The following is a 140,833-nucleotide window of genomic DNA, read 5'->3' as shown; positions in this document are numbered from 1 at the left end:
AAGAGAATATAAACCAAGCTTTTCCCATTTGTTTACATTCTACGTTTAAATGGAAAATATTGTAAATTCTTCCAATAATAATCGACTAAAATAGTAAACAAGGAATGGAATTAGTTTCAACAAGAGAAATAGTAAACAATTGCAGAGAGAATTCAGTCTATGCTGATCAGGATAACAGAAATATTCCGCCCACCAACTGATCTTGACAATTTGGAAATGCACCCAGAGCGACCTGGTGTCACTTTGCTAGACTAGTGACGTCAGAATGTTTCCCCTGATGGCGCTACTACGTGCTGAACATTGCGAATATTATCGTCAGTCGTTATGATTGTAAATTGTTTTGATTGTAAATTGTTTGACGCTAATTGAGGGCGTTCCAAGTATTTGCTTCGTCAGATTGCAGACGCACTAGTTTTGTTTTCGTTTGTTCCTGTTTTAAATTATTCCACAGCATTTGCAAGTTAATTAAAACTTGCATCATTTGAGCGAGCGATGCACTTTTCTTTTCTTTTACATTACTTCCTCTCTTGTCGTTGCAGGAAGTATCAGGATAGTGAAGATGGTACGTTTTTACCGGAAATACATACTGACCGGAAGTGCCACTCTAAAGAATCGGAGTTTTCCAGTTTTCTCGGGGGAATTTTCTCCAAAACTGGTTCATCGATTTTCCCTCATTAAACTGATTGCAGATACATGTGTAGTCTTTATTTTAACATTTACTCAAGAATAATTTTAGCTTTTTTTTAAAAAAAAAAAAAAAAGAAAAAAAAAGGAGATGCCTCTAATGTGCCATTTCAGTTCTAAAGTGCCACATTATACGAACAAAAGTCTAGAATTTGGAGAGAACCGGAAATGTTATTTACTCAATGATTTTTTTCTAGTTTTTACCGAGTTCTGTTTGTGATTCAAGCCTTGCGAATTCCCGGGGCATCCAGTTATCCCAGACCAAAATCCTCCGCCGAATCACCGAACTGGACATCCAGCTGACCCCCCCCTAGGAAATCTTACTCTAGCCTCTTCATCCATGCCAATACCCTGATATCCTGATCATCACCTACCAGACTTCCTGAAAACTCTAGGCGTTGCTAGAAGCGCCCGTGGCCTAGAGTCCCTCATTCAATAATGCGGATGACTAGTTAGGAAGACACTCCAATGGAAGTGTACTTCGTCAAGGGCAACATTGCGGGTGTTATCCTCATCTGTGCGACCTCGTCTACTTCCTGCACACTGTCCAGCTGTAAATAAAGAAAAAGAAAACCCCAACGGATTTTCCGGAAACTTCGATTTTCCCAACTAAATTCATGAAGGTCCATTAATTGCTTCCACTCCGCAGATAAGGTCAGCTATTATTAACTAATCCTTGCTTTAGATCAGATTAAATACACCGGATGTAGATTATCATCCAACACTGGGGGAAAGGGAATTCCCCAAGTACGTAAATTAATTTCGTAAACAAGACTATTATTAGAGCTGTTGAATCGCGGAGAATGTATTCAAGGCGAGGTTATAACCAAGTTTGTGGAAAATTCTCGCAGCTTTTCCGGTAATATCAGCTGGAGTGGCCACTCACACGACTTTTCCTTAATGCTTAAGCTCGAATTGTTGTCCTACAGGAACAACTCAAAAACGACTTTGCCAACAAAAAACTTTTGATTGATATACTCTGAGGTTTTCGGCAAAAATGTCAGTTGGTATTTCTGGAAGTGGAATTCTCATTGAACACACAAATTTAGCAACACATTAAACCCTTCTTTTTTCCAATAAGTTGCGAGACAAATAAATGGTCCTTAAAAGGTTAGTCTGCTGCGCCCTCCCCCTGAACCGCCCTTAAGAGAATTTCCTAGAGCAATGTTGCATCAAAACACCGGAACCGGTAGGGGAAAATTTCTAAAAACTAAAAACAAAAATCCATTCGTAATCTGATACTTCCGTTGGAGAGATTCAGAACGTTATGCATCAGTCAGGCCCCCCTGTTAGAGCTCAGTCATTATAAAGTTCCAGCTTGCTGCATTTTGAGATACTTTGTTTAAATAAACCTAGACCGTTATCTAATGATCACTTTTGCGAACTAAAAATTGATACTTCCGTGTAAACTCGAAATTGTGCAGTTGGCAAGACTGTAATACTTTCCTTGTGAGAAAAAAAAAAGTAACAAAAATGACCTTGTAAAGTATTTATGGTAGCCTCAAAAATTTATAAAATTCTAGTAAATGCTAAAAAAAAAAAATCTACACAGCATCGGTGATACGAGTATAACTTACAGTTATGTTGGCAAGAGAAATCAGCTGTACCTAGATACATCACGGCGCAATTTAACAAATTGAATTCCACAAATGGCCACAAATTAAATAAAGGGTTAAAATTAGATTCCATTAAGGTACAGACAAGATGCGACAGAAAGAAAGAGAAGTTGACCGCGCGGCCCGTTCTAATTAATAGAATTGAAGCAATTTCTTCGCCATGCCTATGTCTTCCATTCTGGTACAGTTTATAGAGATCTTTTAGGGCTGACGGAACTCAAAAAAACATTCGCTAGAGTTCTGAACACTGGTATAACTTTAGAGAATAATTCACCCCAATGGCTGTATTAAATTATCCAAAACTACCAAGGGATTAAAATAAATAAATAAATAAAAATTGAAGAACAAAAAGAAGTTTGTGGCGCAAAGATCAGTTTGGTAAACCAAACAAATTAGTTTTAGGGAAATTTAAGTAAACTAAATGGCCAGCCTGTCAACTAGAATGCAGTCTTTTTGAACTACGCAGTCAACTGAACTTGAATACAACGGTTCGCGTGTAAATAGTACCTTAGTGGATCGAAATCACTTTTTCTGAACTTTGAACCTAAAATTACTGCACAGAGCAAAGAATCCTGCTTCGGCATCCCACATATTATGGTCATTCCAGCTGTTATTCCCTAAATTTTCCTTCGTTCCAGAAATCCAATTCCAAAGTGAGGGCAACCTAAATATATACATTCTATTTTGTTTCCTATTTTTATTTGACTAAGTTTACCATTAGAATCCGTTTTTAGGGCAGTTCTTGGGGCGATATGGGGTTAGATATCACGATAGTGTGACCCCGTTGGTGTAAGCCAAAATGCGTAATATTAACCATATATTTTGTAATGCCCACTTTGTGAAGGAAGTTTCTATGAGCACTTCAAGAGTGACATTAAACAGGAAGTCATGCGAGTGTTTTGACACCAGTCTGTTTTTCAATACATATTAATAACCAGTAACTATGTTTATTTATTTAATTACATGTACACTTGCTTTAATTACATCCTTCAGAATAGAGCTGATTATTTTTTGAAGAATAATAACAGAATATCCAACTAAATATCTGGACAGCCATGCTTCCTTTTCAATATCAACCTGTTTGTTTGTAAAATAGGAAAACTAAACATGAAGAAATCTGGCTGCAAGTAGGTGTTACGTAATATTAACACGATTACTGCATCATTTTGCCACTTACTGCGTATCGTCTGTCAGTTGTTTACTACATGCTGCACAAACGCAACACCCTTCTTGAGCTTTATTCGTCACCTGTATTTTTATCATAATTTACACTGTTATTATGAATTGGAAACTACATTAAGTAATTTAATTGCAATGCTGATTTAATTGATTGTGATTGTGTACAATGGCCGGATTTTGGATTATATTTTAATTATGTTCTGTTCATCAAGGATTCTCAGAACATGAAGCTAACAAAAGCATGATGGGATCGAACCGTGTTATTGGATCCAGATCAAACACCAGAATTATGTGCAACGGAGTTTATTCAACTATAGCTATCCATCCATTCAACTATAGCTATATTCAACATAACTAACAACTCGTTTCTATAAACAATAAATATTTTTGTACTTATAAGGAATAATAAATGCTAACAAATTAACAATAAATATGGCATTTACCACATTTTGTCTGCTTCTCCGGATCCAAAACCAGATACCAAATTAACCACAAAACTGAATACTAATAAAGTTCTTAACACACCAATCACATGGTAGTTATTCTAAAATAGAAACACATATGTTGTGCGCTAACAAACCGAACTGTGGGTTACAAGAAGTCTCCAAATGCAAGCATTAAGCAAGGCAAACGGCTAAACTGACGTAGTGCTTAAATTTTCTGAATTGAGACAATCTCGAGATCAAAATTTCAACAAAAATCCAGAAACGTATTATCTGAAGTCCTATTCCTGTTTGTGGAAAGGGCGCTAGCCCTAAGTTGTGCGAAGCCCTACTGGAGCCTGCAAAACCCAGAACAGCAATCAAACCAAGGCCATATACCGACCCAGACTTGAGCTGCCCTGATCCTCAGCTTCAAGATTACAATCGTCTGCCGCTAAAAATGGTTTCTGAATGCAGACAGAGAGAATCAGGCACCATAAGACCCATTCAGAACTAATCGCCTCCACCACCTATTGTTTTGCGAGTGATTGTTCGACGTAATAGCTGCAAGTCGTGACACAATCAGATATAAAAACTAAATAAAACTTTCCTCAGATCCGAGGATTGTCTCGTTTCCGCAATTAGTTAGAGAATATTGCCCAATTACATGAACACTAATTACCCCATTCTAAACACAATGGTCTAGTCACTAATTATCATTTTCCCAACATTAAATTTACAAAAACAGGACCCCTCGCAATAAGAAGTGGATAATTTCAATTTCTGTATCACTTTTAGTGCAGTTTACAGATTTCCTAGAAATATCTGCGTGTTGAGGGGGCCCTCTGTGTTCGAAATAATTTTCCATTTTTTGTTAAGATTTTCTCCAAAATGTCAACGATTTTCTTTAAAGTTCACAGGCTGATTACAATCAGCTTGATGTAACATATTTTCCGAGGTAATACAGCTTCTGGGAAGAAGTGGGGTTCAGTGTTCCCTCCAAAATGTGTCTCAGTGTTGCCACCATGTTATAGTCCTTCAATATCGTCTGTATACAATAGTCTGTTTACTCGTTTGTAGAGGGAACCCTAACCAATCTTCCGGAAGTGAACCTTCATAGAAGTTTTCTGGAAAATGTTTTAAGTAAAAGTTCTACGCCTTACAGTTTAAAGAAGATCGTAACAGCCGTCTTTTGAGACGAGCACAACAAATTGGAAAAATCGATATTCCTGGCGTTAAGTCCGAATAGAAAAGCTGCACCATTACAATAAATCCTTTTTCTGCTAACAGTAAGAAAAAGTTTAGGAAAAACTAGCGGAAAACTGCGGACATATGTTAGGTTAATTAAACTTACTTCAATCGATCGTGTAAACTCACTTTAAATTATTTCCATCGACATTCAAATCATTGTTTAATCGATTGTTTAGTTTTAGGCGGCAAGAAGGTCGGAACCCTTACAGTTGTTGACTCCTAACTGCCCGATTAATTAGACCCTTAGTACGGCTGCATACCGTTGAATCAAGGCTAATACTGTCGTTTGGAAATCAGTTTAGGACGCAGTTTCTATTTACGTACTTTTGGGTTTACAAGTAATTACAACAAATTATAATATTATTTTATTTTAAATTAAAATTAATAAAATTTCAAAAAATGTTGTTGTTAGTAAATGGTGGGGAGTCAAAGAGGATTTGGGATTGGTGCCGAGCTAATAACTGGACCGGGGCGGGGCGCTCTGTCGCCTTCAGAACACAACTTGTAGCTAAATCTAGGAAACAGGAAAACTAAAACGATCTCAGAAAACCCTTTTACCAAGGGAAAAGAAAAGTTAACAAGTTGTTCTAATCGTTTATATAACCATGAAAATAACCTTCCTTATCATTTATTGTCCTTAGGTGTCTATAAATAAACAAATTAGGACATCAAAGGCAGCCAATTATTTGTAGTCATTTTTACAAAAAAATAATAATAATTTGTTGTTCATTGTTTTCTTCGACAAGTGAGTGACCTTGAAAGGTTAAAAAAATATTTAAACAAAATGACATTTGAATGGTGAACGTACATCTCTGACTTGACGAGAAAAATGCTGGTTTTGAAGACAGCTGTCGTAATGGTAATGAACCAGCGACTAATTGTGACCTCTTTGCCAATGCCTTATTGATTATTTAATTATCTATAAAGTTAGAAGTGGCCGCTTTAATTGGCACAATAACTATTTAATTTGATTCGTTTCCATGCCGACTAGTTTTAATACGTACGTAGACAAGATGCGGTCTTCACTAACTACTACCTCAACTAGCAGCACCTCAATTGTACTGACATACATTTTTACTTCCTCATCTTCCATTAAACATGTGAGCGGAAGTGTAGCAATTGGGGCAGATTTTTTGAGGTCTTTTCTCTCAAATGCAAAAACAGTGATTTGGCAAGGTCCAAGAAATCTGGTGCGCCGACTTGTCTACTCATTTCTTCGGATCATCTGGTCGGTTCTCAGGAAACCGCTAACTTCAGCCAGCCCATCTAAAGTACTCCATTCCAGGAAAACCACCAACATAAAGTCAAACAACAAAAGGCATAGCTTGAATTGTGAGTTTAAGGGAAAAATCGGTTAATGTAATTCTGCAGAACAGATTCGAGAAATTAAGGTGATTTACTGGAATTGAATTTATCGATTTTTTTTTTGTAAAACTTGGAATGCACAACATTCACAAACCTGTAATGGTAATGAACCAGCGACTAATTGTGACCTCTTTGCCAATGCCTCATTGATTATTTAATTATCTATAATTATTAGATGAGCTAACGACTAAAGCGAGGCTGTAGAACAATTAGATTATGAATTTAAATAAATAAAATAAAACAATTGGCGGAAGATTGGATGGAAGATGCAATTTAGTTGACATTGCTAGCGCAGAGCATTTGGGGTATGAGTGCAAGGTTATGATGATAGGGAGAGAACACTGCTGTTAATAAACCTTATCTTACTTTCACATCGGTCTCAATTACTCCTCGCCAAGTTGCATAAAACCAAAAGGTTCAGAGAGGAGCAAGACCACAAATCTTCCTGAGCTGCTATAGCTTTCCATTAAAATCAAAATTCCTTGGGAAAAAGTTTCGAACAAAAGTGATAAGCCTTACTACGTCAAGGATAAGACCTGATTCAAATGAAATCAGTTCAATTAAGCTGGAAAATTTCTGAGAAGGAAAAAGTCGAAAGCACTTTCGGCTAAATACCTATTTATTTAAGATTTAATCCTCATAAGTATTGTCCAATTGTTAGAACCTACAATAGTGTGGTGATGCCTACTTTTTCAGGCATGCTTTACTTCTAACTACCAAATTAGGTGTCGTGGACGGAGGCGAGTAGCAAACATACTTTACTATAAATTTTTCATATTAACCATTAAATAAAATACAAGACCTAGACCAGGAATCGAACTCAGTACAATACATCTTAGTTTTGCGTCCCTCGCCACTAATCGCACAGCTAACTGAGCGGCGCCAATATCGTACAAAAGCACTTTAGAGTCACCCTAAAGGCCCCTGTTTAAGGAACGTTCCCTGCAACGTTTGCTTGATCTAAGACCAAAGAAAATAAACAAATTCTGTTCAGTAAAGGAGCCATCCCTTCTTCATTCTTCAAATATGGAAATTTAGTTACTTATTCAATATGATTGGTTAAATTCAGGAAACGAGACCGCACACAAGGCAATTTAGTGACTTTGCTTAGAAAAATCAATCGGCTAGAAATAGCGAATGAGTATTTTGAAGGCAAAATGTGGGAGCCGATTTGGAGGGGAAACCTCAAGAAACTGAATGAAACTGTCCAATAATATGGAACTTCCGCTTGGTGGATTGGTCCAAAAGCTTTATTCTGCGATTTACCGTTTTTACCTGTCGACTATAACAACTACAGAGCAATTTTCTCCGAGTTTAGGTAAAATCTCAAAAGTGTACAATCTATGGGGGGATGCTGAATGGGAGATCTGCAAGATGGGCAATATGAAGACTAAGGAATGATAAGAGATAGTGCCCGAATACTGGGTGTGCATCTGCCGCAGGGCTAGAACTCTAAGGCGGACATCCAACCTACTATAACTTGCACATGCGCAGCTCCATACTGGTCCAATCTGATTGCCACATAATGTCATTTCATAAAGATTAAATTATTGATTGTTGATAGAAACGAACCTGAACTGGAGTATGTGGAGATTACATATCGCCAGCATCCCCCGCACCATTAGTGACCCTGTTAGTGACTATATCTAGAGCTAAACTAAGTTAGAGCTGACCTCACAGTGTGAACATAATTCAAAAGCACATTTCCACCTTCTACGAGAAGATAATTCCATTAAAATAGATCAACATAACAAAAACATCCAGTATATCAAAACAAAATTGTTAAAACATTAAATTTTTGTTCATCCTGATGCATCAGAATTTTACTTCGTTTTTAAAGTGCATTACCTAAATGAGAGCGAATAATTATAGGTTATTTTAGGTTTGCTGCAGATGGTGCAAGACAAAATGCACTAATTTAATGGTTCACATTTCATCTTTAGTTTATATATACAGGGTGACCATGACCAGAGTTATATGCTCCACCCACTTTTTTTTTAAACGGCGAGAAATTTAAAAAAAAAAATAAAAAACACGTATTTAATCATTTTAAGTCTAGTTTATTTTCAGTGATTGATCCATTTTTTAAAACCCCTGTATCTCGAGATACAGCATCCAACTTTTGTTTTTCAAATGGAACGTTATATTTTTTGTCCATTTTAAGTATAGTGTTTGAGCCTCTAAAAAAAACAAAAAAAAAATTGAAATCGGTTAGGTTTTTCAAATGTTATGGTGATTTCTCAAATATCAAAAACTAATTTCAGTTTATTGACAAAAGTTACAGATCTCCTATGCGAGGTGAGTTTAAAGAAATCGTACGAGCCGTGTCCCACAAAAAAAACCTCAATTTAACTTCAAATATCTGGAAAACTACCCGATAGATTTTGTTTATATTTTATCTGTATATGGAGACATCTATTGTCTATAATTGTATAAAATTTAGTAAAAATCAGTCGAGCAGGAAACGAGATATTTAGAGTTAAAGTTTGGTTTCGTTTGAAACACTGAAATCTTTAACTTCAAATATCTCGAAAACTACTCGATAGATTTTGCTTATATTTTATCTGTATATGGAGACATCTATTGTCTATAATTGTATAAAATTTAGTAAAAATCAGTCGAGCAGGAAACGAGATATTTAGAGTTAAAGTTTGGTTTCGTTTGAAACACTGAAATTTTTAACTTCAAATATCTCGAAAACTACTCGATAGATTTTGCTTATATTTTATCTGTATATGGAGACATCTATTGTCTATAATTGTATAAAATTTAGTAAAAATCAGTCGAGCAGGAAACGAGATATTTAGAGTTAAAGTTTGGTTTCGTTTGAAACACTGAAATCTTTAACTTCAAATATCTCGAAAACTACTCGATAGATTTTGCTTATATTTTATCTGTATATGGAGACATCTATTGTCTATAATTGTATAAAATTTAGTAAAAATCAGTCGAGCAGGAAACGAGATATTTAGAGTTAAAGTTTGGTTTCGTTTGAAACACTGAAATTTTTAACTTCAAATATCTCGAAAACTACTCGATAGATTTTGCTTATATTTTATCTGTATATGGAGACATCTATTGTCTATAATTGTATAAAATTTAGTAAAAATCAGTCGAGCAGGAAACGAGATATTTAGAGTTAAAGTTTGGTTTCTTTGGAAACAGTGAAATCTTTAACTTCAAATATCTCGAAAACTACTCGATAGATTTTGCTTATATTTTATCTGTGCATGTAGACATCTTTTGTCTATAATTGTATAAAATTTAGTAAAAATCTATCGAGAAGGAAACGAGATATTTAGAGTTAAAGTTTGGTTTCGTTGGAAACAGTGAAATCTTTAACTTCAAATATCTCGAAAACTACTCGATAGATTTTGCTTATATTTTATCTGTGCATGTAGACATCTTTTGTCTATAATTGTATAAAATTTAGTAAAAATCAGTCGAGCAGGAAACGAGATATTTAGAGTTAAAGTTTGGTTTCGTTTGAAACAGTGAAATCTTTAACTTCAAATATCTCGAAAACTACACAATAGATTTTGTTTATGTTGTATCTATATATGGAGACATCTTTTGTCTATAATTGTATAAAATGTCGTAAAAATCTGTCGAGTAGGAAACGAGATATTTAGAGTTAAAGTTTGGTTTCGTTTGAAACAGTGAAATCTTTAACTTCAAATATCTCTAAAACTACACAATAGATTTTGTTTATGTTGTATCTATATATGGAGACATCTTTTGTCTATAATTGTATAAAATGTCGTAAAAATCTGTCGAGCAGGAAACGAGATATTTAGAGTTAAAGTTTGGTTTCGTTGGAAACAGTGAAATCTTTAACTTCAAATATCTCGAAAACTACTCGATAGACTTTGCTTATATTTTATCTGTATATGGAGACATCTATTTTCTATAATTGTATAAAATTTAGTAAAAATCAGTCGAGCAGGAAACGAGATATTTAGAGTTAAAGTTTGGTTTCGTTTGAAACAGTGAAATCTTTAACTTCAAATATCTCTAAAACTACACAATAGATTTGGTTTATGTTGTATCTATATATGGAGACATCTTTTGTCTATAATTGTATAAAATGTCGTAAAAATCTGTCGAGCAGGAAACGAGATATTTAGAGCTAAAGTTTGGTTTCGTTTGAAACACTGAAATCTTTAACTTCAAATATCTCGAAAACTACTCGATAGATTTTGCTTATATTTTATCTGTATATGGAGACATCTATTGTCTATAATTGTATAAAATTTAGTAAAAATCAGTCGAGCAGGAAACGAGATATTTAGAGTTAAAGTTTGGTTTCGTTTGAAACACTGAAATTTTTAACTTCAAATATCTCGAAAACTACTCGATAGATTTTGCTTATATTTTATCTGTATATGGAGACATCTATTGTCTATAATTGTATAAAATTTAGTAAAAATCAGTCGAGCAGCAAACGAGATATTTAGAGTTAAAGTTTGGTTTCGTTTGAAACACTGAAATCTTTAACTTCAAATATCTCGAAAACTACTCGATAGATTTTGCTTATATTTTATCTGTATATGGAGACATCTATTGTCTATAATTGTATAAAATTTAGTAAAAATCAGTCGAGCAGGAAACGAGATATTTAGAGTTAAAGTTTGGTTTCGTTTGAAACACTGAAATCTTTAACTTCAAATATCTCGAAAACTACTCGATAGATTTTGCTTATATTTTATCTGTATATGGAGACATCTATTGTCTATAATTGTATAAAATTTAGTAAAAATCAGTCGAGCAGGAAACGAGATATTTAGAGATAAAGTTTGGTTTCGTTTGAAACAGTGAAATCTTTAACTTCAAATATCTCTAAAACTACACAATAGATTTTGTTTATGTTGTATCTATATATGGAGACATCTTTTGTCTATAATTGTATAAAATGTCGTAAAAATCTGTCGAGCAGGAAACGAGATATTTAGAGTTAAAGTTTGGTTTCGTTTGAAACAGTGAAATCTTTAACTTCAAATATCTGGAAAACTACTCGATAGATTTTGCTTATATTTTATCTGTATATGGAGACATCTATTGTCTATAATTGTATAAAATTTAGTAAAAATCAGTCGAGCAGGAAACGAGATATTTAGAGTTAAAGTTTGGTTTCGTTTGAAACAGTGAAATCTTTAACTTCAAATATCTGGAAAACTACTCGATAGATTTTGCTTATATTTTATCTGTATATGGAGACATCTATTGTCTATAATTGTATAAAATTTAGTAAAAATCAGTCGAGCAGGAAACGAGATATTTAGAGTTAAAGTTTGGTTTCGTTTGAAACAGTGAAATTTTTAACTTCAAATATCTCTAAAACTACACAATAGATTTTGTTTATGTTGTATCTATATATGGAGACATCTTTTGTCTATAATTGTATAAAATGTCGGAAAAATCTGTCGAGCAGGAAACTAGATATTTAGAGTTAAAGTTTGGTTTCGTTTGAAACAGTGAAATCTTTAACTTCAAATATCTGGAAAACTACTCGATAGATTTTGCTTATATTTTATCTGTATATGGAGACATCTATTGTCTATAATTGTATAAAATTTAGTAAAAATCAGTCGAGCAGGAAACGAGATATTTAGAGTTAAAGTTTGGTTTCGTTTGAAACAGTGAAATCTTTAACTTCAAATATCTGGAAAACTACTCGATAGATTTTGCTTATATTTTATCTGTATATGGAGACATCTATTGTATATAATTGTATAAAATTTAGTAAAAATCAGTCGAGCAGGAAACGAGATATTTAGAGTTAAAGTTTGGTTTCGTTTGAAACAGTGAAATCTTCAACTTCAAATATCTCGAAAACTACACAATAGATTTTGTTTATGTTGTATCTGTATATGGAGACATCTTTTGTCTATAATTGTATAAAATGTCGTAAAAATCTGTCGAGTAGGAAACGAGATATTTAGAGTTAAAGTTTGGTTTCGTTTGAAACAGTGAAATCTTTAACTTCAAATATCTCTAAAACTACACAATAGATTTTGTTTATGTTGTATCTATATATGGAGACATCTTTTGTCTATAATTGTATAAAATGTCGGAAAAATCTGTCGAGCAGGAAACGAGATATTTAGAGTTAAAGTTTGGTTTCGTTTGAAACAGTGAAATCTTTAACTTCAAATATCTCGAAAACTACTCGATAGATTTTGCTTATATTTTATCTGTATATGGAGACATCTATTTTCTATAATTGTATAAAATTTAGTAAAAATCAGTCGAGCAGGAAACGAGATATTTAGAGTTAAAGTTTGGTTTCGTTTGAAACAGTGAAATCTTTAACTTCAAATATCTCTAAAACTACACAATAGATTTGGTTTATGTTGTATCTATATATGGAGACATTTTTTGTCTATAATTGTATAAAATGTCGTAAAAATCTGTCGAGTAGGAAACGAGATATTTAGAGTTAAAGTTTGGTTTCGTTGGAAACAGTGAAATCTTTAACTTCAAATATCTCGAAAACTACTCGATAGATTTTGCTTATATTTTATCTGTATATGGAGACATCTATTTTCTATAATTGTATAAAATTTAGTAAAAATCAGTCGAGCAGGAAACGAGATATTTAGAGTTAAAGTTTGGTTTCGTTGGAAACAGTGAAATCTTTAACTTCAAATATCTCTAAAACTACACAATAGATTTTGTTTATGTTGTATCTATATATGGAGACATCTTTTGTCTATAATTGTATAAAATGTCGTAAAAATCTGTCGAGCAGGAAACGAGATATTTAGAGTTAAAGTTTGGTTTCGTTTGAAACAGTGAAATCTTGAACTTCAAATATCCCTAAAACTACACAATAGATTTTGTTTATGTTGTATCTATATATGGAGACATCTTTTGTCTATAATTGTATAAAATGTCGTAAAAATCTGTCGAGTAGGAAACGAGATATTTAGAGTTAAAGTTTGGTTTCGTTGGAAACAGTGAAATCTTTAACTTCAAATATCTCTAAAACTACACAATAGATTTTGTTTATGTTGTATCTATATATGGAGACATCTTTTGTCTATAATTGTATAAAATGTCGTAAAAATCTGTCGAGCAGGAAACGAGATATTTAGAGTTAAAGTTTGGTTTCGTTTGAAACAGTGAAATCTTTAACTTCAAATATCTGGAAAACTACTCGATAGATTTTGCTTATATTTTATCTGTATATGGAGACATCTATTGTCTATAATTGTATAAAATTTAGTAAAAATCAGTCGAGCAGGAAACGAGATATTTAGAGTTAAAGTTTGGTTTCGTTTGAAACAGTGAAATCTTTAACTTCAAATATCTGGAAAACTACTCGATAGATTTTGCTTATATTTTATCTGTATATGGAGACATCTATTGTCTATAATTGTATAAAATTTAGTAAAAATCAGTCGAGCAGGAAACGAGATATTTAGAGTTAAAGTTTGGTTTCGTTTGAAACAGTGAAATTTTTAACTTCAAATATCTCTAAAACTACACAATAGATTTTGTTTATGTTGTATCTATATATGGAGACATCTTTTGTCTATAATTGTATAAAATGTCGGAAAAATCTGTCGAGCAGGAAACTAGATATTTAGAGTTAAAGTTTGGTTTCGTTTGAAACAGTGAAATCTTTAACTTCAAATATCTGGAAAACTACTCGATAGATTTTGCTTATATTTTATCTGTATATGGAGACATCTATTGTCTATAATTGTATAAAATTTAGTAAAAATCAGTCGAGCAGGAAACGAGATATTTAGAGTTAAAGTTTGGTTTCGTTTGAAACAGTGAAATCTTTAACTTCAAATATCTGGAAAACTACTCGATAGATTTTGCTTATATTTTATCTGTATATGGAGACATCTATTGTATATAATTGTATAAAATTTAGTAAAAATCAGTCGAGCAGGAAACGAGATATTTAGAGTTAAAGTTTGGTTTCGTTTGAAACAGTGAAATCTTCAACTTCAAATATCTCGAAAACTACACAATAGATTTTGTTTATGTTGTATCTGTATATGGAGACATCTTTTGTCTATAATTGTATAAAATGTCGTAAAAATCTGTCGAGTAGGAAACGAGATATTTAGAGTTAAAGTTTGGTTTCGTTTGAAACAGTGAAATCTTTAACTTCAAATATCTCTAAAACTACACAATAGATTTTGTTTATGTTGTATCTATATATGGAGACATCTTTTGTCTATAATTGTATAAAATGTCGGAAAAATCTGTCGAGCAGGAAACGAGATATTTAGAGTTAAAGTTTGGTTTCGTTTGAAACAGTGAAATCTTTAACTTCAAATATCTCGAAAACTACTCGATAGATTTTGCTTATATTTTATCTGTATATGGAGACATCTATTTTCTATAATTGTATAAAATTTAGTAAAAATCAGTCGAGCAGGAAACGAGATATTTAGAGTTAAAGTTTGGTTTCGTTTGAAACAGTGAAATCTTTAACTTCAAATATCTCTAAAACTACACAATAGATTTGGTTTATGTTGTATCTATATATGGAGACATTTTTTGTCTATAATTGTATAAAATGTCGTAAAAATCTGTCGAGCAGGAAACGAGATATTTAGAGTTAAAGTTTGGTTTCGTTTGAAACAGTGAAATCTTTAACTTCAAATATCTGGAAAACTACTCCATAGATTTTGCTTATATCTTATCTGTATATGGAGACATCTATTGTCTATAATTGTATAAAATTTAGTAAAAATCAGTCGAGCAGGAAACGAGATATTTAGAGTTAAAGTTTGGTTTCGTTGGAAACAGTGAAATCTTTAACTTCAAATATCTCTAAAACTACACAATAGATTTTGTTTATGTTGTATCTATATATGGAGACATCTTTTGTCTATAATTGTATAAAATGTCGTAAAAATCTGTCGAGCAGGAAACGAGATATTTAGAGTTAAAGTTTGGTTTCGTTTGAAACAGTGAAATATTTAACTTCAAATATCCCTAAAACTACACAATAGATTTTGTTTATGTTGTATCTATATATGGAGACATCTATTGTCTATAATTGTATAAAATTTAGTAAAAATCAGTCGAGCAGGAAACAAGATATTTAGAGTTAAAGTTTGGTTTCGTTTGAAACAGTGAAATCTTTAACTTCAAATATCTCGAAAACTACACAATAGATTTTGTTTATGTTGTATCTGTATATGGAGACATCTTTTGTCTATAATTGTATAAAATGTCGTAAAAATCTGTCGAGTAGGAAACGAGATATTTAGAGTTAAAGTTTGGTTTCGTTTGAAACAGTGAAATCTTTAACTTCAAATATCCCTAAAACTACACAATAGATTTTGTTTATGTTGTATCTATATATGGAGACATCTTTTGTCTATAATTGTATAAAATGTCGTAAAAATCTGTCGAGTAGGAAACGAGATATTTAGAGTTAAAGTTTGGTTTCGTTGGAAACAGTGAAATCTTTAACTTCAAATATCTCGAAAACTACTCGTTAGATTTTGCTTATATTTTATCTGTATATGGAGACATCTATTTCCTATAATTGTATAAAATTTAGTAAAAATCAGTCGAGCAGGAAACGAGATATTTTGAGTTAAAGTTTGGTTTCGTTGGAAACAGTGAAATCTTTAACTTCAAATATCTCTAAAACTACACAATAGATTTTGTTTATGTTGTATCTATATATGGAGACATCTTTTGTCTATAATTGTATAAAATGTCGTAAAAATCTGTCGAGCAGGAAACGAGATATTTAGAGTTAAAGTTTGGTTTCGTTTGAAACAGTGAAATCTTTAACTTCAAATATCCCTAAAACTACACAATAGATTTTGTTTATGTTGTATCTATATATGGAGACATCTTTTGTCTATAATTGTATAAAATGTCGTAAAAATCTGTCGAGTAGGAAACGAGATATTTAGAGTTAAAGTTTGGTTTCGTTGGAAACAGTGAAATCTTTAACTTCAAATATCTGGAAAACTACTCGATAGATTTTGCTTATATATTATCTGTATATGGAGACATCTATTTTCTATAATTGTATAAAATTTAGTAAAAATCAGTCGAGCAGGAAACGAGATATTTAGAGTTAAAGTTTGGTTTCGTTGGAAACAGTGAAATCTTTAACTTCAAATATCTCTAAAACTACACAATAGATTTTTTTTATGTTGTATCTATATATGGAGACATCTTTTGTCTATAATTGTATAAAATGTCGTAAAAATCTGTCGAGCAGGAAACGAGATATTTAGAGTTAAAGTTTGGTTTCGTTTGAAACAGTGAAATCTTTAACTTCAAATATCCCTAAAACTACACAATAGATTTTGTTTATGTTGTATCTATATATGGAGACATCTTTTGTCTATAATTGTATAAAATGTCGTAAAAATCTGTCGAGTAGGAAACGAGATATTTAGAGTTAAAGTTTGGTTTCGTTGGAAACAGTGAAATCTTTAACTTCAAATATCTGGAAAACTACTCGATAGATTTTGCTTATATATTATCTGTATATGGAGACATCTATTTTCTATAATTGTATAAAATTTAGTAAAAATCAGTCGAGCAGGAAACGAGATATTTAGAGTTAAAGTTTGGTTTCATTGGAAACAGTGAAATCTTTAACTTCAAATATCTCTAAAACTACACAATAGATTTTGTTTATGTTGTATCTATATATGGAGACATCTTTTGTCTATAATTGTATAAAATGTCGTAAAAATCAGTCGAGCAGGAAACGAGATATTTAGAGTTAAAGTTTGGTTTCATTGGAAACAGTGAAATCTTTAACTTCAAATATCTCTAAAACTACACAATAGATTTTGTTTATGTTGTATCTATATATGGAAACATCTTTTGTCTATAATTGTATAAAATGTCGTAAAAATCTGTCGAGCAGGAAACGAGATATTTAGAGTTAAAGTTTGGTTTCGTTTGAAACAGTGAAATCTTTAACTTCAAATATCTCTAAAACTACACAATAGATTTTGTTTATGTTGTATCTATATATGGAGACATCTTTTGTCTATAATTGTATAAAATGTCGGAAAAATCTGTCGAGCAGGAAACGAGATATTTAGAGTTAAAGTTTGGTTTCGTTTGAAACAGTGAAATCTTTAACTTCAAATATCTCGAAAACTACTCGATAGATTTTGCTTATATTTTATCTGTATATGGAGACATCTATTTTCTATAATTGTATAAAATTTAGTAAAAATCAGTCGAGCAGGAAACGAGATATTTAGAGTTAAAGTTTGGTTTCGTTTGAAACAATGAAATCTTTAACTTCAAATATCTCTAAAACTACACAATAGATTTGGTTTATGTTGTATCTATATATGGAGACATTTTTTGTCTATAATTGTATAAAATGTCGTAAAAATCTGTCGAGCAGGAAACGAGATATTTAGAGTTAAAGTTTGGTTTCGTTTGAAACAGTGAAATCTTTAACTTCAAATATCTGGAAAACTACTCCATAGATTTTGCTTATATTTTATCTGTATATGGAGACATCTATTGTCTATAATTGTATAAAATTTAGTAAAAATCAGTCGAGCAGGAAACGAGATATTTAGAGTTAAAGTTTGGTTTCGTTGGAAACAGTGAAATCTTTAACTTCAAATATCTCTAAAACTACACAATAGATTTTGTTTATGTTGTATCTATATATGGAGACATCTTTTGTCTATAATTGTATAAAATGTCGTAAAAATCTGTCGAGCAGGAAACGAGATATTTAGAGTTAAAGTTTGGTTTCGTTTGAAACAGTGAAATATTTAACTTCAAATATCCCTAAAACTACACAATAGATTTTGTTTATGTTGTATCTATATATGGAGACATCTATTGTCTATAATTGTATAAAATTTAGTAAAAATCAGTCGAGCGGGAAACAAGATATTTAGAGTTAAAGTTTGGTTTCGTTTGAAACAGTGAAATCTTCAACTTCAAATATCTCGAAAACTACACAATAGATTTTGTTTATGTTGTATCTGTATATGGAGACATCTTTTGTCTATAATTGTATAAAATGTCGTAAAAATCTGTCGAGTAGGAAACGAGATATTTAGAGTTAAAGTTTGGTTTCGTTTGAAACAGTGAAATCTTTAACTTCAAATATCCCTAAAACTACACAATAGATTTTGTTTATGTTGTATCTATATATGGAGACATCTTTTGTCTATAATTGTATAAAATGTCGTAAAAATCTGTCGAGTAGGAAACGAGATATTTAGAGTTAAAGTTTGGTTTCGTTGGAAACAGTGAAATCTTTAACTTCAAATATCTCGAAAACTACTCGATAGATTTTGCTTATATTTTATCTGTATATGGAGACATCTATTTTCTATAATTGTATAAAATTTAGTAAAAATCAGTCGAGCAGGAAACGAGATATTTAGAGTTAAAGTTTGGTTTCGTTGGAAACAGTGAAATCTTTAACTTCAAATATCTCTAAAACTACACAATAGATTTTGTTTATGTTGTATCTATATATGGAGACATCTTTTGTCTATAATTGTATAAAATGTCGTAAAAATCTGTCGAGCAGGAAACGAGATATTTAGAGTTAAAGTTTGGTTTCGTTTGAAACAGTGAAATCTTGAACTTCAAATATCCCTAAAACTACACAATTGATTTTGTTTATGTTGTATCTATATATGGAGACATCTTTTGTCTATAATTGTATAAAATGTCGTAAAAATCTGTCGAGTAGGAAACGAGATATTTAGAGTTAAAGTTTGGTTTCGTTGGAAACAGTGAAATCTTTAACTTCAAATATCTCTAAAACTACACAATAGATTTTGTTTATGTTGTATCTATATATGGAGACATCTTTTGTCTATAATTGTATAAAATGTCGTAAAAATCTATCGAGCAGGAAACGAGATATTTAGAGTTAAAGTTTGGTTTCGTTTGAAACAGTGAAATATTTAACTTCAAATATCCCTAAAACTACACAATAGATTTTGTTTATGTTGTATCTATATATGGAGACATCTATTGTCTATAATTGTATAAAATTTAGTAAAAATCAGTCGAGCAGGAAACAAGATATTTAGAGTTAAAGTTTGGTTTCGTTTGAAACAGTGAAATCTTTAACTTCAAATATCTCGAAAACTACACAATAGATTTTGTTTATGTTGTATCTGTATATGGAGACATCTTTTGTCTATAATTGTATAAAATGTCGTAAAAATCTGTCGAGTAGGAAACGAGATATTTAGAGTTAAAGTTTGGTTTCGTTTGAAACAGTGAAATCTTTAACTTCAAATATCCCTAAAACTACACAATAGATTTTGTTTATGTTGTATCTATATATGGAGACATCTTTTGTCTATAATTGTATAAAATGTCGGAAAAATCTGTCGAGCAGGAAACGAGATATTTAGAGTTAAAGTTTGGTTTCGTTTGAAACAGTGAAATCTTTAACTTCAAATATCTGGAAAACTACTCGATAGATTTTGCTTATATTTTATCTGTATATGGAGACATCTATTGTCTATAATTGTATAAAATTTAGTAAAAATCAGTCGAGCAGGAAACGAGATATTTAGAGTTAAAGTTTGGTTTCGTTTGAAACAGTGAAATCTTTAACTTCAAATATCTGGAAAACTACTCGATAGATTTTGCTTATATTTTATCTGTATATGGAGACATCTATTGTATATAATTGTATAAAATTTAGTAAAAATCAGTCGAGCAGGAAACGAGATATTTAGAGTTAAAGTTTGGTTTCGTTTGAAACAGTGAAATCTTCAACTTCAAATATCTCGAAAACTACACAATAGATTTTGTTTATGTTGTATCTGTATATGGAGACATCTTTTGTCTATAATTGTATAAAATGTCGTAAAAATCTGTCGAGTAGGAAACGAGATATTTAGAGTTAAAGTTTGGTTTCGTTTGAAACAGTGAAATCTTTAACTTCAAATATCTCTAAAACTACACAATAGATTTTGTTTATGTTGTATCTATATATGGAGACATCTTTTGTCTATAATTGTATAAAATGTCGGAAAAATCTGTCGAGCAGGAAACGAGATATTTAGAGTTAAAGTTTGGTTTCGTTTGAAACAGTGAAATCTTTAACTTCAAATATCTCGAAAACTACTCGATAGATTTTGCTTATATTTTATCTGTATATGGAGACATCTATTTTCTATAATTGTATAAAATTTAGTAAAAATCAGTCGAGCAGGAAACGAGATATTTAGAGTTAAAGTTTGGTTTCGTTTGAAACAGTGAAATCTTTAACTTCAAATATCTCTAAAACTACACAATAGATTTGGTTTATGTTGTATCTATATATGGAGACATTTTTTGTCTATAATTGTATAAAATGTCGTAAAAATCTGTCGAGCAGGAAACGAGATATTTAGAGTTAAAGTTTGGTTTCGTTTGAAACAGTGAAATCTTTAACTTCAAATATCTGGAAAACTACTCCATAGATTTTGCTTATATCTTATCTGTATATGGAGACATCTATTGTCTATAATTGTATAAAATTTAGTAAAAATCAGTCGAGCAGGAAACGAGATATTTAGAGTTAAAGTTTGGTTTCGTTGGAAACAGTGAAATCTTTAACTTCAAATATCTCTAAAACTACACAATAGATTTTGTTTATGTTGTATCTATATATGGAGACATCTTTTGTCTATAATTGTATAAAATGTCGTAAAAATCTGTCGAGCAGGAAACGAGATATTTAGAGTTAAAGTTTGGTTTCGTTTGAAACAGTGAAATATTTAACTTCAAATATCCCTAAAACTACACAATAGATTTTGTTTATGTTGTATCTATATATGGAGACATCTATTGTCTATAATTGTATAAAATTTAGTAAAAATCAGTCGAGCAGGAAACAAGATATTTAGAGTTAAAGTTTGGTTTCGTTTGAAACAGTGAAATCTTTAACTTCAAATATCTCGAAAACTACACAATAGATTTTGTTTATGTTGTATCTGTATATGGAGACATCTTTTGTCTATAATTGTATAAAATGTCGTAAAAATCTGTCGAGTAGGAAACGAGATATTTAGAGTTAAAGTTTGGTTTCGTTTGAAACAGTGAAATCTTTAACTTCAAATATCCCTAAAACTACACAATAGATTTTGTTTATGTTGTATCTATATATGGAGACATCTTTTGTCTATAATTGTATAAAATGTCGTAAAAATCTGTCGAGTAGGAAACGAGATATTTAGAGTTAAAGTTTGGTTTCGTTGGAAACAGTGAAATCTTTAACTTCAAATATCTCGAAAACTACTCGTTAGATTTTGCTTATATTTTATCTGTATATGGAGACATCTATTTCCTATAATTGTATAAAATTTAGTAAAAATCAGTCGAGCAGGAAACGAGATATTTTGAGTTAAAGTTTGGTTTCGTTGGAAACAGTGAAATCTTTAACTTCAAATATCTCTAAAACTACACAATAGATTTTGTTTATGTTGTATCTATATATGGAGACATCTTTTGTCTATAATTGTATAAAATGTCGTAAAAATCTGTCGAGCAGGAAACGAGATATTTAGAGTTAAAGTTTGGTTTCGTTTGAAACAGTGAAATCTTTAACTTCAAATATCCCTAAAACTACACAATAGATTTTGTTTATGTTGTATCTATATATGGAGACATCTTTTGTCTATAATTGTATAAAATGTCGTAAAAATCTGTCGAGTAGGAAACGAGATATTTAGAGTTAAAGTTTGGTTTCGTTGGAAACAGTGAAATCTTTAACTTCAAATATCTCGAAAACTACTCGATAGATTTTGCTTATATTTTATCTGTATATGGAGACATCTATTTTCTATAATTGTATAAAATTTAGTAAAAATCAGTCGAGCAGGAAACGAGATATTTAGAGTTAAAGTTTGGTTTCGTTGGAAACAGTGAAATCTTTAACTTCAAATATCTCTAAAACTACACAATAGATTTTGTTTATGTTGTATCTATATATGGAGACATCTTTTGTCTATAATTGTATAAAATGTCGTAAAAATCTGTCGAGCAGGAAACGAGATATTTAGAGTTAAAGTTTGGTTTCGTTTGAAACAGTGAAATCTTGAACTTCAAATATCCCTAAAACTACACAATTGATTTTGTTTATGTTGTATCTATATATGGAGAGATCTTTTGTCTATAATTGTATAAAATGTCGTAAAAATCTGTCGAGTAGGAAACGAGATATTTAGAGTTAAAGTTTGGTTTCGTTGGAAACAGTGAAATCTTTAACTTCAAATATCTCTAAAACTACACAATAGATTTTGTTTATGTTGTATCTATATATGGAGACATCTTTTGTCTATAATTGTATAAAATGTCGTAAAAATTTATCGAGCAGGAAACGAGATATTTAGAGTTAAAGTTTGGTTTCGTTTGAAACAGTGAAATCTTTAACTACAAATATCTGGAAAACTACTCGATAGATTTTGCTTATATTTTATCTGTATATGGAGACATCTATTGTCTATAATTGTATAAAATTTAGTAAAAATCAGTCGAGCAGGAAACGAGATATTTAGAGTTAAAGTTTGGTTTCGTTTGAAACAGTGAAATCTTTAACTTCAAATATCTGGAAAACTACTCGATAGATTTTGCTTATATTTTATCTGTATATGGAGACATCTATTGTCTATAATTGTATAAAATTTAGTAAAAATCAGTCGAGCAGGAAACGAGATATTTAGAGTTAAAGTTTGGTTTCGTTTGAAACAGTGAAATCTTTAACTTCAAATATCTCTAAAACTACACAATAGATTTTGTTTATGTTGTATCTATATATGGAGACATCTTTTGTCTATAATTGTATAAAATGTCGGAAAAATCTGTCGAGCAGGAAACGAGATATTTAGAGTTAAAGTTTGGTTTCGTTTGAAACAGTGAAATCTTTAACTTCAAATATCTGGAAAACTACTCGATAGATTTTGCTTATATTTTATCTGTATATGGAGACATCTATTGTCTATAATTGTATAAAATTTAGTAAAAATCAGTCGAGCAGGAAACGAGATATTTAGAGTTAAAGTTTGGTTTCGTTTGAAACAGTGAAATCTTTAACTTCAAATATCTGGAAAACTACTCGATAGATTTTGCTTATATTTTATCTGTATATGGAGACATCTATTGTATATAATTGTATAAAATTTAGTAAAAATCAGTCGAGCAGGAAACGAGATATTTAGAGTTAAAGTTTGGTTTCGTTTGAAACAGTGAAATCTTCAACTTCAAATATCTCGAAAACTACACAATAGATTTTGTTTATGTTGTATCTGTATATGGAGACATCTTTTGTCTATAATTGTATAAAATGTCGTAAAAATCTGTCGAGTAGGAAACGAGATATTTAGAGTTAAAGTTTGGTTTCGTTTGAAACAGTGAAATCTTTAACTTCAAATATCTCTAAAACTACACAATAGATTTTGTTTATGTTGTATCTATATATGGAGACATCTTTTGTCTATAATTGTATAAAATGTCGGAAAAATCAGTCGAGCAGGAAACGAGATATTTAGAGTTAAAGTTTGGTTTCGTTTGAAACAGTGAAATCTTTAACTTCAAATATCTCTAAAACTACACAATAGATTTGGTTTATGTTGTATCTATATATGGAGACATTTTTTGTCTATAATTGTATAAAATGTCGTAAAAATCTGTCGAGCAGGAAACGAGATATTTAGAGTTAAAGTTTGGTTTCGTTTGAAACAGTGAAATCTTTAACTTCAAATATCTGGAAAACTACTCCATAGATTTTGCTTATATCTTATCTGTATATGGAGACATCTATTGTCTATAATTGTATAAAATTTAGTAAAAATCAGTCGAGCAGGAAACGAGATATTTAGAGTTAAAGTTTGGTTTCGTTGGAAACAGTGAAATCTTTAACTTCAAATATCTCTAAAACTACACAATAGATTTTGTTTATGTTGTATCTATATATGGAGACATCTTTTGTCTATAATTGTATAAAATGTCGTAAAAATCTGTCGAGCAGGAAACGAGATATTTAGAGTTAAAGTTTGGTTTCGTTTGAAACAGTGAAATATTTAACTTCAAATATCCCTAAAACTACACAATAGATTTTGTTTATGTTGTATCTATATATGGAGACATCTATTGTCTATAATTGTATAAAATTTAGTAAAAATCAGTCGAGCAGGAAACAAGATATTTAGAGTTAAAGTTTGGTTTCGTTTGAAACAGTGAAATCTTTAACTTCAAATATCTCGAAAACTACACAATAGATTTTGTTTATGTTGTATCTGTATATGGAGACATCTTTTGTCTATAATTGTATAAAATGTCGTAAAAATCTGTCGAGTAGGAAACGAGATATTTAGAGTTAAAGTTTGGTTTCGTTTGAAACAGTGAAATCTTTAACTTCAAATATCCCTAAAACTACACAATAGATTTTGTTTATGTTGTATCTATATATGGAGACATCTTTTGTCTATAATTGTATAAAATGTCGTAAAAATCTGTCGAGTAGGAAACGAGATATTTAGAGTTAAAGTTTGGTTTCGTTGGAAACAGTGAAATCTTTAACTTCAAATATCTCTAAAACTACACAATAGATTTTGTTTATGTTGTATCTATATATGGAGACATCTTTTGTCTATAATTGTATAAAATGTCGTAAAAATCTGTCGAGCAGGAAACGAGATATTTAGAGTTAAAGTTTGGTTTCGTTTGAAACAGTGAAATCTTTAACTTCAAATATCCCTAAAACTACACAATAGATTTTGTTTATGTTGTATCTATATATGGAGACATCTTTTGTCTATAATTGTATAAAATGTCGTAAAAATCTGTCGAGTAGGAAACGAGATATTTAGAGTTAAAGTTTGGTTTCGTTGGAAACAGTGAAATCTTTAACTTCAAATATCTGGAAAACTACTCGATAGATTTTGCTTATATATTATCTGTATATGGAGACATCTATTTTCTATAATTGTATAAAATTTAGTAAAAATCAGTCGAGCAGGAAACGAGATATTTAGAGTTAAAGTTTGGTTTCGTTGGAAACAGTGAAATCTTTAACTTCAAATATCTCTAAAACTACACAATAGATTTTTTTTATGTTGTATCTATATATGGAGACATCTTTTGTCTATAATTGTATAAAATGTCGTAAAAATCTGTCGAGCAGGAAACGAGATATTTAGAGTTAAAGTTTGGTTTCGTTTGAAACAGTGAAATCTTTAACTTCAATTATCCCTAAAACTACACAATAGATTTTGTTTATGTTGTATCTATATATGGAGACATCTTTTGTCTATAATTGTATAAAATGTCGTAAAAATCTGTCGAGTAGGAAACGAGATATTTAGAGTTAAAGTTTGGTTTCGTTGGAAACAGTGAAATCTTTAACTTCAAATATCTGGAAAACTATTTGATAGATTTTGCTTATATATTATCTGTATATGGAGACATCTATTTTCTATAATTGTATAAAATTTAGTAAAAATCAGTCGAGCAGGAAACGAGATATTTAGAGTTAAAGTTTGGTTTCATTGGAAACAGTGAAATCTTTAACTTCAAATATCTCTAAAACTACACAATAGATTTTGTTTATGTTGTATCTATATATGGAGACATCTTTTGTCTATAATTGTATAAAATGTCGTAAAAATCTGTCGAGCAGGAAACGAGATATTTAGAGTTAAAGTTTGGTTTCGTTTGAAACAGTGAAATCTTTAACTTCAAATATCTGGAAAACTACTCGATAGATTTTGCTTATATTTTATCTGTATATGGAGACATCTATTGTCTATAATTGTATAAAATTTAGTAAAAATCAGTCGAGCAGGAAACGAGATATTTAGAGTTAAAGTTTGGTTTCGTTTGAAACAGTGAAATCTTTAACTTCAAATATCTCGAAAACTACACAATAGATTTTGTTTATGTTGTATCTATATATGGAGACATCTTTTGTCTATAATTGTATAAAATGTCGTAAAAATCTGTCGTGCAGGAAACGAGATATTTAGAGTTAAAGTTTGGTTTCGTTTGAAACAGTGAAATCTTTAACTTCAAATATCTGGAAAACTACTCGATAGATTTTGCTTATATTTTATCTGTATATGGAGACATCTATTGTCTATAATTGTATAAAATTTAGTAAACATCAGTCGAGCAGGAAACGAGATATTTAGAGTTAAAGTTTGGTATCGTTTGAAACAGTGAAATCTTTAACTTCAAATATCTCGAAAACTACACAATAGATTTTGTTTATGTTGTATCTATATATGGAGACATCTTTTGTCTATAATTGTATAAAATGTCGTAAAAATCTGTCGAGCAGGAAACGAGATATTTAGAGTTAAAGTTTGGTTTCGTTGGAAACAGTGAAATCTTTAACTTCAAATATCTCGAAAACTACTCGATAGATTTTGCTTATATTTTATCTGTATATGGAGACATCTATTTTCTATAATTGTATAAAATTTAGTAAAAATCAGTCGAGCAGGAAACGAGATATTTAGAGTTAAAGTTTGGTTTCATTGGAAACAGTGAAATCTTTAACTTCAAATATCTCTAAAACTACACAATAGATTTTGTTTATGTTGTATCTATATATGGAGACATCTTTTGTCTATAATTGTATAATATGTCGTAAAAATCTGTCGAGCAGGAAACGAGATATTTAGAGTTAAAGTTTGGTTTCGTTTGAAACAGTGAAATCTTTAACTTCAAATATCTGGAAAACTACTCGATAGATTTTGCTTATATTTTATCTGTATATGGAGACATCTATTGTCTATAATTGTATAAAATTTAGTAAAAATCAGTCGAGCAGGAAACGAGATATTTAGAGTTAAAGTTTGGTTTCGTTTGAAACAGTGAAATCTTTAACTTCAAATATCTGGAAAACTACTCGATAGATTTTGCTTATATTTTATCTGTATATGGAGACATCTATTTTCTATAATTGTATAAAATTTAGTAAAAATCAGTCGAGCAGGAAACGAGATATTTAGAGTTAAAGTTTGGTTTCGTTTGAAACAGTGAAATCTTTAACTTCAAATATCTGGAAAACTACTCGATAGATTTTGCTTATATTTTATCTACAATATGGAGACATCTATTGTCTATAATTGTATAAAATTTAGTAAAAATCAGTCGAGCAGGAAACGAGATATTTAGAGTTAAAGTTTGGTTTCGTTTGAAACAGTGAAATCTTTAACTTCAAATATCTCGAAAACTACACAATAGATTTTGTTTATGTTGTATCTATATATGGAGACATCTTTTGTCTATATTTGTATAAAATGTCGGAAAAATCTGTCGAGCAGGAAACGAGATATTTAGAGTTAAAGTTTGGTTTCGTTTGAAACAGTGAAATCTTTAACTTCAAATATCTCGAAAACTACACAATAGATTTTGTTTATGTTGTATCTGTATATGGAGACATCTTTTGTCTATAATTGTATAAAATGTCGTAAAAATCTGTCGAGTAGGTAACGAGATATTTAGAGTTAAAGTTTGGTTTCGTTTGAAACAGTGAAATCTTTAACTTCAAATATCTCGAAAACTACTCGATAGATTTTGCTTATATTTTATCTGTATATGGAGACATCTTTTGTCTATAATTGTATAAAATTTAGTAAAAATCTATCGAGTAGGAAAGGAGATATTTAGAGCTAAAGTTTGTATTCGTTTGAAACTGTGAAATCTTCAACTTTAAATAACTCAAAAACTACTCGATGGATTTTGCTTATATTTCACCTGTATATGGAGACTACTATTTTCTATAATTGTATAAAATTTAGTAAAAATCTATCGAGTAGTTAACGAGATATTTAGAGTTCAATTTTTGGTTTCGTCAAATTTCGAACCTTCATATCTCTCTTTGTATTTGTCCAATTTCAATTATTTCTTTACCGAATAACAGGGAAATGTTTTTCTATTAGTAACATTAATTGCAGTTTTCTGGTACGATTAGATACAGAGATTTTGAAGGTGAAGTTTTACAGGTTTTCAAATGGGTACAAATTTCAAACCTTCATATCTCTGTTTTTATTAATCCGATTTCAATGAATTCTTTACCGAATGGTAGAGAAACGTTTTCTCTTTATCCGACATAAATTGCATTTTTCTAGTATGAATAGTTTCAGGCAGGGCCGGATTTTCCTATTGGCTAACTATGTTAGGTTTCAGCCTAGGGCCTCATGATCAAGTAAAATTACTCTATTTTAAAAGCATAAAATATTATATATCAACATTTAACATATTGATATATATCACAGTAGTGATTTTTTTATTATTTCTAGTAATTTACAAACTTAACAATGGGAGGTGAAAGGGCCTTATAAGTGGAATAGCCTAGGGCCTCTTTTCATCTAATCCCGGCCCTGAGTATATTATAGTATAAATATATAATACTGCATTGATCACAGTATTTGTGCAGCTGGAGATCCAATTTCATGCAGTTATAATCCTTGGATAGGGAGATGTTGGGTTTAAATTTGGACTCTAACGGGGTTTTTAAGCGTTCAGATTTCCTGTGCATACTACGTCTATCATGGGATTACAGAGATGTAGTTGTTGGTCTTTTTTGACCTTAATTTCATAAAGTTTAGATAAAAGAATAGCGAGATAGTGAGTTTCAAAATTTGGACACAATCGTGGGTTGTGAGATATTTATTATCTCCATATGAACCCTGAACATTTTCGGCACTAAACTCAGTATTGTGCGCTAATTGAAATATATAATATAGATATTTGGTATATTGTATGCAAATTTCACAGATATAAGCGTCTATTAGCGTGTGGTTTAGACAAGTATCACTTTCCTATTCATGCTTAAAATTTGTCTGACAAACATTTTCTTTGTAAAGCCCGAAGCAATCTTTAGATCAGAAGTGTGGTAAGAATGAAGGCTAAGAGTAAGTGTGTGAGAAGGAAGACTTGTGGGATGAGCATATGAGGTAGGGGCTGGAGATAATTGGAGTTCGCCTGGAAGGGCTAAGTCCCTGAGGAACCAGGAGCCAGTATATAAGCAGCGGCGAGCACTGGCAAAAGCATCAGTCGATCCAACGACTTCCAACCAAAGTAAGTCTTCCAAAACAAGGCAAATAATCACTTCTTCTTAAAGTATTTGTTCTGCTTAGTTATTAGCCTACAATATCCTGGTTTCAAATATGAAATAATATCTTTGTTCCAGCTCTCTTTTAGAAACCACCCAGAACAAAACCCACCGACCATCATGTCTCGCACTCTGTTCGTCTGCTGCTTCACCCTGGTCGTCGCCCTGATCTTCTTGGACGCTGCCATGGCTACCTACAAGAAACCACCCTTCAATGGCAGCATCTTCGGCAAGAGAGCCGGCCCATCTTCCGGTAGGTGTCACTAACCAATAGAATCTCCCATAATATTTCCTTCACATTCAAACTAAGGCAACTTTTTCCCCTTCATTTTCCAGACTATGAAACCGCAGGAAAAGCTCTGTCCACCATGTGCGAAATTGCTGCCGAAGCCTGTTCTGCCTGGTTTCCCGTTCAAGACAACAATTAAATAAATTTTCATTTTTTTTGAACTATTAAAATGTAATAAATAATTGGAAAATGTATTAATAAATTTATTTAAAATTTTATTTATTTTCTTTGAATTTTCTCGAACCTTCTCACCGCCTGAATTTTACTTCCAATTTTATAATACGCTACTATCAGAAAATCCTGCTATCGCCTCAAATTCTTGAAATTCACTTTCATCGGAACTTGAGAAAAGATTGGGAGCGAATGTATGAGATAGTGTAATCAGATATCTCGAAGTTGGTATTCCAAATTTGGTACTATTGTCGCTCTTAACAAGATCCTACATTATATATAATATCTTGGTTGTAAAATATATAAGATCCAAGGCATTCAAGTTATTATAGCATGTACTATTGGCTGATATCAGTCAACCAGAAGTTGCAAGAATGTGCTATTAAGATCGTCGTACACTATTCGTCCACCTAGATGTATATTTATGGCATTCAAGTTATTCATGAGTCTTATTGTGGTACAGTGTCTTCTTTTCTAAATAATTTTTAAAAGCAAAATCTCTTCGAATAGTAAAACATAAAAATTGTAACAAAACTGCGGTGACCATTATTTTTGTATCAAAAAACAGGACAAGGAGCAAAAAAAAACCTATAAAAAATATTAATACGTTTATTAACACGAGATCGGTTATTACAAAACAATGGCCGTATAATATGGCTGAAATATTCAGCCGAAACTGAGCGACTACTTGAACTAAACACTATATACTTGAACTATTAATTACTAACAAAATGTAAATAGTAACTGTTGTAACGTTTAGCGATCGATGTTTACACTAGTCGACTAGGCTACTCTATCGGTAAAACAGGTTGTGTTTTACCCTAAAGATTCGTCCAAAGTTAATGTACACAGAAATTTTTTTTCTAAACAATTATTTGAGAACTTAATTATTATACATTTATACCATATTTTTACATTCAAAAATTAAATTTGAGTATAATTTAAATTTCATTGAAAAACAGGACAAATAAATAAAAAACAGGACATTTATGCTTAAAAAAAAAAAAAGGACAGTGTCTTAAAAAACATACTGTCCTGCCAAAAACAGTACGAATGGTCACCGTAAACAAAACTAACATTTATTGTCAGGCTATCGTAAATACCACTTGAGCAGGTTACAATTATGGTTACAATGTCTTAATTAACATATTTTCTACTTCCTGCCTCCTGCTTAAACAGATTCTAGGAAAGAAAAGTCAGCAGTTTCCACATCGAACACCATAAAAGAAACTCCTCATTGGATTCCATAAAGAAATTGCTCTCTCAAAGCGCATGCATGTAAGGTCTACTTTGTTCTAATTACACCATAAAGCAGTCTATTTTTTCAGGTATAATCATGTTTCTAGCTTTCCAAGTAAACAGCTGGCTCCTTATTACTTATACTGCCCTCAATTAGGTCAATATCCTTTAAACGAACATATCTACAAGAAGTTCTTTCTTACCTAGTTTGCAAATTAATCTGATATATCTCTAAAAAATAACCATGCTATGTCTAATTACATTTACCCATAACTTGAGTCATCTAAAGTACCACTTCATTACAAGAAAGAATTTATCGTTCCTAAAATACCAAGTAATATTTTCCAAATTTCAAATTTGAACAAAATAGGTTAAATAAGAAGAACGATTTTATGGAATAAGGTATTGAGTTTACTGAGATTAGCTCCATCCACTTTTATTCAACTGGAACAGGATTTGTTTATGTAATGAACAATCGCTTGGGTAAATTTGTAACTTCAAAACATTTTTCTGAATTTCCCTAAATTACCACTCCTTTGTTCAGCAACACCTCATTACCTGTACAAATATTAACTGGGATTCAATACGCTGTTAAAATTTCCAAATTGAAGACACATATTTGCTAGCTCTGATGTATCAGGATAGCTGAAGGTTTGGCGGAGGCCGGCAAGGCGGTTGTATTGAGATCACAAGTGTTGCGAGCACTTGGCTAGATACCCAGTCTTGCTGTTGCTCTTCAACCAGTATGATTGGATAATATAAGAATTTTACAATAAAGTGGTAACCAATAAGATCGGTTCAGTTTTCTTCAAAATATCCATTAAGCACCTAAGTCTAAGTTTTATTTGAATAATTCTTCTAGGAAACTTCTATTTAGATAATAAATAAGAGAAATGTACGGTTCTCCAATGTTTTGAAATGCCAAGTTTGAACAAAATGTAAGAGTTGATACATTGAGGAATGCAGAAAGGGAATTTATATATTTATTAATCAAAAAATTCTTCCATTATTGACAGTATTTGAGGAAGTCGTGCCATCTAGGTGCGAGCTTTAGAACTAATGTCCCTTATATGCAGAGTTGGGCACTGATTAAAAAAAAAATTAAATTCTAAATTTAATTGATAAATTTTTCAATTGATTAAATTTATTTTTTATTTTAATCAGAATTTAATCGGCGAATTTAATCGTAATTTTAATCATATGACAATTATTTAATCAATTAAATTTCAGATTTAATCGTTAATCAAACTAATTTAATCAAACTAAAAAAATTATGATTAAATCTGAGAATTAAATTGAACTTTAATTTTAATCACCAAATTAGTTCAATTTCAATCGTTAATCAAACTAATTTAATCATCCACTTTTATGGCTTTTCAACCAATGGTTCGAACCACGTTTTGGCGAGGCCCTTTTTCTGAGCGTCTTCAGTAAATACTTTTGGGTTAATTTTTGTAGACTTGGACTTCTTCACGAGTCTCTAGACCAGTGGTTCTTAACCTTTACATAGACGCGGAACACAATTATATGTATATATATATATTTTTCTCGCTGAACACTAACATTAAACAAAGTGTATAAGAGAATAAAATTCCATACCAATACGTGGTTCACAGTGGGAGATATAGAACGGCCACAATTTTACAGAATTTCATGACCCAAAAAATTTTCAACCCTTTATATCTTCTACCTTTTTAGATCTACGCACAAAATAACTAAAGTTTATAATTGAGAAAAACAAAGTGTATATGAGAATAAAATTCCATACCAATACGTGGTTCACAGTGGGAGATATAGAACGGCCACAGTTTTACAGAATTTCATGACCCAAAAAATTTTCAACCATTTATATCTTCTAACTTTTTAGATCTGTGCACAAAATAACTATAGTTTATAATTGTGAAAAACAAAGTGTACAAGGGAAAAAAAATCCATATCAATACGTGGTTCACAGTGGAAGATATAGAACGGCCAAAATTTTACAGAATTTCATGACACAAAAAATTTTCAACCCTTTATATCTTCTACCTTTTTAGATCTGTGCACAAAATAACTATAGTTTATAATTGAGAAAAACAAAGTGTACAAGAGAACAAAATTTCATACGAATACGTGGTTCACAGTGGGAGATATAGAACGGTCCTAATTTTACAGAATTTCATGACCCAAAAATTTTCAACCCTTTATATCTTCTACCTTATTAGATCTGTGCACAAAATAACTATAGTTTATAATTGAGAAAAACAAAGTGTACAAGGAAAAAAAATTCCATATCAATACGTGGTTCACAGTGGAAGATATAGAACGGCCATAATTTTACAGAATTTCATGACCCAAAAAATTTTCAACCCTTTATATCTTCTACCTTTTTAGATCTGTGCACAAAATAACTATAGTTTATAATTGAGAAAAACAAAGTGTACAAGAGAACAAAATTTCATACGAATACGTGGTTCACAGTGGGAGATATAGAACGGTCATAATTTTACAGAATTTCATGACCCAAAAATTTTTAAACCCTTTATATCTTCTACCTTTTTAGATCTGTGCACAAAATAACTATAGTTTATAATTGAGAAAAACAAAGTGTATAAAAGAACCAAATTCCATATCAATATGTGGTCCACAGTGGGAGATATAGAACGGCCATAATTTTACAGAATTTCATGACCCAAAAATTTTCAACCCTTTATATCTTCTACCTTTTTAGATCTGTGCACAAAATAACTATAGTTTATAATTGAGAAAAAAAAAGTGTACAAGGGAACAAAATTTCATACGAATACGTGGTTCACGGTGGGAGATATAGAACGGCCATAATTTTACAGAATTTCATGACCAAAAAATTTTTCAACCCTTTATATCTTCTACCTTTTTAGATCTGTGCACAAAATAACTATAGTTTATAATTGAGAAAAACAAAGTGTATAAGAGAACCAAATTCCATATCAATACGTGGTCCACAGTAGGAGATATAGAACGGCCATAATTTTACAGAATTTCATGACCCAAAAATTTTCAACCCTTTATATCTTCTACCTTTTTAGATCTGGGCACAAAATAACTATAGTTTAAAATTGAGAAAAACAAAGTGTACAAGGAAAAAAAATTCCATATCAATACGTGGTTCACAGTGGAAGATATAGAACGGCCATAATTTTACAGAATTTCATGACCCAAAAAATTTTCAACCCTTTATATCTTCTACCTTTTTAGATCTGTGCACAAAATAACTATAGTTTATAATTGAGAAAAACAAAGTGTACAAGAGAACAAAATTTCATACGAATACGTGGTTCACAGTGGGAGATATAGAACGGTCATAATTTTACAGAATTTCATGACCCAAAAATTTTTAAACCCTTTATATCTTCTACCTTTTTAGATCTGTGCACAAAATAACTATAGTTTATAATTGAGAAAAACAAAGTGTATAAAAGAACCAAATTCCATATCAATATGTGGTCCACAGTGGGAGATATAGAACGGCCATAATTTTACAGAATTTCATGACGCAAAAATTTTCAACCCTTTATATCTTCTACCTTTTTAGATCTGTGCACAAAATAACTATAGTTTATAATTGAGAAAAAAAAAGTGTACAAGGGAACAAAATTTCATACGAATACGTGGTTCACGGTGGGAGATATAGAACGGCCATAATTTTACAGAATTTCATGACCAAAAAATTTTTCAACCCTTTATATCTTCTACCTTTTTAGATCTGTGCACAAAATAACTATAGTTTATAATTGAGAAAAACAAAGTGTATAAGAGAACCAAATTCCATATCAATACGTGGTCCACAGTGGGAGATATAGAACGGTCCTAATTTTACAGAATTTCATGACCCAAAAATTTTCAACCCTTTATATCTTCTACCTTATTAGTTCTGTGCACAAAATAACTATAGTTTATAATTGAGAAAAACAAAGTGTACAAGGAAAAAAAATTCCATATCAATACGTGGTTCACAGTGGAAGATATAGAACGGCCATAATTTTACAGAATTTCATGACCCAAAAAATTTTCAACCCTTTATATCTTCTACCTTTTTAGATCTGTGCACAAAATAACTATAGTTTATAATTGAGAAAAACAAAGTGTACAAGAGAACAAAATTTCATACGAATACGTGGTTCACAGTAAGAGATATAGAACGGTCATAATTTTACAGAATTTCATGACCCAAAAATTTTTAAACCCTTTATATCTTCTACCTTTTTAGATCTGTGCACAAAATAACTATAGTTTATAATTGAGAAAAACAAAGTGTATAAAAGAACCAAATTCCATATCAATATGTGGTCCACAGTGGGAGATATAGAACGGCCATAATTTTACAGAATTTCATGACCCAAAAATTTTCAACCCTTTATATCTTCTACCTTTTTAGATCTGTGCACAAAATAACTATAGTTTATAATTGAGAAAAAAAAAGTGTACAAGGGAACAAAATTTCATACGAATACGTGGTTCACGGTGGGAGATATAGAACGGCCATAATTTTACAGAATTTCATGACCAAAAAATTTTTCAACCCTTTATATCTTCTACCTTTTTAGATCTGTGCACAAAATAACTATAGTTTATAATTGAGAAAAACAAAGTGTATAAGAGAACCAAATTCCATATCAATACGTGGTCCACAGTGGGAGATATAGAACGGCCATAATTTTACAGAATTTCATGACCCAAAAATTTTTCAACCCTTTATATCTTCTACCTTTTTAGATCTATGCACAAAATAACTATAGTTTATAACTGAGAAAAACAAAGTGTATAAGAGAATAAAATTCCATATCAATACGTGGTCCACAGTGGGAGATATAGAACGGCCATAATTTTACAGAATTTCATGACCCAAAAAATTTTCAACCCTTTATATATTCTACCTTTTTAGATCTGTGCACAAAATGACTATAGTTTATAATTGAGAAAAACAAAGTGTACAAGAGAACAAAATTTCATACGAATACGTGGTTCACGGTGGGAGATATAGAACGGCCATAATTTTACAGAATTTCATGACCCAAAAATTTTTCAACCCATTATTTCTTCTACCTTTTTAGATCTATGCACAAAATAACTATAGTTTATAACTGAGAAAAACAAAGTGTATAAGAGAATAAAATTCCATATCAATACGTGGTTCACAGTGAGAGATATAGAACGGCCATAATTTTACAGAATTTCATGACCCAAAAAATTTTCATCCCTTTATATCTTCTACATTTATAGCTCTGTGCACAAAATAACTATAGTTTATAATTGAGAAAAACAAAGTATACAAGAGAACAAAATTTCATACGAATACGTGGTTCACAGTGGAAGATATAGAACGGCCATAATTGTACAGAATTTCATGACCCAAAAAATTTTCAACCTTTTATATCATCTACATTTATAGATCTGTGCACAAAATAACTATAGTTTATAATTGAGAAAAACAAAGTATACAAGAGACCAAAATTTCATACGAATACGTGGTTCACAGTGGGAGATTTAGAACGGTCATAATTTTACAGAATTTCATGACCCAAAAAATTTTCAACCCTTTATATCTTCTACATTTATAGATCTGTGCACAAAATAACTATAGTTAATAATTGAGAAAAACAAAGTATACAAGAGACCAAAATTTCATACGAATACGTGGTTCACAGTGGGAGATTTAGAACGGTCATAATTTTACAGAATTTCATGACCCAAAAAATTTTCAACCCTTTATATCTTCTACATTTATAGATCTGTGCACAAAATAACTATAGTTAATAATTGAGAAAAACAAAGTGTACAAGAGAACAAAATTTCATACGAATACGTGGTTCACAGTGGGAGATTTAGAACGGCCATAATTTTACAGAATTTCATGACCCAAAAAATTTTCAACCCTTTATATCTTCTACATTTATAGCTCTGTGCACAAAATAACTATTGTTTATAATTGAGAAAAACAAAGTGTACAAGAGAACAAAATTTCATACGAATACGTGGTTCACAGTGGGAGATTTAGAACGGTCATAATTTTACAGAATTTCATGACCCAAAAAATTTTCAACCCTTTATATCTTCTACATTTATAGATCTGTGCACAAAATAACTATAGTTCATAATTGAGAAAAACAAAGTGTACAAGAGAACAAAATTTCATACGAATACGTGGTTCACGGTGGGAGATATAGAACGGCCATAATTTTACAGAATTTCATGACCCAAAAAATTTCCAACCCTTTATATCTTCTATATTTATAGATCTGTGCACAAAATAACTATAGTTTATAATTGAGAAAAACAAAGTGTACAAGAGAACAAAATTTCATACGAATACGTGGTTCACGGTGGGAGATATAGAACGGCCATAATTTTACAGAATTTCATGACCCAAAAAATTTTCAACCCTTTATATCTTCTATATTTATAGATCTGTGCACAAAATAACTATAGTTTATAATTGAGAAAAACAATGTATACAAGAGAACAAAATTTCATACGAATACGTGGTTCACAGTGGGAGATTTAGAACGGTCATAATTATACATAATTTCATGACCCAAAAAATTTTCAACCCTTTATATCTTCTACATTTATAGATCTGTGCACAAAATAACTATAGTTTATAATTGAGAAAAACAAAGTATACAAGAGAACAAAATTTCATACGAATACGTGGTTCACAGTGGGAGATTTAGAACGGTCATAATTTTACAGAATTTCATGACCCAAAAAATTTTCAACCCTTTATATCTTCTATATTTATAGATCTGTGCACAAAATAACTATAGTTTATAATTGAGAAAAACAAAGTGTACAAGAGAACAAAATTTCATACGAATACGTGGTTCACGGTGGGAGATATAGAACGGCCATAATTTTACAGAATTTCATGACCCAAAAAATTTTCAACCCTTTATATCTTCTACATTTATAGATCTGTGCACAAAATAACTATAGTTTATAATTGAGAAAAACAATGTATACAAGAGAACAAAATTTCATACGAATACGTGGTTCACAGTGGGAGATTTAGAACGGTCATAATTTTACATAATTTCATGACCCAAAAAATTTTCAACCCTTTATATCTTCTACATTTATAGATCTGTGCACAAAATAACTATAGTTTATAATTGAGAAAAACAAAGTATACAAGAGAACAAAATTTCATACGAATACGTGGTTCACAGTGGGAGATTTAGAACGGTCATAATTTTACAGAATTTCATGACCCAAAAAATTTTCAACCCTTTATATCTTCTACATTTATAGATCTGTGCACAAAATAACTATAGTTTATAATTGAGAAAAACAAAGTGTACAAGAGAACAAAATTTCATACGAATACGTGGTTCACGGTGGGAGATATAGAACGGCCATAATTTTACAGAATTTCATGACCCAAAAAATTTTCAACCCTTTATATCTTCTATATTTATAGATCTGTGCACAAAAAAACTATAGTTTATAATTGAGAAAAACAAAGTATACAAGAGAACAAAATTTCATACGAATACGTGGTTCACAGTGGGAGATTTGGAACGGTCATAATTTTACCGAATTTCATGACCCAAAAAATTTTCAACCCTTTATATCTTCTACATTTATAGATCTGTGCACAAAATAACTATAGTTTATAATTGAGAAAAACAAAGTGTACAAGAGAACAAAATTTCATACGAATACATGGTTCACGGTGGGAGATATAGAACGGCCATAATTTTACAGAATTTCATGACCCAAAAAATTTCCAACCTTTTATATCTTCAATATTTATAGATCTGTGCACAAAATAACTATAAATTATAATTGAGAAAAACAAAGTATACAAGAGAACAAAATTTCATACGAATACGTGGTTCACAGTGGGAGATATAGAACGGCCATAATTTTACAGAATTTCATGACCCAAAAAATTTTCAACCCTTTATATCTTCTACATTTATAGATCTGTGCACAAAATAACTATAGTTAATAATTGAGAAAAACAAAGTGTACAAGAGAACAAAATTTCATACGAATACGTGGTTCACAGTGGGAGATTTAGAACGGCCATAATTTTACAGAATTTCATGACCCAAAAAATTTTCAACCCTTTATATCTTCTACATTTATAGCTCTGTGCACAAAATAACTATTGTTTATAATTGAGAAAAACAAAGTGTACAAGAGAACAAAATTTCATACGAATACGTGGTTCACGGTGGGAGATATAGAACGGCCATAATTTTACAGAATTTCATGACCCAAAAAATTTTCAACCCTTTATATCTTCTACATTTATAGATCTGTGCACAAAATAACTATAGTTTATAATTGAGAAAAACAAAGAATACAAGAGAACAAAATTTCATACGAATACGTGGTTCACAGTGGGAGATTTAGAACGGTCATAATTTTACAGAATTTCATGACCCAAAAAATTTTCAACCCTTTATATCTTCTACATTTATAGATCTGTGCACAAAATAACTATAGTTTATAATTGAGAAAAACAAAGTATACACGAGAACAAAATTTCATAGGATTACGTGGTTCACAGTGGGAGATTTAGAACGGTCATAATTTTACAGAATTTCATGACCCAAAAAATTTTCAACCCTTTATATCTTCTACATTTATAGATCTGTGCACAAAATAACTATAGTTTATAATTGAGAAAAACAAAGTATACAAGAGAACAAAATTTCATACGAATACGTGGTTCACAGTGGGAGATTTAGAACGGTCATATTTTTACAGAATTTCATGACCCAAAAAATTTTCAACCCTTTATATCTTCTACATTTATAGATCTGTGCACAAAATAACTATAGTTTATAATTGAGAAAACAAAGTGTACAAGAGAACAAAATTTCATACGAATACGTGGTTCACGGTGGGAGATATAGAACGGCCATAATTTTACAGAATTTCATGACCCAAAAAATTTCCAACCCTTTATATCTTCTATATTTATAGATCTGTGCACAAAATAACTATAGTTCATAATTGAGAAAAACAAAGTATACAAGAGAACAAAATTTCATACGAATACGTGGTTCACAGTGGGAGATTTAGAACGGTCATAATTTTACAGAATTTCATGACCCAAAAAATTTTCAACCCTTTATATCTTCTACCTTTTTAGATCTGTGCACAAAATAACTATAGTTTATAATTGAGAAAAACAAAGTGTACAAGAGAACAAAATTTCATATCAATACGTGGTTCACAGTGGGAGATTTAGAACGGTCATAATTTTACAGAATTTCATGACCCAAAAAATTTTCAACCCTTTATATCTTCTATATTTATAGATCTGTGCACAAAATAACTATAGTTTATAATTGAGAAAAACAAAGTATACAAGAGAACAAAATTTCATACGAATACGTGGTTCACAGTGGGAGATTTAGAACGGTCATAATTTTACAGAATTTCATGACCCAAAAAATTTTCAACCCTTTATATCTTCTACCTTTTTAGATCTGTGCACAAAATAACTATAGTTTATAATTGAGAAAAACAAAGTGTACAAGAGAACAAAATTCCATATCAATACGTGGTTCACAGTGGGAGATTTAGAACGGTCATAATTTTACAGAATTTCATGACCCAAAAAATTTTCAACCTTTTATATCAGTGGTTCTTAACCTTTTCATAGACGCGGAACACAATTATATGAATATATTCTTCTCGCGGAACACTAACATTAAATAATTTGAAATTCGGTATTTAGCAAGAACTTAAAATTAAATTCAAATTAAAAAAAAAGGAACAATTTTTTGTTTTCGTATCTTTCTTAAGTTTCTAAATTTCAATACATTTAAAATTGAAATTTCGCGGATCACTTGGACCATATTCGCGGAACACCGGGTAAGAACCACTGCTCTAGACGTATATAGGACCACCTTACATTCACATTTAATCATGTTTACCACTCACTAGACTTAGATAGGACCACCTTGCACTAACATTTAACCATGTTGGCGACTCACTAGACTTATATAGGGCTACCTTAGAAGCACATTTAACCATGTTTACCACTCACTAGACTTATATACGGTCTACCGGAAAGTTCTGTCCGTTTTTGGAATAAAACAAAATACAAATTTTTCTTACCAATAAACTTTATTAAATAATATAATTGCCATTATTATTAATGATTTCTCGCCAGCGTGGGCGCAATTTATGTATTTCATTTTTGAAAAATGTTTTATTTTTTGATGCGAGAAATTGAACCAGTACTTGTTTGATATCTACTTCATTTTTAAATGTTTCGCCCTTCAACAAATTTTGTAAGGACAAAAACAAGTGATAGTCGGAGTGTGCTAAGTTCGGGGAATATGGTGGATGCGACAGAATTTTCCAGCCTTGTTCTGCAATTTTTAGACGAGTCTTTAAAGCAGCATTTGGCCTGGCATTATCATGATGCAGTATGATGTTCTTCCTATTGAACATCGCCGGCCTTTTTTCTTGGACTGCTGTCTTTAAATTATGCATTTGCTAACAATACTTCTCCGAATTTAGCTTTTCGTTCGGTTTTAAAAGCTCATAATGTGTAGGTCCTCGAATGTCCCACTATATACACAACATTCTCTTATTCAGAGTGAAATTAGGTTTACAGGTGGAAGGGCTAGGTTTTCCGGGTTCACAATATGTCCTATTCCTTACGATGTTTTCGTAGGTAATCTACTTTTCATCCCCAGTTATCATCCGGTTCAAGAAGAGCTCGATTTTGACCTCGAACTACGGATTTAACCCCAATAGACTATTTTCAGAGGGGATATCTAAAAAATAAAGTGTACAGTAACCTTAATCCCTTGGCTTCAATCGAAGATCTGGAATATCGAATAGCTCTAGCCTGCCTAGATCTGGTTTGTTCCATTTGAAAAAAAACTTAGATACTGTATCTGGGGAAATTGGGGTTTAAATAATGGGTCAATTACTGAAAAAAACTAGATTTGATTAAATACGTGTTTTCTATTTTTTTGAAACTTCCCGCCGTTTAAAAAAAAAAGTGGGTGGAACACATAACTCTGGTCACTCTGTTCATAAGTCTATTGAGTCGCTAACTAGGTTAAATGTGAGTGTAAGGTAGTCCTATCTAAGTATAGTGAGTGGTAAACTTGGTTAAATGTGAGAGTAAGGTGGTCCTATATAACTATAGTGAGTGGTAAACATGGTTAAATGTGAGTGTAAGGTGGTCCTATCTAAGTCTAGTGAGTGGTAAACATGGTTAAATGTGAGAGTAAGGTGGTCCTATCTAAGTCTAGAGAGTCGCCAACATGGTTAAATGTGAGAGTAAGGTGGTCCTATATAACTATAGTGAGTGGTAAACATGGTTAAATGTGAGTGTAAGGTGTTCCTATCTAAGTCTAGTGAGTGGTAAACATGGTTAAATGTGAGAGTAAGGTGGTCCTATCTAAGTCTAGAGAGTCGCCAACATGGTTAAATGTGAGAGTAAGGTGGTCCTATATAACTATAGTGAGTGGTAAACATGGTTAAATGTGAGTGTAAGGTGGTCCTATCTAAGTCTAGTGAGTGGTAAACATGGTTAAATGTGAGAGTAAGGTGGTCCTATCTAAGTCTAGAGAGTCGCCAACATGGTTAAATGTGAGAGTAAGGTGGTCCTATATAACTATAGTGAGTGGTAAACATGGTTAAATGTGAGTGTAAGGTGGTCCTATCTAAGTCTAGTGAGTGGTAAACATGTTTAAATGTGAGAGTAAGGTGGTCCTATCTAAGTCTAGTGAGTCGCCAACATGGTTAAATGTGAGTGTAAGGTGGTCCTATCTAAGTATAGTGAGTGGTAAACATGGTTAAATGTGAGTGTAAGGTGGTCCTATCTAAGTCTACTGATTGGTAAACATGGTTAAATGTGAGTGTAAGGTGGTCCTATCTAAGTCTAGAGAGTCGCCAACATGGTTAAATGTGAGTGTAAGGTGGTCCTATCTAAGTATAGTGAGTGGTAAACATGGTTAAATGTGAGTGTAAGGTGGTCCTATCTAAGTCTACTGATTGGTAAACATGTTTAAATGTGAGAGTAAGGTGGTCCTATCTAAGTCTAGAGAGTCGCCAACATGGTTAAATGTGAGAGTAAGGTGGTCCTATATAACTATAGTGAGTGGTAAACATGGTTAAATGTGAGTGTAAGGTGGTCCTATCTAAGTCTACTGATTGGTAAACATGGTTAAATGTGAGTGTAAGGTGGTCCTATCTAAGTCTAGTGAGTCGCCAACATGGTTAAATGTGAGTGTAAGGTGGTCCTATCTAAGTATAGTGAGTGGTAAACATGGTTAAATGTGAGTGTAAGGTGGTCCTATCTAAGTCTACTGATTGGTAAACATGTTTAAATGTGAGAGTAAGGTGGTCCTATCTAAGTCTAGAGAGTCGCCAACATGGTTAAATGTGAGAGTAAGGTGGTCCTATATAACTATAGTGAGTGGTAAACATGGTTAAATGTGAGTGTAAGGTGGTCCTATCTAAGTCTAGTGAGTGGTAAACATGTTTAAATGTGAGAGTAAGGTGGTCCTATCTAAGTCTAGTGAGTCGCCAACATGGTTAAATGTGAGTGTAAGGTGGTCCTATCTAAGTATAGTGAGTGGTAAACATGGTTAAATGTGAGTGTAAGGTGGTCCTATCTAAGTCTACTGATTGGTAAACATGGTTAAATGTGAGTGTAAGGTGGTCCTATGTAAGTCTTGAGAGTCACCAACATGGTATAGATGAGACACCAGACTGGTAGAATGAAGGTGCCATGTTTGGGAAAGGTGATAATATTGATAGAGAAGAGGCACCAGCTAGGCGGAATAAAGATGCATTGGTCCGATTCTGGTTTAACCATTGGCAATGTTTGGTTTTAAAAATTTAATCTCTCATATTTTGATTAAATTAAAAAATTTAATCGTCCAAAGTGATTAAAACTAAATTTGGAATTTAATTCAATCAATTAAAATTATGATTATTTAATTTTGATTTTAATCTTAATTTTTAGTTATGATTAAAAATTTTAATTGATTAAATTCCGATTAAATTAAAAGTGAATTTAATTTTAATCAACTAATTTTGACCGATTAAATTTTTTAATTTTAATCATGATTAAAATTAAATTTCGGTTTAATTCAATTGTTTTTTAATTGATAAAATTTTTGCCCAACTCTGCTTATATGGAGGTAGGGACAACTTCACAGATAAGTTACTAAAAATTTCTTTCTAAACTTAATTTAAAAAGTAGCCACTTAAAAGGATGTGTTACTTTTTTAAAAAAGTATTCTTTCATAAATTGTGTTTTTTCTTCTGAGATCAAAAGAATGAATGTAAACTTGAGCTTCCCTCTTGACTAGAAAGTAACCAACTAGCCGCCGGTAAAAAAAAAATGGAATAAAATTGAGCAATCATGACGTGAAACCGCAGTAGAAATAGTGTTACTGTAAAATAATTACATTTAAATTTTATATTTTACTTCTTTCCTTTATTAGAAAATATTTTCCAGGAAGAACTAACTTTAGGACGGACCAAAAGCCACGCTAGGGTTTATTTTAGACTGCGCTTATTTTTACGAAGATCAATTAAACCCTTGAATTCTTTTCTTTTAAATGAAAATTACAATGAATTAATCAAGAGAAATTTGAGTTTTGCGTCCACCAGATTACTTTACACACAGTACCTGTAACTGCCGTTAGATAGCATGAGCAATCACGTCTATCAAGCGAACAGTTTTAAGTACATTGATGTTGGACAGAGTGCGTTTCAGAAGTGACATTTTTAAATAAACCCTTTTAATGCATTAATTTTCACTTTCATGGTAATCATAATATTGGACCATGATCGATTTTGAGTTAGTTGTGCCTAATATCGATTTATAATTTAGACCGGAAGTACCTGATCGGAAGCGCTTTACTGAATGGATTTTCACTTTTCTAAGTTTTTTTTTTTTTTTTTTTACGAAAATGTTTCCTAAATTTTTTCTAATTTTCTAATTTCGATCCAAAGGTTAGAGTAATTTTTCCTAGAAAACTCTTTTTGGGGGGGAATTTTCTTTTTTCGGTAAACATTTTGGGCAACTCCGCCACCTGGGGGGGTCAATCTAGCTTACAAACAGACATGAACTAACACACAGACTGAAATAATCTTTGTATTGAAGAAAGGGAAATATCGCAGCACCATGTTCATCAGTTTATTTCTTGCATCGATTGTTAATGTTCAACACATTCCTTCTGACGCTGGTGGATCTTTGGCCAAGCTGACTGGACTTCATCTTCAACAGCCTCTGCTTGTTCGCATTCACGTAGGTCTTACGTCCCACGTCCAAAGGCTGGGCAACGCTCGGCCTCTTCTTTATGTTAGAGGCCACAGTTCTATTGGCCAACCTTGGCCTATTCTGCTGTGCTATCTGTTTCTTCGCCACTGATCCTGCATTCAGAGTCTGTATTTCTTTCGTCACGATCTTCTCTTCATCGGTGTTATTAGCATTCTCTTGGTTTGGAAACTCGAGGAACAGATTGAAGACATTGTTGAAATCCTTCAGACTGGCGACCTTAGTGTCCTGACTGGCCTCCATGTAGCACACATGGAAGACGTTCAGGAATAGAGAGCCCAACTTGAGCGCTGAGAGTTTCCTCTTGTTGCCGATCCTGTTGTACCAAGTGGCAGCCGAGGTTGTAGGAAAACTTCGAATGGCCATAGTCAACACTTGACTGCAGACTTTCTTAATCTCAATCATCCCTTTCATCTTGAACTCTACGTACATATTCTTGATCCTTATCCAATCATCTTTGGTCATATTCTTTTTAATGTTGAAGATGTTGCTCAGCACATTCAAACTAAGTGAGTTCACGTTGTGTTCAACCTGTCCTGGTTCTATATAATGGATGAATTTTTTTGCATTAAAGGGGATTTCCGGATCGATCAGGTCATGGAAAGCTAACTCTAAAGCTTGTACATCAACGTCCGTAGCTAAATGGCATTCTTCTTCGGCACGAGCACACTCCGGAAATATGTCTTCTACGTGGAGATAAAGATAATAGTCAGAATGTACCTTGGCGTGACCATTCCTCTTGATCGGCTTCTTCAGCGTCTTCTTGTCACTGGGAATTGTGCCAGTGGTGGGGTTGATGGTGGAGAATTGGAACCTGGCCGTGATGTCGTTGCCCAGCTTTTTGATCGCCTGTTCGTATTCCATGCAATCCCGGGTCTCCTTGCCTAGCAGCAGCCATTGGCCGATATTCAGGATTTGGTTCCAAAACAATTGACGTTCATTTAGATTCATACGACTCTCTAGTTCATCTTCGGCCGTTTTCTGATTCATTTCAAGGTCCAAAATCTCACTGAAATTCAGCTTTATTAGTATAGATTTCCATAGTTTTAGCTAAAAGAATAGTTATTAGAATTAATTATTGAAGCGATATTAGACTATTACCATAAATTGTAATCTGGACCAATTAACGGAAAAAGGGGGAGTCTCCGTGACTAGATTCAACTTTCCATAACCGTTCATTGTACCTTTGGCACAACGTCCGTACGTTGTCTTTCTTTGGAGTTCTCCCTTCTGCAATTTCTGGAGTGGAGGTTAAATTATTGTTCTGAGAAAAGATGGGGTAGATTTCTCTCACATCTTTGTAATTATGGTTTAAACAATCTGCTCGTTGTGAGAACAGCAAAACTAAGTAAACTAATCGCCTATCTTTTCGGACAGGGCTTGACGTCTAACTACCAATAAGGAGCAGGAAACACAGACTTATTAATATTCTCTGCTAACAAATAAAGAGTATAAGTATACGTAAATTTAGAGCTGGGGATTTCCCATTTATAAATCTTAGCTTCATAACCTCTGCAACGACATCCGCCCCCACATTGTGAGAAGGAGTTGAATTAATTTAGAAGGTCTAAGGAAAATGTAAAGATTAGAAATTTGGTAATCTTAGCTAGGAAAAGTCGAGAGGGTGTTGACAAAGTGGAAGTCAAATCTTCTGCCCCAAATCAATCATGCAGTAATTACAGAGCCAGGCTGTCTACACAATTTGCAATGATTGTTCCTATGATTGTCACACCGGAAATACAACATGACCTAATAAATCGCCCATAGACTACATTAAATGAACCCTAAGATAATCACCTGTACTTCCCTTTAGGCAGATTGGCTCTTCTCTTGAGATAATCCATGAAATCGGGACGTTCATTCTTGGCCAAACACACGCTCGGAGATTTCTTCTTCATTTTTTATTTTTCCAAATAATTTTTTAAGAATGAAAACTGCAATGGAAAATAGATTTTTTCTTTTTGATTTTCCCTACTACCGTCTCTTTTCAGTTCTAGATCAGCTTGCAACACTCTATCATCCATTCACATCTCGTTATGGTTATTACTTCCAGTGTGCTACTCGTGATCCTGTTCTCGGCGGAAATAGAGAGTGGAGGATAAGACCACACTGAAATATTCACTTTAATTTTCACGTCTTGTAGTCTGGCATTGTCAGGGTAAATGTCTGGATGAATCTCTTCTTCTAAACTCACATGTCCATGGCGCTTGAGAATTGTTTGAAATATGTATATTACAATTCCATAGTTTCAAACAGTATATTACTTCATCTATTAACATGTGTTTTTTGTTTGTTTAGTAATGGACGTTAAAAATATTTTTTATTTACCTGTGAAGATGAGAATACATTTCACTCTAGAGGGAAGCGATAAATTGGTTCTTCAATCGTTCCAATGATTTAGTACTTCTCGGCAATTTATATAATTTAAAGAGGACAGAAAGATATTTATCACTAAAACATGAAATTGGTCACAGAATGGTGATGTAAGGAAGGTTTTTCTTGGGTTACAGAACAGGGGTGCCAAAAACTTCATATAATATTTTGAAGGTACTGCTAAAGAAATTCGGCTAAGCGAGTGTCATTGTACTCAGTAATGTTTATGGTTTTTACTTATTTATTATAAAAACAAAACTTCATTACATAACCTTGCGGTAAGAGCAAGCTCGGTGAGTGAATGGCTGCCCCCTTCCCAACAGATTTCTCAGAGTCCAATGGAGCTTAAAAACAGTGCTAATAGATTTATTATTGTTTGCATCATTACCACGTTATGCAATCGCTGTGTAATCATGCAGAAATGTGGTTACGTTCTATTTTTAATACAAATAATTAACTGTAGAATAATTGAGGCTGAAATGTCACTACAAATCCCACCTTTCGCGGCTTAAACAAATATTTATGCCATTTTTTTTTTTTTTTTTCAGCGGGCTGTAACGAAATTGATAGCTATTTAGTATTAAAGTGTCCAGCTATGACGTCATCAATTCCTATTATTAGTAAAGTAAAGTAATCGCGTATTTTTTTAGGCGGTGCTTAACGTCCAACTACCAATAATTAGCGGTCGTGGACGGAGGCGACTAGCAAACATACTTTACTGTAAATTTCTTTTATTAACCATTAAATAAAACCCAAGGCCTAGACCGGGAATCGAACCCAGTACCACAGTACTTCTTAGCTTTGCGGGACTCGCCTCTAACCGCTCGGCTACCGTGGCGCCTAATTCCTATTATTAGTTCTAGGCGGGTGACCCAAAGGAAGAATAACCTGCCTCTCGCTCTAGAGACCCTTTACTAATGCTCTGACAAGTGCCAAGACAGTATCCAAACGAAATATCACGTTCAAACTTGAAAATTTTTCCTTTTTCAGCTAGATTTCACACACAAATTAGCAGACACAGAACATTTAGATGAAAAATGCCGGCCCTGGCGCACCTAAAAAATACAAAATGGCGGCCATCGCCGCCCTTAACTCAACAGTCAATCATCGAATTCAACGAGATTGTAAACCACGCCCCTTACAGCCACACCCAATCTCCACCCTTTTGCTCACCGACCAGTCATTTAAATTTGATTTGGTTTTTTTTAAGCCATACCCCTTACTCTCATCACTCTGCTTAGCAAAACTAATTGCCCCACACAAATTCAAAAATTTTTCCCTAAAATTTTAAACTCAATTTCAAATTTAACATGAGATTTCAATAATGAAAATGGAAAAACGTTTTACAACGTTCACAATTTAACGTCAACCAGCGAAACGTGAAAAATTGAAAAATACTATAAGTAAACTAGTATTTTCGATTGTTCAATTTTATGACCCAAAGTTTTTGATCAGGTCTCGAAATGGAGCCTAAATGTGACCCGTTTTTGAGTTGTGCTGACCCCATTCATCTCATTTGCAGGCAATACAAAAATACATTTCCGAAAAGTGAAAGTAAATAGATTGTAGCAATAAATTCACTTTAATAATTTTGAATGGTTTTTAATTCAAGCGCCCTGCTTCATGGCCGCTGAGTCTCGTGCTTTATGTTGCGGAAACGAAAAGGAAATCGCCCCCTCCCGGAAAAGTGCACCAAACTGTGATAAATTTATTCTGGAACATGCTAAAGCATTAATTAAGGAAACATTAATTAGACAATATTATAAAAATTGTTTAATAATTCAATACTAATGATATAAATAATGCATCTTTAAGTTTTTTAAGGAAATTAGCTTAGCCTGTTAGTGTAAGGCAATTAATTAACTAACGATTTCTTTAATCCTGGAGCAGGCTTATAATCTTTATTTAAAGAATGTTTCCAGGGAAATTACGTTTAAGGATACTTGTATGAAAAAGGGAATTTAGGCTAATGTGCTTTACAGTGCCCAAGAACGTTTTTCCTTTAAAAATAGTCGATTTTTCTTTGCCTTGTTACTTGTTACTTCCGCAAATATTACTTACAATAATTTCTTCTATGAAAATTGGTCTTAAGAGTTATATAAGAGGAATGGAAGAAGGCGTGTTCAAAAGAGCTAAAAGAACGTACTAAGAAACTGCCAAAGAAATATCGTTTTACAACAAACGAACACAAAATATACAGTTCTTGTTCTGGGGCCAGTGATGGCAAATAAATGGCACGCTGCCAAAGATGACACGTTTCAAAATTTGTATGGCTCGGGCGGGGGCTGATTAAAACTTTTTATAGTTTTAAATAATGGTTTTTCACTCGAAACTAATTTTTTTTATAAAAATAACAATTCTAAGAAATATATGTGAAACATATTTCATTTCTATTTTATCACTTGTTTTAATGTTAATTGTTGTTTTAATATACTTATACATTTTTTAAATTATAAAACTATATCCTATTAAAAAGCAACACTGTGTGTAAGTTGAGACTTCCTTGAGAATTGATAAGATTTATTTAATAAATCAATCTTACCAAACAACAAGTGACGGTTAAATAAAATTTCCTTATGAAAAACTGCTTGGCACCGTTATACGTCAAATAATAATATTTTCAAATTTTTGGCCATCAAGTACCTAGGTTCTAGTTCGTTTGCCTTAAATGTATTGTATCTTGATCATCGCACATATCTTAGCTAAAATGCTGCGCAGTTTCCAGTCTGTTTTTTTTTTTTTAAAAAAAAACTTTATCATCTGTGATTTTACATTAAAGATCTTCCAGGCGTCTTTGAACTACAGCGGCCACAGATGCCGGATAACGGAACGGCCTGTTGATGCAGTGTCTTGTTCAACTGTCCCCTAAAAGGACAGGATTTGTGAGAGGGTGAAGAAGGAGGACGCCTTGAGGTCCGGAGAAGTGGTTATTGAGGACAAACGTCCTCATGAGCATACAATGGACAAAAGGGCCGTCCGCCTGTAAATGGACACCAGAAGGGCGTGCAGACAACAATAGTGCCTCTGATGAAGTATTCATCTGACGTATTGTTCTTGGTAATTACCTAGTGGGTGGGGGGAATCCGACTTCTTAAATTACCTCAAGAAATCCGGTCTGCCCACTCACAAGACTTCCTCTTGCGCTCAAAGGTCTAAACTCACAAATTTTCCTCCCAATAAAAGTAATTATATTTAATTCTTTCCAGCATTGCACCGTTTGTAAAACATTTCTCTGAAGAAGTGAAGTAGCATTTCCGGAGAGGTTTTGATGGCTAAGTTACGGTTGGGTCTCCATCTAAGTATTCAGTTACCACTTCCTAACATTTCTAGTATTTCAAATATTTTGTTCACATACACCCAAACATAGCGTCTATTTTCTTTCAAAAAGATGAAAATGGGCTCCAAATTTTTAAAAAGTTTTGCGGAAAATGTCTGTACTTTCGTAAATCTTTTCATGATTTACGTGAGAATCACTTAGAGTTTATTAGCACTGCAAACGATAGTCAGACAACGCAACGTCATCAATTAAGAAGATGCAACTAATGGTGCAGATCAGTTTTATAGTATTCGTTGTGGTCGATTGTTTCTTAAAGACACTTGGTCTGAGTTTAATTGACCCGGATATACGACTTAATCCATCGTCTAATAACCTAATTCCGGTGGACAGATTAAGTATTCAGAGTTTTTTTTTATTTCATTGAATTGACTAACCGTAAAAATCAAATGTCATAGATTTAGAGGGAACTGAAACAAGCGTTAAAATCATTTACGTAAAAAGTAAATATGGTTTCAACACTAAAACAATTACCACGTCGTTTACGTAATTACACTTGCTTCAAAGTTACAATGTTAACTATAAATATTAGACTTCAAAATTACACATTTAAATTCGTAAGGTTCTATTTTAGTAAAATAAAAGCTAAGAAAATCTAGAATCTACTAATTTTGGACACTGGAAACATCAAAACGTGATATTTCACTTGAAAATTCCATGTCGAAAATTTTTACACTACCGCGGTGCCCCCTCTTACGAAATTAAGAGAAAATAAAAACATATTTTAAAAACAAACACAATCTGCCAATAAATTTTAGCAAAAACTCTCAGGCAATAAGAAATAATTAACAAATAAAGGAATTACATCATTATTTGCATTGTGATTTTATGGGACTCCTTTTTTTTTATTTTGTTATTTACAAGGCCATTATAAACATGGCACCAACCTTATAGCAGTAAAATTCCCCCAAGTATTCTAGTAAACTTTATTATCTTCAATAATATAACCTTAAGTTAACCTTAACTAGCAGATAAACCTGTTTCGGTCACTTTGACTTTTCTCTTGAGTCATGAGAGTTTGAAAGTTCAAGGAATTTATCATTATTGTACAGGTTTCAAAAGCAGAGTGAATGCTTCTGAAACGTACTAATTCATAAGGCTGAGGCAACTTAAACAGTGATGCTATTTTCTAATAACTACGTACGTATGTATGTATATGAAATAAAACACACGTCTACAAGGCTGTGTTTTGTAGAAGTAGTCTCAATAGTGTTAATAAGGTGGAAGGTTATGTTACTCTGGATGATGATGTAGCAAAGTAACTAATGGATTCTTATCTGGCTACCATACTTTTCTTCGGTTGCTTTGTTTTACAGCAAGTGCACTGTCGGCATTTGCTTAAAATTGCTGGACCAGACGTGAAAGGATGATCCCCCGACCAAAGATGGATTATAAACAAGTTCTATTTCTACATTCTCTTACCTCTTTTAAGAGGAAGTGTTGATAGCATGCTGAGTTTTGTTTTTGAATGCATATCGGAAATACATTTTGGAAAGTGCCCCGAGTTCTTAGGTAAGTTTTTATAATAATAATTCTTTTTTGAACTTGACTCCCACATTTTACTTTGAACTCGAAACACTAATTGCATTATTTTGCGTAGATTATTTCTGTATTGTTGCCTCTACTTTCATCATCTTCCTATACAATTCAATTTTGGCCCATTTTTGGAAAGGGATTAGAGGAGACGTCCCTGAAAGGTTGCATTTCAGTGCAATGTACGGTTTTACAAACTATAATGTTGCTGAGAATTAATATGGGATCAAATATTCCCAGTTTGAAGGATATTCCTGGGTTCGAACCTTGAGGATAGTGTCAGGAAGTCTTGTCAGTGTCGCTCCAGGCTTTTGGTGATGGAATTAAAACTACAGGTTGCTGAGGAAAATAGGCCAGTAGCTCTATTTAGTTTTATCAAGTTAATGGGAATACATTTTAATTACACTGACGTTGTATGAAATAGCTCCATCATAATGAGCTGTAAACATTAAACTAGAAACCGTCGACAACCTAAAGTTCAAAGAAGAGTACAGAAACTTAAACGCCACAGGATCGACGACGAAGGGTGCGTGTGAACCGCTGAGAGAGCGACAAATAAGCGGGACGGAAATTGGTTGGGAACACCACAGAGGAACAAAACAAGAAATTTAATTGATAAGTTTTTATAGCGGGTTGACTTCCGCTACTACTAGACTATATCCGCCATCTTATCTGCTTTCCTAATTGAAACAGACAGATAAAAGGAAACTTGGATGTGATAAGGTTAGGGCTGGAGCAGGCTCACTCTGGAGTGTACGGGGATAATTACCGTGGCTATTCCAGCCGCCCGTTACGTCGCTTTTTAATAGTTTCTATTACTATTTAACTGTGTGACATCGCACACTCTCTGAGATGCCATTGTTCCTCCCAACGTAACACCTGTAATTGTTGCATACCCAGTTCGAAACTACAGTAATAATTGGTTTAATTACTCTCGGCCAAGGCAACAATTAACAGGTGACATAGAACATTAACACCGCAACAACTCCTCTCTTCATTCCAGGACGGCGTTGGTTCCAGGAAGAGGAAGCGGAGTTAGTTCTAGTATCCATTTCTTTTTAAGCATTTTACGGCTGGAAGTGCTTAGTTAAGCACTAGAGTGTAGTTTAAGTTATTGTACGGTTTAAGCGTATCAAATGTGATGGCCAAATTCCGGTTTAGAATAAGTTCATCGGAAATATGAGTGTTCGGAAGTGTTTTCGAGTTTTCCTGGATCCGAGATCACAAATTGTATTTCGGAGTCTGAGGAAGGTGTGACGACGCTCCCTTTACCATCTCATCCTCAAATTCTCTTGATGATGGAACCTTAAGTGATGTGTGAAGCCAAGACCAAAACCAAATCCAAACAGATTTCCGGGAATTTCCAAGCAGACACCTGTTGGTTGCGAGTAGGAATACAGAGGGATCTGGAGTGGGGATGGTGACCGAGTTAGGTAACACCTACTAATATGGGACAGATCATTGTGATCTAGAGATTGGCCAATAGCAGTTCCCAGCCTTATCTCACCTCTGGTGACTGTGTCGTGCGACTTGTTTATTTATAGCAAGATTTCCCATATATCTAAGAGATCTTATCCACAATTTTTTCGGTTTTTATCGATGTAATTATTTATGGGTGGGGCCATATTTTATGTTTTTAAAACTGAATGAACACACAGGAGCTACTGCAGTCCCGAGGGTCGAATTGACCCATTTTCTGTGGAAATTAGTGCATTACCCAGTGCAGTGGTTTCAAAACTTCCTGTACCACGCCTCCCCGTTTTCTTTTTACAGTTTAATTGTATACATACTATGCTTACTTTATTTTAATAAAATAATAGTATTATATTGGCGATCGCCGAGTTTTCAGATGCAGTCCAGAGCTAGCTGACATTGCTAAGGCTGGTTTGCACGTTAGCGACGTGGATCAATTGAAAGTGGCATTTCCGGTTCGCTAATGTTCTCTAGAAGCTTACTACCGGGCCTCATGGTGGCACCCCACTCTAAATATTGAATTTGAACTTGCTGCAAGTTTCCTCCATGGGACCGAAAACTTAACTTTGTGGTGGAAATGTGTACACTTTGAAAGAGAAAGATGGAAGACCGGACAACAGACGAACTGTGACAGGAAATGTGAAGAGTAAAGTAAAAAGTAAAGTAATCGCCTATTTTTTCAGGCGAGCTTTACGTCCAATTACTACCAATTAGGTGTCGTGGACGGAGGCGACTAGCAAACATACTTTACTATAAATTTCTTTTATTAACCTCTAAATAAAATCCAAGGGCTAAGACCGGGAATCGAACCCAGTACCACAATGCATATTAGCTTTGCAGATCTCGCCTCTAAACCGCTCGGCTACCGTGGCGCCTACGAAAACAGACGAACTGCGGCAGGAAATGTGAAGACTCCAGTGCTTTAATCATTTCCAGCCAATATCCTACCGTTTGGACCGTCTGCCGCATAAGAGACCAATCCTGTCCTAGTTACACGACAACCGAGTGAAACTGGACTTAGCGCAAGAGTATGTAAAATTAAGAATCCTCAGGCGCCCACTGAAATAAGCCGGGTCGCAGTGATACTCGAGAGAATAAAATGCTCTATGGAGGGGGGACTGTGCCCTGGACTCAGTCAGTCGGTTTACCTTCCGCAGCTTGTGGTGGGAGAAGAGGCGCGCGCGCGACCAGCCACTAATCCCGCGGGCGGGTCTGATATTTCCCTCTTGCGATTCAGTGTACGCCAGGCATGCATCCGGAGTGGCCGCCGCTACAATTCAGTGCTGTTCTGTGACCACGTGGGTTATTCATCCTTATTTGTTTTCTCTTATTTACTTCCTCCGACTACTCCGCGAAGTCTTCACAGTGCACTTCCGTTTCCTTTCCCTAGTGCCCCTAATCTTTCTTTCTCATCCCTGCAGCCTTCATCCTCACCCCAATCTTTCATGCAGTGACCCGTTTTCCATTGTTTATTCCCTATTTTCTTCAAGCCATTTTCTGCCGTCGTCCACGGTTGCAAATTGTGGAATTATTTTTTTTTTTGTAGGTAACTATGCGGTTATACCATATATTTTGGATTTATCTAGTGCATCAGCTGGTGGCCTGCAATTTTTCAGCAGCGACATCTAATGCTAAAGGTAAGAAATTAATAATAATTTTAAGGTTCAGTGTTATCATTTCTAATATCTTCCATGGACTTGTTGAAGCCAAAAAGCCCACTGGGGTGACTCTGTAAACCCAAATAGATTAGCCAAATTTTGACAGATATTTGCATTCCTACGGGAATCACAGCCAAAAAAAAAAGTGGGCATGCAAACCCCACACGACTTTTTCTCCAGTCGCAGTTTAAGTCATGACGTAGCCCCAGCTATGAAACAAAGATTAAATCTCATCTCTCTTTCTCCCAGAACTGCCTTAGGAAGGAATTCGTTCTTTAAATGTTACGAGAGAAAACACATGTTCAATTTGCACAGTAAGTTTAAAAGATAAAAATCAAAGCCGTTTTCGAGAAACTTTCGAAAAATCCTGATTCTGGATCCTCAAATTTCCTGTAAAAAAAATAAAAATCGACAGAACACCTCTTTTAAATCGATGTAAGTGTTGAAAATCTCTGGAGACAATTTGTGAGAAAATTCGATTAAAACTACAAAATTTATTTACCAGTAAAATGGAATTTCCGCTCATCAGTATCCTTTAAAATGGGAAAATTACTCATTCAATTGCTGATAGCATTCTGAAGATAATGTGGGTGTAATTACGCTTAAAAGAGGAGAGCTCAACCGCACCTCTCTGACAGAGGCTGCATCGAGAAGTTATTTCCTGGGTTATCGTTTCAATCATTGAAGATCTACACGTTGCCGGGGGTGTACCTAGCTTAAAGGAAATCGTTTGTGAGAAGATCCTAAAAATCACCTTCTGATTGGCCATTGTTGAGGAATTCCCTAAGGAAGAGGCATTTTCTTCATGAACCGTACTTTCAGTTCTCCTTAGATAGTATATAAGCGATGGACAGTTCGGTTAAACTGAAATCAAGCTGAAAGAGGAAAGCTAACCCAAATGGGACTCTGCGCTTTCTCGTTGTGTCTGTGGAAATGTGAAAAACCAGGTGATTGCCTGCGGTAATCTTACTAAAGCTGGCGCTAGATTGATCCTCTGCTGATTACCACCCAAAGCGAAACCTGCACAATCCTGTCTCTATCTGAGATGGAAAATTGACCAACCAGAATCCTGTCAACTCCCCTCCCTCAGGAGTACCCATAACACATTTGGGGGGGGAACATCCCAAATAAAAGCTGTAGATCTACTTACAATTAAGGAAGTTACAAGTTTAACGATAATGGTCGAAGAGGTTGGGTACTTCCGGTCGCCATTTTGTCCTCAGACAGCAACTGGGCGAAGCAACAAAAGTTTTGCTTTCTGCGATTTTCCGTTAAATTTGCACACATACTTGTGAGCACATTCATAGTGAGCTTGGTCTGCTCACTTTAAAATCTAAGAGAGCAGTTGCTGCCCCTAAGTTAATTCTATAGCATTGTTTTATTTCATTAATAACTGGGTTATCGGCAAATCAAAGATCTAATTGTGATGTTAGTTCTGGGTTTTGTCTGTTGAGAAGCAATTCATGGCTCTTTTTTGTCTGCTAGATTTGACATTAGCCTACAGACATCCTGGGCTTCAGACAGTTGTGACGATGTATGTTCTTTTATTATTATTATTTAAGGCGCGTCAACCATTGGCGTCCGGAGCTTTTTTCCAGTGCACTTCCAGCCTCCGGACAGTGTACTCTCGTTACACTGTCCAACACCGAACAGTGAGCTGTAAGAAGCTCCTAGAAAGAGAGAACCCGGGACCTCCGCGTGGGGATTCCCACATTCAATTCGCGTATTGGATTCAATACGCTAACCGTATAGTTAATCCCTTGCCTTAGTAGGTTCTTGGTTGGAACTTGCGAATTCAACTACTACCAAATGGAAGCACTTGTAACCAAATTAGCATTTGACGGACTTGAAGACTGGACATTCCACTTTAACATCTGTGTGTAATCGATGGCAGATCCCGTCACACAGTACACTAACTACAACTGATTTCCAGCGAAATACCGTTTCAACAAAAATTTTCAATGAAATTTTTGAAAAAAGAACGCGTGATTCAGGAAGTATCAGATTATAATTTTATTTTTTTTAAGAACGGACTGAAAAAAAAAAGATCAAATCATTTACAGCCAATGAGGACACGCCTTTGTAACTAATCTGAAGGAAATAAAAAAGAAGTTGGTTTCCTGTATAAATAATAAACTGAAACTAATAAAATCTCATTAAAATATTCTAGGTCTCAGTCTTTTTACCTCGGCGACCAATAAAATCTCTGTAATAAAATGTTTTTATTACAGGGTGAAAGTAATTCTGTTTGTGTTACGCAAGAGGCTGGCTGGCTCTCTGGTAGCAGATGCTATTAAACTAGTCACAGCACCTGCCGTCTATTAATGGAGGGTTTAATTGGAAAGGAGATAATAACAGCCTGATGGTACTTTGGTACTCTGGTCGCTCTCATCTGGGTACTGCCTTAATTGATTAATTATTCCCTAGGATCTAGTAAAAAGTTGCAAATTAATACGTCCGAAAGTTACATTCCATCGAGCAGTTCGCTGCTTTATATTTTCTCCTGCAGGAACTTTAGGGACTTCCAGATGATTCCACTAAAAAAATCTGATCTGAACATATCCCTTCCCTTATAGAAAATTGCGTAATTAAGTTTTCATAAAACGTAATATTTTTCATAGAAGGGTAGTTGGCTTCTGAGTTGTGTTAAATCGTCCCAGTTTAATCGAAATAAGCATGATTAGCATCAGTATACGTATCTTCAACAACCAGAAACAAGTCGATTTATCTTTTCAGGAGGCTAGCAAGTCGATTTATGCCAGGAATTCCTCTACCAACAAGAAAAGTTATCTTCCGATGTTAGACAAAACTTCGATCTAAGGTTCATTCGATTTATTAGACGGTGATTCGTGAAACGTGCTGGCGGGCGTTGTCAAATAGCTGGTTCAGACCTCTCCGGTTGATGGACTGATGGTAATGCGGATGATTTCCAGTACATTGGGAGGGTTTTCCTCTTTGGGAGACTCAGTCTTGTCTGGGTTTTCCACAGCAACATCAGAGTGGGTAATTTCAAGTTGTTTTGCAATCTCCCGGAACAGTGTTGAGTCAACTTCCTCTGTGGTCTCTAAGGTCTTCCGGTAAGGGGGCTAACTTTGTGGTTAAATACTCCAGACCAAAATTCCAGCAGTTTCAACACGCTGTTACTGCCTCAATCTGCATCAATTTTTTTCGTTTTTAATCGATCCCAGTTGGAGTTCATACAGATAAATTACTTCCTCAACTCGCCTGGATGGCTCTGGAGAACATTCAAGAACAATAGAGTTCAAGCACCGAACAATGGCGTATTCTTTAAAAACATGACAATTTCTTTTCAGCTCTTAACCATCCACAGAGTTTTAAGACAAATATTTAATAGTTACAACACTTTGAAAATACACCTGCATAGTAGATAACTGAAAGTAACAGTGGTATTTCTGTCGGTGAAGTCACTCCGTTTGTCTGTAAGTTCTCGTTTCCTTTTTACAGCGAGCTCTAACTGTAATGGCAGAAAGTGAAAAAAAAAAAACTAATTTTTTTCCAGGATAACTTTTTCTTTCTTGGAGAATAATGAGGTCTAATACGAGAGAAAGAGAACTTAACCATAATTACTAGAGCTATACTGGAACCATTCCAGGTAATTTATTATTAACGAGAGAAACACAAGCAGTTCGGGGAAGTGGGGTGAGGAGGGGCCTTACCCCCTCCACCGCTGCCTCACACACACACACACACACTTGTTGATTCAGGTAGCTTTTTTTCCCTCCCAAGTTTGTTGATCTTATTGTGGTATTCATTCCTTGATTCGGTCTCCACACCAATCAGTAGATCGCCCGGAGTACACGTTCAAGTACTACAATCTTGTAAAATAGTTGCGGTTCTGCTGTCTATGTGTATTATTGGTTAACGAGAGTCGAGGAAGAGATAAAGAGTTGGACAGACATTGAAGATATACTCGATCTACCACGGGTTGGAAGTTGGACGGCAGAAACACAAACCGCAGCTTCCAGATCACGTGTTCTTTCTGAAGCAAAAAAACTGTGGTGTGTGAACACGCATGATTTCCTATTCTCAGCCTCCTGACTAATTTGAATTTGGTAAAAATTCCGGATTTTGAAATCATATTTAATTGTTACTGATGAGCTTGTCAGTACATGTCGCAAGGAGTTTGAAGATTGCCAATGAGCGAAAGTCGTGTGAGGGGTGAAAGATTCTGGAGGATACTTCCGGCATGTTGTCTTTAGTGCAGCCGGACTGCAACAGAGACATCACCACTCAGGGAAATTGTTCGTTTGGAGAATCACACTGACGCGCCGACCGACACCACTACAATAGCTTGCCAATAAAGCAACAGGTGTGATTAGAATTCTGTTGTATTTCACAGAGCGAGCTACCTGCGTTGCATCCTTAATCGTGGCTGGTGGTAGTTCTACCTGGTTGTGTCTTCTAGTCCCGCTCATATATTCTACTTGTTTAGTCTTTTTCTTTGTACCTCCATAATTCATAGTAATATTTTTATTCTATTTGGATTCAACTCTATTTCCTGGATATCTGTTGGAAAACCTCTGGCCAGATAACTCCCTTGCAGGAAGTTAACAGGAAAGTAGAAAAACTTTTTGAAATGATGGTGGTCTTCTTCCTGCCTTTTCCAGCCATCATCACACGATTTACATCACTTTAGACAGGTAAATCCGGTGAATCTTCAATCGCCCAAAACTTGGCACGATCCATAAACAGGTTTAGTGTTTCGAGCACCACTCTTTGAACATCATAAAGAAAGCGAAGGGCCACAGTACTCGTCTTTTACCATTATCATTTCTATTTCCACGCAGAGATTTCCATGATGTTGTTCCTTGATGGTTAAGTTGACAAGAATACTGATGTAAAGGGTTTAGAGGTTAGACGAGCCGCAAGTGCGTAGGACGAGCTATGACGTAATATCCGCAGTTAGACCACCTGCATAATGAATCACACCTGCTCTTTAAAAACCTACCTGCATTTGTTTAGTCGCGTGTTTATCTCGAATATAACTGCACTTTGCAGGTTGTTCACCAAAGAGGAAATGTGTTTTAGAATATATATATTCCATAAAATATAACATAAATTCCAGTTTTGTATATAAATATAGGTGGCAGGGACTATTTGAGAGCTAAAGACTGGCTTGCTGGGGATTGCCCAGGGTTCTCCAGGATTTTTTGAAGGTTTAATTCAAAATGAAACAGAATTCAGGTTGTTATCCTGGTAAATTCAAATCTCTGGGATCTAAAGTAGGCTTCAAACCGTAAATGACTTTAAATATAAGGAAAGCCTATTTTTTAAGGCGGGCTTTAAGTCCAACTACCAAATTAGGTGTCGTGGACGGAGGCGACTAGCAAACATATTTTACAAAGTTCTCTTATTAACCAATAAACGAAATCCAAGGCCTAGACCGAAATGTTTCCAGTAAAGTATCGAGACTACAGGAAAAAAACCCAAAAAATTCAGTTGAAGTTGAACATAACTTATGTTTTAGATCTTGTATTTTGTTTTGAAATTTTGAGAGAGACTAATGATACAAGTGTGGCTGTGAGGAAGCTGTCAAACTACCTCAAGGGTAAGTTCGCAAAAGATTTTTTTGTTTTTTGTTAAATGACCTAAGATTTTGAAATGAGTCGAGCAGAACGCGCCCGGTAATACTTTTGTAACAAAAAATTCAAAAAATATCCAGTTTTTGCATGAATAAGCCTGTTCAATTTGGCCGATCACAAAAAAAAACACCTTGTTCAGAAAGCGCAACAAGTATAAATACATATATTAATGGGCGTTAAATACATCGAACGGTGAACATTTCTAATGTATATTTTCACTGTTCAGTAGTTAGAGGAATTGGTCGTTATCACGATAACCAAAAAAACAGCCTCGGGTGTGTGTGCCTGTTTACCGCGGCTCTGGCTGTATAAGGGTTTAAATCGAGAAGGCTGTGAACAAACACATCTTTAACTCATGTTTGGAAGGTTTTAAACGTTGTTACAGCTTGTATAGTTTGTGTTTTGTTTTGGTTTTGTTCTTAATAATTTGGATTAAGTTCCTTTTTTCCACGTTTTTCATTTAGGCTTTTCCATTTTGGTGGAGGCGACTTCCTCTGACCTGCACTTTCAAGGTTCAACTCAGGAATTGTCTTCAAACTGCGGAACATTTGAGTCATATTCAATTGTTATCATTTTAGAAGGAATCTACCCCCTCCCTCACGGCAGTCACGATAACACCGAGAAAAGTGTTTGTCATCACTTTACAGAGTTCAAAGAAAGCGCCATTTCCAAGGGCAGACCTTAAAAATAAAAATCTAAGTTGACCTAGAGCAATAATTCCAACGAAAGCTGCATATCTACGTGTGTGTACTGCATACCCAAGTTTAGAGGGAAACACAGTCGGCAGTTTCAAAGTTCCGGAAAGTTCTAAATCCATTCTGCAAGATGGTACTTCCGGTTGAAGGATTTTGGTAGCCTCACTCTAAATATTAACTTTCGGCTTCCGGAGATTTTCAGTTTTTGATTTACGCTGACTACACAGCTGAACAGATAAACTGACAGACTCATACAGACCAATTTTTGTTGTTGTTGTTTTAATTTATGTTCAAGGAACTTCAAAGCATTTACTTCCGGTGAAAAATCTAAACGATTACAGTACTACCCATTCGCAGAGGCAAGTGAAAGTAACTCAACATCCTCCTTGATGTTTTGACGCCAGCAACCGCAATGGAATCTAAAACAGTCTTTCCATTGGTTCCTAGAAGTATTACGTGCAAGCCATAATGGCATTCTAGGGCCAATTAAAATATTTTCTATAATTCTGCAGGCGGTGATTTTTCTTTTATTTTTATGGTGGCTGCACTGTTGTCCAAGGCGACCGAGACACGGCATTGCAACTATGTTGCCAGACCGGTGTTCGCTAAATAAATAACCTACCACTGAAATTAAATAAGGAATTATGTCGCATTATGTATATTTTTAAGAACATCGTGAAAAATGCTGAACAGGTAAATATTACTTTAGGTCGAAGAGCTTGGCAAAAAGTAAATTAAAAAAAATTATTACTGAAATTAGAGCTTTCCTGTAAGGTTATATTTCAGCGTGATGTACGGTTACAAACTTTATAATATGATTCAAAAGTTCGGAATTTAAAGGAAATTAGTGATTTAGAAGGTTGGGAACAGTAACAAGAGGAAGTCTCGTGAGTATTGGCTAGATTTATTTTAGTAGCGAGCTTTTTCGTCTGGGATGCCTATCTGCTTGGATTATTTGGGGTGGACTTGCTGGGCCTGAGTAACCGATCTTAAGAATAGTGGAGGGAAGTGGTATCACTCGTTGCACCCATTATCCATTAAATGTAACTTAGGAAATGTTAGTCGTTGGCCTTGATGACGTGAAGGATCATTCAAACGAATTAAGAAGTTTGAAGCTCTCCGCGATTTGGACCGACTTATGGGACTTTAAAAACTTGTATTTCCTTTTAAAATCCAATGTAGGGAATTTAACACGATCACCGAGAGAGTGCAGAGAGAAAGAGAGAAAGTACAAACCACACTGAACGCCCACCCGATAAAAACAACATAACCTTCACTATACGTAACAGCCAATCAACCTCTTCATAAACCTTGAAAAATATCTATAGAAAACTAGCCTTATTAAAGATTCATGCAGTCAAGTTTTATTTCAAGTATAAATTAAATCAAGTTTGTAATGGTACACGTGATGGAGGTAGTGAATAAACATTTTCTTTTCTATATAATAAATACACAGATGTTCAATTAAAACAAGATATGAAATAAGTCAGCTGATGGCAAGCCACGGCTTCCTAGAAACCTAGGTTATTCAGTTCTTGAGTTGGCGAATGAAAGTTGCTTTTTTTGCGTGAGATTTAATAATAATAATAATAAAAATAATGTTCGGCATTAATGCGCTTTATTCCAGTATATAATGTATTCGACTGAGAAAGCAAGTCGTAATGTATTCGACTGAGTAAGCGATCAGTAACGAACTTGTTTTAAATGGGTAAACATAAAGAAATGGCCCCTATTGTGTGGGGTCTTGCCGGTTGAATTAAATCAACCAAGTTATACCTCCTGTTTCCATGGAAATAATGATGTTCTACCAGGAAAGCAGCGTTCCATTCCTATGATCATGCATAATGAAAAGAAGAAAAACGTTTTGATCTCGTTATTTACATGGTTTAATATAGTTGTTACGATCCCTTTATCATTTTTAGAGGAACCGCTCAAATCATGCAGATTTTTAATTTTGGATTTTCACAACAAAGTTTCAGTTTTAAGATCCTCCAGAAAAAAGGAAATCTTGGAAAATTCCTTGTCACTGTTGCATTCGCGCCAATGAGGTTGCAATAATGAAGATTATAGAATGATGGTAGGAGCTCATTGTTTACTCAAACAAGGTACTAACGCGAATATGGCTATGCATTCGTGTTAATGAAGTTGCAATGAGAAAGATTAGGAGTGATGGTAGGAGCTCATCGATTACTCAAACAAGGTACTGGCGCTAATATGGCTGTGCATTCGCGTCAATCAGGAAGATTATAGATTGATGGTAGGACCTCATTATTTACTCTCAAACAATGTACTGACGCGAATATATCCTGATAGAGGCTGAGGTTAAATAGTCACGCGGCGTCCAAAACTTTCTTCAATGGAGGAATTGTAACTACTAAAACAGAAATGACTATTTTACAAATAAAGAAAATGGATGCTAGGAATGGTAAGAGCTCCAAACTCTTCGCGTAGATAGGTACCTTGAAGTTGACCCAGGTTGGTCAAAATGTCGGGGGGAAAAAAAGCAAAATAAATCGAAAAAGAGACCAATAAAAGGATTATTAATACATCCAATAGAAGGCGCCAGTTGATTATTATTTTTCAGGATGTAAAGTTGAACCAACCATAGTTTTTCCTTTGTGTTCACAATTGGAAAGCTAATCTGACAGTAATTTCCAAATAGGAAATACTCTGCACGATCGCGTTTTCTTGTGACGTATTAGGCGGAAGTAAAGAAAAAAGAAAAAAAAAGGAAGTTTATTTTTAAAGTTTTCACACAGAAAAGAATGAACTGCTGTCAATCATATCTCTTGATTACATCAGTTTCTTTTGTAACCTCCATTTTGTAGTAAACAATCAAGAAAACAACTTTATATAACTGATTATATCGAGTCTATAACCTTTCAGTAACCTGGCCAATCAAGATCAAACAACTGTACGCTAACAGTCAAGATAAATGGTGGAAACTGGCCACAGTTCTTCGTATTATTCTTTCACACAGATCTAGGACTCAAGCTGATCGTGAACCCATTCTCATGTGAACGTAATATAATTATGGTGGCCTTGATTGCTTAATTACTCTACCGACATGACCTACTGAACGTTTAGTAAATTTTTATATAACTTTTGTTTCCTAATATATCCCGCTAGAATCCTTCTGTTCCAGATTTGTGCTTTCAGAAGGAATTCTAGCGTGAAACAATCACACGTCATTCCCTTTAATCATTATCCAACCTGCAGGTTTTCTTATTTCCAAATTTTAAAAAACATTTTTATAGGCTAGGGCCATCAGTTCAGATTATCAAGAACCTTCTAAGGAGTTTTTGGTCAAGAATAATGATTCAAAACTCAGAAAAGTGATTCTTCCGTTCAAGAGAATTTTGTTAGGTTCAATTTCTGATGAAAAGATTTGAAAGACTCGCTTGAAGGCCAAATTGATCGAAATGGAAACAAAATTAAGCAATTTAAATTCAAGTGAAATGCTTTGCCGTAAACTGCTTAGGTGCTTAGAACATCACGTTAAGTTCAAAACCGTGCTGATCAGTAGCACTTCCACGGGAAACCAAAGTTCCAAATTTGCAGGAAATACTGGCTTTTAGAAATGGTGTACGAGAAAAAAATATCATCGAAAACGGAAATCCGAGTAAGTTATAAAGTGCCCAACTATATCGATCTCAAATCTTTCAAGCGTAAGTACCATATTAGTTACATACTTTTTAAATAAATAATTACCTTACAAAATATATAATGGCCAATTACCAGCCAATCCCCACATTACAGTTAATTGTATAATAATAGAATAATAGAACAGTACTGATGCACAGTTAAAGTCGAACTATTATCGTTCATTATTTTGACGAACTTTCTGGTCGGACTGTTGCAGCTAATAATCGATAGTGAACAGCAACAAAGTGTGCCTCGGCACTCTAGATCTCTGTAATAAAATAAATACGTGACGTGGGAATATTTCCCCTTTCATCTTTGCCGCTCCCGCAGAAGCTTACCATTTAAATATTCCGCGGGATTTTTTAATTAATAGCCCCTAGAATATAGCCACGGCTAATTGTATCGTTTTAGTGGAGTTAACGTGTGCCCAAACTCACGTGTACTAAGTGTACGATCTAATAATATTTATTAGAAAATATTTTTTGGGGAGCTCTAATAATGGAGGCGAGGAATTAACTGATTTATAAAAATAAGGAACTTTATTACTACGGCAGTAGCGTGCCCTGTATTTTGTGCGTGCGTTCGAATTGAACTTTGAACTTTAAACTATCAACGTAATTCCTAGTTCTATGTGGCTAAGATAGAATGCGTTCCTTAGCTAGATTTATGTAACTCGGCAGTTTAATTTATCGCTGCCGAGTTTTCTTGATAAATTTCCAAGAAGCCGGAAGTTAGTGGGGCTGATCAAAGCCTATTTGTGAGGCAGTTGTATTATCGCCTATTATATTAGTTGTAAGTTCTGCCCCACCACTTGTATTAGGAGAGCTTAAATGGGTTGTTAAAAATACTGAGCATAAAACTATATCATTACCGGAAGTAGTGGACTTTTTTCGGGAGGTTTTTTCTCGAAAATAGTCGCGCCATTTTCTTTGAACTTCCTCTGACGTCAGATGAGAGTAAAATAATTGCCGATCTTGTATCTTGATTACTGCATCCAGCTAGATGTTCTGGCGATTGCAATATTTGTTTCCTCTTACCTAGACGATTAAGATATTAGAGTGGAATAGTTTTGTTTTCTTTTAACCAAGGCGATCTACAAAGTTTCACGGGTAATTTGCCGCCCAGCGGAAGGAAGTTAGTCTGCACATACTATCTGTACACAGTGCTACAGTTATTTCCGCCTCTAGTCTAGTTTTAGTGCTCTTAATTCTATTTGCCTATGTTTGTGTAGTTTTATTTCTTGAAGGGGGAGTGGAGAGATGCGCATGTTGCCTAAGATTTAGGGGTTAGCGTTTCAGTTATACAATAAACGCACATCACCTGAATAACCACACAAATGATGCGTTTAAATGTTCCGGATTTGGGTAAATGCTGGTGCTAGCATTTCCACAACTTTTTTATAAACACAATTTTCGTAATTCAGTTTTCTTTAAACTAGGAATTACTACTTGTTCCCATATTTACGTTCACACTCTGATAGAATGGTTCTGATAAAGGAAGACATGACTGGCCGAATACTTTAATACTCGGCTTACGACATCGAGATGATACTTCCGGTGCACTGATATTCTAGCGCCTCGTAGCGGCTGTTCAACAAATCAAAACTTTATGCTCATTCTTAATGATTGAACAATAAGAACTACTAATGACTCAAATTAACCTCAGACAGTGTTACCATGACACCAAAAAATATCAATAAACAGTACATCAGAATGACTGAATCATTAATTTTATCTTTAAGATCATTAGACAGACATATCTTTTATTTGAGGGAAATAGGTGTAAGCTTTTATATCCTCCAGAACATATGTTTTGTGGAACAGCTGTTAGAGACCAGCAAAATTAATGATTTGTTTAGAGTGTCGATATTGAGTTTTCTCTACCGGAAAAACACATTTTCTGTTTTTCTGAGCACGATCGTTTTATTCAAATTGTTCATTATAATTTTTATTGTTTATTATATTATCCCTGACCCGGTTTTGGATCTTCAGCCATCATCATAGTAGAGAGTGGCTGTTTTGGAGTAGACATTTCGACTTCACTTACGTTATCGTCTCATAGTGCACTTGGTCACCGGAACAGGAAGTCGCCCAAGAGCAGGAACCATATTGCGTTTACCCCATTTTTGGAGATTTCATTGTATATTGCTCCAAATTTTTTTTTTAATTTAAGCGCGTTGATATATTTGAGATTTTCCAGTGTTTTTGTGGACAGTTCTCCCGTTACAGGCAACACTGTCCATCACCCGATAGCGAGCTTTTAAGAAGCTCATTGGAAGAGAAAAACTAAGGGCCATCAGCAGCTGGATTCGAACCCGGGATCTTTGCGTGGGATTCTATTACGCTAACCACTTATCTACTGCTTCAATTTTTTTCCTATAAAATTGGTGATTTTGTCCTTTTTCTTCTATTTCTGTCCAATACATCTATTAGAAACACAGCTGTCTTGTCGTACTAGCCACCCAGCTGTTAGGATCAGCTGACTGCTCTGTTTTTATTTACTTCTACTTTAGCGGGGGTGGGGTGTGGATCGCGATCCTGTCAAATTTGGGAAAATTCAGTTTTCCACCGGAAGTCTCGTGTTTAACTGCATATTTGTTGATTTATCACTTTTCTTTGCAATTATTTACTTGGGCAGTTTGATTAAGGACACATTTGAGCATCCTGTGCCTTCTGTGATAGTTTCGAAACTTTAGAGAAGGAAGAAAATTATTCTACCCAATTTTCCACCTTTCAAAAGGTATTTTTGTTAACCTTTTTTTTTGTATCTCAATAATGGACTACAATTTTCTAAAAATTTTCCATTTTACATTTCGCACACTTAGCTCTATAATGTTATCCATACAATTTTTCCAGGGAAATTCATTTTAGGACTGTTCTGGGGGGGGGGAGGCAGCTTTTCCTCTGGAGTCATTATTACGATTTTATAAAATAGGATATGTTTGCATAGTCTTGAAATGAGTTGGTGACGTAAGTTCTAGAAAAATTGTGAAGATTGTCATCAGAGAAAATTAAACACGAGACTTCCGGTGGAAAACTGAATTTTCCCAATTTTGACACCTTCACGATCCACCCCCACCCACCCGCTAAAGTAGAAGTAAATAAGAACAGAGCAGTCAGCTGATCCTAACAGCTGGCTAGTACGATAAGTCAGCTGTGTTTCTAATGGATGGCTGCAGTAGATCCATTTGTATTGGACAGAAATAAAAGGAAAAGGGACAAACTCCGTACAAATGACTAAAATGAAAGAATGGTCAGTAAAATAGTCTTCTGCCAAATATGGGGGAGATTTAGTCTCCAAGAAGGAGACCATTTAGAGAGAGAAGAGAAGAGAGAGGTTGTCATCGGCAGTTAAGACTCCCTGTAGAAGATATCCGGGAAGAGACTTCAAGCTGGAGGATAGTCTCCTTTCTGTTTTGTCAGTTTTATACCTGCACAAGTACCTGTTTGTCCGTCTGTCGTTGGGTCCGTTGCTTTTTAGCTGTATTATCATTGCCCATTAATTCTAGACACGTTACACAAACTTAAGACTCTAACTCTCTCCTCAGTGCTTGCATTTAGTAACTTGGGCTAGCACATTCTCACACTTGCAGACACTCCCTAAGATCTCTCTCTGTGTGTGTACATCAGTTTGAGTGATTCTCCATCTTCTGGCACTTTATCTCTCTCTAAGCACATATCTAGCCATAACGTCTTCTCTCTGATTCCATCTTGGTCTCCGTTTGTATATACACACACACACACATCTTGTGAGCACTTGTTAAATAATTTGCCAGGACATCGCGGGACGAACTTCCTCCATGGTTCTTGAATTCTTCTTTAGTAAATATTGCTTAGGATGTCTCTTTTTATTTTTTGTTAGTATTCTCCAAGTTTCTCTGTTTTTTTGTAACTCCATCTTATGAATAATGTAAGAGGTAAATGGTAAATTAGCTTCAGCGATGTTAAGAAACTTAATGAACGAAATGAATCTGCCCTCAATTGTTAAGAACTTTACTTGTGCATATAAAGTACTTTCCGTCATTTACGTCACAGTGGTTTTCGCTTTCCATAATCAAGGAGTTTTCCCTGGAAATAGCTTTGAGTTTCCCCTGAGTATTTTTAGAATTCCAAATTTTCACGAAATTTCCTGTAAAAACACAAAACGTGGCGATGTGAACTCAAGAATATTACCTCAATCATGCTGGAATATTGATTGTTAATTTCTGGGTAATTGATTGCATCGTGCCGGCCGAGGACTAGGGGGCGGAGCACTATCTGTGAAAATTGTAGAAATGCGCGTGAAGATAAATCAAGCGAGAGATGATACACAGCTGCTGGAAGAAGGAAGTGATTCTATGACAGGATTTTGCTTTAGTTTACAGCTTCGCTACGAGACGGCGCCTCAGTCAGTCTGGCAGGATCGGCAGGTCGCAGAGCCTACCTCGAGGAACTTGCGCCAGACAGACAGACAAACTGTCCGAGGAACCCTTTAAGACTGCAGCTCTGTCTTGCGTCACTCCTACACTTCTACACACACTAATTCAGCCTACATCGTAAAGCACGAAATTGTAACCTAACCTAGTATGTATGTAACCTGTAATTTGAGTGGGGTTTATACTTTCCTCAGTGCACACATACAACATCTAAACCTATCAATTTTCAAAATGAACGTGCCTGTATCAGTATATTAACCAAACTAAGGCCAGCATTCCTCCGATTTAAGTACACATTTGTCTTGCCAGGAATATCTTGATGATCAAGTAGAATAAAGTGGAATCAGAGAGAATAAATAAGAGACCTTTCAAGCATTCAAATAATGAGATGGGAAGTTATTTTTGGACCTTCTCTGCATCTTGCGTCAGATGAAGTGAAATTAGGGTTTCGGACAACTCGCACGTCTTTCTCTTCTTGACTTATTGACAGTTCTTACTGTGGCAACTTCTTCTTGACACACGATATAGTCATCAGGTTAAGGGTCATGGTACAGTTCTCCGGGCCTTAAACAAGAAGATCCGAGCTCTTGGGTTTCCCCAGCCACTGAGACCCTACGATCGCCCTAAAAGCCATACATATCCGCAAGAATTCCAGACAGGGACACCTGGATGATAGTCGTGAAAATCAAGAAGGAAACTTTGGCGCCGCGGTGTAAGCAGCTACTAACTCCCAACACTGAAGTGAGGTCCTTGATCATCGTCTAATGCAGCATCAAATTCAACTCATCTTCATCAGAATTACATAGCCTAAATCTTCTTATGCCTTAACATCTCAGGTCTGCACACCACATCATTCCGGGTGCTTCGGGGGTACCCTTCTCCTTCTTCTTCTGCCTTCAGATTTACCAATCATAGTGGAGCCCTTTAGGGGTATTTGCTTTGCCCATCCTCTCTTTCTGTCCAAGAAATCCGATTTTTTTACTTTAGCTAACTAAATCTAATTCGTCGTATAGTTTTCTTTAAAATTTTCGTCTTTCAAATATTCAGAAGACACACCTGGTTAGTACCCAGGTCTCACAACCAAAGTTTCGTAAACCAGAACTTCTTGCTTGGCATGCCTGTGGCAGATTCGGGAGCAATCAACCAGCGCCGCAGTCTCCAGGGCTCATCATGGTTTTCTGCTGAAGAATACTGAAAATCTTTTTTTTTTCCACGAGGAACAGCTGATTCCTGTTTTTTATTAGTAAAAAAAAAGGAACACGTGTCGGTCAGGTAGGCCAACTAACGGCCATCAGCTGGGATGTAGAGCGCGCGCCAGTAAATATTAATTATATTAATCTTTTATTAAAAATCTAAAGCTTGGGTCTTGGAAGATTGGGTGAGGTTACAGAATGTTAGGTTATAATTAGATCTAAATTAAACATATGATTAATGGACCGTGTTCAGGGATGGAAATTAGAAAGATCGGCAAATCGCGCATGCGTACACACACAGGTCATGAATCGCTATTAATTACCAGTATTCTATTGTTTTGAAATTTTATTATTTTTTTAAAAATTAATTAGAACTAAATAAAGCCTTTCATTAATTAGGCGCCTGCGCAGTTGTGGATGTTTCGAATCATTTTAAAGTTCGACTCTCTCCAATTAGTTCCCTTAAATGGGATTTCTTTTTTTTGAAAGATGTTTCAATTAAAGGCTGAATAACTTGACGTACGCAAATAGTTTGATTAGTTTCAAGAAAAATCGCTAGGGGCGTTTTCGACTAAATCGCAAAAAATGGAAAAAAGCAAATAGACTTTGTTGGCAATTCTAACAGGTGGAAAAGTTGCTTCAATTTGTAAGAAGTAAGAGGAATTGAAAGAAAACTTCGAGGTTCCCGCTGGGTGAACGATTCCTGCACGGAATCCCAACACGACAGACTCTTTTCGTACAGATTTGGACTGAAGTACATCAGTGAATTCCAAAGGTTTTTTTTGATAAGCAGAGAGCTGGTTACCACTTTTCCATCCTCAAAGGACTTCAAGAATTCCCTTTCCGGTGGAAATTCAAGCCCGAAAATCGGTACACGATTGCATTACTTCCGCTTCCTGAATTAAGGAGTAAAAACTTGTTCATTTCAAAAAATTGCCAACTTTGAGTTGGACTATTCGAGCATTAAAACCCCCCAGAACCGTGTAGTAGGTTGTGTCCGGTGACTGTCTCAGGCTCTGATTGGTGTTCATCACATTACCCAACACCCACACAGGATCCAGGTGATGACGTGGTAATGGGCTTGTCAGTGGTTATCCTCGGTACATCGGTCTGTATTTATTAAGTCGACCAGTACAATAATATTCCCATCATCGTTCATGAATTTTTAGCGTAGGTGTTAACTGGTATGATGACTCAGTATGGAATATCTTTGTGGCCATCTTACATTTTGTTCATTTTGAATTAACATTAACGTTACTGAGTTTTTATCGAAAATAGACGTTTCCAGGTCTACCTTGGGTTTAAAGTCGTTTTTAGAAAATGATCTATCGGCGGAATGTATCGTAACATGACTCCAAAACAGGAAATCACAAACGATTCAAAATTGATATTTTTCGGAAATTACTCCTAGGATTTTACGGAAATAGAAAATTATCAGTTGCATTGTGGGGCAGGTTTCCTGTAGCATATCTGTGTAATGCTTAACAAACTTTACAGTGATGATAAGAATTAAATATAAATATTGTTACTTCAAGAGAACTCGGTGACCTTGAGAGTAAGAGAAAGTCGTGTGAGTATGCCCAGTGGATATTGTGGTACTAAGGTAGACAAACGGATATTGCCTGCGGAAACTCTGAACAGGAAATCGGCACGATTACAGTATGGCTGCAGTTGGCAGTAAGAATGTAAATCGGACAGATAAAGTTCTGACACACTGTAGAATCATTTGCTTGTAAGGTATACTTTGTTGCAAATACCATGTACTTAGTTTTTTTTTACGATTGCCAAGGCTTTGGTAAAACAGTTGTTTTTGTCAATCAGCTGCAATGAGTTTGTATAGCGAGAATAAACATAACATTACCATTACCTTCTCACTGAATAAATAGCAAAGAAACAGCTGATAGTGGTGTATTTTAGAACATGTGTTTATATTTATAGTTAGGTGTTTCTGTTTGACTGGAGAGTTGAACATTCACGAGATATGTATCAGGCATACCAACCGCCCAACACAACATGTACATGTCCCCGCCGTATGTATCGACTTTATGTACGTAATGCTGCTGCATTCATGTGAGCGCATTTTAACGGGCAAAAATAAAATGCACTAACACATAGTCAATGTCCTCCGTTAACTTTCTTTAAAAACTCCCAGCAACAACATGTCGCGCAAATACTCCCTAGCAAAGTAGATTTATGTTTGCACCTAGTTTGTACAGATTCTCAAAAACAGCTGATCATATCGAAATGAATACAGTGGTAGTTGAACATGGCCTCCCCCCCATCTGTGCCTATTATTTAACTACTAGCAAGATGGCCACCCAAAAAAGAAAACGCAGAAAAACAACATATGTATATATCTCATAATATTGTCTCATATAGTTAGGTTTCTGCACCTGTTTGACTTAATCAGCTGTTTTGATTTCTATCAGCTGTTTATCTTAGAGTTACCAACTTAAACATTATGTCATCCATACTTTTTATTCACTTAGGTGTGTATATATTTTTTTAATCAATTATTTTATATTCACTTTTCAACGTAAAGAGGGAAAGTTGAAGACTTTTCCAATTTGAGTTTTCTTTTGGTAGATTTCTCGTTTTGAGCTTCACTGTTTACGTCATTAAGTTAAACTTCATATTGTAACAATGCGTTTAAACTCCCCTTAACCTTAGAAGAGATTTAGGACCTTAGAATTACAGAAAAACTAGCTTTTTAGAGGGAATCTATTCCAGGAAGTACAATCAAATTTTTCGCAAATATAGTAACTTGTAGATTTACAAGGTCTGTAAATTAAGTAATGAGACTGATTTTTTTAAAATTTTGTTTATTCAAAAAGAATTACAATTCTATATTGTCACCTTCAAAATAACTTCCTTCTGAAGCCACACAGCGCTGGAGACGTTTCTTCCACTCCTCATAGCAGTGCTCGAACTCCGATACTGGAATAGCCTTCAGCTGGTCGCGGTTACAGCCGTTTGAATGTTTTCGACTGTCCCAAAATGAGTTCCCTTGAGGTGATTTCTCAACTTCGGGAAAAGAAAAAAGTCACAAGGACTCAAATCAAGCGAATAAGGAGGCTGAGGAGCCACAGGAATGTTTTTTTACTGGCCAAAAACTCTGGTTTATAGAAATTGCTGTGTGACAAGGAGCATTATCGTGGATGCAACACCCACTTGGTCTTGATGTTTGGTCTCACACGAATGACCCTTTTTCAAGAAGTTTTACCAATAACCTCTCGGTAAAAATGTTGATTGACCCGTTTGATCTTGAGGTAGAAACTCTGTGGACGATTCCGTGGATATCGAAAAAACAAAACAGCATGCATTTGCTGATTCGACTTCGCCATCCTTGCTTTTTTTGGGCCTTGGAGAGGTTGAAGTGTGCCACTCCATGCTCTGGCACTTGGTTGTGGGTCGTACTCAAACACCCAAGACTCATCACAAGTAATGACACGTTCCAGAAATCACCTCAAGGGAACTCATTTTGGGACAGTCGGAAAACATTCAAACGGCTGTAACCGACCAGCTGAAGGCTATTCCAGTAACGGAGTTCGAGCACTGCTATGAGGAGTGGAAGAAACTTCTCCAGCGCTGTGTGTGGCTTCAGAAGGAAGTTATTTTGAAGGTGACAATATAGAATTCTAATTCTTTCTGAATAAAAAAAATTAAAAAAAACAGTCTCATTACTTAATTTACAGACTTCGTATAGTTTGTAATCGCTGAATGAAGTTTAGATAAAATCCTAGGAGTGATTTTTTGAGGGAATGTTAAAAAAGAATGAACAAACTCTTCAAAATTGAGTTGTACGAAGTAATTTTCATTTTTGAAGCGGTTGTACAAACCACTTTTTCCGGACATTAAAACAGATCGTATTTCCGGTTAAAATTCATAATCAGTAAATCCGCACGATCACAACACTCCCCTTAGTACGGTAAGAGGAAGTAAAAAATAAAAAATAAATAGTTGCCGTGCTCAAGTTACAGTAAACTATTTTTTTTTGAATAAAATTTGCCAATTTGCTACTGCATTTGCAGAAGATGAAGTGGAGGTTAATCGTAGAATTATTTCTCAATTTATGATATCGCGTGAATTGTAGGAAATCCAATTACCATAATAAATAATAGGTGTATATATCAAAGCTGGGTAGCGGATGGAAGCCTAGGTAGCGGCAGATCGGTCCAAATGTCCGCCCGAATGTCGTGACCTGCGAACCGCTCTCTCACGCGCGCTGATTTATTGCGCCTTTCTTTTTGTCTTTTATTTTAATGAGACAAGGTTGGCCACACTGTATAGAAGTTCCTCTGCTTATACTGCTCTAGCATTGCAACGCTTCCTTTTTTAGTTTTTATTGCTGTTTGTAGATGCTGCCTCTTACTATAGCAACTATAGTATTGCACGTGCACAGATTTCCCAATTTCCCAACACCACTTCCCCAGATGTACCCCTATTGGGGATTATCCCTGGGATAAAGTATTAAATAAAAGTTATGGATCTCCTTATCTGCGATTAGTACACAAAAAGATTATAGCCATTACCCACGAAGTTTTACCTCACAAAGCCACGAAATCTTCCACTTTATTCGCTTGAACACACACAACCTCCTCCTCTTGATTCATGGCAAGCGTCATTTCCGCTTTTAATTAAGAATAAAGCAGAGATACGTACATACATCCTTTTTATTTTTTACTATTCTTGAAATCGTGTACACCATTTCCTGTTTGCTTTCTTTCTTTGTTTTGCCGGAGTTCCCATGTAACTATTTTCACTGAGGTGACGTCACAATATGCAGGGGAAAAACGTATTTTCTCCAGGAAAACTGTTGCACAGCTGACCGAATAACGATGGGAAGCTTAAATTGTTGCAGACGTTGGTTTTGTTTACATGGACGGACAATCAGTACTCTTCCTGCTTTTCAAGCGGAAGTGTTGAGAACGTAAAATAAATTTTTCGAAATTAAGTTGTTTAACCGGAAGTGAATGTTCTGGAGGTCTTGTGAAGCTGGAAAAAGGTGGTTCAGAACGTTCAAACTCAGCATACAACTTTATGAACTGCAACTTTAAACATCTTTCTAAAGTGCTACTTCAGATTACTATACAGTTTCACTTCCTACCTTAGATAGATAGATTAAACCAGGCCTACGCCACTGCGACCCCTTTGGAACTATTGTGGCTCCCCTCACTCTAAAGTTCGCCCTCCAGACCTGTCCGTTTAATTGAGACTCTTAATTCTGGAGAGCGACTCTTGGGTAAAGCTCTCAGGGCCTTGGTTTTACCTCCCCTGAGGAGTAACACCCTTAGCCACACGAGCCCCTCACACTGACACAACACGTGCAGTGGCGTTTCCTCCTCTTCCTGACCGAACCTACAAAGGCTATCATCTGCCAGGCACATGCGGTGCATGTGCTTCCTGAGCCTGCAGTGGCCCAGTTAGTGGGCCTACAATCATCCTTATAGCCCCACGGCCTTGACCTTGGATTAATTCTGCAGTCAGCCACTTCCTAACTTAGGCTGGAAACTTAGTGGAGCGGCCAGCAAAGCGGCGATGATAGCGAAGAGCAAAGCGGTGAAAACAAACACTCTCTATAGATAGAGTTGCTCTAATCTTCACTTTGCTCTCCACTATGCGCGGTCCCATATGTTAACTTGTGTTTGATTTCGCCGCTTTCAGAGAATACTCAGTTTTAACCGAATGAACAATTACTTTTTTACAAATTTCTGAATGATTAAAAACATTTTACCAGAAACGAATTATTTTTATGAGGGAACTACAAAATGGAGACTTTTAGCCCTTAAATACTGCGCTAACATTGATCACAAGCAATTGAAGGTAAGACTCTACATGTGACGTCACTGACACCTGGAAGCTGTTAATGAGAGGATAGGATTGACCTGCCATTATCCTGTCGAGTATTCCTTGAACCAGGATAAATCAGTGGGTAATATTTTCCTGTCCTGAATAATATCCAAAACTGACTGTAGCTGATATAATTTTGACCTGGATGCTGATCTCTCTATTCTAATGAATTCCATTTTGTGTAGGTTATGTACGCCGCCATAAACAATAAAATCGTGACTTTTTTCTCTTTTTCCCATAGTGAAAATGATTTCACCAGGTAGAGCGCTGAGCGCTGAGTCTAGAGGATATAACACCGCCTTCACAATCCAGTCGAGACAGTTAAACTACCCACTAGATCTGTGTGGGCAGCTGTAAAACATAAGTGCTGGTTTGAATAAATGAAATGGAATATATACACACACTGAGGGCCGGTAACTAGGCGACACATTCGTACCCTGGACTACCTACTCGGCTCAGCCTCTGCTGACCAAATATGAGCCTGGAAGTGAGAGGACGTTGATTCTTGAAACTCCCACGACCAACTTGATCGTCCTACACAGCCTCCCTTCCCACAATTGTTCGCCATATTACGGTCTATTGTCCCCCCTTTTTTTTACACAGTCTGAGACGTTGTCCAAGCTTCTCAGTAAAAGATATCGACACAGAATTGAACAGATGGCCTGAACATACATTCATATCTTACATTAAGGTAGAAGTACTATTAGAAGCCTAGTTTAGGGACATTCAGGATGGTAACAGAGACTGTGCCGGGAAATGGGAAGAAAAATCTACAGCTACACGAGAGAAAGTTTAATTCTTTTGCGTATACAGGAAATGGAATTTCGCGTCTCATTACATTCATTCTTATCTCTTCCTCATGAAGCAACTGCTGGAGTGCCTCAGGGCTCAATTATAGGACCGGTCTTATTTCTTATTTACTTCAACCCAATGCCTCGACCAAAGTATGTTCGATTGGCCTTGTATGCTGATGACGTCACTGTCTATGCTTCGTCCTGGAGATTAGACACGATAGTCAACAGGCTTACCTGGGCCATGTCATGTATGGATCGATTTTTCACCAAGTGGAAAATAAAAATTAACCCCTTAAAAACAGAGGCTATCCTTTTCACTAAGAGCAGGCCGATCTTGTATCGTCATGTCCCACTTCGGGGGACGACGGATTGTGCCGTGGGCTGCCACTATCAAGTATCTTGGAGTATTACTGGATCGTGGGCTGACCTTTACCTCCCCCACATAAAGGATAGAGTCAATAAAGGGTAAGACAGCCATTCGGGTGTTATTCCCACTGTTCTGCAGGGACTCTAAACTGTCCCTAAAGAGAATAAACTCCTGCTGTACAAGGTAGTGGTTAGGCCCATTTTACTTTATGTCCTTGTTCCTCCTGAAGTTTGGACATGTAGATCCAACATCGCCTCGCTGCAGATCATCCAAAATAAATTCCTCAGGCTTGTGACAACTTCCCCCCGCTACAGACCGTATTATAGACTTACACTCTAACACCAACATGGACTATGTAGAACAGTACATCAAGTACCTCGCTACTGGTTTCTTCCGTAAGTGTGAATCAAGTCACAACCACCTCGACAGACAAATAGGGCACTATAGTTTGGACACGGTACACAGGCACACAGGAGAGTTAAGGACTCCCTGAAGTGAAACTTTCCTTAGAGGCTGAGGGTTTTTCATTTCTTTTTCCCCCCTCATTACTTATTTTATACTTTTATATTCTGTAACAATTTATGTAATTAGCTGGAGGAGTATTTATCAGGAACTCCTTATGCACATATGTATATACCTTAAAATGTTAAATAAAGTTTATTCTATTCTATATAGGAAATAAAAAGATCTAGAGTTGCTGTTTGCGGCAGAGTGAGGTTAGGATGACAATCTAGAGAGGAGAGGAGTCTCGGTAGACGGTTTTGGATGAAGGAGTGTACTGGGAGACGTAGCATTTTTAGATTTGACGCCATCTTTCCTCGAAAGCCTTTAGAATCTCCTCCTATATACTCGTATGTACTGAAATTGCCACTCTAAAAACATAGCACTATAATTAATTTTTAACTACGTCATTTAAAATAGCTAACATTACTTTCCATCAATTATCTATTGCCAATTTAAAAGGCAGTGCTGAAGAACAAAAAATTTTTGTGGTGGTAGCAAAGATTTTCGTTTCAAGTTAAGTACAGTTTTAAAATCTGCCCCATCATGGAATATATTAGGTATCCTTACTAAGCGTATTTCACTTCAGATGAGGGGGGGGCAGCAGTTGTCGCCTTGGTCTCCTTCCTGTGTTGGGGGGGAACTGCGTAGAATATGACGCAGTCATGCTTACTGGTCGTACTCGTGTAACAATAGGTGATTGTCGAGATTGCATCGCTCTAATGGAATCCAAATGCCAGGTGGGTCCATCCTTCGTCATTTAATATACCATGGTTTTGGTAATCTCCCAGTACCAGTGGTATTTTTTTGGCTTTTATTAGTGTATGATTTAACTACGTCAATTTTTACTAGATATTACTTACTTACGGCGCTACAACTCAGGCGACGAGTCCTGGCCTCCCTAATGAGCATTTGCCATCCTGCTCTATTTTGTGCGGCTGCTTTCCAGTTGGGAATCCCCAAAAATCTTACGTCAGCCGCCCACTCCATCTAGCCCACATCAGCCTTGGCCTTCCACAGCCCTTCTTGTTCGGTGAACAGTCTCTTCTAACACTTTCCTTGGGATCCTCCAGATTCCTCCATCCTAGCTATGTGGCCTGCCCAGCTCAGCCTGCCGGTCTTAACAACTTTAACAATAACCGCTTCGGCGTACAAGTCGTACAAGTCTCCCTATTCTTTCAAAATTCTCCAGACTTCTTCCCTCTTTTTTTCTGGGGCCAAAAATTCTCCGAAGGATCTTCCTCTCTTTTACTAGATATTAACCAGTTGAAAATGCATCTTCCAAATTCTGCATTTAGAATGAAAGTAAAACCTCCTTTAGTGGACATCACGTAGGTTTTCTCAAGCGTTCTTGATAGCTGAGCGGTCAGAGGCGAAGCTTGCAAAGCGTAGGTTGGAGAAGTTTCGATTGCCGTCTAGTTCTAGGTCTTGGATTTTAACGTTTAATATGACAACTTTATAGTAAAGTATGTTTGCTAGTCACCTCCGTGCACGAAACCCAATTTGGTAGTTGGACGTAAAGCTCGCCTGTCAAAAATAGGCTTTACTATACCTTGTTTCCAACGCTTCAGCACAAGCTAGAAAGAAAGTTTAGCTTCCTAATCGCGGTAATAGAGGGTGCTCAATCCAGATTCTTGCTCTCTCTTACAAGTGAAAGAGATTTTTTAAAGAAAAATCACAGAATGCTCAATACAGTCGTGTGAGTGTTCGCCCTAGAATGTTTTAGTTTGTTTTCTTGCGTTAAACCGGAAATTCCTGGCTGATTTTATTTTGAACCTTCCTCTCTGCCTGGTCTGTGTAATACAGGAAACAGATGCCCGATATACTCTTACCTATACGACATTCAATCTGACCTAACGTAGCCACGAAGCTGGACTCTTAAGTTCCCTTCCTGCTGGAGATAACGCAACATCCTGGAGAAAGGATAGTCATCATTCGGACAAAAAAACTCCTGGCCAGAGCCCAAGAATAATAATACAATCTAACCTAAACAACACCTGTAGTATGTAGATGTAGCATTCCCATTATTAGATAATGGTCACAAAGTTAGGTTGTTAGGCAGACTGGACAGGACTGACTGCTTCTAATTGTTTACCGGAAATAGTACATCGAGAAAGATATCCATCTTTCCGGTTTGTATTCTTTTATTTCTACGTTTTTGTATCTTGGCTATCGTAATCATTTTCCCAGCATCTTTATGACTCTTTAATTGCGTTAAGTCTTTGCCAAAATGGAAGTATTCTGCGCTAATTACAGATGTTTCTTCTTATTCAACAAAAATTATTTGTAGCGGAGTAAAAATTTAATTAAATTCATTTTAAAAATTTCTTGGTCATTTTACTCTTTGCAACAGGACGTTCGCGATCCAAATTTTAGGAATTGAGTCACCATAGAATCATTTTTACGCCCGTTAAATTGCCTTCGAGGGAGCTACTAAGTGACAATCTCACAAAATTATTTCAGGATCATACCTAGACGAAGTATTACTGAAGGAAATGATTATGCCTAAGCAGGGATTCTAAGAACAGAAGCTCCTGCAATAATTGCAGGAAATCTCAGATCTATAATTCAACGAAAGAGTGGTTGATTTGTCTGCAGAATGATTTATTGACATTACTTATTAAATAATGCCAGATAAGTGTAAGAAATAGTGAATTTACTATAATTTCAGGTTAATATGTAGTTGAAGTAGCTACCCATTGAGTGTAGCAATCAGCTGATTATTAACAGCTGTTATAAAGCCAGCTGATGTATTATAAAATCTCTTAACTCTACTTAGAGTCTAAAACAATTTCGTTTTATGATCTAGGAAACAATTGTATGCATACATTTGGTATTTGCCTCTCATATTTATATATTTAAAAAAAAATGTTTAAAATAAAGATTTAATTTAGATATTAACAAAAAAAATCGATAACCTTGAAGCGTGACGTTTTGATTGCACAAACGCGCAACGAAAAACTAGTGGCCTAAAATGTTATCAAGTCCAGTTTTTATGTGTCTGTGTGTGTGTGTGTCTTGGTACTGGAGCCTCCAGAGTTGTAACGGTAATAGAGGTGTGGTTCTGCAGGTCCGCCTCCAGAATGTCTGGTGGCTGGAGATCCAGCAAAGCGCGCGTCTACGTCTATATTCCTCCTCTAGCAATGGAGGAACATAGCTTGCGCTTAATCACGTTCTCAAGGTAACAACCGGCCAGCCAGATTGTAATCGTGCTGTTTTTCCAGTTTGAGTTTGAGTTTGGCCACAGGAAATGCCAGTTTTTGAGGATCTTCTAAGTCTGAAAAAGAGGTTTTTCTACATTGTGGCACATTCTACCTGAAAACGGAAGTACACAGACTTTGTGTCAGTGTTTACACTAGAAGTTTTTTTTTTTTTCGACAAACCGGAAATGCCTAGCTATTTTTATTTCTTCTTCCTCTTTGCCCGTTATATTAAAAAAGAAAAGAAAAGTTTTCTCTTACTAAATTCTCGAGTTGTTTACTCGAAGCAACTTGAAATTGCCTCGATTTGTTTGTAACTCTGTTCCGTATGAGTGACTCAAAATCGAAAATATTTGACATCGCGATTTTTAATTTAATTTAGCATGTTCCTTCTTTTTTGCATTATCAGCTTCCTGCAAAGCAAGATCAGGAAGTAACCAAGTAATTAATGGCATACAGAAGCAGACCATTGCATCCAGAGGCCGAGCTGGATGGAATTATGGAACATTTTTAAATGTTATGGGAACGTTCAGGTATGGGGGAACTGCATTCCTTGAGGAGGCTGTGAGTTCTCCCGCACCAGGACGGCATTCCGTCATCTACTCTGCCAGCCAGCCGCAAATACCTGTTGGATCATTTTGTATGTAACTAAGTGCCCGTACTGTTCGAAGCATTGCAATCAGATATCTTCTCACTGTCTCCTCTTTTCAAACAGACCTTTTAAGCACAGCTGCTTTCGCTATAAGCTTACAGTGTGGAGGAGTTGTAGTTAAAGTACCCATGTTTAAGGGAAGTTAGTTAGTTAAGCGGAAGTGAATCGGTTACCCTACTTTATAGGAAGGTTCTGCTCTTCCCCTGTGATGAACCCGGGATCTCCGCGTGGGAATCCACTGATCCTTTAAAGAAGCACTATTACCTGCAAGAGGAAGTTCCTGTATTCGCGTTTTAGTGATTGAGTTTCCGTCAGAATTACGTGTGTGGTTGCCCGAGTGACGCTTTTACCCTAAAAAAAGTTAATTTTTTTGGCAATCTTGGAGAATTCTTTTTTTGAAAATAAAGCGCAAAGATACTTTTGGAAAAGTTCCCTTATTAGAGAAAGAAAAGCTTGACTGTAGCTCGCTAAGTCCTTGACGAAATTAAGTGACTAAGCACAAAGTAAAGTGAATAAAGTTTACCATGAAATAGCTGATTTAAGTAGTGGTTATACTTTGTGAGAAATACAGTAAAACTGGATATCACAAACCGGATCATATAGCTCAAGGTGATCGGCTTCAGGTCTACATTCAACCTTATATTCATATGTATAGATGCTGGAAGTGAATCTACTTAATATTAGTCATACATCGAACTGGCGGAGTAACAAAATGGCCTTATTATACACTAATAAACTTCTAGTTTTATATGTTCAGCCGGCAAGTTCTGATTGGGCGTGGAGAGTCCATGATCAGGATTAACTTCAGCTCAGGGGCATTAACCGTACCGCATTATTCACCCACATATCATCCTATTTTATTGGCTACTCCTATATTCAGAGAGTCGACCCTCAAGGAGCTTCTGTTGGATGTAGAGGTCATACAGCTACTTAGACGGTTAACTCCTGCTTAAACTTCAAAACTTAACCAGAAACTATCAATACATTTCCATTTCTCTTACTGGTTTCGAATCTACGAGAGAGTATAAGAGCGGTTATTTCGCTTTCCTAAATTAATTGGACATTTAGCGATATCCTAGTATTTAAGGACGCCAGATCACCACTTGGGACCCTCAGTCGCATTTAGGCATTGCATTCACTCCCTGAGGATTCATTCTTGCACTCAATAGTAGTAAACTTAGCTGATGACTGGAGTAGTTGGAAACTGGTCCAGCTGGAAGAACATAACAGCACGCTGCAAATTATCTGAAAGATCCCCCAAATTTCTGATAGTTCTAGGGAATGTTATTGTGTAGACAGAAAGTAGACAGTTTTGTGAACGGGAAATATCTCACGATGTTTTTGTAAAAAAAAAAATGTTTTTAAATTTCGGCACTTCCTTTATTACAAGTGTAAGAGGAAGTAAATTCCTGAATGATCAAAGTGATAGATACGTAGAGAAACCCAATTTGGATACGAGATAACAAGTTAAACTTCCATTTTCATTGTTACGGGCGTGGTCTAATCAAAGTGGGCGTAGTCTAATTGATGTGGGCATGATTCATCATTGTAATTGGTCAGTCATTAAATGCTAATTATTTCTATGTAAAATGCAATTTAAATTTTGTAAACTTATTTTTCTCTCATAGGTATTTAAGGAATTAACAAATTATGCAATAAAAAAAGTATATCCTAAATATACTTAAAATAAAATTTTTCTTACGGTGTTTTATTGCTATTAATGTAACAAAATTTATAAAAACGTAGAAGAAAGTTGTTTAAAAATACGTACAAAAATTTTAAATTGCACTTTTCGTAGAATTATATAGCATTAAATGATTGACCAATCACAATGAAAAATAAAGGTGTTTTAAATATGGGTGTTAAATTGGGCCAATCAAAAGATGAAAACTTTTAGTTGGCCTCGCCTACTACAATCAAACCCACGCTTTCTACCAATGAAAATGTGCTTAACTGTGAATTAGGATTCTTCACGCATGATTCATGTTTTTATTTAAAATTTTAATTTCCTATTTTAGTGTTTAGAGTATGTGCAACAATTTTTTAAATTTATGTACATATGTATTCTGCGAAAAGAAAAGTATGTATGTATACGATTTGTGTAGAATATATAAGTTCCCTTTATTCATATTATCATTCTCATTAACCATTTTTGTAAAACCCACTTTTTTTTTGGCATTTCCGGTGATAACCAAAGATCGATAATTTATAGCGATCTCAGAGCGCCCCCTCATTAGCAGAAAGAAGAAGAAAGTAAACATTTGAAAAATAAAATAAAAAAAAAACCTAATGTTGGAAAACAATAAGCAGTGGCATTGACCTCTCTAGATGGCAGTGGTCAGAGTGACTCAGTGTGTGTGTGTATTGGCGGGAACCGGCGAACTAAGGCGGGCGATGTACGCGCCGCTAACTATGAAACATTGCTCGAGTGTGTATGTATGTGTGTGCCTATATCCTGAAACAGTTTGACACGGGCCGTATCACATTTACACCTCCTCGCCCCTGTACTAAGACTCTGACGTCACCTCCTCCCGCCATACTGTGCGCGTCACTTTAAAAAGCAAAAAACAGTGGAAAACAAACACATCGGACATGAGTCTGTGTCTTTGTTGTAAATTGTAAGTAAAATAAATAATAGTAGTCACATTATAAATTAATTTTTCTTTTTGATATTCTCATACAACTACTTCCGGTTCTTCTTGTTCTTGTCTTTCTTTTACTCCTTAGAAGACGTCCTTGTGGGAGTTAGAGCCCTAATAAGATGTGTCACTTGTGTTCGCTTTAAGACGACTGAATTTCGTCCAGCTCGGGTTGGCTTTTAACAGCGAAATATGACAGTAAAATTGCCCAATGCTAACTGAATTGAAATGAAAACAAGTTTATTTACTAAAATGTCAGCTGGAATTTATGTACGTACAATAAATAATAAAGCTACAAGGGAGGGGATTAGCTGGAGTGGTTAGCGTATACTGGATTTCTGGGCGGAGATCCCGGGTTCGAATCCAGCTGCTGGTCCTTTAGAATCCTAGGAGCTACTTATAGTTCACTGTCCGATGATGAAAGTGTTGTCTGTAACAAGATAACATAAAAAACAAAGAGCTCTCGGCGTAGTGATGTTGACGTGCCTTAATAATAATAATAAGCCATTTTGGCGGTTAGCGTACTGGACTCCCACGCGGAGGTCCCGGGTTCGAATCCAGCTGCTGACCCTTAGATTTTCTCTTTCTAGGAGCTTCTTACAGCTCACTGTCCGGTGATGGACAGTGTTGTCTGTAACAAGAGAATACTGTCCGGAGGTCGATGCGAGCACAGAAAAAAGCTCCGGGCGCCAATAACCTTAGATGTTGACGCGCCGTAAATCATAAAAAAAAAAAATAATAATAAGTCATTTATTGCTCTTAATGTACAAATTCCGGATTATTATAACAGTAGCAAGTCTTAGTTTAAAGCACAAAATTTTAAATTTCATGATGTAATTAGATATGTAAATGATGGTAAGAGATAAATGGTTCTGCAAAGATGCTTGGCGTTGTGCATATCCGGCCGATTTAGCTATTGGAAGTTTCGTGCTTTAAGTTTCCATTCAAGTTTGTGATTGGTTTATTTTACTAGTTAGTATGCAGCAATAAACTGCTACATTGATGGTCTTTCACCAGTTGTACTTCTTGGTTTAATCAGTTCAGTAATCGCCTATTTTTTGTTCTGGCGAGGCTTGACGGCCAATAAGGTGTCGTGGACGGGAGCGGAAGCACATACTTTACTATTAACATTTTTTTCTAACAAATAAAAAGTAGTCGAACTAGGGATCTCCCACTTACAAAGCCACGCCCATAACCACTACAACAAATATTTTAAAGCAGCACATTTGTCAAACAAATAAATTCTGAATAAACTGAATAGATGGCCACTATTATCGTGCATGTTTATATAAACAAACAAGATGGCCAGATAGTTTGAAGAGTATGAATTTTTTGCGACCTGATTCGTGTCCCAATCATAACGGGATAACCTAAATCTGTTTAGATTTGTGTTTTATGGTGGCGGGGGTGAAGCCTCGTCCGCAGCTCCCCCCCGGAAGCGAATTCAGCAAATTTCCCGGGGGGGGGCTAAAGAGAGTTGTCAAATAATCTTTCAATTCATTGAAGTGGCACTTCCGGTCTGTCGATGGCCAAAATCTAATTGAACGAGACCCCCTCTTGTGTGTTCACTTAAACTACAAATTCTCAAATTGGCACTTCCCGTAATTTGTTTTCCGGTTTTTGAGTAAAGAAGTCAAGTCCATAAAGTGACTCCAAGAACCAACTTGACGAACACAATACTCCTCATTTGGATGGCAAGAGGTAGTAAACAACCTTCAAGTGTAATAATAAATAAACACAAACGATGACGTAATAACTGAGTCCTCTTTCTAAAAGATATAAATAGCATTGTCGGGTAATTAATATATTACTTGCGAGTGCAGCCTGTAGAGCGCATTAATATCTATAATTAGCAGATCATTACTTACTCCACATTAAGTTTATTACAGTAAATATTACTTACTTTACAAAAAAAAATAATAATAATTTTATCGTTAATAAAAAACGAAATTATTTCATTATATTCTTTAATATTGTAAAAATAATACGCATTGAACACGAACACGACTTCCTTTTAGTTCTATTCTTGAGGTTTCGAACTCACGAATTTCCGTCAAGCTCATATTTCTTGAAGTCCATTTCCTTCTCTTACCATCATTATACAGTTTGTAACCGTACTTGATACTTGAAATGACTCCTTACAGGAAAGCCTAGGCTATAACCACTTCCTGAGAACTGCCATGAAACGAATTCTACTGATATAGTCATCAAGTTATAGGGAGCGATGTGTACATGGGCGCCTCTGGTGGATTCTAAACGAAATAACCAATTTGAACTTTCATCGTTATAACGATAAAGTTTTTGGATTACAGTAGTTATGTACTGGGTTCTTCAAACGGATATATTCAAAATTGGTAATTTGCACGACGCCAAAACTTTCTGTTTTAAAGAGTAAGAGGACGTAAGTATCTTAAAGTGTTCTTTTATTATTTGTTTAATCGTTACTATAGCAACATGCCAAATTTAGCAATGTTCATTTCCTGTTACAAAGGGAAGTATTACGATGGTGCTGAATATCGATCGTATGATCTCCACAATAAACATCCGTTTTGACTGAACTCGCCTGAGTACTAAGAAAAGTGGTACTTACTGTGTTCAAACTGTCAAAAAACGGAAACCAGATTTGAGAATTTGACTTAGGTGCTACCATACGGGATTTGGAAAATCTCCGCCAACCAGCAAGTTCTAGCAGCTTTCCTTTAAACTTGACATCCTAAATGTTATGTACTATACATCTGGATCCAGAACTTTTATTAGAAACCTTACCCCCGGGAAAGATTCATTTAAAGGCACTTTTTCTTTGGGGATAGTGTGAGAAGAATTTTCCCTAAATTGCCATTTAAGGGGAATGCAGGCGTAAGAAGGAAATATTGGAAAGTAATCCCTGCCTTAGTTCAACTACCAATTAGGTGTCGCTGATGGCGGCGGAAGCACATAATTTACTATTAACATTTTTGAGGTTATTTCCGTTTTGAAGTTCCAAATTGAAGAAGGAGAAGTAGTAATTGATGGTTCTAACCTAGGGGAGGAACATTAAGAGAGAGTCGGGTGCCAAATTAAGGAATTTAGAGGAAGCCACTGGTATTTCAAAATCAATAAAAATGTATTTAGCTATTTAAAAACCAGCAACCAGAAAAGGGAGGCACATTATTTGCAGTCAGCTGGCGGCCCGTTTGTACGTCTCTTTTCTTCTTCCTGTTTTTTTTTATTTTTAGCCAGAACGATCGAGATGGAACGACCACGAAGAGTCCAGGACGTGCAGCTTTTAAAAGTGAAGAGTGTGGTTGGAACGGCAACAGATCTACAGAATGTCAGACTAGTTTGGCGGGAGAAACTGGCCCTCTCTGGTGGTTAGTGTGTGTGTGTGTGTGTGTGTGTGTGTGTGTGTGTGTGTTTGTTGGAAGGGGACAGAGAGATCGCTCTCTCTCACTCTCTCAGGAGATGCCACATGGCAGTGTGTGTTCACTCGCCGCAACATCTTTACGTCAACATTCTATTTCTATAGAATATCGCATTCTCTAATGTTCTGACGTTTCTTCAAGAAGAACCACTTACCGCTTTACCATTATAATAAGAAGCCCGCTTGGTCTAAGTAACCAGGATCGGTCTAAGTGAATTCAGCAGTCCAGGGCCAACTTCTCTGGGTGGCCTTAAGATGTACGAAGAAGATTTTTGATTGGTCCAAAATTGTAACTTCTTTCGGAAAAAAATAAAATGAGTGGCAGATTAGATTTATACAGGAAGTGAGTCTTGATACCCATAGGTTGAAGTACGACACGTTCAACGGAACAAACTCAAACAGGAAATACTTAAAGGATTCACACTTAGTGAGTACCAAAACTCAGTGCGCATTGTAGAGACTGCTAGGACCAAGTTCTCACTCTGAGTAGCGGTCATTGCCATCCCTTGACACCAGAAGAGCCACAAATGGCAGAGTTCACGCTTCACGAGAGATCGCTCAGGCGTCCTCACCCCAAATCAACCCAAAAGCACATCCCAGTCTAGAAACCCTGTTTAAAGCACTCTAGCCTATTCGCCTGCCAGTAGTCTGCTCGCAGTACATCTCATCTCCAACAACATCCAGGAGTGTCGCTAATTAGTAATTAAAAGACATCCATCATCTAAACATGCAGTATCAGGTTTCCATTTCCTGGATATAAAGTACAGTTATCCACCACAAATTGTAGAGCTTTCAGCCCCATCAGTTAAATTCATTTGGTTTTTGGTACTTAGTAACGGATTCGCTAACATTAAACCCGATTCTTAATTAAATTACCCACACACAATATTAACAATTTTATTGTGCTTTTATAAGTTTATTGTGATGATGTTTTTTATGGTATGTAATTAATACTATAATGCAACAGTTAGTGTGATGCTGTGGAATAGATCGTTATGCAACGATAGTAAAAACAGCTGGGAAATAGCCGTTGCTTAAAACTGTTAATTTATTACTATCCATGAACTTGCTTGCATGATGTAATGTCAAGTGACGTATTAGTTATTATGATTTAGTAGATTTTGGACATTTAATGGCATGAGGAAGACGATTTTTTTTTTTAGCGTTTTTATTGGTCACAGGAAGTACTGTTGAAATGAACGATCAGTTCAGCCACAGTTTGGTGTTAACTGGCCCAATAAACATTAAATATATTTTCCTCCTTTATAACATCCTTCCGGAAAAATTGAAAAACACTGGGAAGCATGAGCTTTTATTAATTGGTTTTTTGCGTGTGTGCAAATAGTGTTGTGGGGTCGAAACTTTAGATAAAGTAAAAAAAAAAAAAAATGCATAGTTTTAAAAAATAATGCGGCGATTTGGAGAGAGAGATCTAAAATCAAGATTTAAGTCATATACCTATTGCATTCACTAATGCAAAAGATAAAAAAGTTGCATATATCAATATTTTACTGGCATTAACGAGCCAACAGCCTTTTGACATAGCGGCCCGTGCCTCTAGAAATACAATCCTCCTTACGTCCAAAGGAAACCGGCAAAGGAACCGACTAGATCGGCTCAGATCTCTGTTCCCAGTTGGGCAAGTTCATGTACCCGGTAATGAGCTGCAGAATTCGAAACCATGTTCCTTATTTGTACCTTTTTACAAGAGCAAACATTATTTAAATATGGGAATAGAGTTATAAATATTAAAGCAAGCGCTTTGCTCAGTTATACAGATGTCAATTATAAAGAGAAATGCGTGTTTAAATTTTATTTTTTTTGGGGTGGAGGTGGTCTGTGAGGTCATCATTTTAACATCCGGTGTCCGAATGTGGGCACCCATCTTGATCCCCGTTTGTATATGTTTTCCTTACTGACGAAATTCACGAAAAGGCCCACATTTTACTTCCCATAAGATCAGGTGTAGCAACCTCTCCAGATTTTCCCTTCTGGAGCCACAGTTTTCCACAAAGTGCCATTGAAATCTATGGCATTATAACCCCTCGTATGTAATATTGAAGCCATCTTCTCCAGATTAGGAGAAATAAAGGTCCTCTGAAGATGCCACTGAACACATTTCCATTTCCCCCTTAAACTCTGGGTTCAAACATTCATAGTTCCGGTACTTTTATTACGAGACACTTATCCACAGTAAACAAACATCCGTTTTGACTGAAGTCACCTGAGTACTAAGAAAAGTGGTACTTACTGTGTTTAAACTGTCAAGAAAATCCATAACCAACCGTTCCTTTAAAAAAAAAACGGAAACCAGATTTTAGAATTCGACTTAGGTGCTACCATACGGGATTTTGGAAAAGCTCAGCCAACCAGTAAGTTCTAGCAGTTTTCCTTCAAACATGGCATCCTAAATGTTACTATACATCTGGATAACTTCCTGTAAGTGCAATGACGTGGAAGAACTTTAGGTTGAGCTCTCCTCCAAAGTAGAGTACTTTTAACGCGCTTTCTTTATTTCAATTTTACACCGAATTCTGCTTCCTCTAAGCAGGAAGAAGACCAAAGTAGAAACTTATAGTGAACGCTCAGTAACTTTGATCCTGGAAAATTTAGGACTTCAAACCCACCGTGGAAATGGAGGGTGGACGAGAAATGCAGAAGCACCCTTGGGCATTTTGCGTATCTAGCGAATTTCCCTGATTGGTGATTTTTCTTATTGTTGGTTCAGCGCCGAATTGGAAAATGCGAAGATGATGTTTGCGAAGATTTTTCATTATCTTCATCCAAACTACAGCAGTAGAAAACCTTTGGCACAAACTGTTTTCCCCGCTTGATTAGCATCATGTCTTTTCTTTTCTTTTGTTTTATTCCTTCAACTTTATATTTTCCTTTTGGAACAAACTTTCCATCCGCCTACAGGATGGCCGCTTTTCCACAACCCCTGTGGTTTGAAGCCAAGAAGAAGTCTCCACTTTCTCTTGCTAGTTAATGAAGAGGAAATGATGTAAACAGGCCGGACTATTTTCACCGGAACTACTTGCAAGGTTTTGAGGTTAGCTCAGTAGGAAAATAGTGGCTGGCAAACCGTTGTGACGTTTGTATGTAACGCTTTCCAGTTTTACTCTTGTAAAGAAATTTCCTCTAGCCGGAAATACCATTTCTAGTTGTTTTTTTTTGCTATTTTCACGTTTAATGATTTCTTTCACTTTCCCTCAAAAAGAGGAAATTAAGTGATCGTGGAGAACGTTTTTTATTTTAAACTTGGCTATCGTGTTTATGTTTTTAAATTGTGTTTTTTCTTTTTGGTTAGGAAAATTAATTTTAGGGCAGTTTTCCAAGGAATGCATAATTTTAGGCTTTATTCTAACGTGCCATTTCAGTGTATTGTTCACTTTTACCCTCTATGTCGTTTCACCCTCACCGGGATTAAATATTTTCCAAAGTTCCTAGTTAGCAGAAAATCCAAAGGCAATTTTCCAGCCTGCGACTATAACCGTTGCCCTGGAAAGGAGTCAACACCGGAAATATGGATTTAGCAGCCTCCAAAGAGGAAGGAAGAAATTTAGAAAGCCAGTCTCTCTCTCAGTCCCCCCGCCCCGCTCACTCATTGCTAATCGTTGCGACTCGGAACACATTGTTCTCCTCTAAACTACTGGCACAGTTATTGTACCGTACTGTTCGTTAGCTGTGCTAATCACAATGTTAGACTTTAATGCATGCAATTTAATACATACACACAGATTGCGTGGGAGTTAGCGTAACATCAAAATGATCTAGCAGATGACGTACTCATCGTAGAGAACCGTAATTCCTATTAAGCGCTAGCAATACTATAAGAAACAGCTGAAGGCTAGCCGGTACAGCTGTTTTGTAGGTTAAATGTGTGCAGGTTAGGTGTATACAAAACAATAGCAGAGTATTTATTACTGGATGGAAAACTAAATGAAGTTTGTTGACGCTAAATACACTATTACCAACAGTTTCGCATTCTTAGCAAGATTACGTTTAATTGTAGCGGTAAAATGTTTTAAATGCAGAGAGAGACTTTAATGGTGGATTGTAATGCAGACTTTTTGTTCTTCTTAAACACAATAATGGATGTCGTCTAGCTATCAGAGGATCATTGACTTAGGTTCTTACTACTCTAAAAGGAAGTACAGCGATCACCTAATTTTCTCCAGATTTCGGTTCATTATGGAAATACCTGTTTTCCTCCACCCAAAACTTATAGGAACATTTAAGTCTCCTGGACTTGGAAAACAAATCTGGGGTGACCTGACTTTTTTTTCTTCATTACCGTATTCTACGAGGTGTGGCCTTTAAATAAGGAGACTGTGATGCTGCTACAAAAAAACTATGCATGCGCTAAATCCTAACGACCGCGACAGCTGTGCAGCGTAAAGCCTTCTCTTTCGATTGCAGCAGCGTCTCACGTGTTTGTAGAGAAATCTGTGTCTGACCGGAACCTGACGTGTTTGGGTAAGAGGTGTTAGTTTCGTTTTGCCGCAAAACATGATACTACACATGTAGTAGAGCAACAACGAATCGTGAAATTTCACATGAAACTTGGGTAAAACCGCTACTGAAACTTATCTTTTATTAAAAGAAGTTTATGGCGATGAATGTGCGTAATTTTTGAGTGTTTCAAGCGTTTCCAAGATGGCCGAGAAGACAGAGATGATGACCGCCAGGGTCGCCCTTCCACGTCCAAAGCGGATTGAAAATATCCGATTATAATTGAATCAACATTACTACCGGTGAGGTGGTTGCTCAAATTCCGTGAAAGAGTAAGGAAATAAAAAGGACCCCCGATTAGTGGAAGAACAAGTAACGGGGTTCTCCAACAAGACAACGTGCCGGCTCACACTGCATTGTCTGTCGCAAGACGTTTCTAGTCAAGTACGACATCCCAGTTTTAGGCCATCCGCCTTATTCGCCTGACCTGGTCCCATGTGACTTTTATCTGTTCCCCCAAAGTCAAATCTGCATTAAAAGGGAGACGATTTCAGTCCGTTGAAGCTGTGAAAGAAAAAGCGGAACGCGTCATGCAGGAGCTGACAGAAAAAGACTTCCAGCACTGTTTCGAACAATGGTAAATTCGCATGGAGCGTTGTAGGGAAAAGGGAGTGGTGTATATTGAAGGTGATAATAACCTAAATATGTATAAATTTAAAATAAATTGTTTTACAGCAATAGTCTCGTTATTTAGTAGACACACCTCGTATCTAATCAAATTTTCTTCAAGATACGAGTAAGAATTTCTACTAAAAAGATAGTTGACGTCAGTATTACACGTGATTACAGTTGCAAGGAAGTATGAGGTCACAGTTCCTCCAGAATGCTTGCCAAGAAATTGGTGATCAAAGTGATAGGGCTAATACAAGTTGGGATAATACAAGTTTTTATAGTAAAAATTATGTTTCAATAAAATTTACATAAACAGCGCCATATTGATATTAGTAAGGTGAAAATGTGCGCAAAATTGGACCTCGAATAGTACAGTTCTGCGCAAACTCCATGCTAGACTTGTACTTTATTGAAACCAATTATTACGTTAAGGTCTGGACTTTGCTGATCAAGCCGTCCATTGTTGGAAATACTAACGGTAACTAATTAAGGTGTATTATTTAAAGTATTAATAACGTACTTTACTGAAACTGGGATTTTAGCCTATGATTATCGTCTGCGCAATTAGCTATTGTACTACTACTGTTATGGACGGGTGCGTAGACAACGATGGGTACACTTTTCTAAATAAGTAGACCGGTCCATTTCTAGCTGATGGTTAGCTATTTATTGGTGCATGTAAAACCTGCCCGTATATAACCTGCTTGAACCTGTACGTATATAACCTACCATTTGAAAACAACAACAGTACAAACAAACTGGGCAATTACAGTTTGATCATTACCTTTGTGGTACAGACTGTGGCCGTGCTCTGTATGCTCTTGAAAATCCATTCCGGAAGTAGCACATATAAATTTTCAAGGTCTAATAATTTTATTATTATTTTACTTTCTCTCGATAGTTAAGGAAGGAAATGATTGTGAACGTGCCAAATATTACAAAAAAAAGAAGTTAATTTCCGCCCAAAATATCTGTTTGAACTGCCAAGTTTTTAGAAAAATAACACTTTCTATCTGAAAATCAAGTTTAGTAAAAGACGGAAACGTAAGTGAAGTGAAAAACTCTACTCTGCCTCTGATGATGGGCAAAAGTAGGAAACCGGAAAGGGATACCAAAATAAATTCGCTACGACGATGGATAAGATCATGAAGCTTTTGGGCTAAAAATCAGCCAACCGGAAGTAACCATTTTACTGAATGAATTTATCAATGTTTTGGCACTTTCAACGGAAATGGTTCGTAAGATTTCCTTTAAACTAAATGCACTTATTGCCCGGAAGTAGTTCTATAAGTTGGATTGAGGGCACTTCCGGGAGGAAGGGATAGATGGGCGCTATTTCAGTGCAGGATAGGGCCTTACCATCTATTTAGTAGTAGTAGTTAATTAATATATAACCGAAATTTCATATTAACTTACCGGAAGTACTATTTCTCTGAATAGATTCTTATAGTTTGTAGCGATGTTTTCGAAAATAGAACCCTTTAAAGCGAACATGTACAATATTGAAGGAATCTACTGTTTTTAGTGCAAATTTCTAGTTTTACGAACATTGAATTACGTAAAATTGTAATAAGAGAAGATTTTTTTTCTAAAAATAATTTCTCTTTCTGGGAGCCAATGAACGCACTGTACCACTAACCATTGAACGCACTGTACCACTAACCAATGAACGCACTGTACCACTAACCAATGAACGCACTGTACCACTAACCAATGAACTCACTGTACTGTACCACTAACCAATGACCGCACTGTACCACTAACCAATGAACGCACTGTACCAATAACCAATGAACGCACTGTACCACTAACCAATGAACGCACTGTACCACTAATCAATGACCGCACTGCACTGTACCACTAACCAATGAACGCACTGTACCACTAACCAATGACCGCACTTGTTTCACCTTAATTTTAACATCAATAAATCTTAATTCTACTAATATTAACTTTTTATTTACAGGTGAGTTTACATTGGCCAGCTGACCGCATTCTGTGAGTACATCATGTTGTTCTACTTCTAATCATATGCTGCAAACAGTTCTGCATGTTACCCACCAGGTTGTTTGTTAATAAAGCTGAAGCCATGAAGTTCTTGTGTGGCTCACTAAAGATTGCCATTATTTGTACCTAGAATTTAGGAGTCTGTAGACTGATCTGACAGTATGTGATCTCAGTAACTCAAAAATGCATTCCTAAAAGTTCCTATCCGATGTCTAGCTTATAGGACAACACAGGATGCTATTATAGGGTGGGGATCATGAAATCGATCAAGCGGAAGTCACCCGTTCCTACGATTTTCTTCCAACTTTGTACAAAATAAATACAAACACACAAGTCTACAACTTGATTCTGGACAAAGTCGTGTTAGAGTTCACATCAGAAATTTCTTTTCAATTGGTTCGCATCTATCTTGACCCCCAAACTCGATAAGAGTAACAGAGCAATGTCTGCAGCTGCAATAAACCCTTGGGTTTTGCTAGCAATGGAAACAAACGTCTTTCTTATGCGATCTAGACAAGGACATCTGGTAGCCCGAATGAGCTGTCAATGAAAGATGAGATGTTACTATGACAATGTGGTATTATCTACTCAAAGTGCAGCTAGTTTTTAAAAAAAAACACTTATTATCTCTAGTGGCAACCACTTCTGAAGACCATCTAGTTGAAGATATTTCTTTAAGTTGATAGGTGAATGCCATCGCTCACTAAGAATCTCGTTGTGTTTCTCATCTTGGCAACTATAAATCCCCACCGGATGTTACCCATTTCCATTATCCTAAAATTGATTACTTGATTTCAGTAGAATCACGCTCACAGCTCAAGCGTAACAAATCATAATTATCGATTGTGGCGCAACCTCTGTCGTTAGAGTTCGCTGTATGAAAGAATGGTCTCCTTTTTTTAGATTGGTCATTAAGGAAGGTACACTCTTAATTCTGTTCTCTGACACTTGCGGCGCTAGTTATACTCCAGCAGCAACATCTTGCCGAACTGACAAACTGCTGGACCCTTTTGTCCGCATTGGTGCGCACAAAATATGGCAGCCGGCTTGCAAACAAAGTCTCCGGATTACAATGGACACAGCCCAGAGCTAGAAAGCGTCTGTTTGATTAACAATATCTTTTCAACGAACAAAAGCAGCCAAATAACAAACCTGGTTATGGTTGGTGTATTGTTGGTTGTTTATTTAGTTTGTTACTGGTTGATTATAGAAATAAATATACACGTTGTAGGCACAGCGCATGCGCCAAACTAATCAAGTATATTCCTCTACTTGTGTCTGTCTATGTGTAAATTTATTCATTCCTCAAAATGATCCATAGAATGAACAAATATGGCCCCCGAAATACTGACCAGACTTTTCCTTACTTGGATTTTCCCCAGCGGAATTTCAGCAACAAAACATTCAATACTGTATGAAGTTCAATAGAAGCACGTTTTGTCGGACACGATTTGGCCCTTTTAAAGTGAGCGTAACTTCCCCCCCCCACACCAATGTAAAACCAAGTTTGGGGGCTTTTACTCCCAAACTGAACTTAAAGAGCGTCAAGAAATCAAGTCCAAGTCCTGGTTCTGTGGCAAATCGAAATCCGGAAGGTGGGCGTCAGAGTCTGGCGAAGAAGTTCGTTCGAGGACGCTCGCTAAAGTTGTTAACAGCGGATCTCTTATCTCTAAGTATCTTGATGGGCATGCTGTCCGGAAAATGTAGTCTTAGAAGATTTAGAAGTTTTGGTGATGATGGCGATTATGGATTTTTTTAGCTTGCTGATGAAGAAAAATCGCTCAATGTCCTTTGCCATAGAAGACTCCTCCACACTGGGCGTTCAGCTATGTGGAGATCTCTCCCAATGCGGCTTTGATGGCGATTGATCTGGCGATTATGCTCTGAGCCATCGATAAAAAAAATTCTATACGAACGCAATGCTTTCTCTTACACAGAAAGTAGAGAAGTCGGAAGTAGGTGCTTTAACTCTGTCTTTAAAAACTTAATTACCAAAGTCCAACATGATCGTAAACTTGCTGCAACAAGTCCATCCTCTCGGAATGAAAGTCAGTTTCTATTTAAGGGGGGCCATAATCGATTTTCCTTTTTCAATTCTCTCGCGTGGCTACAGTTCTCCAGATACATCGATAGAAACCAAAACTGGATTTTACATAACACCAGCTGGTAATCACGACGGCTTAATCTAGTTTACATTTGTACTCTATACGGTGTACATGCATTCTGGTGTAATTCCTCCTCTTCTAAGCTCCACAAATACATAGATAGAACTAGATTAGATATACGTAGTATGTTATAGGAGAGGCTTTACGAATCTAGTGTTTAATCAAGGAAACCAAACACTATAATCTAGATATGTGTGGGGTGGGAGGGGGCTCGTAGGGTAATCTTACAGACCACAGTTGGCCACACTGTATGCTTTGACGTTATAATTTACCTGCGTGGGAAGTTAATGAACCTATTTGAATGCAACCTTCTCCTAACTTTCGAAGGCGATTGGATTTATTTTTCATAGATTTTTTTTTTTTCTTACTATCTGATTGATTTGATTGGATGCTGACCACTTTAATCTATGAGGTTGCTTCTGGTTGCTGCACTAAGAGGAAATAATCTGTGGATTTTTCCGCAAACTTGGGAAATTTAGTAAAACCTTTTGACGTGAATACGTTTTTAAATTTGCTATCACATGGAGGCAAACCAAAAAACCTAATGATAACAAAATCGGGGGATACAGTTTGGCGTTATAGTTTCGAATCTATCGTCTACATCCAAAATTAAATTAGACCACTGGATAGCTAAAAGATCAAAGAATTCATTACGATAAGCGAGGACTGTGACGCATCGCGCGCGGTGGAGGGGGAAGCGCCGCCATTTTGAGATCATTTTGCTGGGTATCGAGATTTGCAATTAGTAGTAACTTTTGACTCGGAGAAGCTACGATGTTCGTTTAAGTTTTAATCGTCAGCTGTCGTCACAATCTATCGATTGTGTATAAAACATTTGTGTAAAATAGTGACAGTGAATAAAATAAAGGTGTTAGAATAAAAAAATATTATCAAAAATATATAATGTCGGCCTTTACGCGTCGAAAAGCCAAAACCAAATACAGAGATCGTATACGATTGGAAAGGGCTTCTCAAGAACAATCGAATGGTAATAATAAAACACCATATGACCGAGTCATTCGTATCACAGACCTATAATTAATAAAGTTATATTGTAACACAGTAATTATTTGTTTCCTTGATTTCATCCTAAATACATAAATAAAAATATTTTATTTTTATTAATAGCAATTTAGTTGGAAAAACATCTTCAAATTAATTTTCCAGAAATGGAATCGAAATTACGAATCGAACTCAATTTTCCTGGAATTTCCCTTCTATAGTTTAAACCAGAGACGTAAAAGAACAGTCAGCTGAATCTTTATCTTGGGTTCTCTAAAGACAGGAAGCCACTTAAAAACTGAACACAAATCTTGCTCAGCGCAGACAGCAATAAATATTCGTGATGGATATTACTATTTTCTTAAAAAAAAAAAAAAATAAACCTGGACAGACAGACGTACTGATGAAGAAGATCCATCAAAAGTTGTTAGAGAATAGCCTGCAGTGATTTGGAGTGTTTGGAGCGGAGGTTTGGCCGTGTTGCGGTTTTGCAGCCGCAATTAGCCGCGTCTCTTGCGGTTCTACTAATAATCACTCGCAGAACCGGTCGCCTCTGACTCAACACTTAACTTCAATCATATTTCTAAAATACTTACTTGTTAATTTATTTATTTTTTTCGAATAATTGTATTTTCACGATCGCCAGATGAATATGGCACGGCCAGCTGGATTGGCGACATTAGTTTTCATGTTTAGCGAGAGAGAGAGTGATTTCTGTTGGCACGTAATTTGTAAGATTTCCGGCAAATAACTGTATTTAATGGTCAAATTTAAAAAATAAATAACACAATGCTTGCGCCTGAAGGGACGACATCTGTCCAGAGCCCTGAACACTCTTGTCCGATCCTGTTAAATTCCTTTTTGTGCCTCCTTTCGTGTTTTCTGAACTTAGACAGCCTGTTAGTTATTTGCGCCGGTGCGTTCTTCTGTCTGTCATAGTGTTAATGCCTTCTATACAATTCAGCATCCACGAGATGGGACAACAAGGTCTTCTATGGACCACTGACATGACTTCCTTTACTGCAATTTCCCAAGGAACTAACGAGTAAACTTTTCTTCCAACTGTGGATGTTTGAAACATACTTCATGCTAACATTAAAGTCTAATATTACTCCTTATATCAGTCTTCTATCGCAGGACATTTATATGTTTTGAAAATCTCAAAAAAGTGTACGGTACTTCCGATAGAACGATCGAAATCGAATAAGACCGGATCTCATTGTCATACCCCGCGAACGACCTTAGCGAAATATTAACTCTGAACGGAGGACGTTACAGAGACAGAGAGAGGAACTAAACACAATCAGAGGACGTCCAAACTATTCCCGATGAAAAGAAAAGATCCAAACTCCTTCAGTTCTTCTTACGAGAAGCAGGAAGAAAGTAAAAGGAGTGCTACTAAAGACGACAATGTCATAAGTTTTAGATGAGCTCCAAGGGTGGTCCTGAGGTACACACAAAAGCGACAACCATAACCATGTAGAGAGGGGACGACTCGACTCTCTTTTTTTTTTTGGTGATAATAACCAGGATCCGAGAGATTACAGAGCACGTTCTGTGTGAGTCACGGTGTCTGGGCGGCCGGCCGCAGCATCACTGGTCCAGGACTTTCCCTTTTCAGTTGGCAGTCAGACTCTCTCTCTCTTCTCCTCCTCCGGCAAGGAGGCAATCTCAATGACACCATCCGAGGACAATGGACGTACAGCTATTAGTTCATCCTTTGCATTACATGTCATTATGGTTTGGGTCGTCCATTCTATTCTGATATACTCCTTCTCATACATAGGCTCTCAACATCGGCGCCGTTCTTTCCTTGTCTCTCGACGAGTTCTCCACAGAAAAAAAGAAATTTAGTTCTTAAGGATCATTCATCTGGTAGCAGACACTGAACTCTGTGGCCGAGCTTCAAGAATTTAACTTTCTCTTACTTCTAGTAGAGGGAAGCATTGCGATCGTGTCAAAGGTTTTACCGGAAATATCCGTTTCGAATTCCGAACACCTGACCGAAACTTATCCGGAAATGCACTCTAATGAAGGGATATTTCATTTTTGAGGGACATTTCGGAAATAGGTCTTCACAAACTTGGCTAGCACTACGTACTTCCGCTTACGTAAGAGAAAGAAAAACAAAAAATCAACATTTTATTTATCCTAACAAAATGTTATTTAGTTCGTGTTTTTATGCATACATAAATTCCCCCACACTGTATTATACATTTTTTTTCATGTATATATTATATTCTCATGGTAATTTACATAAGATACCTGTGCGTGCAATTGTTATTTTATATATTTTTCGCTGCTCTTGGACTAACGGCACATTTTTGGATCAACGTCTTCTAAGCATGAAGCATTTCACATTGCTTTTGTAAATAATTCAAAACACAATTCTAAGCACAGCTCGTAAGTTGTGGAGGATCTATTCTGATCTAAGCCCAGGGTTGCTGAACGAACACAGTTCCCACAGGACTTCCTCCTAGCTGGTTGGGGGGGGGGGGTTATCAGAAAACCGAGAAAAAAATAACCTCCTGGATGTTCATGCTGTATATAAATAATGCACTCACGTAAAACAAAGACCCTGCAAGTGACGAACTAGAAACAGAATCAGCTGATTAGTGCTGGATGGTGACGTAACCAAGCTAATCCAATGAGAATGTCTATTGGCCGCAGATAGTACACTACATAGGTCTAACCTACTTTCACTTCGCTTAACGATGACGTAATCACGAGTTGATCTTTTTTATCTTCTCTTATTGCGTACTTCATTTTTCTCTGACTGTTGTCTCACACACAGAGAATCTGATCGAAACCTAACCTAAACCATTTTTCAAAGAAACCTAACCTCAAAATAATTATCCAGTGTCAATTGTGGCGAGTACGATATAATTTTGAAGACAGCTATCATTTGAGAGGATATTGAAAGCTCTGAGGAAAATTTAATGACGTAAGAAATGACGTATGAGAAAATAGTATGGAGTGTTCATGTTCATCTTTTTAGAAAAATTAAACTTTTTACATTAATTAAAATTTACATCGATAAACGACTAACATGGGAACTAGCACACTAAAACTATAGACGAATTAATCGCCGAAACTAGCGCGTCTAACAGACAGACAATCGGAGCTTCCGCAGGCACACAAACGGCGTACTCCAATATGGACTTACAGACTTGGAACTTCAACCAAACTTTCAATTTCATTTAAAAAAATAAATAAATTCCAGACCTTTCAAACAAACATGCATCATCAGAGTATGAACACTCCCCTCCACGACCTCCTCAAGATCTCACCTGTAACTGGAAAATCTAAATCTAAATATAAAAAAATTCTTTAACTCGTTTCCTTTTTTTGGCCCAAATTCTCTTGCTCCAAAACGATTCAACCGTTCCAGGTCGATTGAAACGCTGACTCCAGCTTCTCTCCTCCAGTTGAAAGAGGACTAAGCACAGCTCGTAAGTTGTGGAGGATCTATTCTGATCTAAGCCCAGGGTTGCTGAACGAACACAGTTCCCACAGGACTTCCTCCTAGCTGGTTGGGGGGGGGGGGGTTTATCCCCGCCTTTAAGAAGACTTCTTACATTAGATTTACAGTTGAAAAGTTTCCTGTAAATTGTGAACAACAAATAAAATAAGTAAAGATGTTTATTAAAATAAAACTTTAAAAAACTTAGATTTATGAATAACGTAAGAGGCGCAACAAATTGTTATGATAACAAGGGGAGGAGAGATCGTACATTTGAATTGGCTCATGACAAAACAAGATTCTGGGTTAAGTAATAGTTAAGAGGGCTAGTTGAGACGTTCTGAATCTAGTATTCATTGAGGAACTTTAAACCAATGAAATATAATAGAATACCAACAAGGAAAACTGATGTACGAGATAAAAGAATAATAGGAGAACTGAGGGGGGCACAAAAGAAAGTATTGGTGTATTTTTTTTTTTTTTTTTATAGTAGTGGGTTGGTATTCCTGTCTAGTGAACAAAGAGACAATATAAGAGGCTGTGCATAGCAAACAGACATACTGTGAACACAATGGGCTGCACCAACCTCTCAGCCAAGAAACCTAACCTAAAACAGTCTGGTTTTCAAATTCCTTACTAGACTTTCTTTCACCACAATTTGCGCAATTATATTTATTAATGTAATTATAAATTAACAATATTTTTTATACAGTAATTAACGTCAACAATGTACATTTTCACAGTCATGGAATGATGCCGCTGTTAAAGGGTTCATCACGTCCAGCTCCCTTAAGTACCACCCCCCCCCCCCTCATAGAAATAATATTTCCTAAAAGTACGTTGCAAACCAAAGGGATGTCCCCCCCCCCAAAATACCTTTACACCCAAGGTCAAATGAAACCATTTGGCGTCTGCCCAGAGAATTGGAGAAACTGATTCTAATATAAGACCCATAAAAGGGTACAATGAGCGAATCAATTTAGTTGGAGCCATTTTCGCCTTGGCAGTCTAAAGTTTCCTCTGTGTTTCCTGTCTATGGTTACTAAAAACAAACTATAATTCTTTGTAGTCTTGTTTTGGATTTTAAGTCTAAAAATTACACGCTGATAACATTTAAAAGAAAAAGAAAAAGAATTATAGTTTGCCTTAGAACGACCTTGTCATTTACATATACGTACGTTCGCTTGTTAGCTGTACTTTTGTCAGTCAGTTCTCTCTTTAATAACTGGGTAGCCCAAGGTAAACGTAATTGTAAAAATAATAACCCCCAGTTCGTAGTAAAAAAAAAAAAAAAATTGAAACAGAGATTTTTTAGTGGGGAGTTCATTAATGGACTTTATTGCCTCTCTGCATAGTATCTACTGCAATTATGCAGAACTTGCCTCTCAGGGAAGGGATTAGCTATGAGGTTAGCATACTGGACTCCCACGCGGAGGTCCCGCGGGTTCGAATCCAGCTGCTGACCCCTTAGATTATCTCTTCCTAGGAGCTTCTTACAGCTCACTGTCCGGTGATGGACAGTGTTGTCTGTAACGAGAGAACACTGTCCGGAGGCCGGCAGTGTACAGAAAAAAGCTCCGGGCGCCAATAACCTTAGATGTTGACGCGCCTTAAATCATCAAAAAAAAAAAAAACCTTGCCTCTCTGCAGAGTATCTACTGCAATCATGCATACATTAGATTGGTGAGTTTTCGCAGGAAATACTACTTGTGAGGTCCTCTGAACAGGATAATGTAGGTTTTACCACTTGGTCGGAGACTTCCGTCATTTTTCAGGCAGGCTTTATATCTAAACTACCAAATTAGGTGTCGTGGACGGAGACGACTAACAAACCATAGTCCTAGACCGGAAATTGAACTCATTACCATAGTGTGATGGATAAGACGATTTGGAGGGTACTTTTGAACATCATGCCATATTCAATTACTTCAGTCACCGGAAGTGCCACTGAAGAGAACGGCCCTTTTGGCGGTTTTTTTTTGTACCTTCCGAGCAGTCGCCAAAAAGTTTCAAGCGTACTTCGAACATAAAGTACGTTAGCTCGATCACTTGCTTCCAGTTCGGCTCTGGGGAAGCTGGGACTTCACCCTTCCTTCAAACAATTAACTTCAAAAATAATTAACGTATATTTTATTGAAGAGAAGTTCGCCTTTTTAGCTAAAAGTAAAGTAATCGCCCATTTTTTTCAAGCGGGGCTTAACTCCAACTACTATCGTGGATAGGGGCAGAAACACATCATTTTTCTTAACAAAAAAATTGAACAAATAAAAATATCTACACGCGGGATTCGAACTGGGGATCTCCCACTTACAAAGCCACGCTCATAACTACTAGACCAACGTCCACCCCCACCTTTATAGAAGCAAAAATAGTAAGTTATGAATAAAATTTGATTATGTGAACTGAGTAACTTAACTGTCAACTTAAGGAAGTCATGCGAGTGTTTGGACCAGAAGCTGTTTGAATAGAACTTAAGAGTGAGGAATGGAGCCGAAGACTTGAAGTCATAAATCTTATAAAAACAAAGCAAAACTAAAAAATGGCACTATACACGCTTGAATATTTACAATTTCCGCATTTGTTGCGAAATCACAAGTATATTTCATTTTTATAAATACTATAGAAATATCGTGAGCTCGTTAATTTCAATTCACAATGGAACTATCATCAATCAGCGGTCTCTCGTTGCGCGATTCGAGTCCCTGGGGGCAGCTTCGTGACTACATCACGTGGTAATTCATAAATTGCATAAAATACATAAAAATTATATTGTTATTGTAGCCTTGCTTGGTAACAGTTATTTTTCTCATCCTTGTGCATATAATGTAATACAAAAATAGTTCGATTGAAACGGCAATGTTTCAGGCTTTAAATACAATTTCTTATCGAATTAAGTGATGTAATGCCTATTGTCAGGCGGGCTTTACTATTCAATTACGGAAATTAGGTGTTTTGGGCGGAACTGATTAAGAGATATTCTTTACTATAAGTTTTTTTTTTTAATAAATTGGCCAAGACCGGGATCGAACCTACTACCGCAATACTCCTAAAAGCTTTGCGGGTCAACGCCTCTAACCGCTCGGCTATCGTGGCTGCATACAGAAATCAAAACAAAAACACTTACTAGACGACAATTCTTTCTCCTACAATTAAAAAAATAAGGTCCTTGAACTCTACTGTAATCTTCAGAGAACCAATAAAATAACCGAAGATATACTCGTACATAAAATATTCGTCCAAAGAGTTGAAGAGAACATTGTGAATGATTTGACTGGTTGAGTTATGGAAGTAGGGTATGCAGTTATACAGCTGACTGCTTTTAGTGGAGCACCCATAACAAGATGTCGTAGCGTGCTGCATCTTCACGTTGAACTCTTAACTGTAGTTACTTCAACAAGTATCCAATTGTCATTTTGTTTTCCAGGGGCCAATTAGCAATCTGTACAGATAATTACCGGGATCTAACTGTTCGTAAGCGATTGGTTTGCCTGTACAATGGCGGAAAGTAGTACCAGATGGTGGCCAATTCTCTTAGTCGAGTTTTCCACTGAATATAATATATATATAATATTCATATTTATTTATGATGGGTGGGGTTAGACTAGTCCGGGAAGTTACTAAATATGGTGTAATGAATTTAAAGATTTGATATGTATTAAAGATTCCGAGTTGGAAGAATGTTAAAAGTAGTAAGAAAAACTCGTGTGAGTCTGCGCACTAGAGGTTTCTATTCATTATAGATAGCAGCACCTTCTATATTTTACACTATTATCATTAAAAAACTTAATGGAATTTCAAAAAATACATTATTTTAAAAAAAAGAAGAAAAAAAAGTAATTTGTCATGGAGTGAATATAAATTTGAATAAAGCAGTGGATATGGTTAAAGATAACCATGTGTGACGCAAGCTAACCTCACTCTCCGTGTGCAGATATACAGATAAAGGCAATCATGCGTCTGGGACTTCATTATGAATATTGAATATGGCCGGTAAACAAGCCGACATATTGCCTATGACATCATCGCCAATGTATCCTATTAACCTTTTACCGCAAAAAAATCTTAGAAGGATTTAACAAACTAAATTTATTATTAAAAATATTTTAATGGGATTTAAAATTTAATTGAAAATAAATTTAGCAAAAATGACGCATAAGTTTAGGAGACTGTTGAGGTTATTTTTGTAACCCAGAATCACTAAAATTTATTTTTGTCTGGTTAAAGGCGAATATTTACCTTTTTTTTTTTTACATAAGAAAAGTTTTGCCATAGTCTTTAAATTTCCAAAATTGAATTTTCCGGGAATTAAGGGTTTTGTTGAACCTAGAGTCCAAAAAAAGTGGTTTTTAACTCATTTGCGAGCCTGTTACAGAGTCGAAATAGGAATCATTAAAAACAATAAATAAAAGAAATGAAATCGGTCCAATAAAGTGGGTTAATTTCAGTAAGACAATAATGGCCGATATCTTATTTTCAGAGCGTAAAATCTCCAAATATAAATCTTCTACAATTTTCCAACAAACTGCCATACTTGCTCTCACAAGGGACAACAGAGAGAGAGAGAGAGAGAGAAACAATAACAAACCAGCTGTTTATTAAACCAGCTGATTGTAAGTGATTAAAAGTAATTATATCGGAGCAGTGTGAATTCCAATGCTACCTATATTATTATCTTTTATTAGCTGACAATCATATTAGTGATAGCTGGGTTATTATTTCTAACGGTAAAATCTGCAGCATAGAAAATATTTCATTTTATTTCTTTTATGGGTCATTTTTAAAAGAATAAATTGAAATCATTTATGTACGAGCAAAGCAATTGCATTTGGAAGAGGTTATGCGTGAGGTTATATTAATAAACGCATAACCTATTTTGTAGTGATTATGATTTATTTAATGACTGCATTTCTAAATACAATTATTATTTTAATATTTTAATCTATTAGTTGTTATAAACTTAAATTAGTCTTCGATGTACGTTCGATATTGCTTAATGCTTTACGAAAAGGAATTCCAAGTTCGATTAGTGGGAACAGGAAGTATGGTAATCGTAGTAAATTTTCGATATTCAGTCTTTCATGGGGAACAGGTGTTTTCCGGAAGCCAAATATTACGGTATGAAGCATTCAGTGAATTTCTCTAATTCTTTCTAAGATTTCCGTCAAACTTCAAACTTTGACTAGACTGCAGAGGGAAGCGTGACATTACAGAACCCTCAAGCGACAAATCTTTATCTTGCTAGTCGGCGCAGAAACCTAAAAACGTATCCTTCCTAAGATTCACACATCCGGTCAAGCGATATCAATATGGCATGTTAGGGAAAAGCCTGAAAAGTCAGCTCCGCTCTTGGTAAAATTTTCATTCTGTTTCATATAACAGCATCAGGACTTCAGAATGTGATACCAGTTATTGATACCCAAAAAATACCCAAAAAAGATAAAACATTGATTCAGTAGGGAGATTCTTGCCATCGATCGAATTTGGCCATCAGCTTTTCAATTTTATAATTCAATCTCACAACCTACGTACAGACAGACAGACTTCTTAAAGGGAAAATAAGAATGAATAATCTTCAGAATAAATATTATGTTTCCACAGTTGAATAAAAAAACAGGAGTCAGACTAGACACAATATGTTGAAAACGGAAGTGCGATGAACCTGGCGCGTAAAGAAGTTCCGGTAGTATGTCGAATCATGGTATCGGTCTTCATGATCGCAGATAACAATCGTATTTCCGGCCACCAATCAGATGTCCCAGCTGATAGTAGGCCAGCATAATGGTAAACCTGTCCAATCAGGATTGCCCATTCAGAATGCTGTGAACAACTCACATGACTTTCTCTTGCAGCTGATCTCAAGGACATGCGACTTTTCGTTTTCAAGGCTGAGACATGCAGAAACACGTCTCACGCGGAGCAATTGAGTTAGAACCACTCGGAGTAGCTCAAAACGGGTATTTCCGGTGAAACTCTTTCAGTACAGTGGGAGAAAGCGGAAATAAACCCAATTGGAGCCCGTATTAGTTCCTAATTGCAGTGCTAACTTGTGAGCGGAAATATACAAGCAATGTTGCTGAATTGCTACAGAGGAAGTAGAGCCAAAGTGGTCGCCCATTAATCCCTAGACTTTTTCCATATTTTCATTCCAGCTTCAAGGAACAATAAGCCGCTGAACATTGATGAAACCCAATATGGGTCTTCTCATTTTAGAAGGTTACATTACAGGTTTGCCCAGGGTCACAGCTGGCCAGTTTGTCACGTTTCTGCGTCATCAGTCCAGTCGGCCAGAACCTCTGTGCCTTCTTGAACACTGTTCACGTCATAGTTCTGCCCATATTTGGTACCGGTCTCCCCTCCGCTGCATAATTCATTTTTACAGCCAATATTTTACGGCAGAGTATCCACTTTTTCTATTTTATCTCTTCAATGTGATCACGATCTTTACACGCGCCATATTTGGCAGGATGTAGCGATAGAAATTTCATCTTTTATTTTTGCATTTTGTTTGCGCGCGCATTTCCTTGTCTAATTTTTGTGGAAGATTAACATCCATTGCTAGATTCCTTCTTTGACCCAAATAGAACTCTTAGATTGTTCCTTTCTCTGCAAGAAGAGAAGGTACTGTAATGGTGCAGATTATTGATTTGGATAATGCGCTGGAAGTATCCATTTTTCAGGTCCCCTGAACCAGAAGTGGTTCTTACTGAATTAGTTTGTCTGTCAGTCCATCTGTAACAAACAATCTAGTGCGCATCTCTTACTGCTGTTCTCAAATTTCTACTGGGAATCCATCCACTTCTTGTCGGCCAGAAGCACCTGCAATCGAATTTCCTCGCATACTGTTTCCAGCGGAAGTTGTAGATTTGGGTGTTTCTAATGTTTAATAAAATCATAGCAGCCGTTTCTAGCGAGGAAATCCTAAAGTACGGAAACATTCTATATCAGGGAAAGTGGCACTTCCGACTGGAAGCCGATTTCCAAGTTCTCGTTCGAGGCTCAACTTCCGCAGTTTCCCTTAAATTTGGCGGGTCAAGCGGTGCTTAAATTTAAATTCACACATTTTAAAAATTCTTTAAATAAACTCCTAATGGCCACAAAATCGGCTAAATAGTGAAGGTCAGGTAATCGGTCTCGTGGACAAAATGCAGTGTATCAACACCCTATTCCTTTTCCGGTTTGTAGATATTTTATTTCCTTACTACACCGTGGTCTTACCCGTTCTGGGGCTGGAATTCATTAGGAACTACCAGAGGGCGTAGTATGAATAAATGTTTATTTATTTGAATGGGAGTTTATTTTGCAATTTCATTATTTATGGGTATTTAGGTATACTCGTATGTAGGGTGCATGTAGTTTGTATATAGATCTGACCTACAATGTTCTTAACACCCAGAAGTTGAAGTACCCAGGGTGTCTGTTAGTTAGTTGACTTCGATACTTACTTTCTCATAACTTCATTCTTGACACCCACAAGTTGAAGTACCCAGGGTGTCTGTTGGTTAGTTGACTTCGGTACTTACTTCTCATAACTTCTTAAAAAAACTTCACTTATAGATCTGCTAAGCATGTCCGAAGACGTTAGGTTATTTTTAAGCCGTCTAAGAAGCCGCATCCCAAGATATGTATCTTAAGTTGGTGAAAAAACAAGAAACCCGTTTTTAAAGAATATAAAAGCTGAGGTAATTAAATATCCCTTAAAAATTTCACTTTTACTGCTCATAAATACAAAGATGATGTCATAAAAAAAAAAAAAATTAACGACAACATGAGTTCCAATACGGAAATCAAGATATATAATATATATATAGACAATAAATGTCATCATTAAAAAAAAAATGCTGACGTCATTAAAAACTATAAAATATTATGATAAATTTTTCACCAATTCCAGTAATTCCATAAAAACGCTGCCTTTAAACAGACTAACAACGACCACTTGTAGTTTTTATGGTGGAAAAAGAGTTTATTATCATTTTGCTTTCTCTTACTGACTGTAAGAGAGAAGTATGGAGTTCGTGGCGTACGTTCAAGATTGAGTGATTTCCCGGAAGTACACGGTTTTACACTTTCATTCATCTTTAGAGACTGAATCGTCAGATTTGTGTGGAGAAATCTGGACTTCCTCTTTTAAAAAGCTTCTATCCGTTACCACCATTTTTACAAAGTCGAATGCCCGATTGACGGATATCCTCCTTATAATTCCAAGTTTAAGCTTCTGCGCCATTTCCCTTTTTTGAGATATTTTGATAAAAACACATACTTTCGTGCTAAAGTCGAATTAAGGGGTTCAACAAAGGGTGAAAAGTTAGATTGCAATTTTCTTCTGCTTACAGTTAGAAGAGAAAGTAATGAAGAAACAGCTGATTGCCACAAGATCCTGCAATGGTCCGGATGAGTGTAGCGAGTAAGGAGGTCACTGGGATATCGGCCAAGATGTTACGGACAATCTCGGTCGACCAGGTCATACCATTGAGGTTAGCTGGACCAATATCGTGTGATGATGGAATTGTTTCTACCTAATGGCTTCCCCTTTACCTGTTCTAATCAAGAGAACGATGCAGAAGGCAGAGTACCTGGGGGTCGCTGGCCACTCTGCGCAGGTTACCTCTCTCTTTCTAACTACCGTAGTTATTTCAACATCTTCTATTCATCTCCATGAAGTTGGATTATTCTGGGATTACTTTCCAAAGTTTAAGTGAACGTACTTATCTAAGAGAGTTGGTGAAGTGAACAAAGTCCCAAATACCGAACTTTGGCGGCTCTTGTTTAGGCCAAAGTTACGCAATTCAAGCAATTTGGTACCCCTCCTTTAGTTAGGTTTCGCAACTCTGTCTGGTGGCCACCATAGTTTTACTTTCTAAAAACTGTGCCTTTTTCTTGAATATCTTTCGTGTTCGACAGTTTTATGTTATTTTCTATTTCCTAGCAAAGGAGGAAGTACTGTAATCGTGCCAAGTATTCTGAATTCACTTTCCGCCGGAAATAGCCGTCTTGAAGTTCATAAAAATGGTTGTACCGAATGGTCTCCGTGTGCGTGCGCGCAATTATCCAAAAAACTAGGAAATCGCAGGAAGTTAAAGAGACATAGCGCGGCAAACTCCTCAATCGGAAGTAACATGTCACTGACAGAATATTTCATTTTTGATATTTTCTCGTAAACTGTTTCAAAAACTTGTAACACTGCCCCCGGTAGATATAAAATTCCCCCAAGAATATTCGATAAAGGAAATTTCTGAAAAAAGGGGCTCCCTGCTGGTTTTTCCAGAAATATTTCCAAACAGAAGTTGTTGATCTAATGGAAGTTTAGTTTAATGGAAATCGTTGCAACTATTTTCGTGGAAATTAAAAAGAAATGAAGATCAGTACAGAGCTACTTACTTCTGGGTGACCGCTGATTTTCTGTCAGGATCTACAGGGCTGTGCAAACAGGATGTAAAGTTTTTTAGCTTCCTGCGATGTTTCGAGCTTGAATGTTGTTCACTTACATGTACATATATATGGAAAGCATGGCGTCCTGTCTAATGCCTAACTACTTTATAAAAATGTTTTACCAATTAATACAGTTTAAATTGTGTATGTCTATAATTCTTCACATTTTAATTTTACAATTTTAATACACAATATGCTCGCCACACAATAAACTTTGACCTAGAGCTCAAGTAAAAATTACAACGTAAACAGTCCATTCATTTCGTTAATATAGTTCTATTTGTAAAAAATATTTTTTAATAAAAAAAAGCTTTAAAAGTTCTATTTTTTTTATTAAATATTTTAGTTTTCTTTACACTGGGAGCTTTGTCGGTCTTCAACAATCCCCTTTTATCTGTTATACGAGTTATTTTCGTTCCCTACAATAATGTTTGTTACTTCATTGGCCTTTATTCTCATTGCCATTAAATTCCCTTAAATAAATATCATAATTTCGGTTAAACTTACCTTTAATGTTCCCAGAATCATTAACAAAGCGTAAACAAATAATCTGACGTAAATTTCAGTACTTACACGTTTCCTTAGAATAAGAAATAACTAAATGAATGTATAAATAAGGCCAGAAAAACAAAAATAAAAAAGTAATAGAATTGATGACTACATTGTTGGAACAACGATGTCACTGATGGAAAAACATATGTTCATAAACAATAGATAATTCATATGCCACCAGAATCGCCAGATATCCGGTAGTAATGAACTTTACACACGGCTCGTAGTGTATGAATCATTCGGCTGTTTTTTTTTTTTTTTTACACACTATATTAAAAATAAATATGCCGTACAAATCTCCAAACAGATGATAATAGAAAAAGTAATTACTTAAAGGAGTGACTAGAAGGTTATGTAAAGATAGGTTATTATTTGCATGTATGTATTTAAGTAAACACTAATTTATTTCTAATTCTGCACTGATGACTAAATAACTTTCGAAGGCCATCAGATTTTGTCATAATATGTTGTTAAATAAAATTAAACATGGCTAAATTTCTTATTCTACTCATTAAAAATTAACAAAAAATGTTCATAAAGTACCAACTGTTTTCAACTAATTGCACGGCTACTGTGGCGCCACCTATCGAAACTAGAAATCGATTATTTTGTAACGATTGTAAATATTTCTTCTTAAAAAAGTGAAATCGAATGTAAAAACAGCTGTTCATGACAGTTTATTTTCTTAAATAAAAAAGAACAGATGTTCAAGTCGCAATAATTTAGTTTTACCCGTTATAGTGGACGGGCGACTATGGACCGAGGGTTGTATGGTAGAGTGCGACTATTGGTTCTGTATAATGGGTACTCCTCGACCTGAAGATTATGTCTAGGATTACAACAGTTTGGTATATAAAAAAGAAAAAACATAACTGTATGCGCGCGCACATATGTGTATTCAAGTTTATGACGCCCGGAGATCCGTTCTGCTGATTGGACAGCGATCTGTGTGAACAAACTGCCGTATCTCTCCCACACTTCTGAGTGACATTCTGCCCTAAAATAGGATTCGTTACTGTACTTATAATACTAGGGGGACAGGGTGCTGGTGTAATGGTTATGAAGAGTGGATTTGTAAGTAGTGGGAGATCAGCAGTTCGAATCCCGCGTGTGGCTAGTTTTTATTTGTTAGAAAGAAATGTTTTTAGTAGAGTAATGTGCTTCCGGATCCGTCCACGTCATCTAATTTGGTAGTTGGAAGTATAGAGCCCGCCTGAAAAAATAGGCAATAGGCAATTACTTCAATTTCATTATATTCGATAAACTATCGATAGTTTTGGTGTCTCATATTTTATTGTTTAATAATTTAATGGGCGGAAAAGTTTTTCGTATATATTAATTACTATTGATCTAGTTCTATTCGCTTTTATTTTCGGAACTCTCCTTTAGCAGTGCGAAACCGAAAGAGAATTAAATTAATATTGTTAAAATTACAAAACACGAAGCACACAAACGAATTGGCAAATTGCTTAGAATCGAAAACTTGCAAGATTACACTACTTCCTTTTACAAATGGTAGCAGAAAGTAAACATTATTTATTAAAAAAATCCCTATATAATGGTGCCCAAATGGGGAAGGCCAAGAATTAAGAACGTTATTTTAAAAACGTTATATCATCTCTGTATATAAAAGACAATAGACCATCTTGGCGATGATATCATCAGATGTCCTGAAAGTGCTCACGATTTCCGTCCATCACGTATCCATTAATATGGCGTCTCGTCAGACTGGCTGACCATCTCGATTAGTCTCTGTAAATATGAAACTTTTTCAAGAGTTATATTTTCTAATTAATTACATCTGATCTTCCTCTTTCTTCTCCATCTTGTCGTAAGAGGTGCAAAAGTAATTTCTGTAGTTCTTAGGCAGAAAGTTCTCGGTTTATGGTCCTCTCAATACGGGAAAGAGCTATCCTAAATCTGGGATTTAACAGAAAACAACGTGGAAGCATCCTTCGCATCTCGTTACGGAAGTGATTTCTTACCTGCGGTCTCAATATCGCCTTCTGCTAATGTAAGGATATTTTGCTCGCACAAGGAAAGAATCACTTCCTGCATTAGTCACCCAAATATGGGCTATTCCATACCTTTAACCATTCGGTAAATCTACTGGCCTGCTCAAAGTGAAGAAACTCTACTTTAATCTACAGTAACACGAGAATTCTCTTCTTCAAAATCAATCGTCCAGACTCTACCTGAAGAGAGTGAGTCTGGAGTGTTCCCACTGGAGAACTTCTCCACTAATTTTGGGTCTAGTTCTCCATTAACTTCATGATTGAACATGCTGATTGTAAATAAATGATGAAAATTAAAGTTTAATGAAAATTGGCGTCAAGAAACAGTCGTTTCCTGTTCGGACCAGATTTCTTTTTCAACTTCCATTTTTATGTTCGCTAATAATTGCAATAAATTGAAAGAATTTATGACGCTATAGTTAAACCAAACAAATTAGTAGACCATCATTAAACAGCTACAGCTTCAAGAAATATTACCCATGACCACTTGGCGCAAGACGTGATTGGAATAATTTCCAACACAGACAGTATAGCCAACCTTTGCCTATAATTTCCTTAAAATTATACTATAAACTAATGGACCAAGTATGAGAAGGCCAGTCATCATATTGGAGATATCTGTAAAGATGGGAAAGTACGTCGTAGTTAGCCTTCCTAATAAGTCCGATCTCTTGTCGTGTTCCAAGTGAAGCCGCAGTTTGACCCTCAGTCTACGTTTGTATTGAACTTTTCATTTCATTGGCTTTAGGTTAATTTCTTTCTGTATTTTTATTGAATAGATAATAGGCTTCTTCCAACTTTAAGTTATTTGTCTAAAACGTAAAATTGTAAGGAGTAGGCAGGCCAAATGCTTTAAGAAGCCCCACTATTTTGCAACTTCTAAAGTTAAAGAGCATGTAAATCAAATTGGGCATGTAAAGACATACACAGAAGCGGAAAAGAGTTCCATCATGAAACCGGAAGTAAAGATCAGTGTGGAAAATCAGTCGTAGAATTTCCGGCAGTGCTCGTTATAATTCGTGTTGCCGAGAGTGAGATAGGATAAGAAATGCCACAGGCATCAATATCGTCAGAGTCGTCGTACCAAATGAGTCAATATTTATCGCCCATTCAAAGACAAGAATATTCTGTAGTTAAGCAAAATTAAAAGTGTGCAACAGTAGCGAACATTGCGGTAGAAAAGTTAAAGCGTGAAATGAGCTCTAAAAGAGCAGTTGGTGACAGACAAGTAACCACTGACGATGGGTGAAAATCCGAAACCGAACAAAAAGATAAAATCAAAACTATTGGTTGAAGCCTTTACACCGACAGCTGGGCTTGAATCCAGTGCCTTCAAAAAGCGATTGAACTATGGCCAAGTTGATTGGCATCTGCCCAGACAATTAGGACTTCGGTAAATTCAAAGAACCTATTCCCAAGTGGCCGGATGATATTTATTATTTAACTACATTTGCCAATCAATTCTGTGGGATGTTGCAATTATATTTGCAACGATCACCAGTTTTCTAATCAATTCTAATAAAGTATCAAAGTACAGCTCAGAACGTCATGTCTATGCAGTTTTTGCTCGCATTCTTTCGTTTCTGTTTTTTTTTTTTTTTTTAACTTTTGCGGCATTCTCACTAAAGTGGAGAATAATTAAAGATCATTAACAGCCTAGTTTGGATTAAATACGTCTGAAAGGCGAGCGTCAGTGAAGCTAGGAGTGCAGAACAGTGCGCCGGGCGTGTAATAAATAGGGATGATTAGTCGCGCTAGGTTGGCAGCACTGAATATGGTAATGTAAGCAGGAAAGGTGGACACAACAGTAAGCACCCAACTTGCTTGGCGTGCTTACCGTCCAGAGTCGGGGCCTGCTTACCCAGACACTCTCCAGCTCCTTATGAACTTCAGCTATTCCTTCTTTCACTTTTACTTTTCTTCTTGCGTCGTTTCTTTACCCTTCATTTCTCTATCCTTTTTGTCATTCCTGGCCGCTACCGAGTGTCGTAAGACTGAAAAGTGCCGCCATTAAGTACAAGACTACAAGTAAAAGAAAAAAAAATTAGATATACTCAATAAAATAGACCCAACCACTACTGTTACTCTGAAGGTAATTACTAACCCAGCTGATCACTCCAACCACTCAATATGTCTGTAAAGAACATGTGTTTAGTGTAACCTTTTCATTCTAAAATACAAACATTAACCCAACTATAGTGCAAATTATTTACAGGTCCCGCAAAGCTAAATTGACAAACTAGGTTCTTAAAGAAACTACTGCACTGTCAATGTTGAAATTTGCTATAATTATAGAGAATACGATAGTGTGTAAATAGGCAAAATTTAATTATTATCGTATGATTACTTAACGCAGCGTTTCCCAACCTGTGGTATGCGAGTTGCTGGTACGCGAGTTGCTGGTTGGTGGTACGCGAGTTGCTGGTTGGTGGTAGGCGAAAAATAATCAATAATGGCGGACATAAAAAAAATTAAATAATAAAAATATTAAAACGTTTTTTTCCTAAAATACATACAAATTATTTTAATTAATAATATTATACTGTAAAGTTGTTAATATGTACAGTAAAAGGTTAGTCTGTCTCAAGATATACGAGAAAATATAATAACACATTTAATAGGATTAAAATTGTCTTTCATGGAGTATTTTCCCAAAACCCGAAAACACAAGTGATAATTGGATTTCAAACCCCGTCTATAAAGAAAATTTAGGAAAAGCTACATCATTATCAATAAAAGATAAAGAAAATTTAATAGAATTATCATGTGACAGAACTTGAATGATAACTATGAAGAAATCTGCTTAAAGGGACTGATTGTAACGAGTAAGCTCTATCCAAGCAACATTAAATTTAATTGGTACTTACAGGTAGTTGGAATGCTTAAAAGATATTAATTTAGAAGGTTTGGGCACAAATATAATAATCCTAAAGAAGAACTTCGTAAATTAATTAATAATTTTGAAGAGAAAAATATGTACGCAATTTTTAATTATTTAAAAAAAGTTTTAAAACTAAGATCTTACACTTGACAAAGTTTATAAAGTGAACATGAACTTGAACTCCTTTGTAACAGATACAATTTGTATCTCTGTACAAATAAAGATAATAATAATAAAATAACACTCTCGGAACAACAAAGTTCACGAAATCAATCATTTTTAGGAAGTGGTACAATTTAGCATGACTACCAAGTGGTACGGTGAGCCAATAAAGGTTGGGAAACGCTGGATTAACGAGATACTAACAGTTGAACTTTTTGAGATCGCGGAGTAATCGAAACATTGACATCGATTTTCTCTTAAACTAACGCAGTCTAGAGTTTGATAATAGCCCAGCGGAATCCTGACAAACTTCCCTCAAGTATAACATATTATTTCTTGGGTTAGTTTCGCTTTTAAGAAAAAATTTGCTCAGCTTTTACTTGTACTATCCTAAAAATCATGCAAGCTACAATTTAGTCGATTGCATAAAATTGTAAATCATCGACATCAAACTGAAAGAATACAAAAATAAAGTGTAAGTGTGCGCTCTAAAGCTGTATAATTTAATGGTGCGTTAGCCAATGGTGAAGCGGGAAATCTGCAGCGGAGCAATCAGCTGACCTAATAACAGGTCTGGGCTGTATGGAGGAGAAAAGTGAAACAAAAAAGGGATTATTACGTGTTAAAAGAGAGAGAAAAAGGTTATATTGGAAGGTAAATGAAAAGTCATGGTTACAAATTAGTAATTTAGATAAACAGATTTTTGTTTGCGAAGACATTTGTCAAAAAGTGTCTTACAAATCAATTTGGAATTCTTACTAAATATTTTGACATTTTTTGAGTACGTTTGGTCACCTTTGGCAGATAACCTTCTTTGTATTGTCAAATCACATCAGTAAACGTCTTAGACGCTTCCATTCTAGATGCTTCCCTTGCTGCTGCCATGCCAGCAATACTGTTGCCATTAATTCCAGAGTGGCTGGGGCCCAGATTCGTATTATATTTATTTTTTGAGTGTTCAGGTTACGGAGTAAGGTTAATGAAGGTTACACGTGAGAAAATTTGAATAAATAACAGTAATGAGATGGATAAACGGACCAGTTGTCTTAATAAGAGACCAAGCTGTAAATGTGGTTTTTACCGCTGGTTGAAAAGAAATAAACTGAAACGGAAACGGAAAAAAAAAGAGCATGAAATGGTAAGATATGTTTGGCCACGCACTCTATAAATAACGTTTTACCACCAGAACTGTGTGTCCAGGCATTCGTAGCCAGCTGGTTAATCGATCAGCTCCATCGAACATGGTGACAACCGGAGTAGTTCAAATATGGACACGTAGTAGTTCGCCATGTTCCGCTAGCCGCGAACTATAAACCCACTTTTTATTTTCATAAAAATCCCTACCAATATGCAACTATTTTAACTAGTTAGAAATAGTTAATAATGTTGATAGTTTTTTTTTTATAGAGAAATGTCCAATTTGTACTAATGAGATAAAGGAGGAGTATGTTGGTAACCAGGTAGGAGGTTACCTTAGCTGTTACTAAGCAAACTAGTTCATCATAAATTACATAACGAGACATGATTATGAGATTCTTCTTTTTACATCAACTTTCACTTGTCACAGAAAGTGATGACGTCGGAACAAAGACATCATCGCTTGATTATTAGAACTAAGGAAGGAAGAGGTTTAGAGGTCAGTACCTGCATTCCTGATCTCCATGGCTCAAACCCAGCTGTCTGCCCTCTGCCTCACAGCTGACTGAGGTCAGCACTGCACTGAAGAAAACTCCACAGCCGCCAATGACTTCGGATGTTGACGCGTCTTTTTTGAAAAAAATAAATACATAAAAATAATGCTCTTAATATCTAATGAGAGTGTTGTCTTTAGCTGAAGAACTGCGGATGTTAGAATTGTCTTAAATTGCATTCAGCTGTAATTTGAGTGGCGTAACGTTAGACTCCAAGGCTTGGTCTCGGCTATTTAATCTTATCGGTCCTTAAGACCCAAAGTGAAGTAGTCTAACCATTCTCTGGAAGCTTTCCATTTCCATTTGTTCCCACCAGGGGGGTCCAATTGCCAAGAAAATCGCCAAGCTGGACGTACTGAGTGCAATTTTATATGTTAAGATTCTGACAACTGCCGAGGCTCTACTACCTCTCTGATTAGTTTCCAGGTAACGGCTGGAGCCTGAAGCGGAAATGGGTGTCCCGCAAGGGAGTATTCTAGGCTGTCTGCTGTATATGGTGCAGGCATCCTCTTAACGTGTGCTGATGGCACTACTATCCTTCCTTCTAATCCTGACCACATCTTGAGAATAGAAATAAATAGAAGGATGTGCCTATATAATACTTTCACTCTTCGTAATATAATACAGCCTCCACTATATTATAACAATAACCCAGTCGATACAATAAACTCAGACCTCTTTTTGGCGGCAGAGCCCCAAGGATAATGGAACCCCATTATCCACACTATGCCCACTTCTGCAGGTCCATTCATACCTTTTAGCTTGTAGAAATATTGTAAGTTAGAATTGTAACATAATTATCACGACTTGTGCAATCTCCAGACTTGTAAATTACCACAAAACCCTTGAACTGTTGATGAACTAAGGCAATCTTCCATCACTCGCATTTACTACCCATTGTGTTCTGCAGACCTTATATCATTCAGTGGTGCCAACTTTGTGCGCAAGCAGTGATCTATGTTAGCGTGATCAGGGAACCATGTAAAGCTCTTCCGGTAGATGTTTATCTTATTTAAAAACAACAAAAAAAATACATATTCATTAAGAATTAGTTTATTTTAATAAGAAACGTTTGATTTAGTTCCTGAAAGAAATTAGAGTGCAAGTTTCCACGCCCGATTATTTCCTATAAAAATTGATTTTAAAGAGTTTGGGGGGAAATCTCTGAGTTGGGCTTATCTTCCGTGGCTACCGTTACAAAATCAAATGGTGTAAAAAAGCACCATAATATAGTGGACGATGGTGGAAATTATTTGTATAAACCAAAAAAGGCACAAATTTTCAGGTCAACACAAACCGATTAGCGATGAATAGAGAGAACGATCAGGAGTCCCCAAACTCCATCTTGAGCCAGAGGAAAACAAAGAAAGAAAGGTTTACAGGAGAAGCGATAACAGCCGCTCTTCTTGTGATGTCTTCCATCACATCTTGGTGGCTAAACGGCCGAACCGAAGTGTGACGCGACGTGAGGTCGTCACCGGGTGGGCAACTTCTGCTTGCTCGACTTGGTGGGCGAATCTGTCCATCGCTGACCCACATGTCCATCTCACCGTGAAAGGTTTTTATCAATGTCCCTCTAGTAGTAAGTCGTGTGCTACCTCCGTCAATGACCCTTGCCATTTCTACTTCGTTTTATTTTACGTAGAGCACGATGTTAGTTTCTTCTATCTTATACTGGTGGTATAACCGTACATTGATTGAAAAGGCACGTTAAAGAGAAGCTTAAACATTTCCGTCTAGGAAAACCTTCTAAAATCAGTTTCCACGAAAAAAAAATAAAATTTAAGAAATATTATAAAAGGAAAAGCTATAAATCTGTGCGTGTATGTAAACATATAATATTTACGGAGAATTCTAGTAGCCGTTCTCGACCAATCAATCCATGGACTAGAGAAGGGGTTCTCAACCTTTTTGTATCACGAGCGCATATGAGATCGTGATAAATAATATATAATCGGCGGGTGCAATCGGATTTGGAAGAAAATAATATTTAAGTATAATCATGATGGCATAAAAAAAGGGATCAGTGTTGCAATTTGGCGCGTGGAAAGAGAGGGCACTATCGATTTAAGAGGGAAGCCTTCCTTCCCCTGAAGGGCCTCTCCCTGATCCAATTTTTCCAAAATATTCGAAATCAAATTTATAGATCAACATGTTAACAAAGGATACAATACAGTGAAAGCCGCTTTTGAGAAAATCTTTAAAAATCGATTTTGTAGTTTCCATTAGACTGATTTTGAACGAAACATTATTGTGGCGTCATCTGGGTTAGCGCCTACTGTGGCACCCTCTATTTTAGCGCCTAAACGTAATACAGAATTGGAACTTCCAATATTATTAAGCAATTTTTCCTGTATGAACTGTGGCGGATACGACACGCACAAACCAATTTACTAAAAATCCACTTTTTTAATACTCAAGGGCATTTAAAACGTATACTTTCGGCGCAATCCTAAAATCGAGAATCTGCAAACTTACCTAGTCGAAGAAAGTAAGAATAATTACAGTTAGTGTAGCTAGATTTCTGAAACCACTCAGAAGGGATGATATTCTAAATCCAATGAAGACTCCATAAGGAATATCATCTACTCGATTGCAAAACTTCTTCTTTCAAAGGGTTAGAGAAAATGAAGGTTATCAGAGCGGAGATTGTTGAGATAGCGCCACATGTAAACAGATCGCCCTAGTGAATAAGGCCTTGGGCACACAGAAAGCGGTCAGTCGCGGCTGGCAGCGATCCAGCGGTCGTCGCGGCGGTCTGCGATATGGGTCACACAGGACGCGATATCCTTGATAGAGCGTCCAGTTTGGTACCTTTCTTCTTGAGAAGTAGTAGTGCGTTTTTTTGTATTAAAGGTATTACAGAATTACAGCTATTAGTTAATATGTAGCTGTATCCATTACATTACATATTCATCTCTTCAGCATCAATTTTTCTCCATCTTCATCTGCAGGAGTTATCTCGGTGTCTTTTGTTTGCCCACTTTATGGCACTGGCCCTTCCGGCTTTGACCCTCGCCATCGTGCGCTCATATTAAGTGTAATAATTATAATCAAACTATCAGTGAGTGTCTAGTGGGTGGTACGCACTATGAACATGACTAGAGATAAGAATCATTGATTCTGCATTACATTAGAAGTATCAATTTTTATTGCATTATTCGATAATTTATCAAATACCTATGGGAAAAATTAGTAAAAAAAATTTAACTAGTATTTTTCCTAGAAATAATTACCAAAAACGATTCGCTAATCTCATTGGCGGACGGGATGTGTGAAGTAGGCGGACTGTAGCTGATGACGTAGAGACACCGTAAGCCACTCCCTCACCAATAAAAGCACAGTTATCCAGTACATAAAATGGCGCTCTTTCACTTTCATTCAATGATCTAGATTTTACTTTCTTTTACTTCAGGAAAATATTTCGTTAACTTTTTTGATTCTTCATTACATTTAGTGATGTTAGTGTAATAATTACTATGAGATTTTCAATCTTCCTTCCTTTCTTTGGTATTTGGCCAAAAAAATCGCCAGTTGGAAAAACAACCAACTTGCGAAGCTTTTTATCACTATGAAGAAAACTGTAGGTGGTATAAGATTTTTTTAAGATTTACTGTTATTTGTTAGTTATCTTTAAAACATTGTATTTCTTGTAGCATTAGGCCTTGGGCACACAGAAAGCCAGCATTCGCGGCGGGCAGCGAAATTATTTTGTTATTTGTTTTAATTTTTATATATTGAGTATGAGCTCGGAGGAAGAACAACTCCTTCTGCTCTTAGTTTTGCAAAGTAAAAAAGATGGTTCTTCTTCGCGAGAATGAAATAAAAAATGGGTAATGATGTTTCTTAACATTGAAATCTTTATTTCGTATTACTAGGTATCAAGGCGGTCAATCTGTAGTTTTGTACAACCAGATCGCTTGTCGTTGCCACAAACACCAGCCCGAGGTGGTAGACCGCGTTCTATTTGACAGAGATGATGCAACATTGTGTAATACAACTAGACCGCCTGACCGCCTCGGTCGGAGATCGTTGCCTGCCGCGACAGACCGCTTTCTGTGTGCCCAAGGCCTAAGCGATTGTATTTAGCTATAACCTTGAAGGAGGTACGACACTACCGCTCTCTGTCGCCTAGTTCTACTCTTAACCGGTAGATACCAACACTTCCAGCGTTGTTTACGTATTCAATGCAAATGCGACGATTCTGCGTACACCAGAACTTAGTAGAAACTCCAAGAAATCTATTCTCCATTTTGTGCTTAGAACAGAGAGACGTCAGTAGAAAAAGAGAGAACTTTTCCTGTATCTTGTAGTTAACACCTTCCTCATTTCCATTGTATGCAAATTGGTTGCACAACCTGCTGATTTTTCCGCCACAAAACTTATCTTCTAGTGTTAGAGGAACTAAACATTGTCCGGGAATTTCCGCAACAACTGAGCCAAACAATCTTGTGTGCACACTGACATGACTTCCTGTTTATCTTTAGGCAAGACAAAGTATGCTACGTTTTCTACATCCAGTTTTTGCCGGATAGCAAGTCTCCTGACTCTATAAAGGGTTTCGAGAAACTGATGTGAGTGCGTACTTGTATCTCAGAAACAGGAAATTGCAAGAAGCTGAAACTTTACAATAATGACGGTAAACTAACGAATAAAATATCTTAACCGGAAGTTCATCACATCACCAAATGGATTCGCGCCAAAGATTTGTACTGAACTTGGCGCGCTCTTTGGCACACACTATAACTTTTACTGGAAAAGTTCTTGCCGGAAATTCGATTACGGTTACTTCCTGTAAGTGTGGGGGTGGATTGATTCTTTCTAAAGTTGTAAGAATTGTGAAACGTCTGAATGAAATTTGTGAGCAGGAAGATGAGAGAAGTTCGTGTGTGTGTGTTGGTAGCAGTTTTTGTTTTAGTTCCGGTGATGCGATGCGCCTTCGCTTTTAAGATTCCCATCAAGCGCAGGCAAGCCTAATTGTAGATTTCATAAGAAATCTTCAATGAAAAACACATTAAACTGTGGAAAAAGTTAAAGTATTCTCCTTCAGATCTCAGGATCTTCCTCGCCAACGTGGCCACATAGGAAAACGTTTTCAATACACCTGTTTAAAGCGTAATAAAGCCACAAAAAAAACTGAGCATATTAAAAAGAGGAGAAAAATATTAAAAACAAAAAAAACACTGGAAATTCATCGAGGTACGAGAACAGAATGTGGAATAACCTATAAATGTGAAACCTCCCTCACTCCCCATATGCTACGGTTAGTTTATTGAACGGAGCGCTTGAGCAGCACAGTTCTAAAGATTTTGTTGTTTTTTTTCCCTCCCAACTTTTTAGTAGCTCTTTTGTGAAAAGAGTTTGAATTCTGGCTATAGTGAATCTGCAATGGAGCGTGCACAATTGTCTGTTTACACTGAGGATTCTCAGTCGGATGACGCAATCTAGAATGAGAAACGCTTAGAAATAAAACCAATTTGGAAATATTTACATCTTTTGTGTGTAAAAAAAAAAACAATGTAAGAAGGTTCATTGTAACCTGAACGCAATTCAGTAACCAATCGAAAAGTGTGTTAATTACACATTTGCTGCATTTTGCAGACAGCGAACAACTGTAAGTGATTATACTGTAGATTGAGGAAGCCATTCTATTTGCTGTTTGACATGGAAAGGTTGCCTTACTTCAAAGGCACCATCAGCAGACAGCAATGTCAGCCTAATAAGGCTAAATTGTATTAAAAATATATTAAAGCCATCTATCTTCTTAGTGTTACATGGCATCATTCCGTAATCCAAACTGATTGACTGACGCAGCATTTTGGCAGTATCATTTTACGCCCACTATCATAAAACGTCAGCAATCAATAAAATACGCAACATAAAATTAAAAATGAAAAGAAAACGAATAGTGAACAGAAGAAGGTACTAAACAATGTAGTGCAGACTGTAAAGGTAAAATAAGAAGTGTAAAAACGATACGATATCTCTGGGGAAACGCCACCAGTTGGAAAAACAACCAACTTGCGAAGCCTTTTTATCGTATTTGATACAGAACTAAGCTACATGTAGGGTTGCCAACTGCCCTTTTTTGGAAAGGACAGCCCTTTTTTAACAACTGGTTGTCCTTGTCCTTTCTTAAATTAGGAAAGGACGCTTTTTGTCCTTTTTTCAGATATTGTTCACACAAATCTAATTTATTTTATTGTATTTTTGATTTAAGTTCTGATTTCCGAGACTTCTTCATTTGGCGTGTTGTTTTTCTGTTCTAACTGAACTGAATAGGTCAACAGGTTATTGATGTAACGATGAACTTTTCATGAATAAGTATGTAAGATATAAATGTACCCAGGCCAGATTACAGACAGGGGGAGAGGGGACTTTTGCCCGGGGCCCTGAGCCGGAGTCTCTGCATGTGTACACCTAAATAAAAGGAACTATTTCCTCGGCTCTAGAACAAAAGAAGTACTGCCTGGGTGTCTTCCTCGACGTGGCCCAGGCTTTTGACAGAGTTTGGCACCCAGGACTACTATTTAAACTTAAAAAATTCCTCCCCACTCCTTTTTACCTACTCCTGCAATCCTACCTTAACGATCGCTGTTTCAGAGTGAGATGCGGTGGAGAGGTCTCTGATCTTCATGCAATACACGCTGGCGTGCCACAGGGCAGCATACTTGGACCAATCCTATACACCATCTATACTGCTGACATCCCTACCCATCCCCAAACCCTAATCACAACCTACGCTGATGACACCGCCATACTATCTTCCCACCCTGATCCTCTTCAAGTCTCTAACATTGTCCAAGAACACCTTGAGCTCATAGAAGCTTGGTGCCGAACATGGAGGATTAAACTTAACACTACCAAATGTATACAGGTGACATTCACATTACGAAGACAGACCTGCCCTCCACTAACTATTAACAATACTGACCTACCGACTTCCACACAGGATCGTTATCTGGGGCTCTACCTAGATAGCCGTCTAACCTGGAACACTCACTCAAGACTTAAAAGACAAGAACTGAACAGACGCTACGGACTACTAAGGAGACTCCTTGGACCGAAATCCTCCATGAACGTACAAAACAAACTTACACTTTACAAAACACTATTACGACCAATATGGACATTTAGAGCAGAATTGTGGGGCTCCGCCAAACCATCCAACATCCAACCTATCCAGTCTTTCCAGTCTAAAGTCCTCCGCCGAATCGTTAACGCACCATTCTATGTCTCCAACCGCACCCTCCATCATGATCTCAATATTCCCTACGTAAATGAGTTAATCCACACCCGATTCCTAAATTTCCACAGCAAACTCTCTGATCACCCAAATCCTCTGGCTCAATCACTATCCACATCGTCCCATCCTGACAATCCTCCACGTCGTCTAAAACGGCGTTGGCCACGTGACCTCATTGCCTCCTAAACCCCCAATAAGTTCCTAGAGAGTTCCAGCGCTGGCTGGTTTCTCTCATCCTATCATCCTGGTTGTGGTACTGAGCCAGCTCAGTGGCACAATCGAATGTTATTAGTATTTTCGCACTTTTGCTAAATGTATATTTTTGTACAGTTGCAAATAAATAAATAAAAAATAAAAAAAATAAAATAAAAGGAAAACGAATGATATACATTCCCGGGTCCCAAAATCCTGTCGACGGCCCTGAATGTACCTAATTTATTTAGGGTGTCCTGTTTTGGAACTTTATAGAGTTGGCAACCCTACTACATGCAATTTGTCCACTTATATCAATGATTCGAGACACACTTTTACAACAAGTAGATACACTATTTAAGGGTCACACAAAACGCCCTTTGTTCAACAATCTAGACTAGAATCGTTAGCTGGATAATGCTGGTACTCTTTGCACGACTCAAAATCCCGCTTTTATTTGCATTCAATTATAAATAACCTCATTTGCTAGTAAATTCAAAACTTCAAAATTTGTGATAAAGTTACGTAAACAAATCTTGTTTTTCAAATTCATACCATTCTGAAAGTGCTAGTTTCCTTAGCAAAGTCGAATTATAGTCGTGTCAGTAATACAAATAAATACAATAATAATACCCCAAAATTATGATAAACTTATCAATATCAACTTTGAAAATATTAAGTAAAAGTGCAACTGATTGGCTAAATGAATGTAACAAAGAACTAAATACTTGACTAGATTTCCTTGACATTTTACAATCGTTGCTGGCTAAATGTTACAATAATTTATGTTTCAGAGTTGCCAACCTAATACGTGAAGTTAAATAAAATTCTCTGTGCCTGAGATTACAGCACAACCTGTTAATAAAATCGTGGTTATATACTGCCGATACCGTATTGTTTATATTGTGATTTTTAAATGGTTTCCGTGAATGTTACTGATTAGCCTTGTGGACAGAAATACTCAATTCGGTTTGTTTACTTTAGATGCAGACCGCTGATTATTGGAATTCACTTTTAAAGTTGGATATTTTTGTCCCTGAACTGAATCATTAGATACTTTCACTTTTGTCGTCGTTTTATACATAGGTTAAAAAAAATCATCTGGCTTTTATTTTCTAACCTTTATAAGCATTTTCTTAGAGCTTAGAACTACTGACTATTTCTGTTTTAAATGTATAATCATGTGTTGAGGTCCCAAGCAAGAAGCTTCAGACTGCTTCTTTTGTGATGGACAAATTCTTAATTTTCTACTCAGTGAGCTTTGATTTTGCAATTAGATAAAAAAAAGATCTTCTAATGTGGCAGCCTCCTCTTACAAGTGATCAGTTAATGTAATCTGCGAAACATGTTTACCATATTAAACTGATTTTTAGTGCAAACCAACTAACTACCTTCAGTAATCCTTAACAAAAACTTACAGTTTTAAAAGTTAAGTATAAGGGTTGATTAAACGCCAAAAGGTACACAAATCAGCAGTTCCCAACATTTCATTAATACTTCATTGATATAATTTAAGTAATTTTACTGCATTAACTTTTCCTTCACATTTTTTAGAATTTATTAGATGTCACAGACCCTTATGCTGGCCATTTTCGTCTACAAAATATTTACTCAAGTAGCACACCATTTAACTTAGATTGACTGTAATATCTATTTATCTATAATAATCAAACTATTAATCACAGGTGAAAAAGAAAACGTTATAAAAAATATTAAAAAAATAAGAGGCTAAAAAATTCATAAACTTTTTTTACATCAATGATTTTATGCATTTATTTTTATTTTTAAATAAATATCATTGGTTTAAGTTCATTCTTCGATTAAAGTAATTGTTATTTTATGTTGTAGTCAAACGTTTGTAATAATAAGTAATAAATAATCTGGCTTTATCGCAAATAATATAGTTTTCTTCAATTACATTCTCAATCTAGGTGTTCTTCCCACAATGTTATATATATGTAATATAAAATAAAGAAAATAAAGATATGCATATTTTTAGGACAGCTAATCATTCCAGTATTTTACCATAAGTAAAATTAGGGGGACTAAATTAAATTACAATTGAGAAATGAGTAAATATTGTTGAATAATCTACTTGTTATTAAATGTATGTTATTTGTGCTCACGAATATTTCGGTAAGACGAATTTAAGACTGAAATATTGTTTTGAATCCTCCGTGATTGAAATTTAAAAAGTGGCCGACTCTAACTTTGTTTTTTTCTACTTTAACATGCATGTATATGTGACTACTCAGAATAATTCATCACTCATTTTATCATAATTATAATAAAAAAATATTATGAATGAACTGGCCAGCATAAGGGTCTGTGACATCTAATAAATTCTAAAAAATGTGAAGGAAAAGTTAATGCAGTAAAATTACTTAAATTATATCAATGAAGTATTAATGAAATGTTGGGAACTGCTGATTTGTGTACCTTTTGGCGTTTAATCAACCCTTGTACTTAACTTTTAAAACTGTAAGTTTTTGTTAAGGAGATTTTTGTACCTTTTGGATAGATTTTCCTTTTTGTCTATTTGCAAAGTTACGTCTGCTTTACAGATTTTTTAAAATTTGGAATAAGCAATTCTATCATTATAACCTGATAAGGTGTTAAATCGGAACCGTAACTACCACTGGAGAGATCTTTTTAAAGAATGATTATAGTTGCGGTCCCCAAACCATCCTCAATAACCATTTTTTTGAGAAAGCGTTTTGAATAAAATAGGAAGGTATTTGTACGTAAATAGCAAAATTAAACTGCGATTTCAGTACTTCCTTTTAAGAGGAGCAAGAAAAATAAACTGCGATTACAGTACTTCTCCCTAAAAGGCAAAGATTTTGAATCGAACGACAATTCATTGATGTAAATCGGTTCACTCATTGATAATTTTAACGATTGCAGTACTTCCTCTTAGTAGGTGTAAGAGCATGATGGCACTTCACAGCCACGTAGAGGAGCTTTAATCACTTCGTGCTAAATTTTATCAAAATCGGACTAAGCTTTGTAGAAATATTGGTAATAACAGTTTTAGAAAGGGCCTTATTTGGGTGGGGCAAACTTTCCTCCTTATGAGGCATAGCGTCGAGACTTTTAAAGTACAAATCTGTACAAAATTTCGATTCGAATGACACTTCATTCATGAAAATCGGTTCACGTGTCGATAATTTGAAACGATTGCTATACTTCCCCTTAACAAGTGTAAGAGCAGATCGTCGCTTTATTGTTAGGTAGGGGAGCCCTAACCCTATCATCCTACCAAATTTTATCAAAATCGGGCCAAGATTTACAGAGTAATTAGTAATAATAATTTTGGAGGGGGCCTTACATAAAGGGGGCTAACTCCTCTCCCATTCAATGTACAGGGCCGAGACCCCCAAAAGGCACATCTACATAAAATTCCGAATCGAATGACACCTCATTCATGAAAATCGGTTCACGCGTTTAGGCGCTACGTTGTTTACAAAAAAGGTAACAACAAGAACAACAACAAGAAGAAGAAGAAGAACAAGAACAAGAACATTTTTTGAAAAAGCCGTTTTTGCTCATTTTCGGCAACTTTTTTCTCGAAACCTATTAGATCTGGGTGGTTGCAAAAAAATTACAGTTATAAAGGAGGATTTGCCCTATATTATAAAGAAAATTTGGGAATTTTATCTTTTATAGAAAAATAGAAAAAAATTGTCAAAGTTGGGTGTTTTTCAACGTTACACTTTTTCGTGCAGTTTTTGATGGTCAACCCTTATACAACTGTCCTACCGGACAGTTTTAATACTTCAAGTTGACGGTTTTAGTTTAACATTTGAATCGGACAAAATGAGGAGAGGAGGTTCTGGAGATGATAATCTGTTTCCAGATCCGTACACAGCGATTGAATATAGTACCATGGTTATACAAAACTTTGTAACAAATGTGGTGCGGAACTACCAACTACCAACTGAGCAGTCAGTAAATCCGTAAAATACATTGGTCGAGTAAAAACAAGTTGGTAATGCTGTGCCATGTGTCAATGTGAAGCAGCAGACTGGTGCTCCGAACTGTCAGCGTACGGGCGCGGTGAAGTAACTCTACTTACCAAACTACTTCTGTCTTACATTTATTCGTGTTAAGAAAATACAATATTCATTCGTTCGTTTATTAAATTTTAATTTGTATTAGCCTGTTTGGTTAATATTTTAGCTATATGATTGACTGATAGATTAATTCTATTTCATTTCTGTTCACAGTGCAACACAAAGTCAGGTGCAACCGTGATTCCATGATAGTGGAGATCCGGCGGACTGATGACATCAATAATATCTACCTGGAGGGTCTGAAATACTTTACAGGTAACTGGATATGTAATTACTTCATTATTATTATCTGAATAAGGATTCAAACAATTAAGTTCTCATTTAAGAGAATAAGGTAAGAGATAAGAGATAACGTGGGCTATTTAAGCACACCTTCTGACAGAATTAATGTAACAGCTTCCCTCTATGAACAGTCGTTGAAGGGGACCTTTGTAGTGATATCCTGGGCTTCAATGGCTCACGCTCATCTGTAGACTGCAGGTAGACTCCTTGTCTCGTCTTAACAGTCTTGTTCAGCAAACCGTACTCTTGGCGCTCGATGAGCTCTGGCTAGGACCAGCCTTGATGGTTATCCAGCAGCTTCTTGAACACGTCTACTTACTAATAACATGCATGTTAGTGCCTTGAGCATTGTAATAAGAGAATCTCTCATAAGCGTTAACTGCCCAGTTGTTGTGATCACTTAAAGATTACAATAGTTAAACAGCTAGAGAAGGGAGATTACTTGTATCTATGTCAGGCTATGTGGGAGTAGACATGAGACAGCGTTCAGCCGGAAATCGAGGATTGTTTACATTGGTTAAACACCGTTAGCGAGCACATGTAGCTGCGTGTTCACTGCGCCATAGTTAGCCATAAATTTTGTTTGTCCGTGTGTTAGTGCAGGAGGATGCCCCTCTGTTTATTACAGGAGAGGATGATCACGTATGACGTATGTTATTACATGCCCATAAGAAAGTATAATTAACGTAATAAAATTTGTCTAACTATCTTATTGCACCGGCTACAGATATGTAAACCCTTTATTTATTTAATGGGAATCGTGTCCATGATTTCAGAATAAAAGAATGTTTTATGCAAGTTCAGACTTGCAGTACAATTATGTCAGATTAATTCTGCTAAATATTGATAATAAATCTTTACCATTTGATTTATTTCATTGCTATAAAGTTCTATGAAAGGACAGCGATTAGTTAAAAGTTGAAAAGTCAATTGATCAGCCAGTGAACGGAACTTCTGTCTGGTAAACATTCCTTGTTTGAAGGAACTTTCTTGAGAAGGAAATTTGAGAAAATCATTTGAGGCATCCTTGTGAATTTCGATGCATAAAGAGAAACAAGAATCAGCGACTTCCACTGATGTTATTAATCTTTTTGCAGATGTGGCCTGTCAACCAACCTTGGTAGATCATCAAGCCGTCTTCAAACTGTCGCTGACCAATTTCTACCAGTGTGGTGTTACCAGGATGATTCAAAAGTCAAATGTAAGTGTTTGCCATCAAGTTTTGTACGCTAGCGCGCCTAGCGGCAGAAAATTTGAGTAGTAAATGCGTTAACTTTTCATTTATGTTAATAAAACAATTTAGGTCATGTTATTGAGAGACGTGAAAAACTGCAGTGAGTTGGAGAAAGTATCTGACTGCATCTTTATGCTCAGGGAGATTGTTTCAACAATCTAGCAAGTCTGCATAATATTACATATGTCAATCACTTTTAATTCAAGTTGTTCAACAACCACTGCTCTAGTTACTATCTTCTTAGTAAATGATTTAAAAAACATATATTTTTCTCAGTTTTTTGGGGCTTTCAGTCCCCTCCAGAGGCTCTAGTATATATAGTACATCTCGGATTACGCCTATGTTGTGAAAAGTGTTAACTTTGCCTTGAAGTGGTGTTGTATGAGCCATTCTGCTCTACAAGTCGGCATGGATACCTGGCCAGGTTTGGGTCAAGAACCGAATCCAGTAACGGTGGGACCGCTAGCAGGTATAACAGCCAATGGAAGCTTATAAGGGTTCTAATCTTTGACTGGAATCGCTGTGCCATATCGGGCTTGAATATATGCGTCACAAAGTGAGGACGAAATGTATAGCCATTACTAGGTAATATTGAAGATAATTCTTATCATATCTCTAATTTTTCTAGCAATAGTCCACAGATTCTTTCTAAAAACGGATAAATTAATTATTTTTAACGTCGATCTTAATTATATGAAAGATACTGGCTTAATTGCATTGCAACATTAATGTCATACTTTGCCCTTGGCCAATAAACTGTCAAAATAAACATGGTGGAGTATTTTACTGTACGTCTGTTGTTTTATTTGCTGAAGATGAGCTGGATACTTCGCCTTGATGGATTTGCTACAGTTTGTCCAAAGGATGTGGCGAATTAAGATCACTAGAGAAACATGTTGGTCAGTCTGGTGTAATTCAGACCCTGAACTTCCGCTTCGTTACACCCCTCAGTCGCAGAAATAATGACTTGGGCTTGGCGAGACAGCTGATTCTCCTCTCTAATGCTTTTCCTCGTCTAGCCCCTCCAGAAGAACACGCTGAATCCATAACAGTTATATTTACAGGTAACTTGCTACGTTAATAATAATTTCTTTGGCTGTTTTGTTCTCAGAATCTGACCGCCTATTACCACAGAATCATCCTGGAGAGTGGAGACAACGAGAAACATGTGCTGCAGGTGAAGTGTCTGCAGACGGGCAACCACACTATCGTCAAGAGGAATGTACTGCCAGCTGGATTCCAAGAGCCCATGTGAGTTTCCTTATTGGTAAATTAGTTTCTGGAAGATTCTCGTAAGTTTGCAAGCATAAGCAACCCTTCTGATCTCCTTTCAAATGGTAGATCTAATCTTAAGGAAATCAAAGTATTTTTAGATGAAGCTAATATCACAGATTTAGGTTACATTAGACCGGGGTTCTGGTATGAAAGAGGCTTATTGTGTCAATCCCTTGCAGCAATTAGTTTGAAAAAATCCTTTTTTTCAAACGCCTTTGGTTTTCCTATTAATCGATTTGCGCATTGTCTCTTGCGGTCCTGAAGTGCCAAAGGTTTCATATCGCAAATTAGCGATTGCAACGCCATCAGTAACGATACAAAAGCCTCTTCCTGCATGCCCGGGGTGGGGAGAGAAATCTTTGTGTAGCATTATCACAGCTTTGAAGATTTGGGCCGGAAGTGGTAAATTATCTACTAGATTTTCAATTTTATTATCAAAAAGTATTATCATTTTGTATATAACTGCACCGTACATTCTAAGAGAGCTTTTATTCCAAACATTTCAAGCGGATAAAATTCATAGAAGCTGAGAACGAGGGGTGATGATGGAGTAGGATCACATATAGGCAAGAGCTACAAATTGATAAAGTCTTCTCCGACTAACAGTTTAAGGCATGCACAAAGTAACCTAAAAGTGTACTATCAGAACCAAAATACAAATACAAATTCAAACCAGTAAATGGATCGAGCATGCGCGTTCAATAAACACAAATCGATTGGTGACTGAACCTGCAGTTTCGAAATAATCGATTTTAGTTCTAGAGGAAATGTGACGTCATTTTCCTGTGACTGTATCTTTTTATTGCAGTGAAGCAGTAAACATTCCAAGTTTTAGAAAACTTAATTAAGTGAACTGCGATTAGAGAGGTTAGTCTATGAGTATCTCCACTGTTGGTTATGTTGGCAGATTCTCCACTTTAGTAAGTTACTAATTTAGAAGCTTACAGCTTCCTCATGTGCGGACGGTCTAACGCGACTAACTGTAGATTCGAACAAATCTATATCTTTTTTGTAGATATTATTTTTAATGGTCAGTCATTTTGTTATTTACACGGTGTGTCACGTTTTCCTCTCTCAGACTTCCTGCAGACAAGAGTTCAGTAATTTTTTATTTTTTTATTTTTTTCTATGGCATTAGTCTTTCTTTAAGGAAAGGGGATTAGACCCGTTGTTTTACGTATGTGAAAAGACTGCGTGGGAAGAATCGCTAGTTAACGCGTCGATGATACAGTCTGTCATGGTTGCAGTATGTAAACAATAACTGCATAGAAATAAAGAGATCTGGTATGACTCACACGACTTTCTCTTCCTTAAATTCTCAAGGTTCGTACTCCTAGAGTTTCTCCAAACATTTGAGTTGCTATCGACCGTGTGTTACACTAAATTGTAACCTTATAAGGAAGCCAACCCGACCGTGGCCTTCCGATCGAAGTGCACTATTATCATAGTCCTCTTCATTGTGTTCATAATTATCATTTCTATTGTGATGTTTATAGCGATCTAGACATAACGTCATCACTGACGGAGGTAGCTCCCCAGCCAAAACTGCAAGTTGGTGTGCGACAAGCCGGTAAACTAGTATCCGGTGAACTGAACGTAAATCCTGGTACGCCGCTGCAGATGGAGATCTACTTGGACAAGACTTCGGCGCCAGTGTACGGCTTGCTGGTCAGCTACATGCAAGTCAGCGATACTAAAGCTCAAGAGGAGACGATTATCTTCAACGGGTAATTTAAGGAATCTAAATTCTCTTTACTGGTTGGTTCAGCCTTCACTATAGTCCCGCTCGTGCCTATGAATTAATAGCTACTGAATCTCCTTTTCGTGGCTTATCTACATCAATCTCATCTGCAATACAATATATTATTATTATTATTGCTATTATTATTATTTTTTTTTTTATGGCGCATCAACAGCTGAGGTTATTGCGCCCGGAGCTTTTTCCAGTGCACTGCCGGCCTCCGGACAGTGTTCTCTCGTTACAGACAACACTGTCCATCACCGGACAGTGAGCTGTAAGAAGCTCCTAGGAAGAGAAAATCTAAGGGTCAGCTGCTGGATTCGAACCCGGGACCTCCGCGTGGGAGTCCAGTATGCTAACCTCATAGCTAATCCCTTCCCTATATTACTATTATTATTATTATTATTATTATTATTATTATTATTATTATAGTTCATCTTTTTAATATTTCAGGTGCTCAGTCGATCCTTACTTGTTTGAAAATTTCAACACAGTGGACGGAGATTTTCTGACTGCCAAATTCAGAGCATTTAAATTCCCAGATTCAACTTATGTCCAATTTAAGGGAACGGTCAACGTCTGCTTGGATAAATGTCGCGGGGTTAGTAAATTATATTGCTATTTTATTGATTTTTATCCATTGTCTCAAGGAAGTAATAGAGGAGAAATATTAAGGAGAACATTTTACTTCTTCGAATCCTCCATTAATTGGCTGATTGTTTAGATTGAATGCAGTAATGGACAGATGGGCTACGGCAGAAAGAAGAGGGAAATCCCGGAAATGCCACCAGATCCGAATAAAGTGTTTGAGGTGTCTATAACATCGTTCATCAAGGTTGACTATAAAGGCGACAAACTATTAGACAAAGGTGCGTCATACACTTATCGACAACTTCATTTCTAATTGTAAGCAATCTGTTTTTAAGACCAACAAAATTAGTAGATTAATGTCCGCTTTATTTTAGTCTGTGTGAGTTATATAAGAGTAAATATTTGTACTTAGGAGATTTCTTCAATATGTCGCTCGGATTCTTTTTTAAGGACCTCTTGAACGTAATGTTTACGGTTTTGAACCCTTTTAAGAAGGAAGAAATGGGTGGCTACAATTCCGAGTTTTGGTGGGCATTCCACCACCAGAAGTACCATTCTATTGAGTGGATTATTTCCTTCTTTGGAATTTCCTTTAAACTGTCTAATCTCGTTGCACTTGTGCACTTTCATTTGATTGATTTCCCCAGGACAATGCGATTAAAGGGATTCTTTCATTGCAATCTGCTGTACGGTTCTCTGAGTTTTTTTATAAATAGCTGGTAAATGTCTTGACTAAATTCTGTGGTTGAAGGAAATACCACAATACGCAGTGGATTGGTCAGTTGCTATGGCTTTTATTTTAGTGCGAAAAATGATTTCCTCAAAACTTGGTATTTATATCAAAAGTTTTTATTTTGAATAATTGTTCTGGGGAGCATTCGTTTTGGACATATTGAGGAGGGTAGACTGTGCCTATGAATGAACAACTCGAGAAGTTTACATCAGAGATTTTGTTTCCATGTAGGATGATGCAGAACAGATTTGATATAAATAGATAAATATAATATTTAAACATTGTTTTCATTCGTTTAAAGTGAAACTAGACCTTGGTGCGGATCCATTACAAACACTAGAAACCATCAACAATGGTACAGGCACAGTGAGAGAAGTTGATGAACACCATGACAAAGAAAACGCGAAAATGGCCGCAGAAGAGGAACTACGTGAAGATCTGGTCTACACCTTGATTGAAGAACGAAACTCATCATCGCAGACTTACCACAGCAGCCTGATCGTTTCCTTAGCCACCATTTTGATCGCTTTTTTTAATTTTAGTTTGTAGAGATTATTCATTTTTCTACTTTTTTATTTTTTCTTAAACAGTAAAAAGCTTAACATTTAAAACAAAATAGAAATTAACAGAATCTTGGACTAGCGCCTCATTTAAATAACCATCTTACTGAATTAATTTCAAATAAACCAAACTAAAATGGTGCAGAGTTAACTAATTCAAATAAAATTTTATTGTAAATATACTTCTTTAAAAAAACAACAATAATTAGCCATTTTACATTTTTGTTTTGTCCTTAATTGCCGTAACAGTTTCTTTTAATTTTGTGTTTTAATTTGTATTAGTGTGTTAAAGTAACTGTGATTGTGTAATTTTTAAAATATATGTTGTATGGAAGCGAAGGAAAGAGAGACTGACTGTTTGCGTGGTTTTTGTCACGTTTTTGTTGTATAAACGGATTGGAATTTTACCATGTATTTCCGGGACATAAAAGTATAATCTGGATCTTTTATTGGCTGAAGTAGCGGCCATGAGTGTGTATTTTGTCAGCTTCGATGAATTTAGGTTTTTTTTTTTATTATTAAATTTGGAAATAGCTATTATGGCAGTTTCAGCGGCTAGAGAATGTGTCTCCGGTTTCGAGAAAGCTTTGCTTGTTGGAACTCGAGACGAGTTCTGTTTCCCAGGGCAGCCAAAGGGGCTTATTGTACCATCCGCTTAAGATCCATTAAATAAAGCCTTCCTTCGTTACGAGATTCACATGGTAGCTCCTTGACGCAGCCGCAGTCGCTGGGTACAGGGTCATTTCCACCACTGCCACATTCTAAAACAGGGGCTCTAGATTAATCATCAACCCTACCCTACAAAGAGGTTTGTTGCAATGACCCTTTATTCATTAGTAGTGAGAAAGAAACTAACCCTTTTACAAACTCCAGTATATCTAACAAATTGTTTTTACGAAATACCTCTATGGTCTCCAGATGCCAGCGATTGCAGTGCGATCTGTCCAGATTGATATTAAATCAATCTAAATGAAAACCGACAATTTGGAATTCTTGGTTAAATTTACTCAGCACAGAGTTAAATTAAACATTCCAAGATGTAGACAATTTTTTGTTTTCTTTTCTGCTCGACATTTGGGACAATTCACATAAGGGGGAAAACTGTTATTCTGTGAATTGCTTTGACCATCAGAAGGATGGCTTGAATTTGTCGTTACCTACTCAGCTATATTTATTATTAAAATCGATTTAGCCAATTTAAGAAACTATAGAATTGCGCTTTGAATTGAAAAAAAAATACCGCTGAAACTGCCTTTTTAGCGAGAAAGAGTTTTCCGAATTAAATACTTCTAAAATTTACCGTTTCATCTGATGTTATTTTCTTTTTGAAGCAATGTAAACAAAAATAATAATATCTATTTTGTTTTTGCAAGATAATTAAATTGTAATTTTGTTTCCTTTCTTACACTCCGAAATGCAACTCTTAATTTTTTTTGTATAAAGATTGGTTTTTATTGATTTTATCAGTTTCTGTGTTGAATGGGAATCAGAAATATTTTCTAAAATAATCAAAACTATAATTATTATTAGGGAGAAAGAAATTTACAGAAGAGGAAAATTGAGTTTTGCATACGGAGTACTAGAAAGTGGTGGCCAGCAGGTGAAGGTAGCTGGAGCAATGTATCTACCGTAACTAAAATTCTATGTATTTTTCTATTTAGTGAGAGTATTTTGACTTTGTGTGTAAAGAAACAATAAATAAAAATATATTAGGGGAAAACATTATTTCTATGTAAATAAATATCGTTTGTCAATTTAACTAAATGAGAATGTTTAAGATGATTCTCATATGATGAAGCAACTTCTTTCTTTTTCATTTCTGCAACCTCTTGTTCGTTTGGTTGGACTTGGGAGTCCAGGGAAGGTGATCTTTCGGGCAAGAGAACCTGGCAGTGGCAGTTTCTGACAAGCCATTAATAAGCTGTTCTTTGCTAGACGGAGCCGCAAGATCACCGATCAGGGTAATTCTGCAGTTTTCTAACATTCAACCTTCCCATTGCGATTTAGGAGAAATTCTGTTTTTAAGTGAATGGACACAGAATTCCGGCCGCATAAAGTGGATAACTGCGTTGTGTCTGCCAAGCTTACCAGGGTAGTTCTACATCAATTTCGATCTGAGCGTTGATGCGGCTTAGCCATCAGAGGTCTCACTCTTAGAGAGCACTTGCCGAACTTAAACTGGTCACACTTTCCAGTTGCTTGAATTTCCTCTGGGAAGTTGTTGCAGGCTCTAACCTCGATCCCCTTCTCTGGGATCTCTTCCTACACTAGAACTTATCTCCGTACAGTAATATTTATATACCCTCTACTTATTTTATAATTACTAAATTCTCACAATAGTTCTTGTGCAGAGTTATTCCAACCCATGCCCTTCGGATGCCGACCATTCTTTGTCCACTGAGAAACGCTCACTGGTTGCAAAGCTTGCGAATCTCCCTCTAAAGTGAGCCCTTCTTGTTCCGCTCATCTAAACTCTTTCTCGTAGCTGTTTTTTCCCCAGCAAAACTTGGGTTTAAGTAATACTCTGAACAATCATGATATCCTCTGGTAAGTCTATTAATTTAGCTTTCATTCACCGCCTCCTATAGCACTATAGATCCTTCTGATTGCTATACAATTCATTAGAGTTTCTTCCAATTCATGACATTCAGAGAAACATGTCAGCACTGGCACAACATTGCGATAAGGTTGCAGAAAATCGAAATCTATGAATCTTAAATCTAAAAAAATCTAGCGTTTCCTTCTTTGAAAGAAGTTAAAATAATTTTTAACTTATTTTTTCTCTTAAAGACAATTAATTGACATTTTGTTGTTTTGTAATTAGTATTTTCTTTTTACTAACCTGTAATGAAGTTTTATATTAAATTTCCTTAAAATGAGAAAAATATAATAAATTTCTGCTATTAATTAGAGAAGACAAGAGAAATAACCTTGTTCCTAGATAATAAGTGCCCGCTTTTTGTGGTTTGTAAATATTTGAAAACCTCCTTAACTGTTGTGAAATTGATTTAGTTAATCAAATCAGATAGTAGAATCATTTTCCAACATAACACGTTCTTCTGAAATTACTCTGTGTACTAGTCCACAAGTGGCCTAAATACTTTATTTTGCTTTATATTTTTCTGGTCTACTTTTGTTTTTGTAAATTAATAACAATAATAACACCTAACCTTAAACACAAAAAACAAGTGTATTATTTCTGTTTACATACATCCCCCCTCCCAAAAGTGCTTCAGATGTTTAATATCCTTCTAAACAAAGATGGGCACTAATTAAAAATTCAATTGAATCATAAATTTAATTGATTAAATTTTGTAATTGTTTTAATTTGATCTAATGGCGTGCTTGAGCTTAAATGTCAGTTTGGCTTTTAATTTTTTCTTAATCAATAGTTTGGTTCAGAGGGAATGTGTCTGTCTATCAACATTATTATTAATTTGATCTAATTTTTTTTTCTTTTTATTAAGCAATTCTGTTACAAGAAAATTAATATATTCGTAAATTA

The 140,833-nt window shown here is 35.7% G+C and overlaps 3 protein-coding genes and 1 long non-coding RNA gene across 7 annotated transcripts; 3 read left to right on the top strand and 1 right to left on the bottom strand.

The window, feature by feature from the left end:
- The first annotated feature begins 29,391 nt into the window (after positions 1-29,391).
- On the top strand, positions 29,392-30,089 carry SIFa (neuropeptide SIFamide). The gene is made up of 3 exons (XM_074116480.1): positions 29,392-29,548; positions 29,661-29,835; positions 29,919-30,089. Exons 2-3 carry the CDS (start codon positions 29,703-29,705, stop codon positions 30,008-30,010), a joined length of 225 nt encoding a protein of 74 aa, XP_073972581.1. The 5' UTR covers positions 29,392-29,548; positions 29,661-29,702; the 3' UTR covers positions 30,011-30,089.
- A 15,294-nt stretch (positions 30,090-45,383) lies between these two features.
- Positions 45,384-48,050, bottom strand: LOC141448243 (uncharacterized). Of its 2 annotated transcripts, XM_074116473.1 has the most exons (3): positions 47,909-48,050; positions 47,378-47,786; positions 45,384-46,589 (listed from the first exon to the last, which is right to left on the bottom strand). In XM_074116473.1, the coding sequence occupies exons 2-3, from the start codon at positions 47,476-47,478 to the stop codon at positions 45,440-45,442; spliced, it is 1,251 nt and encodes a 416-aa protein (XP_073972574.1). In that variant the 5' UTR covers positions 47,479-47,786; positions 47,909-48,050; the 3' UTR covers positions 45,384-45,439. The 2 variants fall into 2 exon arrangements, with proteins under 2 accessions (XP_073972574.1, XP_073972573.1); XM_074116472.1 differs by having other exon boundaries at positions 47,378-47,998.
- Positions 48,051-52,530: 4,480 nt separating this feature from the next.
- On the top strand, positions 52,531-140,516 carry qsm (Zona pelucida superfamily protein qsm). Of its 3 annotated transcripts, none has more exons than XM_074116469.1 (9): positions 52,531-52,799; positions 55,840-55,930; positions 131,066-131,167; positions 132,292-132,395; positions 133,540-133,679; positions 135,200-135,430; positions 135,898-136,045; positions 136,169-136,313; positions 137,070-140,516. In XM_074116469.1, exons 2-9 carry the CDS (start codon positions 55,846-55,848, stop codon positions 137,315-137,317), a joined length of 1,203 nt encoding a protein of 400 aa, XP_073972570.1. In that variant the 5' UTR covers positions 52,531-52,799; positions 55,840-55,845; the 3' UTR covers positions 137,318-140,516. The 3 variants fall into 3 exon arrangements, with proteins under 3 accessions (XP_073972570.1, XP_073972569.1, XP_073972571.1); XM_074116468.1 differs by lacking the exon at positions 52,531-52,799 and adding an exon at positions 55,385-55,591; XM_074116470.1 differs by lacking the exon at positions 52,531-52,799 and adding an exon at positions 55,385-55,591 and having other exon boundaries at positions 136,169-136,350.
- On the top strand, positions 55,940-104,890 carry LOC141448246 (uncharacterized). The gene is made up of 3 exons (XR_012454923.1): positions 55,940-61,520; positions 87,649-87,905; positions 95,998-104,890. It is a non-coding gene; the product is annotated as an uncharacterized lncRNA (long non-coding RNA).
- Positions 140,517-140,833: the final 317 nt, after the last annotated feature.

Source organism: Rhodnius prolixus, unplaced genomic scaffold (genome assembly GCF_049639745.1).
Source record: "Rhodnius prolixus isolate KJV_2025 unplaced genomic scaffold, Rpr scaffold_13, whole genome shotgun sequence".
NCBI classification, from domain to species: Eukaryota; Metazoa; Arthropoda; class Insecta; order Hemiptera; family Reduviidae; genus Rhodnius; species Rhodnius prolixus.
This window is presented reverse-complemented; position numbering and strand designations above follow the sequence as displayed.

Excerpts from the sequence above, each read along its gene's own strand:
- SIFa (XM_074116480.1), top strand. The coding sequence starts at position 29,703 with ATGTCTCGCACTCTGTTCGTCTGCTGCTTCACCCTGGTCGTCGCCCTG. Across the intron at positions 29,836-29,918 it reads GAGAGCCGGCCCATCTTCCG|ACTATGAAACCGCAGGAAAA; the intron begins GTAGGTGTCACT and ends TTCATTTTCCAG.
- LOC141448243 (XM_074116473.1), bottom strand. The coding sequence starts at position 47,478 with ATGAAGAAGAAATCTCCGAGCGTGTGTTTGGCCAAGAATGAACGTCCC. Across the intron at positions 46,590-47,377 it reads CTGCCTAAAGGGAAGTACAG|TGAGATTTTGGACCTTGAAA; the intron begins GTGATTATCTTA and ends GCTGAATTTCAG.
- qsm (XM_074116468.1), top strand. The coding sequence starts at position 55,400 with ATGGAGGGGGGACTGTGCCCTGGACTCAGTCAGTCGGTTTACCTTCCG. Across the intron at positions 131,168-132,291 it reads GGGTCTGAAATACTTTACAG|ATGTGGCCTGTCAACCAACC; the intron begins GTAACTGGATAT and ends ATCTTTTTGCAG. Across the intron at positions 133,680-135,199 it reads GCTGGATTCCAAGAGCCCAT|CGATCTAGACATAACGTCAT; the intron begins GTGAGTTTCCTT and ends TGATGTTTATAG.